Here is a 129,257-nt window from a genome sequence, read left to right as displayed (position 1 = left end):
GGGCCAGCACAGCTGAACTGTGACCGCGGCAGGAGATGGCCCGTGCCCAAGTGCTTCCGTCAACTTGAGCTCAGGGGCTGCGTTCTTTGGGAAGGGTGGACTCTGGGGGTCCTCCCTGTGTTGGTGAAGTCGCAGTACCCCTCACCGCCCTTACAACGGAGTCCTGACGCGGCAGCTTCTGTAAAGGTTTGCAGTACACAGGCAGGGCCTGACGCCTGCAAGCAGTCTGTTTGGAAGCTGAATTTATTCTGAGTCAGCGAGAAAGAGGACACACGCTTCACTCTGCCCCCTCATCCAGTGCTCACCACAAGCCGCACTCAGCATTAGAAAAAGCGTTACACAGAGTCATTAAAACATTCAGACTTCTACCTATGCCCTCTCGTCCTGTAAATTGGGTTGTACTGATGTCAACTCTGGTGCCTTAGAAGTTAGCAAGTTGGGAAACTATCTAAAATCAGCTATGTTTTCTTTATAGAGAAGGATTTCTGGTGCTTTTGTTTACTAAGAGACCGGTTTCTTCAACGTTTTTTGTTTGTAACAGCCTTGAGAAATGTCTGGTTTGGGCCAGCAGTACTTTTTTTTTTCTTTGCCCCAAAGTATTTTAATTTCTCTACCAAAGAAAAAAAGAGCAGGTTTATGTTTTTATGTTATTCACATACATTAGAGAAGAGGAGCTGTATAATTTAGGAGGAAGGGACCATGGGAGAGTATCTTACTGTGAATGGAAAATATTAGCACCTTTGACTTACCTGTCCTGAAATCCATGACATCTTTACGCCGCAGCACGGAACCTGTGTTCTAGACCCATCCCTGGTACTGTAGCCCGTCACAGCCTCAACAAGTCCGTGCCATCATCCGCCTTTGTACTAAAAGTACACACAGGAACGCACGTGTCCCTTTGTACTTCTGTTTTCTGTACCATATCGCCGCGTTCCCGACTGGAGACTTTTCCTTTCCTTCTGGGGTTCCCGTGTGACATTTTCTTCTTCATCTCTGACTGCATCACCAGTCATTTTTGCCTCCTTTTGCAGAGCAGGAAATGTTTGAGCACATTTTGTTACATGCTGAAACACTCAGCCTTGGAGTTCTTTTAAACTTTGTCTTTTAAAAGATTGGATTCTCTGAATGAGGCATTTGAATTTGTACCAGCACGGACCTTTTGAAAACAGGGATGTAAAACCATTTGGGGTAGCTTTTCTCGTAGGGGGCCCATGACATACAGAGGAATTCCTTACCTCTACTAATAAGCCATTCAGCCTAAATTCTATTTTGTGAATCAGTCTGTTCTATCTCATGGTAAACGTGGCTTGTGCCACTCAAACACTAGTGAAAAGAGCGCGTATAACTCTGCAGCACTGGGCCAGGACACCGTTCACAAAGTTAGAGAAGATGGAGCATTTCCAAGGCCTTATTTCTTTCTCAGAATGCTTTAAGTATTGATTATATGTGCTGGGTCTCTAGAGAAGTTTTGTTTGTTATAATACTGCTACTTTGAGCAATTTTGTTTTCTCTTCATTGTCCTTTAGGGCAATCACCAGCTCTGGCATCGTAACAACAAACGGTGGATGGGAAATTTGATTCCTAATCTGCATCTTGAGAGTCAAATACACCTTTTCCCTGTTACTCGTCACGTACAACCAAAGAACTACATTATGGAAATTGTATGATAATATCTGGAAATACAACCTTTTCCTCTGACAGATGACTTTTGTACAACATGCAAAAAAAAAAAAAAAAACAAACCTAAACCTTTTTGTTGTTCTTTTGTCATTATGGCTATACATTTTGTAGCCGTCACAGTTCTTGAAGGAACCTGCTGACAGATCCAAGTATGAGCACCCCATTCAGATGTCTGCTGTTACGATGCAAACGGATATTGGCTGAGACAGAAGCTAGATCCTTAGTACCACGTTTTCTGAGTTCTGTTTTACCATTTCTGTTAAAGTAGAAATAGCTTGAACTCCTGTGAAATCCTGGAGTTTTGCTATCAGCAGCTTTGTAGTTTGAGAAACAAAGAAACCAAAGCTGAATATTTAAAAGAATGATTATATCTGGAAATCCTTGCTCTCAAAGACACTCATCAAAGGTGTAGTTTTTCTCAGTGTTCTAATTTTTAAAAAATTTTATCTTCATATTTGCATCAAATGTTTCTTTATGTGCAAAAATGTGTTTTACCTCCTTAAAATGCCTAAAAAGTTAGTTAATAGCTACTTTTGTTTAATCTATACATGATGATTAAGTGCATTTAATATTGGTAATTTAATGAAAAGCATTCCTTGCCCAATGGATGTATACATTTTTGAAAGAATAAGCCGAATTATATAATATGAAATGCTATGTAAAGTTTTCTATGTAAAAATATTATGTATAATACTGTTAAAATCCCATGCTTTAATCAGGTGATAAATCAATAAAGTTTTAAAAAATAGAGCTGTTTTTAATATAGTAATTTATATAAATATATCAATTTATATAAATATATATATTTATATATAGCTATAGTTTTGGGTTCATTTGTAATTATGGCAGCTGTAAGCATGTAGTTCTCAATTGGTGGTAAAATTTGGCCTCAGTAATTAACAAAAATAATTTTTAATGGAGAATATTAACAGTGCGTTTTAATTATTTTAAGTAAGGTTCTCTTCTTACTCCTTCCCTCCCCATGAAAGAGGGGAAAATCCAGTCATGAGAAGATTCTTATTTATCTCTTGAATTCGCTTTAACTCATTAGTTTGAACAGTGGGTTCCCAAGAGAAGACAGAAGTCTCCTCTTGCTGCCGTTGAGGGGCAAGATTACAAAGGAAGACTCACAGGGTAGCCAACTTGGGCACTGAGTGGGATACAATTCTAAGGTTCACAGAGGTTGCCAACATAGGAGGACATGGCTTGGCTTTAGTGCTTCTGAATTCAGAATATTCTTTCTGAAATATTCTAAAATTGTAAATGACTATTGTACTTAAAATATTCCCCTGAAATCGACTAATACTTTTGCATCTTTATTAATTGATTGGAGTAAAACTGCAACTCTCTGTGGTCCTACATTTCAGGTGCTTCCAGTAAAGAACAAAAGGAAAAGTTTTCCAAAGCGTCATTATCTCTCCACAGCAGATGGTGCCTGGGTTTTATCTAGAGCAGTCGTTTTCAACCTGCTGCCAATCACTAGTTTTCAGTTCTGTCCCCAAGAGGCACTCGAGACACTTGGCAATGGCTGGAGACATTTTGGGTTGTCGCAGCAGGAGAGAGGTGGGTAGGATGCTGCTAACCAACCCCCACCGCAAGGAATTACCATCCCCAAGGGCTCTCTCTCTCTCTCAAATAAACTTTAAATAAATACCAGCCTCAAGGTCTAACTGGTGCTAAGGTTGAAAAACCCTGAACTAAATCGACTCAGTCTAACAGGGTTTCCTTGGCGTGGTGGTGTAAACCCAAAAGTCCATCTGTGGCAGACCCTTTCAGCTTTCTTTGGCCTTATTTTAAAAAGTCACTTCTGCTTACCCAGTTTAGAAAGGAGGGCGTGCTGAGGCACTGGTCGAGGAAGGGCCAACTCCACTTTATTTATTTAAAGTGCTACTTATTTAAGCATTTTGAAAGGTAATTTCAGCATTATGTTGCATTTGTAACCGTGCCAACAGACTGGAACATGTTTGAGGCAAAAGTACGTTTTCTTTTTCAAAGGACCAGAGTGGTTCCCTAGAGGTTTTGTTTTTGTTTTTGTTTTCATGTTTACTTATTTAGAGAGAGAGAGGGAATCCCAATGCGGGGCTCGGTCTAATGAACCGTGAGATCATGACCCGAGTCAAAATCAAGAGCTGGATGCTCAGGGGCGCCTGGGTGGCGCAGTCGGTTAAGCATCCGACTTCAGCTCAGGTCACGATCTCGCGGTCCGTGAGTTCGAGCCCCGCGTCAGGCTCTGGGCTGATGGCTCAGAGCCTGGAGACTGCTTCCGATTCTGTGTCTCCCTCTCTCTCTGCCCCTCCCCCATTCATGCTCTGTCTCTCTCTGTCCCAAAAATAAATAAACGTTAAAAAAAAAAAATTTAAAAAAAAATTAAAAAAAAAAAAAAAGAGCCGGATGCTCGGGGCACCTGGGTGGCTCAGTCAGTTAAGTGTCCGACTGCAGCTCAGGTCATGATCTCACAGTTCGTGAGTTCGAACTCCCCACATAGTCGGGCTCTGTGCTGACAGCTCAGAGCCTGGAGCCTGCTTCAGATTCTGTGTCTTTCTCTCTCTCTCTCTCTCTCTCTCTCTCTCTGCCCCTCCCCTGCTCACGCTCTGTCTCTCTCTCTCTCTCAAAAAATAAACATTAAAAAAAAAAAAAAGACGCTGACTTGACGGAGCCACCCAGGCACCCCAGTTCCCTGGAATTTTTGCAAAGCTGTGTAACATGCCTGTTGTCCAGTTAAAGAAATCTGCGAAATCGTCCTTGAGTTAGTTATTTGTGTCACATCTTAGGAGTATCCAGCTTAGTAAAGGCAACTACATGCTCACAGCAAAAGAAGGGGTGGGGATTCCCCAAGGATTCTGGCAAAAATGATTTTAGTATTTTTTTGAAATGTCCGTTTCTAAATGCAAGCCAACCGTCTCTGGTAATCAACTAAAGATTGAGCCTCTGCAGATAATTTTATATGTCAATTTTCATCTTTTCCAGAGATTCCCAATCCCTGCGTAAAGCTTCTGTAGCTGCTTCTTCGTTGACCTAAAATTCATCTTGATTTATGTTCAAGAAATACCATGCATTCTGGTAAACTTCTTGAGTGAATTTGAGCTTAAATAATGGCATATTGATTCTCTTGTCCAGGGTGCTATGGTTTTCTGAGAAGCAGGCAAAAACCAAGCACCATTCTATGGGAGAGGCCAGTGGACAGATCATGGAAGCTGGAATGAAGAACTCTTTGTACGGTAGGATTTGTGCTAACTTTATGCCCCTTTTAGGGCATCAGCAATAAGCAGACTATCAATGTCACTTCTTAACATTTACTCATGGGGCGCCTGGGTGGCTCAGTCGGTTAAGCGGCCGACTTTGGCTCAGGTCATGATCTCGCGGTCCGTGAGTTCGAGCCCCGCGTCGGGCTCTGTGCTGACAGCTCGGAGCCTGGAGCCTGTTTCAGATTCTGTGTCTCCCTCTCTGACCCTCCCCCGTTCATGCTCTGTCTCTCTCTGTCTCAAAAATAAATAAACGTTAAAAAAATTTTTTTAAAACATTTACTCATGGTTTCCTGCACTCCAGATACAAGTGCTTTGCATACAAGAAGTCCTTTTAATACTGCAACAACTGTAGGACATAGCAGTATTAGACCTCCCTTTTGTTTTTTTAAATTTCTTTATTTACATATTTATTTTCAGTCATCTCTACACCCAACACAGGGCTTGAACCTACAACCCCGGGATCTAGCCACATGCTCCACCAGCTGAGCCAGACAGGCACCCCTCACCCATTTTTTAGATGTGGATACTAAGGCCCGGAGAGGCCCGCTGAGGCTGTGTACCTGGATCACACGGTTGGGAAGCAGCCCAACTGGGACAGAGCACACACTTATCATATGCCAACCACACTGCCTCTTGCTGTCACTGGTTAATCTGAGGGAAGGGGCGGGGCAACCCAGCAGGGTATCCAGCAGAACACAGTCCTGGTCTCTGAAGAGCTTATGTTCCAAAGCCCCTGTTTGTAAATTCATCTGCTTGGATATTGCAAACACCTGAGTTAGAAACAATCTTTACCGGGGGCACCTGGGTGGCCCAGTGGGTTGAGCCTCCGACTGGTGATTTCGGCTCAGGTCATGATCTTGCGGTTTGTGAGTTCAGTCCCTGAGTTAGGCTCTGCGCTGACAGCACAGAACCTGCTTGAAATTCTCTCTCTCCATCCCGCCCTGCCCACTCACTCACTCTCTCTCAAAAACAAATAAATAAAACTTAAAAAAAAAAAAAAACAACAATCTTTACCAGATCTCTTAGACTAGCCTTCGTAATCAATGTCTGAAAGCGCAGTACAAGTTTTGTACCTGAACTGCCGTTACGTGCACTCTGCCACTACAATCCGAGTATCTTGTCTTTCGCAAAGGGTTTGGGGAATGATACGTTCTGCCCACAGGGCCTATGCCAAGGCAAGCAGATCTTTCTGAAAGTAGTATGTTCTGTGTTTTCCTTTTAATTTACAGCTTTTCTTGACATTTTTGTAATGTTGTGGATGAACGCCAACTTTCAGACAGCCCACTTAGCCTGTCCACACGTATCTTGATGCCAAGACTCCATTCTTCGTCCCCAGGTATTTTGGGGGAGTAACATTCTCTCATCCTACTTAGCCTCCCTAGATTTCTCATGACCTGTTAATGCGTGTCCGTGGCTGGGTGCACCTGTAGTTCTGTTTAATGGTCAGTGGAAATGAAAAAAAAAAAGTCTGCATTATTGCAATTCTGGTTTCTCTTCCATTCTGGGTCACAGACACCAACCCACCACTCATTGGAAAATGGTAAAAAAAAAAAAAAGGAAAAAAAAGTACAATGGATGCATTGAAGTTATATGTAATTGTATAAATGGTGCAACAGTAATAAAGTTAAACAATTAAAGAAAAGACTAGCCTTTTGGGGGCTGTACCTTGGACTCTTTCATGCCCACCATGGATATTGTCTCAGAAGCTGCCTTCATTTCTCCATTTAATATTACACACCTCAAAGTCTGTGACACCAATTAGTGACTTCTTTAGATTTTCACAACTTGCTCTTTCCTCAGTGCCTTTGCCCTTGCTATCACCTCTGCCTAGAAGGCTTTTTCTCTAGATTGCTCCATGGCTGGTTCCTCCTCCTCCCGGGGTTCACCCCAGTTGCTAACTCCTCGGTTACCTCCACCGTGTCTTCAGAACCCACTGCCATCTGCAATGATGTGTTTGAAATCTGTCTCCTCCACTGGAATGTAAGTGTGTGAGGACAGGAACCCTGGCTGTTTTATGACAATCTCACTTGCTAGAACACAGTAACAGATGCAAAGCAGGCACTCGCTAAAGTGTTGATGAAAGTGCAGGATTTTTTTGAAGTTAATTTATTTTGAGAGAGACAGAGAGAGAAAGAGCGCGCGCACAAGCAGGGAGGGGTAGTGAGAAGGAGAGACAATCCCAAGCAGAGCTGGATGCGGGGGCTCAAACTGATGAACCAAGAAGATCATGACCTGAGCCAGATGCTCAACTGACTGAGCCGTCCAGGCACCCCAAGGAATTTTTTTCATGGAAATTCTAGAATTCTCACAGGACACTCACAAACTCAAGAGAATTGGGTCATTTCCTTGGCTTTCCTGGGTTGCTGGCATTCCACTCTCCATTTTCCTTCCTCGGCTTGAAGAGGAAGCTGGCCCACCCAAAGGCCCATTTCCTCTCCATACCTGCTATGATGGAAATCAGCTCTAGGCACTGCTTCCCTCTGAGAGAGTTCTGGAAGGTGCTCAGTCCTCAACTCCAAAGGCCACAGGTACCCAAAGGGCTCTGGTTTGAAGCTCCGTATTCCCTGGACTCTTCCCCCTCCACCAAAGGATAAGAGAAAGAGAACTTCACTCCTCCTGTCAGGCTTCCCCACTGATCATTTTATATGCTCTTTCCATGTCAGCTATTGTTGTTTTCATTATTGAGATAGCACCTAGCAGCAGATTAATAACAGTAATAATGATCATTTATTGGATTCTGAGCGTGCCAGGCATTTGCCCTGCACACGTCATCTCCTTAGACTGTCACAACCACTGCCTAAGGTAGGTGTTGTTACCATCATCACACTCTGCTTTTTATAGAAGGGTACCTGGGGCTCAGAGAGGTCAAAGAACTCATCTAAGGCAACACAGCTAGATTCAAAGCCCTGCAGTCTGGCTCTAGAGCCTGCCTCTTAAACGCTGTCCCACACCACCTCTTGGTGCTGGAGAGCCATGAGCTTCTGGCCCCATCCCTCCAGGCACTGCATCCTTGATGCTGTCTTCGGTCTGTCTCCAAGGACGGATCTCACACAGGGAGGGCTGTGTTGATGTACAGGGTATAGCAGACATTCAGAAGTAGGTGATGTAGGGCACTGGCCCCCTTCGGCAGAAAGCACAGCACACTGCTGACGTCTGTGGCTCTGGGGCAGACATACAGATGTGGCCTTGCATCCAGTAAGTGTAAATATTTAAAAGTTGGGGTGCCTGGGTGGCTCAGTGGGTTAAGCTTCCAGCTTCGGCTTGATCATGAGGTCACGATCTCATGGCTTGTGAGTTCAAGCCCCACGTCCGGCTTTCTGCTGTCAGCACAGAGCCCACTTCACATCCTCTGTCCATCACCCCCCTCAAAAGTAAATAAACATTAAAACTAAACTAAACTAATAAATATTTAAAAGTTATATGTCAAGATAGTAAGTGTTCAAAAACACACATTCCATCTTCCTTCCTTGACAAGCAACACCTTTGCAGAACCTGGAAGCCCAGGTTCAAAGATGGAATTCTACAAAAAAAAAAAAAAAAAAAAAAAAAGATGGAATTCTCAGGCTCAGACTTCCATGTCAGAACACAGCAACACGGGGAGAATCAGCCCTCGTCCTGCACCCTTTCTCTTCCCACCCCAGGCCTCAACCTGTACCACGAGGCTTTGAATGTGTGTGCGAGGATACACAGCTCTGTCCAAACCCCCTGCAAACACATCTGTCCACAAGTCCCACTGCCAGTTTAGGGATGCTCACAGCTGCTGTGTCTCAGCTCCCAGGAGCGACCCAGGCAAGAGGTTTCCACAAACCCTGGAAGAGGGCTTGGGGCCTGTCGGTGGAGAATTCCAGGGTCCTGTGTCACCGGAACGAGGTCTGAAAGGAGGTGGTACGGGTTCCAGGTGAGCACACCCACTTGGAGCAGGGCCCCCTCCTCACCTGTGGGAGCTGGGGCAGGACCAGAATGGCACCTTTTAAAGCACAGGGGCCTGGGAAAGGCAGGACTGGGGACAACAGGAGGACATCAAAAATACACTGCCGCCCCGTCACAGGATGGGCATAAGACCTAACACTGTTTGGACGGTTACTGTTTTTCAGGCGCTTCTCCACGGGCCTCATCTATCCTGTCTCTTTCATCCTCCTGCCTACCCTGTGAGGCCAATTCCTATTACTATCACTACTGTAGAGACTAGACAGCTCAATTACAAGTAACGTGCCCACTGTCATGCAGATGGCATTAAGTCAAGTCCATGGGTAGTCAAGTCCATGCTCTTAACTAGTGTGACACAAGATCAAAGAGTGACAGTAAAGGGCTGGTAAAAGATGTGTCAAGACATGTTAATTCTATCTCAATGAAGCCGGGGGGATGAAAAGATACGCCAGGAAACTGTTAACCAAAAGAAAGCAAGTCTAGTAATATTGATGTCAGACAAGATAGAATTGGAAGAGGAAAGGTCTGAACAGGCCAAAGAGGAATATTGCGCATTGTGAGATGGTCGATAGACTTCAACATCTGGAAGAAATGGCAGGAACCTTATCTGCCTAATAGCTTTACAACATACAACAAAACACCAGTGAATACACTTTAACAATGACGATGCCAGAATCACGGTGAGAGACCAATAAATGAGCCTCTCAGAGAACATCTGATAAAGCAAAATTAAAAGTAAGGACATAGAGGGGCGCCTGGGTGGCTCAGTCGGTTAAGCGTCCGACTTCAGCTCAGGTCACGATCTCGCCGTCCATGAGTTCGAGCCCCACGTTGGGCTCTGGGCTGATGGCTCAGAGCCTGGAGCCTGCTTCCGTTTCTGTGTCTCCCTCTCTCTCTGCCCCTCCCCCGTTCATGCTCTGTCTCTCTCTGTCTCAAAAATAAATAAATGTTAAAAAAAATTAAAAAAAAAAAAGTAAGGACATAGAGAACACAATACAGATTCCCAGGGGAGTCTTCAGGTATCACCCACGGAGGCTGGAGGACACACCAACCTTTTTCTGTGCCCCTCACCTGCACGGTTCTTCTCGCGGCTGCAGGGAGCAAAGGGAGTGGGCACCACTAGAGTTGTACCCACAGACACGGGAACCTTGGCACACTTCAGGGCTTTCTGCAGAAACTGGCAGAGATGCTGGACGACACAGGACTCCAGCCAGCCTCCCTCGTGATTAGCTCTCAGAGATGGAAAATTGTTAAATCATCAGGATTGTTCTCACCAGGACTGGAAGACAACATTTGTCCAGGAAAGCAGATACGTATGATTGATTGCTTGTCCTGTTGCTGTAATGGTAAAAATACATCTTTTCCACCAATGTCCCAGTAACTTACATCTTTCTCAGTGAACTTTATTTATATAGGGTATTTCATTCAGCATTCAACAAATGCTTATTGAGCAGGTGTTGTGTGCTAGGTGCTGGGGGGTACAGCTGTAAATAAGATAAATGACGTCCTTTGTTTTAAAGCTTATTTCTTTATTTTAGAGACAGGGAGAGAGAGAGCCCCAAGTGGGCTCCAAGCTGTCAGCACAAAGCCCGATCCAGGGCTTGATCTCACAAACTGTGAGATCATGATCTGAACCAAGATCAAAAATCAGACACTTGGGTGGCTCAGTCAGTTAAGCATCCAACTTGGGTTCAGGTCATGATCTCATGGTTTGTGGGTTCAAGCCCTGTGTCAGGATCTGCACTGACAGTGCAGAGCCTGCTTGCAATTCACTCTCTCTCCCTCTCTGTCTCTGCCCCTCCCTGACTTGCACTTTCTCTCTCAAAATAAAATAAATAACCTTAAAAAAAAAAAAAAAAGAGTCTGACACCTAACTGACTGAGCCATCCAGGTGCCCCAAGGTACTTTTTCTAATAAAGTCCTTAAGCTAATGATGAGGGGAACAATTAACAAAGAGACAATCACAAAGAGTGATAAATGCTATGAAGAAAACAGAAAGATATGAGGCTAGGGTTGCCAGATAAAATTCAGGGCACCTGAGTCAATGTGAATTTCAGATAAACAATGTATAATCTCTTAGTATAAGTATGTCCCATGCAATATTTACACTAAAAAAATCATGCACTGCTTTTCTGAGATTCACATTGAACTGGGTGTCCTGTATTTTGCTTGCTAAATCTGGCAAACCTAAATGTCGAGTTACTGGGTGTGGACAGTGGGCAATTTCAGACAGGATGGTGACATTTGAGTTGGAATCTGAATGTACAGAGATGGAGTCAGTTATTCAGGGGTCTAGAAGAGCATTCCAGGCAGAGGGAAGAGCAGCTACAAACACTCTGAGGTGGGAGAAAGCTTGGATCTTGGAAGAACAAAAAGGAAGGTGAGGTGGCTATACTGAGTGAGGGTGGAGAGGAGGAGGAAGGAAGGTGATGAGATCAGGCAGGTTGGCAGGGGCCAGATCTTGCAGCGTTTGTGGGCTGTGATAAGAGATGTTGAGCAATTTTACAAAAACTTACATCATTCACTCAAACAGCATTTTTTTTTTTTTTTTTTACATTTTATCTCAGGAATTGCTTTTACATGTTCATAGGCAGGGTGCTATCAAAGATAAACAAAGCTGGAGATTGTTAAAACAGTAAAAACAGATTTTATTCAGTAACTACTGACAGTAGGGGAAAGAGTGGATTCCGACTTTGCAGAGGTGATTGGGCATTTTAAAGGAGAATGAGGGAGTGCGGGAGAGAGTGAGGGCACAGGTAAAAACTTACAAAGGGTTGGTCGATGTAAATGTGATCAGGTTAGCTATGTCTGCTAGCTGGCAATTATCAAGATTGCAGCCTCCCACAGAGACCAAGAGACGAGAGACAATCACCTTCCTGATGATTATATTTCAAAGGAACGGCTTTCAGGTCATTGAGAAAGACACTCCTAATTGCAACAGATACATATATATCTCAAAGAGACTGAAGAAGAATTCACAATTGTAAGCCCTTCTTAGTAAATGCTCTAAGATGGGGAGCCTGGGTGATTCAGTCGTTTAAGCGACCAACTCTGGATTTCTGCTCTGGTCATGGTCTCATGGTTCATGAGACTGAGCCCCGTGTTGGGCTCTGCACTGACAGCCGAAAGCCTGCTTGGGATTCTGTCTCCCTCTTTCTCTGCCCCTCCACTGCTCACGCTTTCTCTCTCTCAAAATTAATAAACTTAAAAAAAAAAAAAAGTAAATGTTCTAAGAAAGTGAGGGCCTATCCTTAGGTGTTGGGCTAGAACAAACACAAACAGTAAATTCTCCTGGCAGCATTGAGTTTTCTCAAGCAGTTATGGGGAGGGGGGGAGGGGGAGACACTGGGGTCATACTAAGGTCATGGCTTTATGCTGCTAGAAGCCAAGTTCAAGTTCGGTCATTTCTTGCTGCAGAGGTTTGGACAGAGTCATTACGTGGTGAGAGTTCTGCAATTCTCAGTGTCTATGTAATTCTGTGTTCTTATATTTGTTTCCTTGAATGATAACCAAATATGTGCCTTTCAGTCCCTGGAGGAGCAAACTAGCAATTGCAAGGGATGGGCTCTGAAAGAGCTGGGCCTGCTGGCGGCCAAAACTGAGGGATGGGATTTCCATAAGTCCTCATTGCTTCCTGTCATTGTCACACTCAATGGATCATAAGATCCTGCAGGCCCTACCTCTACAGTATCTCCTGAAGCTGTCCACTTGTTTCCATATGCACCGTTACTCACCTGAGTCCGAGCATCTCATCTCTCTCCTGGAGGCCTCTAGTCTCCTCTGCTTCAAGCTCTTCCCCCCATACAGTCCATTTCCACACAGCAACTGGTGGGCCTTTTAAAATATAGATTTGGGGGGCGCCTGGGTGGCTCAGTCGGTTAAGCGTCCGACTTCAGCTCAGGTCATGATCTCGCGGTCCGTGAGTTTGAGCCCCGCGTCGGGCTCTGTGCTGACAGCTGAGAGCCTGGAGCCTGCTTCCGATTCTTTGTCTCCTTCTCTCTCTGCCCCTCCCCCGTTCATGCTCTGTCTGTCTCAAAAATAAATAAACTTAATAAAATAAATAAATAAAATAAGATAAAATAAAATGTAGATTTGGTGGCCATCCTGTAGTGGATGCACATAAGGCACAGTCTAACAAGGCTTATGAGCCCTACATCATCTGGCCCCTGCTGGCTTCTCTACCTTCCGCCTCCTGTTCCTCCGCACTTCATTAAGCCCCAGACTAGTTCACGCCTGATCTTCACACAGCTGTCTCCTTGTTGAAACTCAGGCCAAATGTCACTTGTTCAGAGGCCTTCTCTGACCATCCAATGACCTTCCGAGTCACTGCCTGTCATATCACCCTGTTTTAAATTTTCTTCTCATAGCGCTTATCAAGATCTGAAATTATTTTGTTTATTCCTTCTCTCGCTGTAAAACATGCGCTCTGCGAGGGGGCAGAAAGTTCTCCGTCTAAGGCTATGGACAGGACTTTGAGCAGTTCGTTCAACAGTTATATAAGACCTACTACGTGCCTCACTGAAGCCCTACGTCAGACGAAGTCGCACTCCAGCGGCCCCTGGGGGAACCAGCGTCCATGGGTGGGGGGGGGGGAAGGATGAGGATTGCGATGCCCGCTGCCGTGATCTAAGCCAAAGGGCATTGTCGCTTGTGACGTCAGCGCAAACACGGAGCGCGTTTCCATTGGTCTTTCGAGTTTGGGTGGGGCCCGAGCGCTCCTGGCCCCGCCCCCCCGCCTCTGCCCCTCTCACGCATGCGCCCGGGCCGCAGCCTCGCCGCCGCGCCATTTTGCCGGGGTTTGAATGTGAGGCGGAGCGGCAGGGGTGGGTAGTGCCGGCCACAGTTCGCGGCTGAGATTCCCTTCTCCGTTCCCGTATCCCCAGGAGGTGAGGCGCGGGGCGTGCACGGCCTGGCAGGGTGGCTTCTTGGGACCCAGCTAGGGGAGGGATGCGGCGCTCCTGACACTTCCGAGCGCTGGGAAGCAAGGACCGCGCCTCTGGGCGAGAGCGGAATGCGGGCCCGTGCTTCGGGAGGCGCCCTCGGGCGAGGTCTTTGCCTGCACCGACGGGTCTCTCTTCACCTCACCTCGCGGCGCCCCGAGGCTCGGGCCCACGCGGGGCGGCCCCAGGGCCTGTGAGGGGCGAGGGCCCCCGAGGCGCGGCCTAACGCGAGCTGCCCGAACGTCCGCCCCTTCCCCTCCAGCGCCGCGCCGATTGGTCGCGCCGCCGCCGGGCCGCTCGGGAAGGCCGCCTCTCATTGGTCGCGCCTGCGCGTCCGTTCTCGTCGCTCCCGGCCACCCGCAACGTGAGCTGAGTGCCGCGGCGAGGCCTGTCCGGCCGGGCTGCTGGGTGAGGGACGGCCGCCGCCCAGATCTCCTCTTACTCCGACTCACTTTCTGATTTGAGAGGGGGGAACTTTAACTTCCCTGTGCTTCAGTCTCCCCGACCGTAACTGAGCATCGTGATCTCCCTTTGCTGAGTTAAGGAGTATGTCCTAGTCCCTGCACCTGCCCAGTAATGTAGAGTCCAGCTCTTGGGGGGAAACGCGATAATACGGTAGTTCGGAGCATGAGCTTTGGAATTGGAAGGCCTGGGTTCGCTCCAGATTTGGCCTCTCCCTAGGAGTGCAATGCAGGGCTAGTCACTTCATCCCTCGGTGTCTCCCATTTCGTTATGCGCAAAGTGGGTTTGAAAACAATCTGCTTGGTAAAGTGGCTGTGAGAATCCACTCAGTTATTACCGTGGTTTACAGAGTCCCACCTGAAGTGACCGTTGTCCGCCTCTTCCACCCATCTGCTCTTAGCCGCTGTAGCTGTACTGCTGACTTCTGTTTCCTTAAATGTTCCAAGCTCGTGCCCACCGTGAAGCGTTTGGACCTGCCTTTTCGTTTGCTTGAAAATTACCGACCTCTTAGGTTTGCAAGACTGGCTCCCTGTTTCACGCCTCTTACACCTTTGACCAACTTCTCTGAGGGCTTCTTTCTTTCACCTCTTAATAGCATTTATCATTATCTAGAACTACTTAGAGTTGTTCACTGTCTCTCGGCTGCTGGGCTGTGAACTTCAAGAGCAAGGACCTTGCCTGTCTTTGTTGTTGTGTTCTGGTGATGAGTGCTTGCCACGTGGTATTATTCCTTGGAAGCACAGAAGGGGACTTTTACTCTTGGATCCCACCAGCGTTCTTTTCTCATCCCCTCGCCCCCCACCCCCGTCCGAAGTTTTTACTTGTGTGTGTGTTTCTCCAGTTTTTGCATAATTCCCGGGACTCTTAGTTCACCCTGTTCTCGCCACCCCGCCCGCCTCAAGACTCTTCCCCTTCTTTCCATCAATGCAAGGGAGTTTTCTCTTCCCATCTGGTTACTTTGATTTCTGCTATTTGGGGGCTGGGACAGAGGTTTCCTACATTTGACCTTAGCCAAAAGGCTGAGAAGCGGTGGGCGCAGAGGTTTCCTATACAGGATTGGATGGGTTTGAGAGCACTGCTCTAGCTTTGGAATTAATTTGTTCTTTTATTCATTTAATAACTATAGAGCATCCACTTAATCTCTGGAAAAACAGTGAAGAAATAAACATGGACAGGGTCCTTTCCCGTGGAGAGCTTGTATCCTAGTGGGAGAAAGAAACAATACAAATAAATGAATTAGATAGTTTCAGATACTGATAAGTGACAGGTGAAGAAGGTGGCATATGAGCTGAGACCAGCCATGGAAAGGTGAGGGGACAGAGGATTCTAGGCAGAGGATATAGAAAGTACAAAGGCTCGAGGATAGGAATAGACTTACAATATTGGAGGAAAATCCAGCATGCTACAGTAGTGTATGAAGAAAGGAGAGGTGTCCAGGGGCCAGATCATGTAGGGCTTTGTAGACAATTACAGAGTTTGGATTTGATTCTAAATGGTATGTTCCTGTGATTAGAAAGCAGAGGGTGGGTCAAAGTGCCTTGGTATGTTCTTGATGTGTATGTGCCAGATAGTTTTCATTCATTGGAACTCTTTCCCTTTCCCCAGATGTAAGGACTCAGGAATGGTTCTCTAATGTGGAAGAAATATCTAAGGAAAAGGCACAGATCTTGGATCAGCTTATGTCACAGATGTCTGTGAGATGGCCTTGGAAAGCTTTTATTCCAAGTCTTCATCCATAACTGAGGGCCTGTGGGAAGAGGCTAGACTTAGGTCCAGCCATTCATTCAACAAGAAGAACTTGGAATTTAGATAAGTTTCTCATAATTGAGTTACTGTGGCACATGTGTTTTATTTTTTAACTGAATTGGTAAGGATTTCCAAAGATAGTTCTGTGGAAAAACTAAAGCGTCGCCCCTTTTTTAAAGGCAAAAGAATGTATTTCCCATTTTTAGTTTGAATATTTTAAAATCAGTAACACTTTCTATGTTTACATATTGCTGATATTTTAAAAAGTCAAAGTACTTTCACCCGTGGCCAAATTAGGTAGCTTAATTAGACCTTGATTTTGCCCATGTATGGTGAATACCTATGGAGTATTCTCTAAAATTACCTTATTTGTCATGCTTTCCCAAATCAGGGCTAAGCTTATAATTTGGTTTTATAGACATTATCATTAAGGAGATACAAAAAGGGTTTGTTGATAAATATTTAGTTCCTTAACTAATACTAAATTGTAGAGTCTGTGTAGTATTTTGACTTTTAGGGATTGTTGCATGTATGTTTGTATATCTCCCCTGTCCCCAATGCACACTTTTTTAAAGTTTATTTTATTTTGAGAGAGAGAGAGTGCATTGGGGAGGGGCAGAGAGAGAGAATCCCAAGCAGGCTCTGTGCTGTCAGTTCTGAGCCCAAATCAAGAGTTGGTTGCTCTGCCATTTGAACCATGCTGGTGCCCCCCCGCCCCCACTTTTTTTTAACTTACAAATAGTCGTATTTTAGTACCTCAACTTTGTCATTTTAGGGTCATTCTATCATGTGGTCTTAGAATCAGTTTTCCCCACCTCTTATTTTTCACAGTCAATTGACCAGAACAAACGTGTGAAATGATAATGCTTTTGATGGAAAAATCAAGGGAATGTAGCTTTTGAAAATAGTATAAGAAATACATATTAGGTATTTATCACTATTGTAAAGCTCTAGGGAGATTGAAATGAACAAAACACAAAGCCCCTACCCTCATGGAACCTAGAATCTAGGGAAGAGAGAAGCACAGTGAACAAGAAAGCAAAGTAATATGGCCTATAATATTTGGGAATTTGGAGCTTGGAAAAATAGAATAAGGGAATGGAGAGTGACTAATGTGGGTGCTCTTTTAGATAGGATGGTCCAGGAACTTATCTCTGAAAAGAGACAACCTTGGAAAAAGACCTGAGTGAAGTGGGCAGTGAGCCATGCAGCTCTCCAGAGGCAGAGCTGTTCAGGCAGGGAGGATGGTAAGTGCAGAATCCTGAAACAAAAGTATGAACACTGACATAATATGAACAGTAATACAGGACAGATCTCAAATTCACTTTTTTAAAGAATTTATTTTTTTCTTTTTTTAAATTATTTTTAATGTTTATTTATTTTTGAGAGAGAGACACACACACACAAAGGATGACACAGGCTCTGCACTGTCAACGCAAAGCTCAATGTGGGGCTCGAACTCACTAAGCATGAGATCATGACCTGAGCTGTAAGTCAGACACTTAACCGACTGAGCCACCCAGGAACCCCATTAATTTATTTTTTTAATTTACATTCAAGTTAGTTAGGGTATAGTGCAACAGTAATTTCAGGAGTAGATTCCTTAGTGCCCCTTACCCGTTTAGCCCATCCCCCCACCCATAGCCCCTCCAGTAACCCTCTGTTCTCTGTATTTAAGAGTCTCTTATGTTTTGTCCCCCTCCGTTTTTATATTATTTTTGCTTCCCTTCCCTTATGTTCATCTGTTCTGTGTTTTAAAGTCCTCATATGAGTGAAATCATATGATATTTGTCTTTCTCTGACTAATTTAGCTTAGCATAATACCCTCTAGTTCCATCTACGTAGTTGCAGATGGCAAGATTTCCTTCTTTTTGATTGCCGACTAATGCTCCATTGTATGTATGTGTGTGTATACACACACACCACATCTTCTTTATCCATTCATCTATCAATGGATATTTGGGCTCTTTTCATACTTTGGCTATTGTTGATAGTGCTGCCATAAACATGGGGGTGCGTGTTTCCCTTCGAAACAGCATACCTGTATCCCTTGGATAAATACCTAGTAGTGCAATTGCTTGTTGTAAGGTAGTTCTATTTTTAATTTTTTGAGGAACCTCCATACTGTTTTCCAGAGCGGCTGCACCAGTTTGCATTCCCACCAACAGTGCAAAAGAGATCCTCTTTCTCCACATCCTCACCAGCATCTGTTGTTGCCTCAGTTGTTAATGAGCCATTCTGACAGGTGTGAGGTGGTATCTCATAGTGGTTTTGGTTTGTATTTCCCTGATGATGAGTGGTATTGAGCATTTTTTCATGTGTCGATTGGCCATCTGCATGTCTTCTTTGGAGAAGTGTCTATTCATGTTTTTTGCCCATTTCTTCACTGGATTAATTGTTTTTTGGGTGTTGAGTTTGATAAGTTTTTTATAGATTTTGGATAGTGATCCTTTATCTGATATGTCGTTTTCAAGTATCTCCTCCCATTCCATCGCTTGCCTTTTAGTTTTGCCGATTGTTTCCTTTGCTGTGCAGAAGCTTTTTATTTTGATGAGGTCCCAATAGTTCGTTTTTGCTTTTGTTTCCCTTGTCTCAGAGATGCGTTGAGTAAGAAGTTGTCATGGCCAAAGTCAAAGCGGTTTTTGTCTGCTTTCTCCTCAAGGATTTTGATGGCTTCTTGTCTTAACATTTAGGTCTTCATCCATTTTGAGTTTATTTTTGTGTATGGTGTCAGAAAGTGGTTCAGGTCCATTTTTCTGCATGTCGCTGTCCAGTTTTGCCAGCACCACTTGCTGAAGAGACTGTCTTTATTCCCTTGGATATTCTTTCTTGCTTTGTCAAAGATTAGTTGGCTGTACGTTTGTGGGTCCATTTCTGGGTTCTCTATTCTGTTCCATTGATGTGAGTGTCTGTTTTTATGCCAGTACCATACTGTCTTGATGATTACAGCTTTGTAATACAGCTTGAAGTCTGTCGGATTCACTTCTTCCTTGAAACACTTTTAAGTGAACAGAAACGAATTATGGTGGGTAAGTTGGTCATGTAACTGAATTCCTATGTTGTTGGGGTTCCTCATAACTGATCCTTGAAGAATAGTCTCTAATCCATACCGGGAACTCCTGTTTTAGCTAGTTGACTGACATTGACTCATCCTTTAGTTCATGCAACAAATGCTTACTGAATATCTTCTATGTGCCAGGCAGTGGTAAAAGTCCTGGGCTTACAGAGACAAGACATACAAAGTCCCTGCCCTAAGGAGCTTATAAATAAGGATAGCAGTTACATTAAAGATACTTAAAAAAAAGCAAAAAAGCTATTTCAGATGATGTTACTGCTGTTAATAGTGTAGATGATAGTGATGGAAGGCCTTTTTAAGAAGTTGATGGTGGGCTGACAGCTGAATGATGCCCAGTATCAGATTAGAAGGAAGAGCATTATTACAGGCATGGAGAACTGTCTTGGCTGGTTCAAGCAACAGAGGGAAGGCTTTGTGGCTTGAGCACAGAGCCAAAAGGAAGGTAGGTGAGGTTGACAGGTGTCAGATTGCATAAGACTTTGCCATGGTAAAGAGTTTGGATTTTTAATTCAGATAAATTATGAGGAATCTAAGAGATTTTGGTTGTGATATGTACAGTGCTATAGGAACATAATGAAGAAAGTTAGTGAAATGCAAAATTATTAGGAGTGTATTAAACTCAACAGAATAGATCCAATTAATCTCTAATCCTCCCAACACACACACACAGTTTCTAACATGCTGCCTTGCGTAAATCTCAAAAAGGTAGGACAAATTTGTGTGATAGAAAAAGATGTTTTGTTTCGTATTTTTTAAGCTCGTGTATACTGATGTAAATAATTTTGCTTGGCAACAGCCAACTTTCATGATTTCATAACAGATCGAGCATTTCAACACAAAAAAAGAATAGGAAATAAATTGATTAAATCACATGTTGCAAAGTTTTACATAATGAAGTAGTTCTGTGGCCAAGTAATGAGGGGGAACTCTGGGTTAAACAACATTAACCTGATAACTTACTGCTTCAGTTCCTGAAGACTTTAAGGTGAATCTCCAAAAGGGGATTATAATGTATAGCATTTGCCAAACTATTTTTTTGTAAGATTTTATTTTTAAGGATCTCTTGACCTCACAGCCCTTAGATCAAGAGTCACATGCTCCACCGACTATGAGCCAGCCAGGCACCCCTACCTTTTCCAAACTTTTGATATAAAACCCAGAAAGGGTGGCCTCTCAAATTGTGTGTATGGTTGAGTAGGACTTAATATTCATGCCATGGAGTGTTTTGCCCTGGGTCAAAAGAAGTGAATAGATTGGTGGGCAAATCTAGAACAGTCAGAATATTGGCTTCCCTTATGATAAAAATGTTTCCAGTTTCTAATAAGGAGAATACAGATAGTTTCAAACAAATATTCTCCTTAGAAGGTTGTGGTTTCTGGCTGTGGAGGTATAAGCTGCACAGGCACAGCATTAACTATAGCCCTTTGTCTATCTGTCTCCTTTCCTTCCTCCCTCCCTTCCTCCTCCTTTCTTCCTTTCTCCCTTCCTCAACATGTCCTTTCTATTGCCATTCCCAGTGCTTCCATTCTAGGTCAGGCTTCTGTCATTATTTCTTCCACCTGAGAGATAAGATAGCCTTGGTAGGAAGAGAGTAGACCTATAGAGTCAGACTGATTTGAATTTGATTTTTTTTTTAAGTTTATTTATTTTGAGAGAGAGCAGGAGCGAACAGGGGACGTGCAGAGAGAGAGAGAGGGAGAGAGAGAATCCCAAGGAGGTTTGCGCTGTCAGCACAGACCCTGACACAGGGCTCAGACTCATGAACTGCAGGATCATGACCTGATCCGAAACCAAGAGCCGTTCACGTAACCAACCAAGCCACCCAGGCGTTCCTGAATCTGATTTTTATTAACTGTGTGTGACTTGGGGCACGTTAATCTCTCTGAGTCTTCTTGTATGTAAAATGCTTATATGAAATGATATGAAGCATACAAAAACATTTAGCATTGTGCCTGGTTCATAGATTGTGGTCCATAGCATTGTGCCTGGTTCATAGATGTGCCTGGTTCATAGATTGTCCCGTTTAAAAAAAAAAAAAAAGTGTCCTAACAGATCTTCACTTGTTCCCTTCAGCTCCATTCCGGAAACCATTACCAGCCCAAAGTTCATATACTCCACTTTCATTAAGTTTTGACCCATTTCAAAAAAACCGTAGTGGCTTCCTATTGTACATTAAATCATGTAAGTCTTCAGCTAAGTCTTAAGGATCTAATAATAAGATCTGATCTCAGCCTTCAATTCCACTGTTCCCCAAAGGAGCTATGTAGCTTCCTGTTTGTTACTTTGCTCACACTAGTTCGTGTGTTGGATGGGTCTTCATTCTATTTTGCCTTTCCAGTTCTATGTATCCTTCAAGTTCAACTCAAGACTCAGCCTCTTGGAAATCTTGGCCCACATGGAAATGTAGGCCAAGTGACTCTCTTGTTAACAACCTCCTAACAGTTAAGTTTTTGTGTGACTGATTTGGCACCTCTACTCCAGGGGACAAATGTGTTTCAGGCTTTCTTTTTGGATGCACATACTGTGGATTATGCAACTTTCTCTGTGGGATGTGGGGTAGCACTCTGCAAACACGTTAGTATTTCTTAAGTAAGACAAATTTTTATACAAAATAAGATACTTTATTTATAGCCTCAGGCAGTTTGGGCCAGGTTTTGCTGCTAAATGAGTTTGCCACAAACTTAAAAAACAACAACAAAAAAAACCTTTCAGTTTATAGATTTTTGGATTTCAAAACTGCAGGAAAGGGATTAGTTTGTAGCTGGAATCACAGTTGTGTCTTGTCTTCCAACTAATATATAAGCTCCATTGAGAGCCTAAATTTAATTACCTGTGACAAGGTCATTTTAAAAAGACAACAAAATTTTATTTACTTACTTTTTAATGTTTATTTACTATTAGTGAGAGAGTGCGAGCAGGGGAGGAGAGAGAAAAGGGGACAGGATCTGAAGGGAGCTCTATGCTGATAGCAGAGGGCCCTGTGCAGAGCTAAAACTCACAAACTGAGATCATGACCTGAGCCAAAGTCGGATGCTTACCTGATTGAGCCACCTAGGTCCCCTTAAAAATGCCATAAAATTTTAATAACTTTCTGATTGTAAGTGTAATACATATAGGTAGTTCTGTAGGATATCAGGGAAATCTAAAAGAATATGAAGAGAACAAAAATGTCCGGTGTTCATCACATAGACATTTATCACTGTTTACATTTTGGAGTGTATTTTTCTATAGATGGGGGTATGTATACATTTTTTAAAGATTTTAAGTAATCTCTGTACCCAGTGTGAGGCTCAAACTTAAAACCCTGCACCCTGAGATCAAAAGTTGCACACTCTATCAACTGAGCCAGCCAGCCACCCCTAAATTTTTTTTTTTACATAGTTTGAATTGTGGTGTATTTGACTTTTTTTCCACTTAGCTTAATTACATTTTACAAAAATTATTACATACTTAATTTTTTTCTTCTTTGCTCTAGAAGCTCCAAATTTAGTTGGGTGCATGGTTGCCTTGAAAAGGCGACATTTCCTAAGTTCCTGGGAGCTAGTGTGACTTTTTCCCTAAAGCTGGGTCCTGGGATCTAAGCAGAAGTGCAGTTTTAAAAAATAACTATTGAAGTATAACTTACTGTGAGTTCATGTGAAGTGTACTTTTTGGTGAGTGTCATTAATAATTGTATACAGTTGTGCATCTGTCACCACCATCTCATCAGCACGGTTTTAGAACATTTTTTATCGCCCCAGAAAGTTCTGTCATTTTGCACTTAATTTTACCTACTCAGCAACAACCCGGAGACCACAGAGTCCTCTTTTATAGCATTCTCAAGCTTTTTGTTTATGGAGAATGATGTGTGCATGCACTCACTCTTATAATCTGTATATATGTGCTGTTTTTTCTGTCTGTATTTCTTTATGTCATCAGTCATGTGGGTATAAGCCATAGATTTAGTTTAGAATTTGTAATGTATTAAATGTGAATTTTTTTTGGTCAGTGGCAGTGTATTCTGTGATTTATATTTGGTGTTGTTCAAGATTTGAATATTTTCTTAATAAAATTGTTACTTTTTAAAGTTTACTTATTTTGAGAGAGAGGGAGAGAGAATCCCAAGCAGGCTCTGCACTGTCAGTGAGGAGTCTGATAGGGGGCTTCTTGAACTCACGATCCGTGAGATCATGACCTGAGCTGAAATCGACGTTTAACCTTAACCAGTTGAGCCATGGAGACCTTCCATCCTCCCCCGCCTTTTTTTTTTTTTTTTTTAATTTTTTTTTCAACGTTTATTTATTTTTGGGACAGAGAGACAGAGCATGAACGGGGGAGGGGCAGAGAGAGAGGGAGACACAGAATCGGAAACAGGCTCCAGGCTCTGAGCTGTCAGCCCAGAGCCCGATGCGGGGCTCAAACCCACGGACCGCGAGATCGTGACCTGGCTGAAGTCGGACGCTTAACCGACTGCGCCACCCAGGCGCCCCTCTCCCCCCCTTTTTAAGTTAATTGTTATCTTTTTTTATTGAGCTGTAATTGACATTACCATTAGGTTCGGGTGTATAATACAATGAGTAATATATGTATATATTGTGAAATGACCACAGCACATCTAGTTAACATCCATAACTAAACATAATTACAGATTAAAAAAAAAGTTTTTTTTAATGTTTATTTATTTTTGAAGGAGAGAGAGAGAGACAGAGCAAGAGCAGGGGAGGGGCAGAGAGAGAGGGAGACACAGAATCTGAAGCAGGCTCCAGACTCTGAGCTGTCAGCACAGAGCTGGATGTGGGGCTTGAACTCACGAGCTGTGAGATCATGATCTGAGCTGAAGTCAGATGCTTAACTGAGCCACTCAGGTGCCCTTACAGATTTTTTTTTTTTTTTTTTTTTTTTTTGTCATTAGAACTTTGTTTTTCTTACATAGGCTCTGTGCCCAACATGGGGCTTGGAACTTATGACCCCAAGATAAAGAGTCCCATGCTCTACCGACTGAGCCAGCCAGCTGCCCCACAATACAGTATTGTTTGTTTGTTTATCTATTTTAGTAATTTCTGCACCCATTGTGGTGCTTGAACACACAAGCCCAAGATCAAGAGTTCCATGTTCCCGCAACTGAGCTGGTCAGGTGTCCCCTATATTATTAATTATTGTCACCATGCTATACATTATATCCTCATGACTTACTTATAACTGGAATTTTGTACATTTTGACCCTCTTCACCCATTTCATACACCCCTAAGCCCCACCTCTGGTAACCACCATTTGGTTCTCTATATGTATGAGCTCTGGTGTGTTTTGTTTGTTTAAATTTTAAATTCCACATTAAAGTAATCATACGGTATTTATCTTTCTCTGACTTATTTCACTTAGCATAATGCCCTCAAGGTCCGTCCAGGGCGCACATGGCTGGCTCAGGGCATGCAACTCTTGATCTTGGGGTCATGAGTTCAACCTCTATGTTGGGCATAGAGCCTAATTAAAAAAAAAAAAAATCCATCTGTTTTGTCACAAGTGGCAGGGTTACCCTTTTTATGGCTGAATAATATTCCATTGTATACACATTATCACATTTTCTGTATCCATTTATCCAGTGATGAACACTTAGGTTATTTCCCTGTCTTGGCTGCTGTAAAAAAAAAAAATGCTGCCGTGAACATAGAGGTGCAGATATCTTTTTGAATTAATGTTTTCACTTCCTTTGAGAAATACCCAGAAGTGGAATTTCTGGATCACATGATCTGTGATAGTTCTTTTTTTAATTTTTTGAGGAATCTCCATACTATTTTCCGCAGTGGTTGCACCAGTTTACATTCCCACCAGCCGTGCACAAAGCTTCCCTTTTCTCCACATCCTCATCAACACTTGTTATCTCTTGTCTTTTTGATGATTGCTATTCTAACAGGTGTGAGGTAATGTCTCATTGTGGTTTTGATTTGCATTTTACTGATGATTAGTGAAGTTGAGAACCTTTTCATGTAACCGTTGGCCATCTCTGTGCCTTGGAAAAATGTCTGTTCAGATTTTCCGCCCATTTTTTACTCAGATTTTTTTTTCTTTTTTTTTTTTGCTTTTGAGTTGTGTGGGTTTTTTTTTTTATTTTTTTTAATGTTTATTATTTTTGAGAGAGACAGAGACAGCAAGCAGGGGAGGGGCAGAGAGACAGGGAGACACAGAATCAGAAGCAGGCTCCAGGCTCTGAGCTGCCAGCACAGAGCCTGATGCGGGGCTGGAAGTCACTGACTGCGAGATCACGACTTGAGCCGAAATCGACGGCTTAACCGACTGAGCCACCCAGGCACCCTGAGTTGTGTGGGTTTTTAAAAATATATTTTGGATATTAACCTCTTATCAGATATATGATTTGCAAATAATTGCTCCCATTTGGTAGGCTGCCTTTTCTATTTTGATGGTTTCCTTTGCTGTGCAGAAGCTTTTTAGTTTGATGTAGTCCCACTTGTTTATCTTTGCTTTTAGTGTAGAAGGTTCCTTTTTAATCATAATGATAGCTGTCATCCTCTGAACCCCAGCGTTCTCTCCCCAGGTACAGATTCTTAGCATCTGGTTTGTTGTCAGTGCTTGTGATTGCATGTTGTGCACAAAGAAATTTATTCTAGTTTCTTTAATTTCAGAACTCTTTATGGGATCCTTACTTCTTAAAATTGTAATTTCTTATGGTGGCCCCTTTTATTTATTTTTTTTAATGTTTATTTTTGAGAGGGAGAGAGACAGGTGCTAGCAGGGGGAGGGGCAGAGAGAGAGGGAGACACAGAATCTGAAGCAGGCTCCAGGCTCCAGTTGAAAGCACAGAGCCTGACATGGGTCTCCATCCCACAAACTGTGAGATCATGACCTGAGCCAAAGTCGGACACTTAACCGACTGAGCCACCCAGGCACCCCATGGTGGGCCTTTTTATTTTTTATTTTTTATTTTTTTTTAATTTTTTTTAAGTTTATTTATTTTTGAAACAGAGAGAGAGGATGAACAGGGTTGGGTCAGAGAGAGAGGGAGACACAGAATCGGAAGCAGGCTCCAGGCTCTGAGCTGTCAGCACAGAGCCCAGCGCGGGGCTCGAACTCATGGACCGCGAGATCATGACCCGAGCTGAAGTCGGACGCTCAACCGACTGAGCCACCCAGGCGCCCCATGGTGGGCCTTTTTAAAAAAAAGTTCCTACTGAGTCTTTTTTTAAACTCTTGTCTGCCCTTTTTTGTAGCATTAAATCTAATAAATGTTATGTGACTTTGATCAATTATTCAGCTTTGTTTTTCTGCACCTTCTTTTTTTACTTTGTAGTATGTATATTCTTCATCTCAAAATTAGCTAACCATTTTCAAAAAAGCCCATTATCTTCTGGAACCTTGTCTGAGCTGAGTCAGGCTTATATAGCCCATACCTTAAAATGTAACAAATGGATGACCTTCAGAGAGGGAAGACCCATAGTACAAAAGTACTCTTTTATGTAAATCACTATGTCCCAATGTGACCAATTTACCAAACCTCATTTTTTGTTTTAGGTTCTATGGCAATGGAGCTCAGCGATGCAAATTTGCAAACGCTAACAGAATATTTAAAGAAAACTCTTGATCCGGATCCTGCCATCAGACGTCCAGGTAAAGAGAATAGATGTTTTGTGGTTTGATCTATTCTTTAAGAACAGGTGAGGAAAACTTTGCATAATCTACCTGTATTTGTAAGTTAAAAAAAAAAAAAAAGATTTACACTTTGATTTTCAGGCATAGTTTCTTTTTCATTCTCCAGCTATAAAGTAGATGGTTGGCTGCTTATAGCTGCTGTAATGTATGGTGATGGGTGTTTTTGGTTTGGTTTTTTTTTTTTTTGAGTAAAATCTCTTTTATTCGGTGTCTTGGATTAAAAAGCACTGTGTCTAGAATACCTTGTCCCTTCACCTTTCTGAAAATCCCCACATTTGCCAGTTTTAGAGAGATAATAATTAGGGCACAGAGATGAAAGTTAATTGCCTAAGAAGTGATTAATTAAATCAGGTAATGAGACAGTCTCATAATCCCCATGTTGAGTTCGATTTAATTAATACATTTTAAGACCAAGGTTCCTCTCTTCTGTATTTGACCAGTTTCTGTTAGAAATTTAGTATAAGCTTAGATTTTCTTTTAAGTTTATTTATTTTGAGAGAGAGGAGGAGAGAGAGTGAGTGCCTGTCAAGTGCAGGGGAGGCAGAGAGAGAGAGGGAGAGAGAGAATCCCAAGCAGGCTCTGCACGGAGTGCTTGGACCAATGTGGGGCTTGAACTCCTGAACCGCGGGAGATCATGACCTGACCCAAAGTCAGACAAGAGAGATCAAGAGTTGGATGCTTAACCCTGTAAGCCACCCAAGTGCCCCTAAGCTTGGAATTGTAAACTCAGATGCCCACAGGAGTCAGATGTGAAGGTAAATGATGGAGGCAGGCCAAGTGGGGACTGGTAATATGTGACTTACGTACCTTGGTTAAGGGCTTTTGGGATGAGCTAACTTTGGGGGATTCAAACCAGTTTTGCTGGATCAGATTTCCAGCTTTGCTTCAAAAATAAAAGACGTTTCTGTGAAGTGTGCAATGTCCTCATTTTTAAATGATAGCATCTGAGTTCAAAAAATTAAAATACTGTGCAGAAAAAGCAAACTACTTCTGAGAGCCAGATGTCTCTTGTGGGAGGGGTAGTAAGTTGATGGTTCTCAATGTAAGCCTTATTAAAACCAGGTATGCTCATCCCACTTCTGCAGAACATACTAATGTGCATGCTCAGAAAGAGGCTTTTAGCGTGGCCTCACAAAGAAATGAGTGAGTGAGTGCATGTGTGTATGTGTGTGTGTTGAAGATTTATGTTCTGTAAAATAAGTAGAATTGTAAACATGTTAATACATCCATTCTCTTCTAGGATAGCCTTGTGATTTCTGAGAGGGAAAATTGTGGTTTTCCCCATTAGTGCTTAAAGAAGTAATGTGTTCTTGGAGGAAGGAAAATTAATGGCTGTAATCTTCTTAGACTTTCCCAGAAAGCCTCTGCAAACCCTGTCTGTTGAAAATGATTTTTAATAATTGTGTGTTTGTAAGGTGAGGTGGTTACTGTTTTACGATTTCAGGGACAGAGTGTAGGAATAAATTGATGTTTTCTGGAAAAGAGTTATGAACATAGCATTTCTCAGGTTGTACTAGACCAACTCAACATCTTTAGAAAATGATCTGGAGGTTGAAATGTGTAGCGGATCTCAGCTTATAGATAGCACTGTGCTCCTTTGGTTCTTGAGATGAGACTGGTATGGATGAACTGGAAGACAGTTTGAGGCTCTTTGAGTGTGTAGAAACATGTCGTTGTAAATATTTTGTGAGCAAGTTGAAGGAAATGAGCACAGAAATACCTTGACTTAAACTCATGAGATTTCTTTCAGGGTATTGATTTCAATTTAAGAAAGAGATCTGGCAATTTATATGGGCTTTCCCCAGAGCATGGATACAGTGTGTTGCCCTGTGGGCAGTGCTAACCACTGAGAGGAAACAGCCAAAGCCTTCCAGACTCCTACAAAACCATAGTGTGTCCCTCTTGAAAATCATTTTCCAGTTCATTTTATTTATTAATGTTTTTATTTTTGAGAGAGAGAGAGAGAGAGAGAGAGAGTGAGCTTGGGAGGGGCAAAGAGAGGGAGACACAGAATCCAAAGCAGGCTCCAGGCTATGAGCTGTCAGCACAGAACCCAACATGGGGCTCAAACTCACGAACTGTGAGGCCATGACCTGAGCCAAAGTCGGACATTTAACTGACTGAGTCACCCAGGCGCCCCAACATTTTCCAGTTTACCATTCCTCATCTTTTTTTTTTTTTTGAGAGAGAGGGAATGAGAGAGAAGAGAGAGCGTGCACGTGTGAGTAGGAGCGGGGTAGAAGGGGAGAGAGAGAACCTTAAGCAGGCTCTATGTCCAGTGCTGAGCCTGATGCAGTGTTCAGTCTTACCACTGACTGTGAGATCATGACCTGAGTTGACTCTCAGCTTACTGAGCCACCCAGGCTCCCCCTAGCATTCCTCATCTTTTATTTTTTATTAAAAAAAAAAATGTTTTTAACGGTTTTATTCAGTTTTGAGAGACAGAATGTGAGCAGGGGAGGGGCGGAGAGAGAGGGAGAAACAATCTGAAGCAGGCTCCAGGCTCTGAGCTGTCAGCACAGAGCCCGATGTGGGGCTCAAACCCATGAACCATAAGATCATGACCTGAGCTGAAGTTGGATGCTTAACTGACTGAGCCACCCAGGTGCCCCATATTCCTCATCTTTTAAAAAAGACATGATGAGCACAAAGTAGGGAAGATTTGAGGATGGACGTCAAACTCTTGGGACCCAGTTCAGAAAGAAGAGAGGTGTAGATTGTAGAAAATACTAAATTGTAGAAACTAATAGATGCTAAAAGGAGACCTTCTCAATACATATCGGGACCTTAGGGTAGGTGTTGCCTTATGAAGCTTGTAAAGAGGAAATGTTGTAAACCCTCACTGTGATCAGTAAACTCAGAAGACTGATTATCCCTTAAGTGTAGGAGTTGAAAATATGTGGGTAAAATCTTTGAATATTTTTTGCTGGTATTAACAGTGTTTAGTTTGAGAAGAACATTGAGGGCCAGTATGATAGAATAAGGACTGCACTAAAACTTTATCAGTGATGAAATCTAGCTGTGTGATCTTAAGACTACCTAACTCCAGGGGTCTTGTTTTATTTATTTATTTATTTATTTATTTATTTATTTATTTATTTATTTATTTTCAGGGGTCTTGTTTTTAAAATAAGGATAATATACCTATGGGTAGTAGTGACAATTAAGGAAATAATAGATGCGAGATGTGAGTAAAGCACCAGACCCATATGATTAATAAAAATATACATTAGCATGCATTAATTCATTTGATTTTCATCACAGTAGTATAAATTTTTTTTTACTGCCATTACTAATAGTACTAATAATAATCCTTCTGGAATAAACCAGAACAGTCTTCAACTTGATGGTTCCACTCAGTGAAAATTTTTTTAGTGTTTTTATTTATTTTTGAAAGAGAGAGAATGAGTAGGGGAGGGACAGAGAGAGAGGGAGACAGGATCTGAAGCAGGCTCTACACTGACAGCTGAGAGCCCAGTGTGGGTCTCGAAGCCACAAACCGTGAGATCATGACCTGAGCTGAAGTTGGACGCTCAACTGACTGAACCACCCAGGTGCCCCTTGGTGATTTTTTTTTTTTTTACTGTAATTCTTTATAATTTTTTTTTACATTTATTCATTTTTGAGAGACAGAGCGTGAGTGGGGTAGGGGCAGAGAGAGAGGGAGACACAGAATCCGCAGCAGGGTCCAGGTTCTGAGCTGCCAGCACAGAGCCCGACGCGGGGCTCAAACCCATAAACCTTGAGATCATGACCTGCTCTGAAGCTGGACGCTCAACTGACTGAGCCACCCAGGTGCCCCATCCATCCCTCAGTGAATTTTTGATGATAGGTTGGTGCAAAAGCAACACATATTTAGTAGAAACCATACTTCAGATTGTGAATTTTGAACTTCTCCCTGGGCCAGTGATAGGCGGCAGTACAATACTGTTTCACGGTGCTGGGCAGTGACAGCAAGCCACGCTCCCATTCAGTCATGTTGTCACAAAGGTAAACAACCAGCACACTGACAACCATTCTGTACCCATATAACTTTTCTGATTTCACTCTCAGTATAGTACTCAGCAAATTACATGCGATAGAAACACTTTGTTATAAAATAGGCTTTGCAATAGATGGTTTTGCCCAACTGTAGGCTAATCTAAGTGTTCTGAGCACTTTCAAGTAGGCTGGGCTAATGAGTACATTAGGTATAATGAATGCAGTTTTGACTTCTGACATTTTGAACTTAGCATGCTTTTATCGGGACATAGTTCCATCCTAAGTTGAAGAAGGTCTCATTATGAATTTGCCAGAGAGTCACTTAATCTGAGAAGCAGATTTTCCTTCTGCAGGGGTGATCAGTCAGTCAGGCCATGTTACAGGTTTGCCAGAATCAAGTGAGGTGTTTTTTTGTGTTTTTTTTTTTAACTAAAAAAAAAAATTTTTTTTTAATGTTTATTTTTGAGAGAGAGAGAGAGCACAAGCAGGGGAGGGGCAGAGAGAGAGGGAGGCACAGAATCTGAAGCCTGCTCCAGGCTCTGAACTTTCAGCACAGGGCCCAACATGGGACTCAAATTTACAAACCTTGAGATCATGACCTGAGCCTGAGTCTGACACTTAACTGACTGAGCCACCCAGGTGCCCTCAAGTGAGTTTTAATGGATGGTAAAGTGATTTGAAACTGTTTATTTAGAGAGAGGGAGACAGTGCAAGAAGGGAAGGGGCAGAGAGGAGAGAGGGAAAAAATCCTGAGCAGGCTCCACACTCAGTGTGGAATCTGATGCGGGCTCAGTCCCACAACCCTGGGATCATGACCTGAGCTGAAATCAAGAGTTGGACACTTAACCAACGTAGCCACCCAGGTGCCCCGAATTTTTTGATGCTTTTAATCAGATCTACATAGCTCACCTGTATATAAAATGGAAAGATTTGGTTAAAGTAACAAATCTTCTAACATGAAAATTCTTTTACAGCTGAGAAGTTTCTTGAATCTGTAGAAGGAAATCAGAATTATCCACTGTTGCTTTTAACTTTGCTGGAAAAGTCCCAGGATAATGTTATCAAAGTGTGTGCCTCAGTAACATTCAAGAACTATATTAAAAGAAATTGGAGAATTGTAAGTATTTTGTGAACACACAGTCTCACAACCTGTATGTTTAAGATTTATATATGCAGCGCTCCTGAAAGATTCAGACACAGATTAAAGATAAAATTAAATAGAACCCTCTTCAACAAAATATTAGCAGATCAAATCCAAAAAGGTGTAAAAAGAATTACAAACTATGACCAAGTGGGATTTATCCTAGGTATGCAAGGCTGGTTCAACATTGAAAAATCAGTTAATGCATCGTATCAGTAGATGAATAAAAAGCATTTAACAAGATCCTAACCCCATCCATGGTAAAACTGTCAGTAAACTAGGAATGGAAGAGAACTTTCTTGACTTTATAAAGACTAACTACAAAAAGCCTAGAGCTAATATCCTACTTAATGGTGAGAAACTTGAAACTTTTTCACTAAGATGAGATACAAAGCAAGGATGTCCCCTCTCATCACTCCTTTTCAACATTGTATTGGAAGTTGTTGCTAATGGAATAAGAGGAAGGAAAAGGTATACTGATAGGGAAGGAAAACATAAAACTTTGTTCACAGATGACATGATTTGTCTGTATAGAAATTCTGAAAGACTTAACAAAAGCTAGACAGGATGCTTCTCCAAAGTTCCTATTGTTTCATTTGAGTTCATATAGATAACTTGAACTTGCTAACCCAGGTTGGTAGAGTGTGAGACTTGGTTTTTGCCTCCATTATGGTTGAAAAAAAAATTTTTTTTAAGCTTATTTATTTGGTGGGGGGGAGACATGGACGGGGGTGAGAGAGGAGAGAGAGAATCCCAAGCAGCCTCCATGCCGCCAGTACAGGGCCTGGTATGGGTCTCCATCCCACAGACTGCGAGATCATGTCCTGTGCCAAGATCAGGAATTGACTGAGCCACCCAGGCGCCCATCCATTATGGTTGAATTTGAACATCAGCTCATTGTCAACTGAAGAGAGATTCTGTGGGAAGACACAGATCTTACTGAATAATTGAAGCAGTGTCTCTCATGGGCTGGAAAAAATTAAACACGGTTGTAAAACCATGTTACATATATTAAAAATTTGTAGAATGTGAAATAATTTAGATTTGGAGTTTTTGATAAGGGGTATGTGGAAATAGATTCTAATTTTAAGGTGAATCCTATTATATTGCAAGTTTAATTGCAAAATTAGAAATTAAGGTATTTTCCCTACCTTATGACAGTGGTTCTCAATGGGGGATAATTTTGCCTGCAAATATCTTTGGAGACATTTTGGTTGTCATAGCTGGGGGCCCAGGGTGTTACTACGGTCTAGTGGGTAGAAACCAGGGATGCTGGTAACTGCCCTACAGCGTACAAAAAAGATTCCCATACCAAAGATTTATCTGACTCAGAATGCCAGTAATGTTGCGATTGAGGAAACCCTGACTTAGGGTAAAGAAAAAAAAAAAAAGAATTGTTTTGAAGTGATAGCAGTGATGATATTTAGAAAGTATTAAGGTTGACAAAAATGGTCAGTTTTTCTAAAAAGTCAACTATAAATATGCCTAAATATTTATTTAGAATTCTTCTTTTGTCTTCATTTCGTGAAAGAGTTTATGAGGTAGTAAATGTAGTACATAGTTTTTTAACCTTGTGCAGTTAGGTGTTACCACACATAGTGAAGAAACAACTAGTGAAACGTAGGATGTTTAAAAATCCATCCCTCTGCAGACATGCTAGCCCTCTTCTTCTGTCTTGATTTGTAAAAGTGGTGAGACTTCCAGAACCTCTTTGAGTGATGTAGTCCTGGATGTTTTCCAACTGGTAATGATCAAGAAGTTTTCATTGAAAAGACCTCTGACTTAAGGCAAGGGTCAGATTGAAGGTTCTGGAGATGGATGTGGCCTGTGCCGTGCATGTCCATAAAGACTTTAACCATGTGTTCTGAGAATGGTGACATATAGAACTCAGATTTTTCATTGGCATCAGGGAGCCAGTGAAGCTCATTGATTTGTATGTAAAATATTTGCATTTGGGATAGAATATACATTTTTATCTATAAATATGGTCATGGATATGGACTTCATGTTACTTGGTATTGATGTTTTGCTTTTAAGGTTGAAGATGAACCGAACAAAATTTGCGAAGCTGACCGTGTAGCTATTAAAGCCAACATAGTGCACTTGATGCTTAGCAGCCCAGAGCAAATTCAGAAGCAGGTAATGTAAGGCCCTACTATTTAAGGAGGCTTGTTTGCAAAGCTTTGATCTAATTAATCTTTTCCCTTCCCGCTCCAGTTAAGTGATGCTATTAGCATTATTGGCAGAGAAGATTTCCCTCAGAAATGGCCTGACTTGTTGACAGAAATGGTGAATCGTTTTCAGAGTGGAGATTTCCATGTTATTAATGGAGTCCTTCGTACAGCACATTCTTTATTTAAAAGGTATTGATAAATTCTTTTTTTTTTTTTTTTTTTTTTTTTTTTAAGATTTGTAAGTAATCTGTACCCCCAACTTGGGGCTCAAACTCACAATCCCCAGATCAAGAGTCTCATGCTATTCCAACTGAGCCAGCTAGGTGCCCCAATAAATTCATATATTTATAAAATATTAATTTTATTTATTAAGAGAGAGAGGGGCAGAGGGAAGAGATACAGAATCCCAAGCAGGCTTCCTGCTGTCAACACAGAGGGCTCAAACTCACCAACTGTGAGATCATGACCTGAGCTGCGATCAGGAGTTGGAAGCTAAACTGAGTCACCCAGGAGGCTCAATTCATATTTTTAAAATACTTTTTTTCAAATGCTTTTGTTTGTGTAAATAGTTGTATTTTTGTGACTGTTGTCATTCCTTTGAACTTGGTAATCTTAGAATAAGAGATAATCTTCTCAGTTCATTATTATGTTTGTTTCTTAAGTAGTCTAATCTATCCTTGAAGGCCTAAAGTCAATAAACATAAAGCTTGTAAATTTACCTACTTTACCTTAATTTTTTAGATATCGCCATGAATTTAAGTCTAATGAGTTATGGACTGAAATTAAACTTGTTCTGGATGCCTTTGCTTTACCTTTGACTAATCTATTTAAGGTAATGGAATACTATCTTTGTGATACTGTAAAATTACTTAATATTTTAAACTGCTTAATTATTTGTGTGGATTTTATTTAAGAGAATGCTTTAAGTCTATTTGATAGGTAATACTTAGAGCAGCATTTCTTTTGAAAAATTCCAAACCTGTACAGAAATAGAGAAGATGATCTCATTAACTCCCATGTATCTGTTACTGTTACACAAGGTTAACAGTATTACTTTTTCCCCCTCCCTTCCTCTCCTTTGTAGGAATACTTAAAAGCAAATCCCAGACATCATATTTCACTCAAGTATTTGAATGTTTATTTTTTAAAATATAATTTATTGTCAAATTGGCTTCCATACAACACCCAGTGCTCATCCCAACAGGTGCCCTCCTTCATGCCCATCACCCACTTTCCCCTCTCCCCCACCCCCCATCAACCCTCAGTTTGTTTTCAGTCCTTAAGAGTCTCCTACGGTTTGCCTGAATGTGTGTTTCTAAAGGAATCGCTCCCCATTTTGATTTGATTTTACATATAGTTCAACTAATGAATTTATATATTTATACATCTTATGGTGAACAGGCTGCTTTCCTAAACATGTTCTTTATCTCTGAGAATCCTATAAGATTGAAAGATTAAAAAAAATTTTTTTTTAATTATTTTTAAGCAATATCCACGTGCAATGTGGGGATTGAACTTAAAACCCCAATGGGATCAAGAGTCACGTGCTCCACCAACAGCCATCCAGGTGCCCCCGTTTTTTTTTTTCCCTCTTAAGTTTTTTTAAGTAATCCCTACACCCAACAAGGGGCTTGGACTCAAGATGCCAAGATTAAGAGTCACATGCTCTTCTGACCGAGCTAGCCAGGCACCCCGAAAGAGATATATTTTTAACCTTTTTTCAGATAAGGAGAGAGGATTCAGTATCCCCCAGCTAATAAAAAAGGGAGCCAAGCCTTAACCTAGTTTTGCTAATAACTCTGGAAAAGCTACTCCTTTCCTATTTTCAAAAAAGGAAAGTTGTATGATACTCACAACTTCTAAGATGTAAAGTGTGCACAGAAATTTTTCATGGTTAGGATGTCTTACTGATTGTACATTTTTTCTTAATGTTTATTTATTTTTGAGAGAGCGGGGTAGGGAGGGGATCTGAAGTGAACTGTGTGCTGACAGCAAGAGCAAGGGGCTCCAACCCCAGAACTGTGAGATCGTGACCTGAGCCAAAGTCAGACACTCAACCGACTGAGCCACCAGGCTCCCTGCCGACTGTACATTTTTATCTAAGAAAATAAAATTGGGTAAAATGTAATCAAGATTTTCCACCTATTGGGTTGGCACAGATTTTTATTTCGTTTTACTAATGTTAAAAGTGTTAGAGTGCAGTGAAATGAAGTAGAGTGCAGTGAAATGAAGTCTGATGTCCTGTCCATTGGATTATAAAAGGTAGTGTCTGGAGTTTGACATTTCATTAAGAAAACCTTTATATTCATATTTCTTAACTCCAGGATATAGGAAGTAAGATTTGTTGAGTGTCTTTTACATATTCCACGAAGTACTAGGATATTTTATGTGTATTTCTTCATTCTCATTCTCTGAGGTAGGCATTATTTTCAGATTACAGATGAGGAAATTGGGGCTCAGTAAAATAATTGCTCAAAGTAATGCTCATGATGAACAAGAGTCTGGATTATATCCAGCTTTATCTGGCTTGCAAAACCTGTGCTCATAGCATAGTGCTCTGCTTTGGTAATACACTTCTAGAATTTCATACTGCAAAAATTAGAGGTATGCATAGTTTTAGATAAGCCTGTTATAGTTAGAATAATAAATAATTGGAAACAAATTAAATGCCAGGTGGCAGGGGAATTATTTAATAGGAGCAGATAAAGACAATTTTGTAATATATTTATATGCACAAAGGAGAGTAGAAGGATCTAGTTGAAATATTAACATTGGACTTTTTAGTAGTGCTATTATGGACAATGTAAAAATATATACTGTTGTAATATATTTTTTCAGAATCTCTTATATGACCGTATACTATTTAAAAGGTAAATTTTGGAGAAGATATAAGTAGTCTCACCTTATTTGACTAAAGTTTATAGTAACATTAAAACTGTGTTCCTAATTTCCTTTCCAAGGCCACTATTGAACTCTGCAGTACCCATGCAAATGATGCCTCTGCCCTAAGGATCCTTTTTTCTTCCCTGATCCTTATCTCAAAATTGTTCTACAGTTTAAACTTTCAGGTGAGTTTTGTTACATTTCTTTTTTTTTTAATTTTTTAAGTTTATTTACTTATTTTGAGAGAGAGAGAGAGAATGAATCCCAAGCAGACTCCATGCTGTTAGCACAGATAGCTAATATATAGCACATATAATAGCACATATAGCTGTTAGCTCCATCCCACGAGCTATGATGACCTGAGCCGAAACCAAGAGTTGGATGCTCAACCGATTGAGCCACCCAGGCGCCCCAGTTTTGTTGTGTTTCTTGCTTTTGATTCTTTGATGTCAAATATATAGGTTCTGAATTGATAAAGACTTCTTGGCCAGCATTGATTTTTCTGCAAAGAAAGTAATTAGTATTTCTCTGACTTCCTCCATTTTTTGTCTGCAAATAGTGTTCTACTTTATAGTTGTTCTGGAGATATTTCTAGGATATTTCTAGTGGGTATTTTGTGGGGAAAGGTAGTGTTCTCTTGTAGTCCAATAACTTAGAGAAACCCCATTTCCTAAATCACTGCTTTGGAGAGTCACCCTGTATACAGTATTGAAGACACTGAGAGATCACATTTTCAGGCCTTTATCTTTTATTCATTTAAGTGGATATTAACACTGGGGGAACCATGATTTGGTTACAGGTCTCTGGCTAGCTTATACAAAAAAGGCTTTTATTGGAAGCATAGGGTACAGAAGGCTGAAGAGCCAGGTGTTGAAAGGTGTAAGAATTTGTGGCATTTCAGAGGAAACACAGCCATGGACTTCTAGTAGAAAATGTCTGGTCCCCCTCTTGCTACTGAGATAGTGGCCTCCATTCTTTTTCTTGAAATGTTACTTTAAGATTCAGGTCTCCAAGAATGAGAAGAAGGGTCTTAACACAGAGCCTGATGGGGGGCTCCATCCCTCGAACTATGATGACCTGAGCCGAAACCAAGAGTTGGTTGCTCAACCGACTGAGCCACCCAGGTGCCCCAGTTTTGTTGTATTTCTTGCTTTTGATTCTTTGATGTCAAATAGACAGGAGGAAGGTATTTGGCTTTTTCTTTGCTCAGAGCCAGGGCCAAGTACCTGAACGTCATCCTCATAACATGACTACACTCACAGTGGTAGGAAAAGCATTCTCTAAAAGGAATGGGTGGAATAGGAGATGAACATCCCAAAATGGCATATCCGCATCTGTGTTCTGCTGGACACCAGTTTGAGAAATTTTTACTTAAAGGATATCACTGTTTTTGCTTATACCTTCTTTTGAATTCTATTTTTAGAAATCAGGTAGAATTGAGGCTCTTAATAACTTGTTAGGCATAGTTAAGGAAACCAAAAGAGGAAATATAATCTTTACCTTGGGGGGCTTATCCCTCATTAAAAAGGCAGTACTATGGCACAGGAAATCAGTAACTGTAAGATGATGAGTTTGAATGGGTGGTCATCTTACAATAAATGCGATAGTTCAGAAAGGAAAAGGAAGATATTGGTAAGCACTGAGTTTTTGTAAGGAAAGGTTTCATACAGTCTTAGACCTTCCGAGAGAAAGTAAATTTAGATTGGGACAGGAAATAGAGGTGGCCTCATTTTGTGGTTGAAAGTGTATAAACATAAGACACAATGGTTTATTCAGCTGCCAGACCCAGCTGGAATAGAGAAGTCTTGTCTAAATAGTTAATGGTTGGCTCAGGCTGAAAAGTGTGGACTTCAGGCAGTAGGTATGTGGGAAATGTTTGGCATGGGGCAAAACTTACTAAAATAACATTTATTTTAATCAAAAGTCTCAAGTCAGTGTTTATTCTAGGATCTCCCTGAGTTTTTTGAAGATAATATGGAAACTTGGATGAACAATTTTCATACCCTCTTGACATTAGATAACAAGCTTCTACAAACTGATGTAAGTATTGTTTTAAAATGTTTCCCAAGTAGCCTTTTTTTAAATGAAGAATTGTTTGAAATATTAGATTTTGATTATATCTCAGTTTTTAACTATGTAAAAAAAAAATGCCCTCTGAAACCTTTGGAATATAATTAGACTTCAAAAAATGAAATAGTTATTTGAGAACATTTACTTTATTATTATTTTTTAATTAATTAAAATTTTTTTTAACGTTTATTTGTTTTTGAGACAGAGAGAGACAGAGCATGAATGGGGGAGGAGGGTTAGAGAGAGGTAGACACAGAATCTGAAACAGGCTCCAGGTTCTGAGCTGTCAGCACAGAGCCCGACGCGGGGCTCGAACTCACGGACCGTGAGATCATGACCTGAGCCGAAGTCGGCCGCTTAACCAACTGAGCCACCCAGGCGCTCCACATTTACTTTATTTTTTAAGTAAACTTTGCCCAACATAGGGCTCGAACTCAAGACCCAGAGATCAAAAGTCTCCTGTTTTACTGAACATTAAATTCTGGATCCTAAAATTTTTTTTACTCTTGCACTGTTGATAGGTAGAACCCAAGAAGGCAAGTAATATTTAATTATGTGGGATGTTCTATGTTTGGTTATTTGTAACATACAGAATTACTCTTCTTGTGGGCCTGGTGTAGGTAGGTCCATGATTTATAGAGAAGGCTATATCATTACATTATTAAAAGGAAAACCTCAGAGTATTCACACTATGACCATTTTATGAAATAGAAAACCGTCACTGAAGATACTAAGAAAACATAAACCTTTGCAACAATAGCCTCTTTTTAAAAAGCATCCGCAGCATGGGAAAATGGGGACATTATGAAGGTTTGTAATGTGTTATAGTTTCTGGTCTGGGGTTTGTAATAATGCATACTTTCCAACATAGGGCACTTACTTTGTGTTGCTCATTTGTTTGTTTATTAATAGATTCGTGATCTACTACCTCTTTCCCAAGAAATAAAAAACATAAAAATAAAATACTGAGAATGCTTCAATTTCAGATAAAATTAGAATAGGTGATTCAAATCAATTTTGGGGAGTGGGGTGCAGAGAGAATTGTTTCAGTGGGTGTATAGCAAATTTTCTCTGAGATTTACCGACTAAAGCAACAAAAAAATCTATGGTTCCTATGACATAATTCTTTCAGTCCAGTGAAATAAAAACAATGCCCTCAGAAAAACAAAGCTCGTCTTCACACTTTAAAGGAAGATTTTCACCTAGGATTCTTACAGGGAGCTCTTAGCCCGTTTAACCAGTTATACCTTATGTCCTCTTACTATGTAACATTCCTTATGTTTATGCCTTGAGGAGCCACCTGTTAGGGAGTTCTTTTTATCTCTTTTAAATCTGAATTCTTTGTCACATGGTATAGCTTAAAAGGTGTTTATGGATTGCTGTTACAGTAGAGAGCATCATATAAATGACTGTCATGGTTTAGATTGGGGTTGGCAAACTTTATCTGTAAAGGTTCAGGTAGTAAATATTTTTGGCTTTGTGGGCTGTACAGTCTCTGTCCCAACTACTCAGCCCTCCATTTGGAGTTGAAAGCAGCCATAGGCAATACTATAAATTATATAAATGTAAAGAAGGAATGAGCAAGGCTGTATTTCAGTAGAACTTTACTTACAAAAATAGGCAGCAGGCCTGCAGACCGTAGTTTGACCCCTGAATTAGTTTGCTGTTTAATACTTTATAACCAGAGTATTGTTGGTGAGAATCTTACAGCATTATCTTATATATTTGAAGTGACAGCCTTTTGGGAGGAGATAGCAAGACACCTGACCATGTTGCAAAGGAAAGTGTGATATGGCCTTTATCATTTAGATTTCTGTAGGAATACATTATTTTCACTTTAACATGTAAATATTTTATAATTCAACAACCTGAAGAAAAGTCTTTTTTTTTAATTTTTTTAATTTTTTTTGACGTTTATTTATTTTTGAGACAGGGAGAGACAGCATGAACGGGGGAGGGTCAGAGAGAGAGAGGGAGACACAGAATCTGAAACAGGCTCCAGGCTCTGAGCTGTCAGCACAGAGCCCGACGCGGGGCTCGAACTCACGGACCGCGAGATCGTGACCTGAGCCAAAGTTGGATGCTTAACCGACTGAGCCACCCAGGCGCCCCAAGAAAAGTCTTTTTAACTTGAAAACTTGAAATTACTCTCACTGATTAATAAATGAGAAGTATTTCATTTGTTCTGTATTTGAAAGACTAAATGAGGGGCGCCTGGGTGGCGCAGTCGGTTAAGCGTCCGACTTCAGCCAGGTCACAATCTCGCGGTCGGTGAGTTCGAGCCCCGCGTCGGGCTCTGGGCTGATGGCTCAGAGCCTGGAGCCTGTTTCCGATTCTGTGTCTCCCTCTCTCTCTGCCCCTCGCCCGTTCATGCTCTGTCTCTCTCTGTCCCAAAAATAAATAAACGTTGAAAAAAAAAATTTAAAAAAAAAAAAAAAAAGAAAGACTAAATGAATAAATTGATAGTGGCATCAATGCCATTTGTAACACTAGGCTTTGGATTACATTTTTAAGGAGTTTGTTTCAGGAATTAAAGCTATTCTCTATGTATGATAACATTATACGTGTATGTTTGAGTTTTCTGTTTTCTCTTATATGAGGATGAAGAGGAAGCCGGCTTGTTGGAGCTCTTAAAATCCCAGATCTGTGATAATGCTGCGCTCTATGCACAGAAGTATGATGAGGAATTTCAGCGGTACCTGCCTCGCTTTGTCACAGCCATCTGGAATTTACTGGTTACAACAGGTCAAGAGGTTAAATATGACTTGGTAAGATGATGGTGGAGAGACAGATAATTAAGACATTCCCTCCCTACCTCCCCCAAGAAAGAAATGATTTAGTTTTGCTCTTAAAAATATGCCTGTTTTTGTGTTTTTGTTTTTGTTTTTTCCCAGTTAGTAAGTAATGCAATTCAGTTTCTGGCTTCAGTTTGTGAGAGACCTCACTATAAGAATCTGTTTGAGGACCAGAACACACTGACAAGTATCTGTGAAAAGGTTATCGTGCCTAACATGGAATTTAGAGGTAATTATGGCAAAGTCTGAAGCCTTTTCAGAAGATTAAAAGCTTGTTTTTTTGAAGAGTATGTTAGTATAAATTTAGTAAGTCTGTTCCCTGCTGCTTTTTATATAATATATTGAGTCTGATTTTTTTTTAAATGTTTATTTTTGCGAGAGTGAGAGTATACACACATGCAGGTGGGGGAGGGGTAGAGGAAGACAAAGGATCTAAAGCTGGCTCTGCTCTGACACCAGAGAGCCTGATGTGGGGGCTCGAACCCATGAACCACAAGATTATGACCTAAGCCAAAGTCAGACACTTAGCCAACTGAGCCACTCAGGCGCCCTAGTTTTTTTAAGTTTAACTTACTTATTTTTAGAGAGAGTTCACATGCCACACTAGCAGGGGAGGGGCAGGAGAAGGAGAGAGAGAATCCTGAGCTGAACGAGAATTGGACGCTGAATCAACTGAGCCACCCAGGAAGCCAGTCTGATTTTTTTCTTATTGCTAATTAAAACTTCTGCAGGTCACTTAATTGCCTATTTCTGAAAAAAATGTTTATTTATTTTGGGAGAATCCCAAGCTGGCTTCACACTGTCAGCGAGGAGACTGATGCCAGGTTTTGATCTCGTGAGATCATCACATGAGCTGTAACCAAGAGTCAGATGCTTAACCGACTGAGCCACTGGGGTTCCCCCACTTACTGCCTATTTTCTACACTAAGACAAAGTGTAGTTTAAAAGACATTTGTGAGGGGGGGCCTGGGTGGCTCAGTCGGTTAAGTATCCAACTTTGGTTCAAGTTGTGATCTCACAGTTCGTGGGTTTGAGCCCTGTGTGGGGCGCCGTACTGACAGCTCAGAGCCTAGAGGCTGCTTCGGATTCTGTGTCTCCCTCTCTCTCTGCCTCTCCCCCGCTCACACTGTGTGTGTGTGTGTGTGTGTGTGTGTGTGTGTGTGTGTGTGTGTCTCAAAAAAAAAAATGAATAAAACATTAAAAAATAAATTTTAAAAATAAAAGACATTTGTATCACTGTGGTGAGGTTTGTTTTACACTGTGGAGGGTTTTTCACAGAAATATTGAATAAGACTAAAAAAATTCCTATTCCATGGATAAGAAAGTAAACCATCCAAGATGGTGTTGTTTGAGTTAGTGTTTCACCAAGGCAGATAGCAGTTTTCAAACAGTGTAGTTGAGAGCGGAAGTGATTGATAACCTGTAAATACAGAGCTGAAGCCCACCTAGTTTGTAATTAAGGTTAAGAGAGTCTTAAGAGTATTAGTGTACAAATTGTCTCTCCTTCTTAGAGCTGAGAAGGACAGGTAGTAAATAAGGAAGGAATTGTGTTTTATGTTAAAGTATTCATTAGATCAGTGTTTCTCAAATTATCAGGAACTAAAAGGAATAAAGGACAATATCATGTAAGGCTTTATTTCCTTTTGTGTTTTTTTCATGAAACTATAAAGGACAGATCTTTATTCTGATATTGTCCATCCTACTTTTATTGGTGTGGAAATGACTTTTATGAAATAATGGTGGTTATATTTGTTAGGCTGTTTGGTTTTTTAATGTCCTTATTTAGCAGAATAAAAAGTTGGCATCCCTAGCTTGGGCTCCAGCAGTCACCTTTTTGATGTTGGTGGTTAAAGTCCCGTTCTGGGGACACTATCACATTAGAACAGGTGAGCTGTGTGAATTACCTATACTTACCCTCTCAGGGTAGCATTTGTGCTCTAAGTAATGATTAAGAATAAATGAAATATATATAAGCTTGGGTGGCTCAGTTTAGCTTCCAGCTCTTGATTTCAGTTCAGGTTATGATCTCACGGTTGTGAGATCAAGTCCCGTGTTGGGCTTTGCGCTGACAGCGTGGATCCTGCTTGGGATTCTCTCTGTCCCTCCCCAGCTCACACGCCCATGCTCTGTCTTGCTCTTGCTGTTACTCTCTCAAAATGAATAAGCATTTTTTAAAAAAGAATACACCAAGTCGTCATTTGTTAGGAACACTTTGCTATAAAATATGGCACATCTACATACTCTTCTGTGTACTCAGTTATGAAAGTACAGTGGCTTGTCATGTCTTTTGAGGGGTTATTTGGAATGCCATCTCTCTTTGTAGCTGCCGATGAAGAAGCCTTTGAAGATAATTCTGAGGAATACATAAGGAGAGATTTGGAAGGATCTGGTATGTATTTTGGTTTTTAACTGTTAGTCTGATAGCAAGGCACTTTTAAAGTAGTTCTTGTCACTGTGGGAGGAGGAGTAGTCAGAGTAAGTGTGTTGTCTCAACTGCCTTTCCTCCTTTAATTTGTACACCTTTAAGAGCAGCTCTCGTCTGAGTTCTATCCAAGTGTCCAGCATTGAATGTCCTCTGTCTCTTACATACTTATTAGTGTGTAACTACTACGATAATCTTTTTAGTTTCATTCCCATTCTTGTGTGTCTTGTGAATAAAATAATGATCTTTTTCATTGTTTATATTGTTGATAGCTATCACATGGCAATTTTTTGCCTTATAATCTTGATCAGTTGGTGGTTTCTTTATCCTGTGATGTATTTCCCTTTGATTTTATAGATATTGATACTAGACGCAGGGCTGCTTGTGATCTAGTACGAGGATTGTGCAAGTTTTTTGAGGGACCCGTGACAGGAATCTTCTCTGGTTATGTTAATTCCATGCTGCAGGAATATGCAAAAAATCCGTCTGTCAACTGGAAACACAAAGATGCAGCCATTTACCTCGTGACATCGTTGGCATCAAAAGCCCAAACACAGAAGGTGAATCTTCAATGTAGTTTTGTTTCTAAAATAGACTTGCTGGTGGGGCACCTGGGTGGGTCAGTTGGTTAAGCATCCGACTTCAGCTTAGGTCATGATCAGGTCAGTGAGTTCGAGCCCCGCGTCAGGCTCTGTGCTGACAGCTCTGAGCCTGGAGCCTACTTTGGATTCTCTCTCTGTCTCTGTCTCTGTCTCTTCCTCTCCCTCTCCCCCTCCCCCCCCCCTTTTTCTTTGTCTCTGCTCCTCTCCTGCTCGCACTCTGTCTCTCAAAAATGAATAAACGTTAGAATTTTTTAGTCTTGGTGGTAACCACAGAAATCAGAAAGAAGTAATAGATTTCTAATGATGCAGCCTACTCTGCTAGGTAACCTGTTTGTTCTGATGAGAATCATATAGTCTCCAAAGATGAGTTGACATTGATGTATGAAGCACTTCATTTTCTCCTGGACAAAAAACTGATGGATTCCCTTCACTGAGACTTGGTGTATAGAATGTGCTAAATTTAAATTTAGCTGTTCTTTAATTTAGGGACGCTTCTTTCTTGTTTATTAAAAAAGTCTTGTTTTTTTTTTTAATATATTTAAGCAGTTGTGACTTGAAGTGTTCATCTCCATTTTTAACCTGTTTTTTAAAAGTTGCCTTAATTTCTTATGTGTTAGATAGATAGAAGTATTTCATTTTATTTTATCATATTAAAAATTTGTTTTTCAGCATGGAATTACACAAGCAAATGAACTTGTAAACCTGACTGAGTTCTTTGTGAATCACATTCTCCCCGATTTAAAATCAGCTAACGGTGAGTTGGGGGGGGGGGATTTTTTTTTTTTAATATATTTTGAGAGAGAGGGAGAGAGAGAATCCCAAGCAGGCTCCACGCTATTAGTGCAGAGCCCAATGTAGGACTCAATCCCATGAACCCCATGGAGTCCAGACCAGAGCTGAAATCAAGATTTGGGACCCTTAACTGACTGAGCCACCTAGGCTCCCCTGTTAAAAATGTTTTTTATACAGCTTACAACATTTTTTACTTGCAATGGTATGTATGTATGTATGTATGTATGTATGTATGTATGTATGTATGTAAAGTAATCTCTACACCCAATGTGGGAGTTGAACTCATGATCCTCTGAGATCAAGATTCACATGCTCTTACCAACTGAGCCAGGCCAGGCACCCCTGCTTGTTATTTTATACTGCAAAATAACTAACATTATGGCAAAAGTCATAACGGATTCTGCATCACCATGACACTCAAAAAAATGGCTCCTATCCTTGTTGAAGTTACTTCTTTTACTGAATAAAATCTCACATGGTTTCCCCAGATCTTGCCCAGTTGAAATGAACAGTCTAAAGAAGATGTTGCTTGTGTAGAAGGAAAATGGGAACAACTAAAACGAAATTTGTAGCTCAGCTACAAATTCCTATAGGAATTATACTTTAGTTTTCTTTTCCTTCTTATTTAAAAACTGAAATCCCACTCATACGTTGACCTTGAGAAACTTAATAGAAGACCATGCCCCCATCGTCTTCCCCAAGGGAAGGGGAAAAAAAAATAGTTACAGAGAGGGAGGGAGGCAAACCAGAAGAGACTCTTAAATACAGAGAACAAACGGAGGGTGGATGGGGGAGGGGAGGGCGGGCAGGAGAGGGGAAAATGGGTGATGAGCATTGAGGAGGGCACTTGTTGGGATGAGCACTGGGTGTTGTGTGTAAGTGATGAAGCATGGGAATCTACTTCAAAAACCAAGAACACACTTTACACTGTATGTTAGCCAATTGACAATGAATTTTAAAATTTTTAAAAATATTTTTATATCTAATGGCAGAAAAAAATAAAAACTGAAATCTTAAAAATTGAAGCAAATTTAAAGTACTTGAAACTGAGTAAGTCTTAAGGATAATTTTCTATGTTTATGAAAGTATGTTGATTAAGATACCTTATGTATTCCCCCCCCTTTTTTTTAATCCCTTTTTAAAAAACTTTTGGGGGGCGCCTGGGTGGCGCGGTCGGTTAAGCGTCCGACTTCAGCCAGGTCACGATCTCGCGGTCCGTGAGTTCGAGCCCCGCGTCGGGCTCTGGGCTGATGGCTCAGAGCCTGGAGCCTGCTTCGGATTCTGTGTCTCCCTCTCTCTCTGCCCCTCCCCCATTCATGCTCTGTCTCTCTCTGTCCCAAAAATAAATAAACGTTGGAAAAAAAAAAATATATTAAAAAAAAAAAACTTTGGGGGGTACCTGGGTGGCTCAGTTGATTAAGTGTCTGACTGTTGATTTCAGCTCAAGTCTTGTGGAATCAAGGCCAGCATTGGACTCTGTGTTGACAGCATGGAGCCTCCTTGGAATTCTCTCTCTCTTTCTCTCTCTCTCTTAAAATAAATATTAAAAATAAAGAAAAAAATACTTTTGTATGGATTTTTAAATACACTAAAAGGGAGAATATTTTAACGTACCTTGAATCTGGATAGATTCAAGAATTTTTAATAATTGACCAATATTCTATCTTTTTTACTAATTTATTTTCCCATAATTAGAGTAGTTTAAAGCAAATCCCAGCCATTGCTCACTTCGGTAGCACAAATATTAAAGCAAATTCTATCCAGAGACACATACTCTTGATTCAGAATAGCTTCCTTTCTAGGAAGAAGTTGATACATGGTCATTAGTTTGTGGTCCTTCAGTTATGTAAGTAGTACATGTTCATTTGTAATGAAACTTAACAAGGGGAAAAAATAAAATTACTCATAATCTTACTAATAACTACATAGTAGATCTTTAAGTAATTAAGTTTCAGTTACTTGACATTTTGGTTACCAAACTGTTTCAAAGATCCAATAATGTCACCAATTTGGGAGTAGTGGTCTTTAGCACTTAAATAACTATGGCTTTATTTTTTTAATAGTGAATGAATTTCCTGTCCTTAAAGCTGATGGTATCAAATACATAATGATTTTTAGGAATCAAGTAAGTAGCTTTTGAATTACATGTTTTATACCAGTTAATCTCTTAAGAGTTTTATTGTATACCAGCTTCTCTCCCTGCCGCGCAGTCATACTTGACATTCACATCTAACAGAATTAACAATAACTTCTTAAGAACTTAGGATCCAGACCATGCTTATTTTTCTCCTTTGTCTCAAAAATATCATTATATAGTGATTTTAATAAAAATTGGGATCCAAACAAGGTACACACATTGTTTATGGTTGATTGTCTCTTATCTCTTATTTTACAACAGAGAGGTCCTCCTTCCCCTTTCTTGTGACTATTAGTTCTTGGAGAAACCAGTCATTTGTCTCGTGGAGTTTCTCACATTGTATTTTTGGCCAATTTTATTCTCGTGTGTTTATGGTTTTACTACATAACTTGTTTCCACAAAAATTCTGTAGTATTTTATAGGCTTAAAATTTTATTTGTATAAATGATATGCTGTAGGTTTGCTCTACATATCTTGGTTTTTTTGTGTGTGCTTAACATTGTTTTTGAGAGTTACTCATTTTAGTAGACGTAGTTCATTTTTTAATAGTTGTGTAGTATCCCATCATAAGAATATGCCACAGTTTATTTCCTATGGATGATTCTTTAATTTCTTGATTTATAATTTTTATGTCTTTGGCAGGTAGTTACCAGGGTTACATGCAACCTTGTGAAGCTATTCTATTTTAAAGAGTAATGAATGGGTGTTCTAAATTTTTAGAGGCTTCTAATGAAGATTAGTATTCTTATCTTTGCCCCCACCTCTTTTTTTAGAAGAAAAAATGAGGCACAAAGAGCTTGAATAACTTTTCCAAGAACTACCTGCTAATGAAAAGTATAATTCTTAGTAGTAATGAAATTAGTGTGCTTATCCATATTGTTTTATGGTGTGCTTTATCCATATTATTTTATGGTGTGCTTCTTTTTTTATCTGTAAGATTTTACTCTAACCGTAGTTTAATGCTCAGAGAAGGAGAATAAGAAAAGTTAACATGAATTGAATTATTACGTGGAGATAGAAGTTTTAATTTCTCAACCGTATCATCTCCCATTGTAACAGCTGAAAAAACACTTTCTAGAATCGTCAAGCCCTTCTATTCCAGTTGTCTTTTACTCTAAGGTAGCACCATTGAGTTAAAGCTTGCACGTTACTGTGTTTTTCAGGTACCGAAAGAGCATCTTTTAGTTTCCATTCCTCTCTTGATTAATCACCTTCAGGCTGAAAGCATTGTTGTCCATACTTATGCGGCACATGCACTTGAGAGGCTGTTTACTATGAGAGGACCTAACAACGCCACTCTGTAAGTATTTGATTCTAAGCAATTTTTATTTTTTCAGCTTGGGGTGGGAACTGTTCTGTGCTGTCAGAGATCTCTTTGACTATATTCATAATTTCATTAGTAGTTTGAAAAATGTGTACTTTTTCCTCATTTATTTATACTGTGTGTCAGTCTAGAAGGATGAAGCAGTATGCTACGAAGATACATAATGGCAAAAAGTTAAACAGGAAATCGGAGCAAAGGGAAATAACGGGGTAAGGTTACTAAAAGGAAATAGGTGTCAGAGGATCCTATACAGGAATTAAGGAAGCTCCTGAAATTTATGTGCTGTCTTCTGGCAAACCAAGGCAAAGAGAGGAACTTGGTCAGTTAAAATTTTCGGCGTCCTTGAGATTAAACTTAAAACAGTTCCTCAGAAGGCATCTCAGAAATGGGCCTTCATTAAGGGAGTGGTCTTAGCACCGTCACGCGACAGTGTTGTTTTTACCTGGTGTTTTTGTATTATTACTCATTGCGGAGATACGACATAGCTGAGTGAAAGAAAGCTACCTAGGCGGTAGTAGCTCTTCTGGCCTGATCCGAGGATAAATGTAGAGGGATGGACGGTCTGCAGATCTTTCAGGCCATTATCCACCAGTGTTATTTCTTGAAACTGAGCTTTGGGTGAGAGATGGAAAGCAATTCTAGGTTCTTTTCTTCATCAAGAACTTGAAGTACACATCTTCTCAGTGACCAATTAAGGGTTGAAAGGACATCCTCTGAGGTGAGTCAGACCAGTACCTGTCTTCAGGCCCGGAATTCATGCAGAAGTTATGAATCTGTTCCACCTCCGGGAAAAACAAATGACTGAGACCCTGAGAGTCTGAGTACTGTTCTCGACAGTGATGGATAGGAACCAAGGACGACCTGAATGGCTTTAGATGATGTCGGGTTTGCCTGGTTTTTGGTTTGTGTTTGATCACAGATGTGCCCTTTTTAGGGACTTAACATGAACACATGTAAACAGTTACTTTCCTAAGCTGTCAGCTGATTATCAGTGGTGGGAGATGGCTCACTCTTATGCCAAGAAGTGTGACTTAGTGGTTGCCAAGGGTATTCCAGAGTGACAAGCTCAAGAGTTGGCAGTGACTGAAAGCTGTTTTTTCATCTATAGCTTTACAGCCGCAGAAATCGCACCGTTTGTTGAGATTCTGCTAACAAACCTTTTCAAAGCTCTCACACTTCCTGGCTCTTCAGAAAATGAATATATTATGAAAGGTAGGCCGTTCCCCTGGTGTACAGACTATAAGAATCCCGTCTCCAATTACAGGGGTAAATACTGAGTTGTACTTCAGGTTTCATAGTCCATGGACCAGATACTGTTGGCTATGAAGTCGGTAGGTTTAGATATCTTTACGTGGAAAATGTTTGGTTTACTATATATTAAAACAAGTGTTTTCAGAAAAAAAGTCTACCCTAGTTTGATGTAGATACTCCTCTTGTTAAAAAGTAGCAAACTCCCTTCTTCTTTACCTAGATTGAATTTGGGGGCAGAGCTCAGATCAGACATTTCTTGGTGGCATGCTAGGTTACATCTTTGCTGTGCAACCTGGATGCCCTTGAGAGACTCCACACAGATCTGCCTTCATAGAGCTACTGCTGAGGACACAGGCAGCTATAAACCATCTGCCCGGTGCTACATTAGGAGAGTGTCGTGCGGACAGCTCTGACTTGAGGGGCAATTTCAGTCTTATTCACTGTCACGTTCCAAGAGCCTAGCTGTGTCTGACTCATAGATGTTTTTCAAACAAACTGTCCCTCGTGGCCAATCAGGGCCCCTGGCATGTGTTGTGTGTTTGTGTGTACACGTGTGTTTATGTATGTGGATAGGTGTGTATCCGTGTGTGTTTTCAGTATCGTTCTTTTCCCAACAGTGATGTGTGATTACTGTTGTTTAACGTCCATTTCTGTGAGGTTACCTGGCATGTGGTCCCATTACTGTGTTCCTGGACTATACAAGGAGCACCTGTATGTAATACCTTCTCAATGAATATTGTTGGATGAATGAGTGAACGGACTCTGCCAGCCCAGAGGAGGGGAACCGATCCATCCTCTAAGCCCCTTAAACTGAGCTCAGGAAAAGCTTTCTCTAGGAAGTGAGGGATAAGCAGTGGTTAGCTAGTTGGAGGTGAGTCTGCTTCAGGTAGGAGAAGCATCCACAAAGTTGAGGAGATGAGATGATGACTTTTTGTGTTCTCTTGCTTGGCATGTAGTAGTGGCTGTACTTAGTAAACATCTATTTTACTCATGCAGAAACAGTTATTTATATTTTAAGCTTAGTAATCTGTGCAAAATGTTTTTAGGCATTTATTAATGGGCTGTATTCTTGCAGTATGGAACCTCCATAGCTTTACATGTATTTTTAGATTTTTTTTAGGCTCCTAATCTCTCTTTTTGTGGGGAGATGGGCAGTGGCCTTTTCTCAGTTTTTGGTGGGCTGTGATGTGTCCATTAGGTTAGGGCTAAACATTTCCTGCCACTGATTTCTAAGTGAAAGACACTGGAAACTGCACTCCCTTCCAGCTACTGTCGTTCCTCCCTGCCCCCTCCCCCAGTCGTTCTACCCTTTTTCCTGCTCTGTGTCTGCCTCTTTAGTCACTTACTACTTTTTCTTGTCCCTTTTTTAATTCTTTTAAGCCTTAGGCCTTCTGAAAGTAGTATTTCCTAGCACGCTAGATTTTGTTGTCAATCCCTGGCCTAATTTTAAGATGAAAGGAGAAAGTTAGATTATTTTGAAATATAGAGAGCTATCTGGGGGTTACTTAAGGGTCTTAAAGTTTTGGTTGATGAATCAGTGGACTTTTTTTCCTTAATCACGATTTTATTCTGAAGTTTAACTATTTACTTTTGCTGTTTTTATATTTTACAGCTATCATGAGAAGTTTTTCCCTCCTACAAGAAGCCATAATCCCCTACATCCCCACCCTCATCACTCAGCTTACACAGAAGCTATTAGCTGTTAGTAAGGTAACAAGATCAGTTTTAAAAGTGCAGTTGCTTTTTAACTTACGCTTCAAACTATTTGAGCCTCAGAATTCCCTGGCAATAGACTGGGCATAGGAAAAGTTCCCTGAATTCTTCCTGACCAACAATTAATACACATATGAGAAGTGTGGAGAGTCACTAGATTGGAGACCTAGCAGCATTCGCCTTTAAGTGCAGGCCCAATAACTTGAAAATGTTTCATTTAATTTATTCTCACTTTAAAAGTAACGTTTCATTGAGGCGCCTGGGTGGCTCAGTCGGTTGAGCGTCCAACTTCGGTTCAGGTCATGATCTCATAGCTCGTGAGTTTGAGCCCCGTATTGGGCTCTGTGCTGACAGCTCAGAGCCTGGAGCCTGCTCCGGATTCTGTGTCTCCCTTTCTCTCTCTCTGCCCCTAACCACTCGCATTCTGTCTCTGTCTCTCTCAAAAATAAACATTTAAAAAAAAATTAAAAACAAAAAAGTAACGTTTTAGTAAATAAAATTGAAAAAGTAAGATGACTGATCTTAGATGGAGGAAAGCAGACTTTGTACCAAGTGGACACAGAGGCTCCTTACTTAGACTTCTGTAAAACGGTGCAGACCTTTGTGTCTGGTCTTCTTTATTCTTCTTTTTTTTCTTTTTTTAATTTTTAAAAAATGTTTATTTTTGAGAGAGACAGAGCATGAACAGGGGAGGGGCAGAGAGAGATGGAGACACAGAATCCGAAGCAGGCTCCAGGCTCTGAGCTGTCAGCACAGAGCCCCACGTGGGGCTCGAACTCACAGACTGCGAGATCATGACCTGAGCTGAAGTCTGGCACTTAATCAACTAAGCCACCCAGGCACCCCTGGTCCTCTTTATTCTTATTTCCCCCAAGTAAATTTCATTCCTTTGATTAAAAATTTTATAGATAATTTGATTCCTATTTGTTGACACTAAGTTTTAGAAAATAAAAGTCCTTTTAAGGCTGCCAAAACTCCTTTTTAGATGCCTGTTCCTAATTACTCTATGGAAAGGAGATAAATTCTTGGAACTGTTACAGGGACTTTGGAGAAGGATCATTTTCTCACTGGGTTCTGGGTAAGGGTGTTGGACTGCTTTGGGCCTTGGAGGATTAAGATAGAAGACACATTGGGGCCTCCCCCAACCATCTCCTGCGTTCATCTACTTTCTGTGGTAGCCTTTCGAGAAGGATTTCATTTGAAGGAAAACAGGGTTATGTTCCTTTAAAAAACATTGAAAACCACTGATAGAAAGAATTGTCACTCAGGGATGCCTAGTCGCTCAATCGGTTAAGTGTCCGACTTCGGCTCAGGTCATGATCTTGCAGTCATGAGTTCGAGCCCCACGTCAGGCTCTGTACTGACAGCTCAGAGCCTGGAGTCTGCTTTGGATTCTGTGTCTCCCTCTCTCTCTGCCCCACCCTCGCTCGCTCACTCGCTCTCAAAAATAAGCGTCAAAAAAAAATTAAAAATAAAAAGGATTGTCACTCTGTAGATATAGACATTGAGGCCCATAGAAGTTAAGGTTTGCCTGAGGCGTCCCACACAAGGCTAGTGGCATAGCCAGGACTTAACATGTCCCTGCTTGCTTCTTCCACCACTGTTTATAGTGACGGCTCTAGAGCACATGGGTTTTAGACAAGTTCCTTACAGCCCTGGGAGCTGATGCTTGTGTAGTAATCTCTCTGTGACTCAGAGGTATTTTTCATGGTGGATTTTGCCCATTAAAAAAAAAGGTGAGGTGGGGTGCTTAGGTGGCTCAGCCGGCTGAGCGTCCAACTTCAGCTCGAGTTATGACCTCGCGGTTTGCAAGTTCGAGCTCCTCGTCAGGCTGTGTGCTGACAGCTCAGAGCCTGGAGCTTTCTTCGGATTCTGTGTCTCCCTCTCTCTCTGCCCCTCCTGTGCTCGGTCTCTCTCCCTCTGTGTCTCAAATAAAAAATGTTTTTTTTTAATTCCGAGGAAAAAGGCAGTATTTTCTGAATTTTAAAGTTAATTACAGAACTTCAGCATATATGCAGGCAAGTGTAATCAATGCTTTAATACTGATTTTTTTTAAAAAGATGGCCTTTTACTGTGTTCTAGAAAGGGTAGGTGTGTTTTATTTTAGATATTTAATATAGTCAGTAATAAGCTTTCGTTTTTAATTTCAGAACCCAAGCAAACCTCACTTCAATCACTACATGTTTGAAGCAATATGTTTATCCATAAGAATAACTTGCAAAGCTAACCCTGCTGCTGTTGTAAATTTTGAGGAAGCTTTGTTTCTCGTGTTTACTGAAATTTTACAAAATGATGTTCAAGGTAAGTTAAAGGAAGTTACTTTCTTCATTACCGAATACAACTATTTTTTAAAAAAGATTTTTAATGTTTATTTTTGAAAGCGCAATCGGCAGGGGTAGAGTGGGCAGAGAGATAGGGAGACACAAAATTCAAAGCAGGCTCCAGGCTCTGAGCTGTAGGCAGAGCCCAATGGAGGGCTTGAACCCACAAACCATGAGATCATGACTTGAGCTGAAGTCGGATGCTCACCTGACTGAACCACCCAGGCGCCCCTGAATACAGCTATTAAAGGGGTTAATAGAATGCAGCCTGCCTAAGAGGTGTGCGCCTTTTGTATGGGAGCTATTGCTTTCGAATCTGACAGCTCTGTGTTTACTTTCATCAACAGAATTTATTCCATACGTCTTTCAAGTGATGTCTTTGCTTCTGGAAACACACAAAAATGACATCCCATCTTCCTATATGGCCTTATTTCCTCATCTCCTTCAGCCGGTGCTTTGGGAAAGAACAGGAAACATTCCTGCTCTAGTGAGGCTTCTCCAAGCATTCTTAGAACGCGGTTCCAACACCATAGCAAGTGCTGCGGCTGACAAAATTGTGAGTGAATTTATTTTGATGTAAGTTTCTGAGGTAGCTGAGAGAAACTGAGGATGGTAGATTTTTTTTTTACTTCCTGATTTAAAATAAATACAACAGTGAGGAAAGGAGTAGTAGAAAATATTAATGTAGATTTATTATTGTAATAAGGTATCCTTAATTATCTCCATGCTGGAAAATAAAGAGTCCAGTAGGTTAATTTCAAGATCTTAACTTTAAGGGCTTATTGCGATGGGATATTCAGAAGTAAGAATGGAAGCAAAAACAGATTTTTCTAGCATGCACCCTTTTCCAAGACATCACCTATTTAATGTAACTTTTGGAACAATTAATCCTTGTCTCTTTAACTGATTATTTGATTTAATTTGTTGTAGCCTGGGTTATTAGGTGTGTTCCAGAAGCTAATTGCATCCAAAGCCAATGACCACCAAGGTTTTTATCTTCTAAACAGTATAATAGAGCACATGCCTCCGTGAGTATGAGCATAAAACATCACTGTAGGATTATTCAAGGACTGTTAGGTGCTGAGAAGATGCTGAATTGATACATTGTTTCTTTTATTCAATTCTTCAGTGAGTCGGTTGATCAGTATAGGAAGCAGATCTTCATTCTCCTGTTCCAAAGACTTCAGAATTCCAAAACAACAAAGTTTATCAAGAGTAAGTAAAATCATTTGGCTATTCCTACACAAATAATGAAGGAAAGTAGCTAAAACTCCTAGACTTTCTGGTTACATATAAATGTTTTACCAAGTTATAAGCTGTCTATATACAATATTTTAAGATGTTTGTATTCTCCAAACACTAAATCACTTTCAAATATATTGTGTTCCAAAGGTTAGTTTCTAAAGTTAGGTATCAAAACATTTTTTGTCTGTACTGTATATTAAATTGTATAATAAAGGCAAGTACTGATGCCACAGTTAGCCATTGGTTTTGATGATTAGGAATATTTCACTTGGAGGACTTCAGTGGTGAATTGCTTGTTCAGCACAGTGAGGCCTCTGTACTGATACTCTGTATCTCTTTTCAACAGGCTTCTTAGTCTTTATTAATTTGTACTGCATAAAGTATGGGGCGTTGGCACTGCAAGAAATATTTGATGGTATACAACCAAAGTAAGTTTGTTTTTATTATTTATTACAATTTATACAATTAAAATTTCTTTAAAGTTTATTTTGGAGAGAGCATGTGCATGAGTGGGGAAAGGGCAGAGAGAGAATCCCAAGCAGGCTCTGTGCTATCAATAAGGAGCCCATTGCGGGGCTCTGTCCCACAAACCACGAGATCATGACCTCTGCCAAAACCAAGAGTCAGACGCTTAACAGACTGAGCCACCCAGGTGCCCCTATAATTTATTTATTAAAGCAAAAAAATTGACCTTTTTTAGCACAAATCAGTATTTCTATTTTATGCATGGTTTTATAGTTCTTGGTGGAGTTATAGTATCTTTGTGGTTTTCAAAATATTCTTAGGACTGTTGAGTGGCAAGGAAAACCCCTGCAAAACATTTTTCTCCCCCATCTCTGCAAGCCAGTGTTCTGTGTTATTGATGGCCAGGGTTGTCTCCAGGAGCTTGCTTTTCACTTAGTGTAGAGACAGAGTATAGTTTGGTAGTATTTCCCATTTAATAAGGAAAGGAAGGATAGAAAGAAATGAAAGAGAACAATTTGGAGAAAATGTTCAAGGTAGCTCCTTGTATTGGTATTATATCCCCAGAATTCCAGATTGCCTAAAATGTCATGCCAGAAAATATGCTTTCCAGCAGTAGAGGTTTGTGAGGAAATCCGTTTCATGAACTGCTAGTGGGTGCCTACACTGCTTTGATCTTGCTATAGAGGAAAACCTATGCACACTTTTATTTTATCTAGAGCTAAAATTTCCAGTATCCTTGATAACCCACTATTTCCACTTCAGATACTTGTGGTAGAGTATACACTGAGGATTTTGCATCATTTAGTACCATGAAAAACTTTACTTTCAGATGTCTGCAAGAACATATTAGAATTGTTGGCCAAATCATTGTTTTAATGTGTCTGTCAACTTTCACATGATTACAGGTGTGTAAACATAAAAGGTTGGGAAGTTTATAATCCAGAAATGTTAAAAGTAGTTACTGCTGGATAGCGGGGTGATGGGTAATTCATTTTCTTCCTTCCTTTGCTTTTCTGTTTTCTAATTTTTCAGAATTTCTTTTTTTTTTTTAAAGCATATGAGACAAAGAAAAGTGGCCATGAAGATTCTCCTTGAGCACAGTTGTCGTTAGTATTTCACAGAAGTTGTTGGTGGCACTTGGCCACAGAGTCGAGGCCTGAGGTTTTATTGTTGTTTTGTCATCTCAAGGACTCTGCCATTCAGTTGACCAACTTGTTATTTTGGATTCTCTTATATTCCTAAGGAGTCAGTGTAAATAACATTAAGAATTTCACAGTATTATAATGATAGTCTAATGTAAAATTTGTTTTAATAGAATGTTTGGAATGGTTTTGGAAAAAATCATTATTCCTGAAATTCAGAAAGTCTCTGGAAATGTTGAGAAAAAGATTTGTGCAGTTGGAATAACCAAATTACTAACGGAATGTCCCCCAATGATGGACACAGAGTATACCAAGCTATGGTAAGTAAAGTTGTTAGAAATTACAGCTTCCTTTCCTTATGACTACAAATTCAAATAAGCTTATTTTCTTGAGGGCTGAGAATTGGATTCTGATCTCGGGTTCTCCACTAGCAACCATCAGATCCAAGACAGGACATGTGGGTACTTCTGGGCCTAGAAGGAACTTTGAATTTTTTTTTTAGATGTTTGGGAGCGAGAGAGAGGGCAAGCAAGCTGGGGAAGGGGTAGAGACAGTGGGGAAGAGAACCCCCCCCCCGGCCCTCCCCCCGCCAATAGTCTCCACACTGCCAGTACAGAGCCTGACATGGGGCTCAATCCCACAAACCATGAGATCATGACCTGAGGCGAGATCAAGAACCAGACGCTCAACTGACAGCCACCTCGGCACCCCTGGGCCTAGAAACCTCTTGTTGCTGCTTCCTTAACTTTACTAGAGGAGGGTTCATGTGTCCCTTTGAGAATCTGGTGAAAGTCCCTGGTCTGCATGATATCTAGAACTGTTCATGACACCCAACCAAACTGGCTTAAATCTTTAAAAGGAGATATTGGAGCACGTGGGTGGCTCAGTCAGTCAAGCAACCGACTTCGGCTCAGGTCATGATCTTGCAGTTGGTGGGTTCGAGCCCTGCATCAGGCTGTGTGCTATTAGCTGGAGCCTGCTTTAGATCCTGTTTCCCTCTCTTTCTGCCTTTCCCTTGCTTACACTCTGTCTCTCTCCCTCTCAAAAATAAACAAACATTGAAAACAATTTTCTTTTTAAGGAGAAATTGAATAGGCTACGAGAAGACATAGCATGCTTGTGCTTGTTGGTGTCTGGTATTCCTGGCTTTTCTTGACCTCTTGCATCTCCTTTCCGCATTTGGGGCTCACTTAGGCTGCCTCTTCCAGAAAGGGATTTGATGATTTGGGGCTTTTTTTTTTCTTCTTCCATTTCAAAGCTACCTTACTGTTCTTTTCTTTAGACTGTGGGTCTAATTTTGCATCTCTGAAGAATTGCTGTTTAAGCAAATACTTCTGAAGATGTAAACAATAATTTTTCATCTGTTTGCTTTCTTCAAATTCAGGACTCCTTTATTACAATCCCTGATTGGCCTTTTTGAGCTACCTGAAGATGATACCATTCCTGATGAAGAGCATTTTATTGACATAGAAGATACACCAGGGTATCAGACCGCCTTCTCACAACTGGCATTTGCCGGGAAAAAAGAGCACGATCCTGTAGGTCAGATGGTCAATAACCCCAAAATTCACCTGGCACAGTCACTTCACAAGTTGTCTACCGCCTGTCCAGGAAGGGTAAGTGACTGCTGTCACAGAACTCTAAGTCGTGGAGTTTTTTGGGAAGCCAAGAAGGTAGCAGTTACTCTGGCGCATGTCTTCACTGGTCAGCGTGATCAAACATCCCACTGAATTATAGTTAGGCCTTAATTTTCTGTAGTAAAATAATGTGCTAGAAATAGATTTTATGCAAATAATTTTCTTAAAGTTTTAGTTAAGTAATCTCTATATCTGACCTGAGCTTCAACTCAAGACCCCGAGGTCAAGGGCCACATGTTCTTCTGACTGAGCCAGCCAGGTGCCCTAAAACTCTTTGGATAGAAAAATGTGTATTTCCCAGATTAAAATAATCTTTTATTGCAGGCATATATACACGCACACACACGTATATGTATATATAAATGGTTTTTTGGGTTTTTTTAGCCACAACATACTCAAAAATTAAAGAATGGATCATGGAGTAAACCTAATAATGGCTGTAGAGTTGCATTAGCTAGCACCTTTTACCCAATCTTCTAGATTATCTGATAAAATTTTTGTTTTCCATTGTGTTATGGAAAACTTCACACACACAGAAAAACAAATAACAAACAGCATAACAAACCATCATGTGCTGACCTTTAGAAATGATCAGCATCCTGCCAATCATGTTGCATTTGTTTCTCTTTGGGCAACATGTCATTTAACCCACATGTACTTTAGAAAAAGTCCTTGTTGGGGGTGCCTGCGTGGCTCAGTCGGTTAAGCGTCCGACTTCGGCTCAGGTCACGATCTCGCGGTCCGGGAGTTCGAGCCCCGCGTTGGGCTCTGTGCTGACCGCTCAGAGCCTGGAGCCTGTTTCAGATTCTGTGTCTCCCTCTCTCCCCCGTTCATGCTCGGTCTCTGTCTCAAAAATAAATAAACGTTAAAAAAAAAAGTCCTTGTTGGTCCGTGATGCATATATAGTTTTTAATATCACAGTACCTCTACCACACTGAACAGCAGCAATTCCTTGTGGATCTGCTTTTGAGACCTGTCCAGTTTTTTTGTTTGTTTGTTTGTTTGTTTTTTTTTGAGAGAGCGAGGGAAAGAATGAGCTGGGGGGAGGTGGGGGCAGAGAGAGACACACAATTCGAAGCAGGCTCCAAGCTGTCAGCACAGAGCCTGACACCAGGCTCAAACACACAAAACATGAAATCATGACCTGAGCCAAAGTCAGACGCTTAACCAACTGAGCCACCCAGGCGTCCCGAGACCTGTCCAACTTTGAAGGCATAAAGCAGTTGATCTCCTTATAAATCCCAGTAAGAGCCCTTGGTGACGGACTGTGGTGGTTCTCCCATAGAAGACAGGGCTTGTGTTGGTTTGTTAGGCTCTCCAACAACTAGCATGTGTGTTTTCCATCTCTGGTAGGTTCCATCAATGGTGAGCACCAGCCTCAATGCAGAAGCGCTCCAGTATCTCCAAGGATACCTTCAGGCGGCCAGCGTGACACTGCTTTGAACTGCATTTTCCAAATTGGCTAAGCCTGGGAACGTTTCATAGACGTCAGAGTACAGCTGCATTTAAGCAAGTTTTCCTTTTGAACTTGTCACAAATTCCATCTTGTAATGAATATTAAATGTTGCTTTAAGCTGAACCCTGAGCAAATTAGGTGGTTTGTATGATCCTAAATGTAAGTGGCTGACTTTTCCAGTTTGCAGCTTCAAGGGACAGGTATTATTAATAAGTTCAGTACATGATCATGATGAGCATCTGCATTGTTGGGAGAACTTTAAAATTGTGACGGACACTGAGCGTGGAGACTTCTTTCTGTTACTAAATCCTTTTGTTTTGAGGCATCGCTGTTTGTGTTTCTCTCATCCTTTGTATTTTTGTCTGTTTCCTTAAGCTTTTATTGGAAATGTAAGTGAAGAATCACTGGTGTAACTTGCCAAGAAATGCACATTTCAAGTTTGAAATCTGTAATCAGCAATAAAAAAAAGCCCCCTCAAATATGTATCCAAGAACATCTTAAGGACAGGTTTTTGGTGCTGATAATAATGAAGAATTTAACTCAGATTCAAACTCAGATTAGTTCTTCCTTACCTGGGAAAAGGGAACATTAATACAGATTTGGAGCTTATCTATTAGAACTTTTCTGGACCTGTTCCCAGGCGGCAGCATGAACTCTAGACAGATGGTTTCCTCTGGATGGGAGAGAAATGCTTTGCCTGGCTTCACGAGGCTGTCCCACACTCTAGACAGTGTAGGAGTCTGTTCTTACTCAAAGCATGTCGTCTTTGCAGATTGGAGGTTACTTAGAACTTTTCAAACCACAGCATCTTAGAACCTGAGGTCGAGGTGAGTCACAGGAATGGGTATATGCTAGCAAACAAGGCTGCCTGGGCAAGTTCCGTGACCATTCGTTTTTAGGAAGCAGACTATCTCATCTGAGAGGCACAGTTTATTTATGCTGGAATTGTTGTCCATGTAGTGCAGATTAAACTAGAATCTCATTCTTCACAGATCACTGATTTCTTTTAAAATTCAGGTACCTGGGGGCGCCTGGGTGGCGCAGTCAGTTAAGCGTCCGACTTCAGCCAGGTCACGATCTCGCGGTCCGGGAGTTCGAGCCCCGCGTCGGGCTCTGGGCTGATGGCTCAGAGCCTGGAGCCTGTTTCCGATTCTGTGTCTCCCTCTCTCTCTGCCCCTCCCCCGTTCATGCTCTGTCTCTCTCTGTCCCAAAAATAAACGTTGAAAAAAAAAAAAAGGAAATCTAAAATTCAGGTACCTGACTTGAATCCTTTTTCTTCACATTGTTTTTGTCATGTTGCTTGAGAAATTGTCCAGCTTAATTGAAGTGTTCCTGTCCCAATCTAATCACTTTTGTTTTGACATAGTGACAGAGCATTAAATTATATTACTATGTAAGTGGTCATCGGCGGAAGGATATTGAGATAGTATTGGGATCTACTCTTAAACTACACAGTCTGGAGTGGAAAACAGTCGGTGGCGATGGTTATGTTTGCTGCTTACGTAAGCTCCAAGAGCGCCTTTTTGGCTCTTTGTGGTGAGGCTGTCGTGGAATAGTACATACTGCTGCAGCCAGGGCTCACTACAGCATCTTAAACTTGGAGGACTGATCAGGTTGTGAACTGTTTCCTTTTAAGATCATTTCTGAACAGGAAGACTGGTACTTACTTTCTTTTAGTCTGGCATGAGTTGTTAATCCTGTTGAGGTTTCTTATTCCATCATCTGAGGGTTTATTTAGCTTTTAAAGATTTTTGAAATGATTTGTCATGAGTTTCTGACAGGCCTTAGTGACTTCCTCAGTGGTGAAGCATATTCTTTGTGGTTTTAAAGAGTTGGGTTCGTACTTTGAAATAGGGCCAATCTGGTTTGAATTACTCTGCCACGGACTTGTGTGACTTTGAGCAAATTACTCAGTCTTCTGAAAAACAGTAATAAACACTTTCAGGATGGTGCGGAGACATAACGACGTACTCAAAGAGGAGAACATATATAGAGTAAGTACTAATAAATAGAAGCTGCTACTTAATTGTTCATGGTGGGGTTGAGGACCAGCAGGGGGCCTAGCTGGGAGGAAGTGTTTGTTACTGAGCAGTGCAGAGCACTGCCCTATCTTACCAGTACTCTAGGAGCTCTGGGGTGTGGGAAGACTTTCCAGAAAGGTCCTGGCCTAGGTAAGGCGTGCACTCTGACCAGGGTAGTTTGAGACGTGGGGGAAATGTAGCTAAATTGCAGAGTTCCTCATGAGAGTCTCCTGCTGGGCCCATGGATTCCTTTATGCACATCTTCCCTTTTAACAACCTGATTTTTAAAAATGTATATAAAGATCCTTCATATTCCTGCCTTTAAATATTCTGCCCCTCCCCACCCCCCAAAGTTGAGATAATTTATAATTTTATATGCTTTTTGAAAAACTGAAAAACTACTGTTGGAAATGATAGACTCTTGAACTGAGTGTTTCTTATACATCAGTCTTTGTATCTCTGTTTCCTAACAGTGCGAACAGGGCCAATTTTTGAGCACACCCCCAACTCACACTGGGCATTTTTCCTTTGTTGCTATTTTGATGGGTGAAAATGCGATCTCATTTTTCCACTTGTGCAGCATAACCAGTTTGGCTTTAATGAAACTGACGTGCATGTGAGGTTAACTGAGGACAAGTCTCCACGTTCCACTCCTGGAGACAACCGCTTTCGGCCTGCGCTGCCTGTAGCTCCTAGTTCCTCCTCCTCCTCCTGACACATCAGCCTTCAGCATCTGTTACCTCTCTGCTGTGGAAAGTAAGACTCCAGCTGACCCCTCTTCTACCCTCCTGGGGTCTTTTTGGGTGTTTTTAGTGATGCCATTCTTTGATTCTTTTTATCTTCAAAACTTGGGCTAGTGTCTCTTGACACCTCAGCATCGACGAAAGGTGTCTCTCGTGCGTCTGCTGTCCCTTCGCTTTCATGCTGTCACAGGAGGGGCGCTTCACTCTGTGCAGTATCTGTAGGTCTCTTTTGAAAGGGAGAAAGTGATGAACAGTACTTGTTGGCGGCAGAGAGAGAGCTGAGTCCCAGGCCTGGCAGCGTGTCAAGGCTGCATTTCCTCTTCCCTGGGCCCAGGGTCTTGACTTTTGCATTCTTTAAAAGAGAACATTCTTAGAATCAAGGTCAAATGGACTGCTTTTTTTCTGTCATACTCCCGTCACTTGCTGAAAGCCAAGTCCCATGTTAGCTTGTATTATATTTGGATCCTGGCTTTTTTCTCATTCTGTGTGTCACATGGCATCTCTTTAACTCTTCCCCAAGGTGCTCTTTTTGCAGCTCACTGGCTCTCACGGGCCGTTGCGGCTCTCCAGATCGCTACGGCTCCCTGTCAAGCCTCCCACTACCAGTGTTCCATGGAAACTTTTGAGAACTGGATGTGAGTCTTTGGTTGAAAATCTGAGAGGTCTGTGATCCTTATTCCTGAGAGGTGGAGGAAGCTACCAGGTCACACAGCTGGATGGGAATGGGACCAGGAGTTACACCCAGGCAGCATAGGGCTTGGCACAAGTCAGAAATAGGAAATCGGTTAATAAGGGCATGATCATGAGGTACTCTGCTGATAACTTCTTAAGTATACATGTTTTTTCATTTATTTTTGAGAGAACATGAGCAGGGGAGGGGCAGGCAGAGAGAGAGGGAGACACAGAATGCGAAGCAGGCTCCAAGCTGTCAGTGTAGATAGAGCCCGACCTCACAAGCCCTGAAATCGTGACCTGAGCTGAAGTTGGACGCTTAACCGACTGAGCCACCCAGATACTCCTTAAAAGTATAAATACTAGGATTGTTTTTGGTTGTTGGATGTGCCCTTTTGTTCCTGTTGGGAGAGACGTGGTAGCCCTGATGTGTGACCACAAGGCAGGACTTACCCTTGGGTCCACCCTGGGGTATTCTTAGGACTGCTCTTTTGTAGGGCAAAGGAGCTTCATGGATCAGTTGGAAATAACTCCAGGTAGTTTCTAGTGGATTCTCTAAAAGAGCTAAGAAGGTCTGGCTACAGATACACAGGAACACCTGCCCATGGGTGGGCAACTCCCCTTACCACCTACCCTTCTGGACTGGGGTTGCTGCGCAATATGTGGAGAAGGCAGTCAGGAGCTATATGAAGTCATTTACCTATTTCTGGGTTTCCTCCCTTCTCTGTTAAGAGGATATAAACAGAAAACGTGGCATCGTGAAAGCACCGTCCAGGTGAAGAGTAAGCCACAAAAGGCAGGTCAGGGAAAAGTTTCTCAGATGTGTCACAAAGCTAGGTGGGAAACGTTAGGAGAAAAGCAGCTTACTGCATCGGAACAGGGTCCCATCTCCTTGCAGGGAATTAGAGTAGTCCCCTTGAGTCTAGAGGAGAAAATGATTACTGCTCCCAGGTGCCTGGGTTCCTGTAGCAAACCTCAGCTAAGCAGATGTCCCGATCTGTCTCCCAAGAAAGTCTATAGGACAACAGGAAGTAGAGCCTGGCACCTGTCGGGGCCTCCCACTCACAGAGCAGGCTTAAGTGTCCTACGAAAGCTGGACAGGCTCTTCTGTTGGGCAGAAAGAGGGAAGAAGCCGTAGTCATGGGCCTGCTGAGCATCTTGGTCCGTCAGGGAAGCTACAAAACCCTCACAGGGAGAAGCAGGGCGAGGACAACAAACGAGCCAACTGCCACGGGTGACGCATTCCAAACCCCACACCATGTGACCACCTGACGATTGGCTCTGACCCTCCTGCCACAAGCCACCGATCCAGTCCTTGCCAGTGTCCTGAAGGAAACTCCCTTTAGTCCCAAGGACAGACTGGCTCTGAACTTCAACAGCAGTCTCCAGAGCCAGGAGAGATCCGTCTGAAATCGTGTGGCCAGAGGTGTCCTCCATTTAACTCAAAGGCAGCACTTCTCCACGTGAGTAGAAGGGGTCGTGGTGCAGTCAGAAGGAACATCTGTGACTTACGGTTATACGTGCTGTATTAGGAGCAAATCACTAGCAGTATTAATTGCTTAGGATGGTGCTTCTCAAAGTACCACAGCATCACCTAGGACCTCATTAGAAATAAATGTTGAGTCCTAGACCTCCTGCACCAGAAACTAAGTTGGTGAACACTGATTCAGGATAAAGCCAAGTACAAGTGAATCCATCAGGAAGACACACAGACATGGTAAAAGCTGTGCATGCTGTCTGGAGCTCCAGGGCCTGAAAAGTAAGAAGGGATCGTATTTAAAGATGTGCAATTAATGAACATCTTTAGTTTGGAGCAAAGGCAGGCAGAGGGTAAGTAGGCCCCGTTAGCGGACCTCTTCCAAAAAGTCACCCACTCCCCACGGTTACAGAGGAGACAGACATAAATTCTCGCTCCTGTGGAGTGTGTCACTGTACTTTTTCTTGAGAGACTTACAGTGGACGAGGGCCTGCATCCCAGCGGGACGACCGTGAGAGCTGGACAGGACAGAATGAACAAGAGTAAGACTCAGCATTTCCAGCAAGGAAGTGGGCAAATTCCTCTCCACCCACTGCCCTGAGTGGTGGGACCATGAAGACAAACCAGGAGCAACGGCTTCCTCTGGGCCGTAAGAACAACAGAAGGGTGTTTACAAAGTACTTCCGGCACCAGGCGCTCTGAGAAGCTACTTACGTGTATTGTCTTAAGTGCACAAGAGAAGCGGTTTTCTAATTTAGAGAGAGAAACTGAGGCACAGAGAGGTGAAATAAATTGAGGTCTCAGCAAAGAGGGGACGAGTCGGGATTGACCCGCTGGCCAGTACCCGTGCTTGTTAGCAGCTCACACTGCCGTCTAGGTCAGCACACTGCCTCCCCTTCCAAGAAGGCCTCCAACCAGCTCCTCTGCCAAACGTTAGGTATTCGTCCACCTACGTTATAGCACCTTGGTCCTTCAGGAGGTGATCTCTTCACAGCACAGAAGCCTCGTCCACATGGGAGTCTACCCTCTACCGTGCTGCTCCCTCACGCAGGCCCTCTGGAAAATGTTACATGGCCAAGGAGAGCAGTGACAAAGGTTGGGCCACGTCTGGGGCCACTCAGACCTTGGGGCTTTCAGAGAACAGACTTGCCAACAAATCCTCCAGGCCCAGACTCCCCAAGATCAGCCGTTCAACATGGCCTAAAATGCCGGCACTGGTGGTATAGTGATGAGCACAGCCGCCGTCCCACACGGCCAGAAACCAACTTGTCCCCCTCCCCCAGGCTAGGGAAGGCCCGCACATTTCTGGTTCCTTAGGTGGAGGAGTCTGACTCCCCCTTCCACGTTTGCATCGCTTTTGTCCATGAAAGAGCCAACCAGACGGGAGCGTAACATCGGCCCAGAGGAGAGCTTCCAGGCCTGCCCTTCCACACTGTCTGCACAGGTCTCCCCCATCTAACCATCTGCCCGATGAACACGGGCGTGCAATACACAGGACACACACCGGCCACGGACCCCCAGCGGGTATTTGGACTGAACAACAAAAGCCCAAGGGGCTTCCAATCCTAGAGAAACTCCAGCCAGTTCTTGGGGAGGCCTTTTTGGCAACCAGAGAAAATACACGATTTAAAAAGCAAGATATAGAGGTGCCTGGGTGGCTCAGTCAGTAAAGCATCTGCCTCTTGGTTCAGGCCCATGTCATGATCTCACAGTTCATGGGTTCAAACCCCATGCCAAGCTCTGTGCTGACAGTGCAGAGCCTGCTGGGGATTCTTTCTCTGCCCCTCCCCTGTTCATTCTGTCTCTCAAAATACATAAACTTTAAAAAATCTTTTACAAAAATCAACGAGTAAAAGGCAGAGTCTGAATAATGACAGTAAGGATTTGGGTCACTCCAGAGTGGGACCGAGTGCTCCTCCATCTACCACTCCGTAATGTCAAAGGTCAGGGAGACTCTGCTGCTTCTGCGGCCAAAGGAAGCTGGGGTGACTGTGACGAGCTGAGGCTGACCCAGAGCCCGCAGGTTCCCGTGGGGCGGGTGGATGGCATATCGGAGCCTGTCTGCTCTGGCCCTGCTCAGCTTTGTAACAGCACCATTTTGTGTGCTCTGCATGTCTGATCGTGAAAAGAACCACATGCAAAAAGGGATGGAAAAAATGGTAACATGGAGGATTTGGGGATAACTTCCAAATTTTTCAGTTGTCCTTGCAAGCCTAGTGGGTAGGTCTGTCGAAACAGGTTTTGATGAATATTTGTGAACAATCTACAAAGGAATAGAGAGAAAGGAGAAACACAGAATGTGGAGCAGGCTCCAGGCTCTGAGCTGTCAGCACAGAGCCCGACGTGGGACTCAAACTCAGGTCGCAAAATCCTGACCTGATCCAAAGTTGGAAACTTAACTGACTCAGCCACCCAGGCACCTCAAAAGATTGTATTTTTAGGTAGTAATCTTTATACCCAACATGGGGCTCGAACTCATGGCCTGGAGATCAAGAGTCACACACTGAGCCTGCCAGGTGTCCCCAAAGGAAATATTTTTATACATTTTTTAAGTATTTATTTTGAGAGTGCAAGTTGGGGAGGGACCGAGAGAGAAAGAATCCCAAGCAGGCTCTGTGCTGTCAGGGCAGGGAGCCCGACAGGATTGTTGGGGCTCCATCCATCTCACAAACCATGAGATCATGATCTGAAATCAAGAGTCAGATGCTTAACTGATTGAGCCACCCAGGCGCCCCAGAAATATTTTTCAAAAATCAGACTTGAGAGGCGCCTGGGTGGCTCAGTTGGAAGATCATGGGACTCTTGATCTTGGGGTCGTGAGTTCAAGCCCCACACTGGGTGTAGTGATTACTTAAATAAACACTTTGAGGTTCCAAGAAAATGGCCATTGCCTCTTCTGAGAATCCATTTTTAAAAGATTGAAGAAAACTGGCTAACCCCTCCCTGCCAATCCAGCAGTGCTTAAGTGCTTGACAAATCCATTATTTATGGATTTGGAGATTTCAAATATTGGTCTGTTTTTAAGGGCACACATTTAAAGCACGAAAAACAGAGATAGCAGTGGTGGAAGTTTCCAATGTTAAATCCCATGCAAACAAAGCTATACATCTCTGTCCTCAGGTTTATTTCCTGGTCCTGTTCTGAGCTCATAGCTCCTGTAAGGCAAGCAGCATGCTGCTTCTAGGGAATGCGGATTCCCTTCCCATGGGCCACATCAGTCACAGATCCCATCTCTAATAACCTTGGGATCTGGGCCAAGGAAGCTGTCACTGGGTGTTCGCCCTGCAAAGCTTCACACGTGAGCTTGGGGAGCAGGGGAAGGAAATCTAGACTCAAGTGACCTGTTTTTCTAAGAGCCATAGGTCCCATTCCTGTGGCTCAAGAAGGCCTTTGAAAACCAGTAACAAAACCACCAGCTCTGCGGAAATCATCTTTACTCATTAAAATCTCCCTGCGATGAGAGGAACTTTCCAAAGTCCTGACAGGACATCTGTGTACCCACTGTGGGTGACCAAGACCCAAGTGTGTCTGTCCCAAGGACCACAAAAGCCACTCCCCTCTGAGGACCAATGCCCCACAAATCCTAAGACCCTCAGTCTTCTCGTGACTGACCCACAGCACCTTTGATGATTTCAGACCTCTCAGGAGCATTCCAATCCCCTTTCCTGCCTGCATCTGGAAACAGAGTGCATGTATTGTCCCAAGGGCAGAAGCACCTTGTTTGGCTCTAACCTTGTAACTCTTAGAGATCATCGGCCTAAAACACAGCACATACTCCATTCCCAGGTGGCTCTCTCAGAGCCTGCTGACACGGGTAGAGGTGCTGCAGGGGGGTCCTCTGTAGCAGAGGACAGCTACAGGGCCTTCCCAGAGAGCTCACTATTGAAGAACATTCAAGGACCTCCTAAAACAGCCAGAGATGTATCACCTTTGAAAAACCTCCTGTCAAAGAAACCTGGAAATCCTTACAACATCCCTGATATAAAGGGGGAAACTTCCCCTTCCTGGAGTTTTGGCAGCGAGGGCCACTCACACAGCCAACTGGAAGTTGTGAATTTCTTCGAAGGTTGTACCATCTTGCTCCTCCCATCTTCGTTTTGCAGCTGGAGGTCGCCAGTGGGCATACTGTCAGGTAGAGGGGAGAGGGGTGCTGGGCAGAGGCCACACACCCCCAACAGACACACAGGAACACTGGGCAGAAGAGGCTGGCAAGGCCGGGAGACTGGCTACGATCTCAATATTGGAGAAGGTACTAAAGACAGAAGAGAGCTATGAAGAACCCCCGGGTGCTATCAGTATAAATGCAAGACTTCTAAATACATCACAGACAAAAATAGAAGTGGGGGGGGGGCACCTGCATGGCTCAGTCAGGTTAAGTGTCCGACTTCGGCTCAGGTCATCATGATCTCGCAGTTCGTGAGTTCGAGCCCCATGTTGGACTCTGTGCTGACAGCTCGGCGCCCAGAGCCTGCTTCAGATTCTGTCTCCCTCACTCTCTGCCCCTCCCCCGCTCACACTCATGCGTGTGCGCTCTCTCTCAAAAGCCAACATTTAAAAAGTAAGAAAAGATGAGCGTGTTTACACTAGACACACACATGCACGCACATACATGGGTCTGTTCCCTAGAGGTCTGCTCGGAAGGCCTAGGAAACATCCTAGTAGCAGTGAGTGCTCCAAGCACACCCAGACCTCGGTGGCTTCTTTCCATGTTTTTTAATCTCTACACCCAGTGGGGTGGGGGGCTCAAATTCACAACCCCTAGATGAAGAGTTTCGTGCTCTGACTGAGCCAGCCAAGCGCCCCTCCCGCCCCCGACCTTATTTTTTCAGATGTGGTCATCACTAAAGGGGACCAGAGCTCCTTGGAGAAATGGCTGACTCCAGGACTAAGGAAAGGAAAATTGCAGGACCAGGGGACCAGGGAAAGGACCGTTGCAGCTGAACCAGAGGGCACAGCGTCCACATCGCTGCAACGGTCCTGGCTCAGTCTGACAAAGTAAGAATGTGGAACCACATACACACGGATATGATCTCTGCTTAGATTTCCAACAGGGTCAGTCTCGGACAAGTTTCTAAACTGTGCTATGTAACTAGACACAACTGAGAAACTCTCCCTGCTTTCTCCCTGCGACGTCAAATCCCCTTCTGTGTCTGAGCACTCTTCTATAACCTTCTGACCACTCTCATCCTGGCGGTCCCACCCACGGGCTGGTTTTTACAGCGAACCACCTCTATGAGCATCTTCTAAAATTAAACAGAAAGCCGCCGGCCCGCTCCTCAGCCAGGCTTGAACGCAGCGAGTGCCTCACCGTCCTCCTCCGAGTGTGAGCGCACTGGCAGGAAGTGAGACTCACAGTGTCGAGAAGTCTCCTCTTCTGGCTCGTTTCTTCGGGTGACAGTGTCAGGTTGGAGAGGAGAGGCCTGTCCCCTCACCTGGCTGCCCACACGCCTCGCTTCCACACCCTCACATCTTCCCTCACTTCTTTAGATACTGCTCAAAAGGACCAAAAATTCATTAGTAGCTGTTTATTGATCAATGGTTTGATATAAAGTCATTTCAGATCTTCAGAATTTTGCCCAAACAGAATCACAAGCATTACAAAGTTTTGTTTTGTTTTTTCCTTAAAAAAAAAAAAGGGTAGGAGGTAGGTTGGGAGGGGACCTACCTAGCAGTAGTGGCATCTGAGAATAAATTAACAAAAAAAATTTAGTATTACCATTTATTGGTGACAAACACTATGTTTTACTTACATTCCATGGGGAGATAAAATTCCAGCGTAAACAATGAATCGAACAAAAGCAGTACTTAACTCGCAAGACTACGGTGCTTTTCATCTGGACCATATGCAGGACCTTACCGCACACGCTTCTGTGCGCAGTAACACAACATCAAAAGCAACAGTTTCGGAGCTCAACACAGGCCACTCTCTGCCGCCCTACATGAGATGTAACAGCGGTACAAAGCACTCCAGGAAAATCCATCTGCGGGTTTAGACGTACAACACGGAGACCATATCCTGTAGTGTGAAAGCCACGTGTCCTCAAGAGCCGTATGTATAGACACACAATTTTTTTTTAATAATCTTTAAAACAAAGACCAAAATTCATTTAAGTCCTGTTGCATTAACAAAAATAAAACAGAAAAGGAAACAAATGATCATTAAAGTTTAAAACTCCTAAACTGTCCAATTTATACAACCATGGGAGACTTCATCCAGGATGCTGACAAGTCCAGGACCGTTGCAGCTGAACCAGAGGGCACACCGTCCGCATCGCTGCAACGGTCCTGGCTCAGTCTGACAAAGTAAGAATGTGGAACCACATACACACGGATATGATCTCTGCTGATTAGATTTCCAGTAGGGTCAATCTCGGGCAAGTTTCTAAACTGTGCTATGTAACTAGATACAATTGAGAAACTCTCAAATGAAAATTTATATAGTGTCATTTCAATCAAAAGAAAATAAGAAAACTAAGAGTACGTATCTGTTGGAAGAGAAAGCAGTGGGGACGGTGTGGGCACCACGGAGGTGGGGCCATAGCACACTAGAATGGTTGGTGCCGAGTAGGAAGCATTTGATTTTCTCTGGTGCTTTCGGCTCTGGGGCTGGTCTAAGGCCCCTGTCCCCGGCATGGGTGTCCAGGGTTTGTCCCAAGCGTCTGCGTGAGCCAGTCTGAGAAAGGTTGCGCGCGCTCTCTCCTGTGTCCTTAACACGGCCCAAAGGGTGACGACAGCCGAGCACCGAGGTGCCAGGGGCCAGGGCCTGCTGGTTTCCCGGTCAAGCCAGGGCCGCTTGGCAGGCCTCGCAGCACCCCTCAGCAAGCAGCTGCCTGCGTGTGGCACAAAACACCGCGCACGCGCAGCCACACTGCCTCCTTGCGTCCCCGCCTTCGTCACCACTGCCGCCTCTCTGCTTCTTTACCCAGCACGTGTCTCAGCCCACTGGAGGTATCAGAAATTCCAAATTCTCAAAGCAGTTTCAGTATTTTCAGTATATATGTTGGGGTTTTAACAACGGTTCGTGGCCAGAAAAGGTTCAGCACCTTCCACACCTTCAAGGAAAAAGAAAAATGAAAAAATGATGCCAGTTTTGAAATTTAAGGGAATTAAGCCCATGTTACAAATGAAAAGAAATTAGCCGACATTGAAGTCCAATAGCACAGGTCCCAGTTTTGATAATGGGGTTCAAGTTTTGTCAGGATGTCACCGCCAAGTGAAAAAACACTAAGGAGAATGCATGTGTAGCATGGTAGCTCTGGGACAGAAGAAATAATGAAGCAGCACAGGATGATATTTGCATAAAGAAACACATATGAAAGATACATAAACTAATAAAAATGCGACCTCTGACTCTTAACGAGAGAACAAATGGGAGGCTGCTGGAGGGGAGGTGGATGAGGGATGGGCTAGATGGGTGACGGGCATTAAGGAGGGTGCTTGTTCTGATGAGCACTGGGTGTTGTATGTAAGTGATGAATCACTGAATTCTACTCCTGAAAGGAATATCACACTGTATGTTATAAATAAAATCTTGGAAGAAAAAAAAAGATCTCTGGGTGGGAGGGGAGGGAGGATGAGGTGGGTGGGGACTGCGAGGAGGGCAAGACTGATCACTGTGCACCTTTGAAAATAATTTTGATTTTTGAACCACGTGAATGTATTACCTATTCAAAATTTAAAAAAACTGCACGCTCTGCCCACTACTTAGAAACCCCTCGGGAGAAAGAAAGGGACAGAAAAGGGACTGAGGTGAGTTTCACTACTGAGTTGAGCTGACGGTCTGAATTGAATGCAAATGACGAAAAGAGCTGCCTTTCTGTAAACGGGCTCACTCACACAGACACTGGGCCATTTCCTGTTCTTGGCATCTCTGTACTTTGTTGGTCCAACTCAGACAGCAACTTTAAAATGTTCAGTGCGGCCTGGCAGGGACGAAAGGGAGAGTCAAGGTGCGGCCACTGCCCGTGAGGGTCCAAACAGGGAGCCCCCCAAATCACACTTTCCCTTAACATTTGAATTTTTAACTTAAAATACAAATTAAAAAATAAATGATCCATGTTTACCTCATTGAATCACAACCTCTGTTAATTTTATTAGATTTTCTTTCAGTGTTTTTAACCTTGTGGTAACCAGACTACAAATTCTGTATCCTGCTTTTAAAGCAAAAACCTATCACGTTTCCTTCTTTGACATTAATCTGACCAATGCCTTACACTCCATCAGGTGGATATACCCCAGTTTACTCCGATTAATCAATGCCATTTCTCAGTTTTAGTATTTCTCGGAACAGGAGTTTCACCTGAACAGCAGACCACAATAAGGGGCTTTCTACAGCTGCCCGAACTTGGGCCTGGCTGGGGTTCTGTGTTCTGGAAGGAGACGAACGGATACAGCATGTGGAGGCAGGCGTTCCAAGATCCAAGTCCACCCCCCCAGGTCAGCACAGGCAAGGGAAGGGGAAGGGGTATCTAAACCCGATGAATTCTGATAAACAGGATGAGAAATCAATCCAATAAACTAAGGAAGAGGGCTTCAAAAGACGAAATCTATAAAACAACCAAAGGCTATGGGAGAGCCCTTTTCCTATCTTGCCCAGGCCGGCAACAGGCAGGAGCCAGGACCACCGGGTAACATACCATGTCATGGCAGGATTCCACATCCTTTCCAATCCCGTGGCTGATCAGAGGTGGCTGAGAGGAGCAATTGATAAGAGATACAAATTCGTTCTTGTTGTTTTTGGGGAAGTCTTTGTATTCCACCTGAGGGGAGAAGAAAACTGAGGCCAGGTAGGGAAGCGGCAAATACAAACGGGGCCCAGCAAACAGGCAGAGGACACCTCTTTCTCCCTGCCCTCAACCTGAGGAGGCTCCACCAACTCCCACTCAGTCGGCAAGAGGCCGTCGGGGGGCCTGCTGCCGGGGGCACCAAGGGCCACAAGCACCAGGGCCCTAGCTTCCGGAATCTTCCAGGAACCCAGACGTCTGCCCAGAGACCCCAGTCTGAAAGAAGCCGTGCCCTTTTCTACTAGGCAGAAAGGGCCAGCACAATGAATCCGTGCTTGCTAGAACCACCACGAATATTAGCAGCTTTGTTGTTATGGTTGGCTTGGATTTTTTACAATTTTATTACCAAAGGACAAGGTTACTCTACACCGTACAGGCCCGTGGGACTTTCCTTCCCTCCCCGACCATCTCAGGACCACCCAGGTACCATGTGCCCTCCACCACCCCTTCCCCTATATAAAGACCTTGATTTAATAAACAAGGTACGAGGCTCATTTCCTGAGAGAAACTCCCCAAAAAAGAGGACGACACTGATGTCTAGACCACACAGCTCAGGTCTAACAGTTACCTGGAATCCCTGGACTCTGGAAAGATAGTCCAACTGCTCAGAGGGTCTTGTGAGGGGTCCATGGGGTACGTGGCCTGAAGAGATGTTATTCTTTAAAATGGTCTCGGCTGTGGGCGAGGTGCCCCCATATAACAATTCACGGGCTATCATGGCAGTTACCGTGGCCTTGGCAGGATTCGGAGCTGCCCTGGTGAAATCTTTGGTGTGGTGTCCTTGACTGACTCCTACGGCCTGGGCAACCTCGGGCACCATGGGAAGAATCCCAGCGGGCAGCTGCTGATGGCTAAGATAAGGCATCCTAAACTCATCCTCTTTATTGCCTAGGGAGGGACATGCAGACGGGTCAACACGAGGCCACACACGCCGCCGGGAAAACACTTTCCAACCCGCTGGCCCTCCCTCGGTGCACACAGCGGCACGGGGATGACACAAAGCTCAACACTGCTCGTCATTCCGGGAGCTACACAAATCCCAGAATCAAGTTCAGATCAGGACAATATTAACAACACACTTACTAGTCCCATTTTCATCCCCAGAGCCAGGTTCAAAAAAGGTTACTTTTCTTCCATCCCCTGGTTTTTTTACTGGTGTCTTAAAAAAAAAAAAAAAACAAAAAAACAAAAAAACAAAAAAGGCCATGAGCATAAATCAAACTCTTGCAAAATTAGTTCCTACTGTCTAAAATTAAACAAGCTCCAACCAGCATTGACCTGCAGTTTGTAACATTTTGCAATATGAAGAGGTGATCGGCAGAAAGCCTTACCCCCGCGCCGCCGCCCTGGCAGCCTCCTGCCCTCACCCAGCGACACTCCGGCCCACACAGCCTGTCCTTGAAGAGATGCCAACAGGCACACGGAACCAGGTACTGAACTCTGCACTCACAGGAAGACAGGGGAGCGTTTAACCGGAGGGAGCCGGGGACGCTACACTGGTAGAGCCCACGGTGGGGAAGCAGCTCTTAGACTCTCTGTGTAACTAACATCCAGTTAAAAGAGAAGGGGCATTTCCAACGATAACAAGGGGGGGGGGGGGGGGGCAAATGTTACGAGATGAAAATTTTCTCAAACACGGGTCTCCTTTTTGAGAAGGTTAAGGGTGCCGTGAATGCTCTACCAGATTTTGGAACGAAACACCCAAACACCAAGTCCAGGATCTATGCAGATTCTCTGACGAGTGTCTGCAGCCACAGCAGATGCCGTGTCCCACTGGGGACACGGCAGGCACAGGGAGTGAATCCGTCCTGGGACCTCTCCGTGGAAACAAGCTCAGTCAAGAACTTGCTTGAAGGTACCGCTTACCAATCTTGAAGATTTTTATCTAGTGTTAAATTCATAAAGAAAAAGAAATCCCGAATCTAAACTGTGGATTTAGTTCCATAAATCACAGTGCCAGTGTCCCAGAAAACCCAAACTGCTGCTCCCCAACTAGCAGAAGCCTAAGGTTGATAACTCGTTCCTGCAGGCCTCACTATGAGAGCACGACGACAGAACTAGACGTGTTAACTTCAAGCCCAGTCGCCTAGCATCCTACAAATGGAAAGAGCAAGCTGCCCTCCAGCAAAGCGTCCCGACCACAAAGATACGGAAACAAGAACGACTTAACCCAGAGCCACGCTTGGAGCCATGGACATGCAACTCCCCTTCTGACCACATTATAATGGTCCAAATGGATAAGACGCTGCTCAGCAGGGCTGTTTTACTGCCAGGAGGATGAAGCCTTGCCCTGAAGCTTGGCCCTGGAGGTGCCAGAGTCCCCTAGGATGAGGCGAGGAGGTCATCTTGCAATTAGAGAGCAAGGACACAGCCCCGAGCAGTCACCTTCTCCTCTGATTTGAGGGCTGGTTTGGTGGGCTGAGCCTGTGGGACTTTGAAACCAAGGATCTCCAGCATGTTCTCGGCTGCGTTGCGTTTGGCCACCTTCTTATTGGTGCCTGTTCCTTCCGCGGTATGGTTTCCCACCTTCACCTGCATGAGGACGAAGTCAGGGCTCAGACCAGTGCTTACGCCTTCAGAGTAAAGACCGGTCAGGCATCGGTGTGCTGGCAAAAGAACCCGGCAACGGTCAGAAGCTAGATGCTTAACAGTGGTGCCCCGGAGCGGGCCTGCGGCGGCCTGTGACGCGCGGTGAAGGCAGCCCCTCCGAAACACTAGACCACGGCAGCTTATAACGACTGTGACCAACAGAGCTAAAGAAAGTCGTCACTTCCTAACGGGACTACATCTCACAAATATCTGTGCTTCTGAGGTCCTCTGCATCCGTGGCATCTGCTCAGTGGAAATATTACCGGGGTGCGCTCCCGCACGCTCCCCTTCCCAGCCCTGGGATCCAGGTGCCACGGTGGGAGTATTTACACCAAAGATCTGCGAATACAGCGCAGCAAGCGCTCGGTTGTTTTGCTGTCTACTCCAGACTTACAAGACGGAGAAAAGGTTAATAATGCAAATTAAGCTTAAAAGCGTGTCAAGGCCGCAGCCGTGGCACTGTAACTAGCACAAAAAACTGGGGACGTCTGTCCAATCTTTGAAAATTATTCAATTCAATAAAGTCACTCATTGTTTAAAAACGAGTGAAGTTCCAACATTTCTTTGTTGCTTCACTTTCATCTTGTTTATGTAAACAAAACAGTCAATACCCATGCTAAGACTACAGTCCTTTGTCAGCAGCATGAGCAACTTCTTTGCTTGAACTGGACAGTAGTAATGAAGCATTTGTGTGCAGTCTGACTTTATACTACTCAAGATGACAGTTACACTGAAGTTACAGATGTATAAAATTGAAAGTCAAGAGAACATGTATTTTATATATTATTTGTAAACTGTATGCTACGCATCCTTTGTCAGTGAAATTTATAACACACACACACACATCCATAAACGCACACGCGCCCGGCCCCCTTCCCACTGTGCCACCCACCCCTAAGACAGCTGATTGTTAAACATATTCCAGCATATACCACTGCTTACAATCCCCTTCCATGCTGGTATTGAGCACAGACCAGAACCAAAAGCCCCACGTCACAGAACTGAAAATCAAGGAAACCTTCTCTGGCCAGCGACAAGGGCTCGGGGGTTGAATCCTGGCCTTGCTGTCTACCAGCTCTGATCTTGGTCAAATGACTGACTGTCCTGGCACGCTGCAATCTTCCTCGGTAGCACAGAAGGACCATTACTTTTCTGGCCTTCTGACTGGGTAGGCTAAGTGACGGTGCTTCCAAAGTTGTAAACTGCTACACAAGAGTTAAGTACTGGGTTTTTCACCAGAAAACACTATTAAATTCAAATCACGATCAAAGTGAGCTGCCCATATGAATAACTGTTTAATGAGCATAAGGAGAAACACTCTGCACCCATCTGAATGAAGTGTAATCCCAATGTAAGGAAGATCCAACAACCCTAGACTCCAGATTTGACAGAAGGATTAGGAGAACAGGAACAGATCCTCTGATATAACTTGTAAAATTTATCTTCTGAAAAGAATAATATAAACCTTCAAGGAGATGTAATGAAGAGAAGCGTTCACCCACAATCCCACAGTCCTCGCACTCACACACTCCAGCGGTATGTCCAAGCTCCCACCTGCTGATACAGCAGCACGTGTGGTGCGCACACAAGTATGTTTTAAGGCGTCAGATTATTGCGAGTGCCACGGTCTTACTATTGATAACGCCTGATGGCAGGGAGCAGGGCCCACTGGACCAGAGCTCCTCATCCAGCCTCCTCAGGGAAGCATCCAGCCGCTGGACCTGGCCCAGCCGAGATGGGATGTGGTCAGAGGAAGTCTGCCCATAACCCACGCCGACCTACCTGCATCACAAACTCTCTGCGGCGTGGGAGGCCTCGCTCCGTCAGAAGCATGTACTCCGGCTCCTTCTCCTTTTTTGCCTGCTGGATCTGGGCCAGCCTGCTGATCGGGTTCATCCCCTGGCCATAGTCTGTGCTGCTCTGTAGCTGAGGAACAATTAATGTAAAATCCACGTGCCATGTTAGTCGCAGAAAGGACTTTGCCAACTTAGAGATCGGGACGTGACAAGAGATTACTTTTATGTTGATCTAAGGGCCCGAATTAATCAGACCTTTTTAAAACTTTTTTTAAAGTTAAAAGATGCTCAGTGACTTTCTAGGATTGCACTGAGGTTGACTTTTTTAAAAGTCTTCCTGGCAAACCAACATCAGTATTTCACTACGAGCAGACAACTATCGTAATGTCTGCTTTTTGACAATAAATTACAACTTCACAATGGAGAAAAGAAATACAGAACACTATTCCTAAAACTCCCCTGAAAGTCTGTTATAAAGATGGGTCCCCAGCTTTCTTAGCAATGATTCAACATCCAAAAACTATTAAAAAAAACCCCAAGCTGACACCCAAGAACCCCACCGTTCCTTCCCAGTGGCCACCTTCAGCGCCACAGAATCCTCACCCACAGACTCACGCGGATATGAAGAGCAGAAAGGAAAGTGCAGCAGTGAGCAGAGTGCTCGCTTTTGTGTCCTGGCCTTGACACAGCATCAAACTACAGCTGACCCTTGAGCAGCAAGGGTCTGAACCGCCAGGTCCACGCACAAGCGGGTTTTTCTTTTTCTTTTTGATAAATACACTATAGTATAGTATACTCAATGTATTTTCTCTTCCTCACGACTTCCTTAATAATGTTCTTCTCTCCCGCTTACTTTATTGTGCAAATACAGCATAGAATACACATATGTATATAACAATACACAACACATAAAATGTGTTAATCGACCATTTATGTTATTGGTAAGACTTCTGGTCAACAGGCTATTAGTGGTTATGCTCCTAGGGAGTCAAAAAGTTAAACCCTGGTCTTCCGCTGTGTGTGTGCGTGTGCGTTGGGGGGAGGGGGGGGGCGGGGGGCGGTCGGCAACCCTAACCCCTGTGCTGTTCAAGGGTCAACTCGTATTGACAGTCGTGACAGAGCAGACCCTAGTATCCCTAAATATGCCTGAATGGACTCCTGCCCCTTCTCTGGGTGGGGAGGAGGGGGCAGGTCCACTGACACGGCTTAAAAAAATCCCAAAGAATCAGGTGGTGTTTGGTGAAACGTCTCACTCGTCCGCCTGTCCCCAGACGTCTTTCCTCCACACTCACACCAGTGCCAGGGGCGGTGAGGTGGAGCGAGGACGACTTCGGCGTCCTGTCTGCAGACAGGCACTCCTGTAGTCACACCCTCATCCGCAGATGTGTGCGCACACCTGCGGGGGCCCCGCCGACCCCACCCCAGCTCGGGGTCGCGTCTGCCTGACAGGGAGCGCTCCCGGGAGAGCTGCACGAGGAGGCCCCGGCGCCCGGCCTGGCAGGTGGCACGTCAGCAGCCATCTGCTGTCACTAGGATCCGCCACCTAGTGAGCCTTCTGAAGCCCCCAGCCGTCTGTGGGCAACGGAAATACCCTCTTCGTTCGGGAAGGTTCTTACCCTGACTATGGATTTTGTTTTCTTTTTGATTCTGGGCTTCACTCGCTCGACTGTGGGCAGGGGTGGCAACTTCTTCAGCTCCTCAAGAACAGCTATGGCAGCATTTTTCTTCGAAATCTTCTTGCTCTTCCCTTCACCTTCTCCCACAAACTCCCCAACTGACACCTTGGTCACGAAGCTCTTCATGTGGGGGGGGCCACTCTCCCGGGCAACCTGGTTTAGAGGGAAAGACTGAGTGAAAGCGCGACAGACACCTCCTGCCAGCGGCAGGGCACGCTGCTTAGCGCACTACCTCCCGGGAAACACCGGCCAAGGGGAGTTTCGGTAAGACCCGTGAAATGAAGGGAGCACACGCGTCAGCAAAAGGAAACAGTGATAACCCCGAATGCTCTTCTCCCCTTGTTCGTTATTTTCCAGACTTCTTAATATTCTTGGGTCTGATCAGTCCCAGTTAGCATCAAAGAAATGGGAAGCAAGTTCTGCTCCCGTCCTCCTAGCACAACGGCTCCCATCTGTGTCCCCAGGTCACAGACTGCTCTGAGTTTGGGGAGACCCACTGCAAATGGCAGGAAGGCAGCCGTCCCAGCAAAGCCCAGAAATAACTGCGACATAAAGAGTTCAAGTTTAATATTTGCTCTGAGCCTCAAGCCAAGACTGAGCTTATTAAATACTGGCTGCTATGCATCCAGCCACAAAAAAGAACGAGAAACTTCTAAGCACTGGCAGGGATTTCCAGTACACAGTAAGAAAAGCAGAAACTGCAAAAGGGTTTATATAGTACCCTAACTTTTGTGTTAAAGAAAAGATTTGTATATACACACTTATATGTAAACAGACACACATGTGTGTTTATATACTTATTTATGCAAAAAGAAACACAGGATGGATAAAGCAGAAACCAACAGAATTAGTTCCCTACAGCAAGTGGGAGGGATTTGGGTAGAAAGGGGACAGCATGATACTGCTGAATGTATCTTTGTGCATAGTTTTGACTTTTGGTTTTACATATTAAAATATAAAAAATAAGTCCACAACGATGAGAGAGAAACATTAAAATTGAGTATGAACAGAAACCTAAGTATAAAGTTATTCCAGGAACACACAGAGGGAAAAGAAAAACTGACTCCAGCTTACGTTAGCTCAGATGGTCTTGAAAAGAACAGCTAAGTTAGAGGACTCACACTACCAGATTTCAAGACTTCCCATTAAGTTGCAGCAACCGTGCCCTCACGGTATTGTTTACGGGCAAAGAAAGAGATCAATAAAATAGAACAGAATGCAGAAACAGACCTGCACACATATGGTCTCGTGATTTCTGGCAAACACACCACAGCGCACCAAAAGTCTTTTAAATAAAAAAAGCAACTAGATATCCTCATGGGAGAAGCACAGTCTCAAACTCCACCACAAACAGGTATCTGGAGCCGGAACACAGACCTAAATGTGAAAGCTCAAACTATAGAGCTCTCCAAACTAAACAGGAGAACAAGTCATGACCAGAGAGTAGCAAAGAGCTCTTGAAAGCACAAGGTACCAGCCATAAGGAAAACAAAACTGAAGGTCTTCGAAATTAAAAACTGCTCGTCACAGGGTGCCTGAGTGGCTCAGTCGGTTGAGTGTCCGACTTCGGCTCAGGTCATGATCTCACGCTCGTGAGTCTGAGCCCCGCGTCAGGTTCCGTGCTGACAGCTTGGGGCCCGGAGCCTGCTTCGCTCTGTGTCTCCCTCGCTCTCTGCCCTCCCCCGCTTGTCTTCTATCTCTCTCAAAAAGCAAAAACAAAACCAAAACTGCTCATCAACAGATGACGTGTAAAAAATACAGGGAACCCATAGAAGGGGACAGAGTATTTGCAACATGTGTACCTGACAGAGGATTTATACCCAGAATACTGAAAGAACGCCTCAAGTGAACAATAAAAAGACCAACTACCCAATTAAAGAACACCTGACCACACACGTTACAAAACAAGATCTCCAAGTGGCCAATAAGCATGTGAAAAAGTGATCACCGTTTGTCATCAAGGAAATGCAAACTGAAACCACAATGCAATACTATAATATCCACGCCCCCCAAATGGCTGAAATCAAAGCAACTGAGAGTATCGAGTGTTCACAAGGATACAGAACAGCTGGTGGGAGCATATACTGTACGACCACTTTGGATAACAGCTTGACAATTTTTATTGAACACCTGCCCTGGGCCTTGGCAATTCTGGGTGCACATGTACACAAGAAGACTTGGTTTTATATTTTATACACAATGGTTCCTAAAGTGGAAACAAGTCACATGTCCATCAACAGGACAATGGATAAACACAATTTTACATTCACACGGTGAAATGCCACATAGAAAAAAACTACTGACACACGCAGATGAGACTCAACATCAAACTATCCATATCATATCATTCTATTTACGTGAGGTCCAAGAACAAAGAAAATGAAGCTATAGTTATATCAGAAAGAGCTTCTTCTGGGTGGGTAATGTGAAAAGGGCACAGGGACGGCTGGAGGTTACGGGAGCCCTCCAGATCTGGACCCAGGCGGTGAGTCTCGGGCTTGTACAGAGGTAAAATCGAACGGGCTGTGCACAGAAGACATGCGTGCCTGCCTGCAGAGGAAGCTTGTTTCACCAGACCGATGGCAGGAGATCTAAGTATGAAATTCGGAATGGAGAGGAAGAGCCTATGATGCTGGACTGAAGTGAAGGTACATACAGGGATCTTCTAGAGTTACCTGCCCACAAGGCCTCGAAGCGAGGACTCTCCTTCCGGCAGCAACCAGCACGCCTGGCACCCCTTGCTGGTCCCCACGTGCCACTCTCTGTGGAAGGGACCCAGGGCTCCTCGCAGGAACAGCTGGGGCCATTTCTGTTTGAATTTCCATTTCCACTGGCACCAAAGCTTGAGCGGGGCAAGTTCAAAGCTAAAACGTTTTGTTGCACCAGAAGGTAGTACGTTCACTCAGACTCTGAAGAGGGGTGGTGAGGAGCACGCGTGCAGGGATGACGAGGCCCACAAACAGGAGAGGAAGAAAACACCTCACAGCACACAGAAAAACTGTAACTCAAAATGAATCATGAACCTCAATTTCAGAGCTGAAACGACGAAACTTCTAGAAGAAAACACAGGAGTATGACCTTCGGTGAGGCAAAGGTAGCTAAGGTTGCACAAAACCATGACAAAACAAAAGAAAAATTAGGCAAAGGCGACCTTGCTAAAATCTCTTTGCTGTTTGGAAGATACTGTTTAAAAAATACGAAGGCAAGTCACGTGAAGGGAAAAAGTATTTGGAAAATACCTATCCGATAAAAGGGTTGTATTCAGAATATGTAGATAACCCCCAAAACTCAAAAATAAAAAACTCAGTAATAAAACTGACAGAAGGTGTGGACAGACGCTCCCCCAAGGGAGACGCGCGGATGGCAAAGCGGCGCAAGAAAGACGCTCGGCATCACCGGGCCGCACGGAGCCCCAACTGCACCGCCACCGGTTGCTACCGCACACCTGCCAGAAGGACCGAGTCTTTGTAAGCGGACAACACCAAGTGTCGGAGGGGATGCAGAACGACGACGACACCCCCACACAGCCGTGGGGAAGGACGACGATACCCCCTCTCCGGAGACAGTTTGACAACATCTTATAAAGTTAAAGATACAGATTTATCATGCAACCCAGCAAATTCAATCCCAAGTTTTTACTCAAGAGACACGAAAACACGTCTCTACAGACGTGCATGTGTGTTTACGGTAGCTCTACTCACTGTCACCAACAACAGAAGCAACCCAAATGTTCTTCAACAGGGCGGTGCGTCCGCACAACTGGGAACTCCTCGAGCAATAAACGCAGAAACTACTGATCTGTGCAACAAGGACACTCGAGACCTGTGTTAAGGTAAAGCAGCCAGACAAAAGGCAGTAATTCCATTTTGTAATTCCATTTGTGTCACGTTGTGTGTGATAAGAGCAGAACCGTGGGGACAGAAAGAGGCCAGCGGTTGTCTGAGGCCGAGGACGGAGGAGAGGGATGGGCTGCAAAGGGAGTCAGGGCAGCTCTGTGGTGAGAGAAGTCTCAGGTGGTGACTGCAGCGCTGTTTACACAACTATCTACATTCATCAAAACACATCAAAGCATATGCCGGGGTAGGGAGAATTCTACTGTATGAAAATTACACCTCAAAAAAGCTAACCCCTCACTTCCAATAACATCCCATAGGAGAACGTCAAAGGACACAGGAACCAGCTGAATGGCAATGGGAGTATCAACACGAACGGTGATAATAACGATCTATAGTTTTCTTTCTTCTCTTTTTTCTTTTTAAAAATGTTTATTTTTTGTGAGAGCGCGCACGTGCACACAAGTGAGGGAAGGGCAGAGAGAGAGGAAGAGACAGAGAATCCCAAGCAGGCTCTGTACTGTCAGAGCAGAGCCCCATGTGGGCCTGACCTCACGAACCTTGCGATCATGACCTGAGCCGAGATCGAACCGGATGCTCAACCAACTGAGCCACCCAGGCACCCCTTCTTTTTTTTAAAATGTAAGCTCCAAGGATCAAGAGTCACACGCTCCACCGACTAAGCCAGCCGGACACCCCCTAATGACTGACGACAATAATGAACATCTTGAATAAAAAAGCAGCAGCGGACCTCTGCTAATATAAATTAATGTCGTGGAAGGTTCTTCATGTGGAATGTCAGCCTGCAAATGCAGAAAATGCACCATAGTAGTCCCTGATGCCAGGAAGGATGATCAATGACTAGATTCATTGGGGAGGTCTCTTAGGGAACAACCTTCAAGAGGCTCCTCGAAGGTTATGAATTACAAAAAGAAAGTCTCCTAAGGTGAAGCATCTGATGTAAACCAAGGAAACAAGTGTCACTAACACAGTAAAATGCCTTCATGTGATGCTCACTTCTGTGGGTTTCCTGCCCAAAAAAATGCACAACCTGAAACTAATCATGAGGAAACAATCAGACCAAATTGAGGGGCATTCTACAAAGTAACTTTTAAAACTGTCAAAAAAAAAAAAAAAAGGCGGGGGGGGGGGGGAGCTGAGGAACTGTTCCAGATGAAAGGGAAACCAAGAGACGCCTCTACTCGACTCAGGGTGTGATCCTGCACTGGATACCACAAGAAGAAAATACTTTCCGTAAAGGACACGACAGGGACAGGTGGCAAAATGTGAATATAGGACGTACGTTACGTAAGAACTACAGCAATGCTCAAGTTCCTGTATTTGATGATTAGATTGTGGTTATTTAAGATAATGTCCTTGTCCCTAAAAGATACTTGCTGAAATATTATGAATCATGCTATCTGCCACTTGGTCTCCAATGATGCAGCAAGAGCAAGAACAGGTAGAAAATAAAATATGTATATCGACAGAAAGAAAAAACAAATGTAAAATGTTAATCACTAAAAAATCTAAGTGAAGGCTAAATTCACTGTCCTTCCAACTTTTCCACAGGTTTGAAGTCTTTCAAAATAAAATATTCAAAAAGTGGCTAGGAAAACCAAGTAAGCCCAAGAAACAGCAGTGCTGTGCTCCCAAGGTGAGGACAAGCAGCCCCTCAGAGAATGGCCTTCACTGCCCCCCAAAGGAAGGGGTCTGCTGAGAGGGACCAGCTGACACCTGTACCAGCAGATGGACTTGACAGAGCTCCCAATCGCCCCCCACTCACCACCTCCCACCGCCTGGATCTCGCTTCAAACGCACCAGCTTCAAATGAATACTTCAGACGCACAGCCCCACCCTGGCCCTTCGGGCAACCATTTTCATCGGCTACTCATATCACATCATGATGCCACCAATCTAAATATGGAGCTTCACCTCCAATGGATTTAGTGTGATGAGGTCACAACTGCCTCCCAGTGACTTTACCAATCAACACCATCACATTTTGTAACTAAACCTATGTATTTTATCAAAAGTCAAGCTATATACATTTTTCCTAAAGAACTGTAGGAACAGCTCCTCTTTTCTCCTATTAAATTCTGCTAACCCAGTTTTCTACATGACAGGTTTGACTATTAAAACCTTAGTAAAAAAAATAATAGTAATAATAACAACTGTTCTGGGGCACCTGGGTGGCTCAGTCAGTTGAGTGCCCAACTCTTGATTTCGGCTGATCCCAGGTCATGGGATTGAGTCCCACATTGGGTTCTATGCTGAGTGTGGAGCCAGCTTAAGATTCTCATTCATTCATTCATTCATTCATTCATTCATTCTCTCTCTCCCCCTCCCCCTTTCCTCTTCCCCTCGGGTATGCACACGCTCACTCCAAAATTTTTTTGAAAATTATAAAAAAAAAAATAAGTAACTGTTCATTCATTCATTCATTCAATAAATATTTCCCGAGCATCCGTTATGTGCCAGGCAATCTTCCAAGTGCAAGAGACAGAACTGTGGGAAAGAAAAAATGAAAGCCCTTACTCAATCTAACAATGGAAGCAATATGAACCTTTGATATAGGAGTTATTTAACATAAGTACTCACATTAACAAACTCCATGCCACCAACACACACTGTTAAGGTCTTAAATTACCTTGTAAGATATTTACCCACCAGAGGGCACTCCCATTTCTTTTCTGTGACTCCTTGACTGTTCCTGGGTATAGGTTACATATTCCTGAACAGAAGTCTGAAATCTAAACAGAGTGGAAGTGGGGCAGAAGCAATCTGGTCTCCAATTCCCACAGATGTGGCATTCCTTCACTAAGGTTCCAGAAAGCTCTGTGACTCTCAAGGCAACGACTAGCATGAAAAGGTGGCAAGCTTCACAGGGAACCAGGGTCCTGGCACCAGAAGTCACCTCTGTAATCTTGAGGTGACCTGCGAAGCTAGGCATCCCCCGCCCCAACAATCATGACACCCCTTCTATAATCTCTAAAAATCCATTCTCATGCTTCACTAATCCTTCACCAGGAAGAAAAAAGGAGTATTTCTTCCCTTTCCTGCAACAGGCACCCAGGGAGACCTTGTGGCCTTTTGGAACGAAGCTCCCACCTAGTTCCCACTCAACAACCAGCCCTGTTATTCTGTGTATCTCATTTCTCCCCAGCCCCACTCCCAACAGATGAGGAAGGGCTAGAAAGGATACAGAGCCAGGTGAGAAGATACAGCCCTAGATCCATCTGGGGCTCTGCTCAGGGAGGCGGACAGTATAAACCAGGTCCTGCCTGCCAGGGTGAGGCAGGGATGGGTGTAAGGGGATGCAGGATGGCCCCATGATCCGAGTGGAACTTCCCATCCCACCTGTGTCCCATGGCAGGCCGGGAAGCAATGCTAGGTAGAAGTCAGAAATCATCATCATGCAGCTGACAGATCAAGGCCTGAACTCAGGAGCCAGTGTAGGGCACTAGCACATTAATAAGAGAAGGTATATATGTTATAAAGGCCAGGCATGAATTTGGGGATCACTTATAACTGCAAAAATGCTACATAATTATTTTACAGGATAATAAACTTCAAGGAGTCTTTAAGAACAGGACAAAAGAAATTTATGAACCACTTAAAATTGTTTTAAGCAAATGCCCCACCTCACATTACATTTGCTTAGAGAAACAATGTACAAGTATAAAGCATTTTGAAAAACTAAATATAGTCTTTGTAACTCTAAAAGACCAAAGCATTGACAAAGAACTTTGCATTGTACATAGTAAAACACAACCTTGCATAACCAAGCATGGAAATCAAAAGGAATTGCAAAGAATTCACCATGTCAGACCATTAATGGAAACTTAACCTCCCTTACCTGCCTAGTCTATCTGGACTCACTGGGTCTTTGAAGGAAACATATACTAAATGTATCTCATTTTCCATTTTGAACTAACAACCTATTAATTATTTTTAGACCATAAAGTCTCTAACAACACATGAAGTTATTAGAGTGGTGAATTAGAGGGCAAAAGCTACACAAGGATGAAACTGATGTCTTTTTCTTTTTTAAATATTTATTTTGAGAGAGAGAGTGTGTGCAAGCTGGGGAGGAGCAGAGAGAGAGAATCTCAAGCATCAGCACAGAACCTAATGTGGGGCTCGATTTCACAAGCCATGCTATCATGACCTGAGCCGAAACAAAAAGTTGGCCAAGTAACGGACTGAGCCACCCAGGTGCCCCAAAACTGATGTCCTTTTTAACAACTACACTGTACAATTTCTAGGGACTCTTAGGGAGGTTAACATTTTGGGAGTAATAGAGTCTTCTGAAAACAATGGATCCTGTCTCCGGAATACACATGAGAACATAAACACAATATTCTTCAGAACCATTCCAGGAGCTTGACCGACCTACCGAGACCTTCCAAGGACTGTGTGGAGGGACATGGCTGTCCCTAAATTAATGACCCCTAAAAGAAGAGAATCGATACTGCTTTTTGGCTAAATATAAAGTCTGAATCTTAAATCTGAAGGTTCACATGTATGTGATGATTATTCCAATGTTTTTTAGGGGGAAAAAAAAATTCCAATGATGAATGCCAACAGTGTTTTCCAAACGAGTCCTACATGTAAAACAAGCTTACCTCAAAATTCACAGGCAAGTTCCGTTTAAGTGCAATCTCAAACACTTGACTTATTTCAGATTTATTGAGATTTTCTTCTTCTGATTCTCTTCCATTCACCTAAAGGAAGAAAAATTGTTTAGTAGTGAACTCTTATGAAAAAACATCAACACCCCAGCTCTGATAAACCTTAAAAGCACTGAACCTTAGCTGTATGGAGTGAGCACTAACCCGGTGAGCAAGGCCGCTTGTGTGCCATGTGTCAGTGAATTTAAAAGGTTTAAAAAAAAAAAAACAAAACACAAACAATCTGGGTCAGCTTGTACCTCGTAAATCCACCATAAACAATCCACACCTAACAGACTCTGGCACAGCCACACCACAGCTGCTCAGGAAGAGGGACGGACTTCCAAAGCTTTCCTTGAGGACTGGCAAGCTACCTTTTGGAAAAAGTCAGAATACGGACAGATCTGTGAGGGACACGGCAAGTCCAAATTAGAAGTCTCTCCACTTAAGTATGCAGGCTTCTTATTTGGACACAAAGTCCCTGGAAATCCACTTTTTTAAAAACAAGGATGCAGTGCAACAAATTACAAAACTGCATACAAAATCTCGCACTTCCTGCTGCCAGCAAAAACGCAGGTGCAAACTAATGAAGTCTGCCGAACAAAGGCTGAGACTATCTTTCTAACAAGGTTCACTTACAGTCCCCCAGCCAGAGCTGGGATTAGACAGGGCAGAGATCTTCTCTGTGCAAGCTGACAACACGAATTCTAGATGTGCGGTAGTGATAATGAGAATCCAGATAAGCTCAGTAATAGCAACACCCCCTCCCCCGCCAAGTCATGGCTAGAGAGCTGAATTTTCCTTCGTATTATTGAGACTCTTTAATCAAGGAATTTGTACAATCCTATTTCCAAGATTAGAACTTTCGGACAAGAACTTGTGGCTAAAACTGCTGAAGAGGCAAAACGTAGGACTATCCAGGATTGTATCTGTTGTGCATTTCCCTATGTTTATCAGATAGATCTTATACCTACATTGGATCAGTATTTCAAACTACAACTAAAAGAAATGAAACGCTAAGTTAAAAAACATTAATACAATCAAGAATATAATCCTGTACAAGTAAATTTATCCCAGACATTCTAATTCTTTCTCTCCTTCCATGATGATGATGTTCTTCCCACTTCACTCTCTGCCTAGTCAAAACTATTTGCACAGCATTTCTGGTGGCTTTTTAACCTAAAAATACTTTTCTTCTTGCTTAAATCCTAAGCAGAAAGAGGGCCTGACTTTTTATGAGTGAATCCTTACAGCCAGAAATCTTCAAGCAAGATGCCTTGGAAGGCTAGAGCTCCACAGAAGTTTGGTTTGAAATAAATTCATCCATTCATTCATTCGTTCATTCTTGAGAGCGCGCACAAGCTTGGGAGGGAAAGGGGGAGGGAGAAAGAGAATCTTAAGTAGGCTCCACACCTAGCACAGAGCCTGAAGCCAACGTGGGACTGGATCTCATGACAGTGAGATCATGACCTGAGCCGAGATCAAGAATCGGACGCTTAACCCACTGAGCCACCCAGGCGCCGCTGAATTTTGTCTTTTAAATAGGTTTCAAACTTAAAGCCCCACCCTGTATTTTTAGAAGTATGTTCAACAAATGGTGCTTAGGAAAAGAGATCTCCTGGGGGCACCTGGGTGGCTCAGTTGGTTGGGCTTCTGACTTCGGCTCAGGTCATGATCTCGTGGTCTGTATGAGCCCCGTGTCAGACTCTGTGCTCACAGCTCAGAGCCTGGAGCCCACTTCAGATTCTGTCTCCCTCTCTCTCTCTGCCTCTCCCTGCCTTGTGCTCTTTTTCTGTCTCTCAAAAATAAGTAAAAACATTAAAAAAAATTTTTTTAATAATAAAAATTTCCACATTAAAAAAAAACAACACAAAAAATTAACTCAAAATGGATCTAAGACCTAAATGTAAGAGCTAAAATCGTAAAATTCTTGGAAGAAAGTATCTGGACACTGGATGTGGCAGTGACTTTCTGGATATGAGACGGAAAGCACAGGCAACAAAAGAAAAAGCAGGTAAACTGGACTGCACTGAAACCGAACACTTCCGTGCATCGAAAGTAAAGACAACCCACAGATGGGAGAAAACATGTGCAGACCACATATCTGATAAAAAATTAATACCCAGAACGTATAAACAATTCAATTTAAAAATGGGAAAAGGACCTGAATAGACATTTCTCTGAAAAAGACAGAAAAATGGCCAAGGACTACATGCAACAGTGCTCAGCATCACTCATCACTGGGGAAATGCAAGTCAAAACCACAGTGAGACACCCTTCACACCCTAAGAATGCCCACAGAAAATAACAAGTATTAGCGAGGTCGTGGAGGAAACCTCAGGCCTTCCTGGATGGAGTGTAAAATAGCCCAGCCTTTGTGCGAAACAGTCGGGTGGTTCCTCAAAAAGTTAAACAGATTTACAGTATGATCCAGAATTACACTTTTAGATATATATACTTGAAAGAACTAAAGTAGGGACTCAAACAGATACTCTGCCACCTATGCTCACAGGAGCTTTATTCAGTGGCCAAAAGGTGAAAACAACCCAAACATCCACCAACATGTTGATGAATGGACAAAATGTGGAATAGTCATACAATGGAATATTCTTCGGCCTTAAAAAGGAATGAAATTCTGACACTGGCTACAACATGGATGAACCTTGAAACATTATGATAAATGAAATAAGCTAGACACAAAAGATGAATATCCACTGATATTCGGCAGCCAGAATGGGCAAATGCATACAGACAGAAGTAGAACAGAGGTTACCAGGAGATGGGGCAGGGGGAGGTGGCAAAGGGGAAGTTACTTTCAATGTGTACAGAGTTTCAATGTGGGATAACGAAGTTCTGAAAATGGACAGTAGTGATAGTTGATGCCACGGAACTGTACGCCTAGAAATGGTTGAGATGGTAACTTTTATGTTTAAGATTTCATTTTTTAAAAATTTTTAACAAGATTTTATTTTTAAGTAACCTCTACACCCAACATGGGGCTCAAACTTACAACTCCGAGACCAAGGGTCACACACACACTACTGACTGAGCCAGCCAGGTGCCCCTGGTTATCTTTAAAAAGGAACCAAGAAAAGTATGTTTTATACCAAATAGTAACACACTAGAGATCGTCAACATATTAACTTGCTATTAACTTGCACTAATAGGTACTCATTTTTGTGCATACAAAAAAATTCTTGACAGCTATTTATTTGACGGTATCTAGGTTTTTTTTTTTTAAAGTTTATTTTGAGAGACAGAGAGAGAGAGAGAGGGAGAGAGGGAGGGAGGGAGGGAGGGAGGGAGAGGGAGGGCAAGCACAAGCAGGTAGGGGCAGAGAGAGAATCCCAAGCAGGCTCCATGCTGTCAGCACAGAGCCTGATAAAGGACTTGAACTCGTGAACCGTGAGATCATGACCTGAGCTGAAATCAAGAGCTGGATACTTAACCGACTGAGCCACCCAGGCAGCCTCAGAGGTTTTTTTTAAGTATATGAGCTGTTAAAAACAAAGAGTTCACTCTCATACTAAGTAACTGTGTTAATGCAAGCAGAACAAAATTTAGAAATAAACTGGGTGCTGAGGCTAAAATGAGACTTCAACCACCATGCATGCACTCCGATTTTCAAATCTGTTGTTCATTTTACCAGCCCAATTAGTTTTAACTTTTAATTTCAAACATTCAGAAAAGTACAGATAAACAATGTAACAGGCAATTGTGCTGGATTTAACAAAGGTCAACCTTAAGAACTACTGACATCAAATTTTTATTTTTTAAGGAAAACAATAAAGCCCTTTTCACTCCCCTTCCCAGGGCAGCCTTAATCATGTATCTTTCCCAACCATGTTTTTTGTAATGGACGAAAACAATACATGGTATAATTTTGTGTTATGAAAATTCACATAAATCATTTTCACTGATTATATTCATAAATATTATACAATTCAAACTCACAAGTTTATACTAATCAAATGCTACTCTATATTGAGGTTCCACATAAGTCTGACAGAAAATAACAATCTATTGCAAAAATCTAAACCGTAAGCCAGTGTTTCTTAAACACAGCAGCAGCAGGATCACTTGGGAGCTTTGCAAGGACAGATGCTGGCTTCCCACTCCAGACAAATTAACTTCAAGTTTTTTCAGGTAGGGCTTAGATATCCATTTTATTTATAGGTACTTATTTTTTTTTAAGACCCCAGTTGATTTTACTAGCATCGTGGAGATTCACTGCTTTATGCCATTGTTTCTAAAGGGATTTCAATAGGGACAACGCGGCCAATAACATAAAAATGCAAAACAGAAAACAAAGATATACATGTACTTAGAAGTCACGTTATGTTGCTCTCTTACATAAATAATTTTGATATTATCTGGATTGGACAAAATGTTGGACTGGATTGGAAAGCAGCAAAATGAGTCAAAACCAATCCACAAATACCATTCTCAGTAAGATGGGAAAAGTATAGTGGGACCTTAATCTTATCTTCACGAAGTGGGAATTACTGTTAATATCAATTCCAGAATGTATGGTTTATCAATAAAATCTAGTCAACATTATAAAAAAAACACTCTGAACCAAGCTTAACCCTCAGTATGTCAGAAAAAAAAATTCACCTAACCATTTACTTACTATCTGGCTTCAACACACTCTTTATTTTTCTATATTTAAAGTCATTTTACAAATAACATACAGACTAAAAGGACAACTAAGAATCTTTTCATTAGAGATTTTAATCAGAATTTAAAATAGCAAATCCAAGTTTTTATTTCAGATTTGTAGTCTGGAAGGCATTTATGTACCTAAAATGGGCATGGTCCTTTAAATGCCGCCCATCAGCTGGCTACGTCTGAACCCAGAGCATAGCCCACTTGTAACGATGTCATGTTTCAAATCCATCTCCAGTGGGTTCCAGCTTATCATGACTTCTGATTCTTCTTGGACTGGTTTCATCAAAACACACTACTTGTGAAACTGACACAATTTTATTGGAGAACAGCCATCTTCTTTGCTCCATAACTACCAACATGCTTTCATTTTTAGATTTATAAACCCTCCCAAAAAAGGAGCTAATGAGTTTTTTTCATTGTTTTATCATCTGTATCCTCCCAATCACCTTTGCACACATACCTCCTTCTGCATTTGCCCACTTATTTTGTGAACAGTAGGTGGTAAAAAATAAATTCTGGTGGCCAAACATCACACACAACAAAAATGAAAGAAATGTTGTCACATATACCTTTTTAAAACATCAAAACAGGATGTTCCAGGTTCTTGTCATAAAACACTGTGTGATGAAGCCTTTCCTGTAGAATGGCCAGAAGAGTGTACACATTTCCTTTTCAGACCCCAGAGAAACATACTGTTCACTCGCCGATTCCTGAGTCTGGGGAAGCTAACCTACCATCGATCCCACGTGAAGACCGGCAGGCTGAGATTCGCCGAAACTCTCAATCCCACAGCCATCGCCGAGTCCTGGGCCCTGCTTGCCCCTCCATGTTCACCTTCTCACTCATCTAAGAGTGGGCAGGTCTTCCTCCGCCAATGGTCTTCTTTTGGCCATTAGAGGCACACAAAGAAAAGTTCTAAATTGTCACCTGAGTTCAAAGAAAGCTAACAGCAGAGGGAAAAGACGGTGTCCCCTGTCTTCTGCATCTTCCTGAAAGAAGGAGGCGGCGTGCCAGGCAATGCATTAAGCACAGCAAAGGCTGGGGCAGCAGTGAGTTATTTCACGACTGTATCATCCACCTGGGGAGTCACCATAATTCCATCTCCTTTTATTTCAGTCTTGCTTAGTGTATTTAGGAATGGATGACGAACAGCAAAATGTTTCAAGACAAAGGAAAATTTAGATTCCATAATGTGAAGATTTACAAAAGGGTCCAAAGGACCCACACGATCACTGCCAGGCAGAAGGAGTTTTATTCTGTCTTAAAAAATAAATCTCGGGGTGCCTGGGTGGCTCAGTCAGTTAAGCAGCCGACTTCGGGTCAGGTCATGATCTCACGGTCCCTGAGTTCGAGCCCCGCGTCGGGCTCTGTGCCGACAGCTCAGAGCCTGGAGCCTGTTTCAGATTCTGTGTCTCCCACTCCCTGACCCTCCCCCGTTCATGCTTTGTCTCTCTCTGTCTCAAAAATAAATAAACGTTGGGGCGCCTGGGTGGCGCAGTCGGTTAAGCGTCCGACTTCAGCCAGGTCACGATCTCGCGGTCCGTGAGTTCGAGCCCCGCGTCAGGCTCTGGGCTGATGGCTCGGAGCCTGGAGCCTGTTTCCGATTCTGTGTCTCCCTCTCTCTCTGCCCCTCCCCCGTTCATGCTCTGTCTCTCGCTGTCCCAAAAATAAAATAAAAAAACGTTGAAAAAAAAAAATTTTTAAAAATAAAAATAAAAAAAATAAACGTTAAAAAAAAAAAATTAAAAGAAAATATTAAAAAAAAAAAAAATCGTTTTCCCTTTGTTCTTTGTAAGATCCCCAGAAAAGAATACGAGTCCTGCAATGTCAATCCTTACAAGGCTTGAAAAAGGAGCTCAGACATGAAAACTGGGTCCCATGGATCCTGACAGAATAATGAAAATCAATTTCAGTTTAAGCCCCAGCTAAATACATCCCTGGCCCAAGTGAAAACAACAAGACCAGAAGAGCTAATTTATTTTCACAAAAGTAGTACCAGAAAGGCCCTCAAAGAGTATAATGTTTTTTCTCAAGTTGGCCTTCTACCACTACCACCAAGAGAAAACTTTTAAAGCTTGATACAATCTTCAAGACAGAAACCGCACAACCACACACAGATATACACATACCTACATACACACGCAGCTGGCACTTTAATTAAACACAAACAGGATCACAGCTCTGGTTCTTGACTCCTCCTTCTCCGTACCTTAGGGGCCTCCTTTCAAGCCTATGTGTACAGACCTACCACACTCGGGACTCCCTCTGACGAATGCATCTGTTTATTTAACCACTTCCCTACTAGTGGACATTAGGTCAGCTCTATTTGTCTATTACATATACTGTAGCTATTGGCCACCTTGCTCCTAACAGCTCAGACACTGAGTAAGTCATTCTTTATTACCACAGCCTTGGATTTAAAAAAAAAAAAAAAAAAAGAAAGGAAAGGAAAGGAAAAAAAAAAATAAAGGCATTTTTTTTAAAATTTTTTTAATGTTTTATTTATTTTTGAGAGAGAGAGAACAGGTGATGGAGGGGCAGAGAGAAAGAAGGAGACAACGGAATTTGAAGCAGGCTGCAGGCTCTGAACTGTCAGCACAGAGCCCGATGCGGTCGGTGCCCAAACTGGTGAACCATGAGATCATGACCCAAGCCAAAGTCGGAAGCCCAACCTACTGAGCCACCCAGGCACCCCAAAGAAAGGCATTTTTCCAAGGCAGGACCTTTGCACAAGCTGCTCCTGCTGTTCTTTTGCTTATCTTTAGTCTCTGCTTCAATGATGCTTCCTCAGAAAGAACTTCCTTGAATGCATCGCCGTTACTCCAATCTAAAAGAGACATCTGATGCCCTTCTAATACTTGCTACTTTCTACCTTAGTACTCGCTGCACCCTTTGATGATTCTAATGTTAACATCTGTCAGCTCTGTTCGATGAAGCCCCAACATGGAAGGGGCAGATTTTTCCTCAAAGCCTAGCATGATGCCTGTTGTCAAGGAACCAGACAACCCCTGCTTTATAGATATAAATTGCTGGCTTTTTATTGGCCATGTTCTAGAGAAGACAAATTGATCTATCACACAATCACATGCTCTACATACTTTCAAAAGCAAAATCAACAATTTGTTTAAAATTGTAATTTCTGGGGTGCCTGTGTGTTTCAGTTGGTTAAGCGTCCAACTATTGGTTTTGGCTCAGGTCATGATCTTACAGTTCATGAGTCTGAGCCCCATATCAGGCTCTATGCTGGCAGTGCAGAGCCTGCTTAGGATCCTCTCTCTCCCTCTCTCTCAAGATAAAGAAACTCTAAAAAAAACTGCAATTTCCAATACTGGCAGACCACAGGCAAAAAGGCTGCTCTCACCCTGGTGGCAGATTTCTTAGTGGCACCATGCTTCTGAGAACTTGGTCACATTTACTGCCATGCAAGTGGCATATTTATTTCCATGTCTGGGCTCATAAAAATAGTCATAGACATGCACAAAGATTTACTACGACAACGTTCCTCACTACCTATTTTCTAAAAGGGAACACTGCAAACAATCTAAATAACCAAGCCTCTGTTGAAAACATAAACTGGTATGTTTACACAATGAAACACACTGTAGCTATTAAAAAGTGTTTAGATGCAAGTTGAACTTGAGTCCTCCAAGGAATTCGAAGTAAATGGCATGACAACAGATTCATGATAAGCAGTTCCATGAAAAAAAGTGGTTACCATACAATATCCTCCCACTTTTGTCATTAGACAGGTACACGTATTTACTTACGTATGCACTGACACCCACCAAAATGTTAATAGTGATCATCCATCAAGCAGCAAATCTATAAACGATTTTTGTTTTTTAATTTAAAAATTTTTATAGTTTACACACATTCATTGTAAGAAAAAAATTAAAGATCCCTTCTAAAAATGTCTCTTTACGCCCTACCACCCAGCTATCAGGAAGCCTGGTTGAGGTGGGAGGCCAAGTGTTTCATTTATTATCTCAAAGCAAGTCTCATCTGACTCAATGACTCTTGTTTCTGAAGCACTGGGTGAGCCCAGTCCTTGAGCCGTTTCTGAAGGGCAATGTCTCTACTTCAAACCATACAGAACGAGAACAGGAGCACAAGGAGATTTAACATTACTCTCAGCAAAGCTCCATACAGACGGCAGAGGAGCCAGTGGAACCCAGCCCAGGAGAGTGCATCTGCGCCAGCCTCTGCCCTCAGGCCAGAGCCAACCTCGCTGCTCCAGGGTAATGGGGTCAGACCGGGGACACCAATCAGGTACCTTCCCTTTTCAGCAAAAGGGTGGGTACTTCCAGGCAGCATTCAAAGTGGGGTGGCTGCCTGAGGGGGAAGCACCGATAATACTTAGGACTTAGGACCTGTGGTTCCCAAACCCTGACCGAGCTTTAGAGCTACTGCAAGAGCACACTTAAAAAAAAAAAAAAAAAAAAAAAAAAAAAAAAAAAAGGCAAAAGACAGACTCCTATTAGAAATCGTGTGGGTTGGACCAAGGAATTTTTTTTAAACTTCTCAAGTGGTTGTGAAGCAGACAACCCACATGCCAGGGCTCAGCGATCGTTTAACAACTGCTGGCGAGAAGCAGCTGAGAAACAACCAGCCCATCTGACTCCAATTAGATCAGCACCGCGGCGAAGTCAAAAAATGAAAAGCCTCCAAGATGACTCAAATTACACTACCTACTGCTTCTAACAAATCTCACCAGTGAGAAGCTTATCCCTTTAACTTCATGAAATCCCCTCTTCTAAGTGACAGTCTCTTCTATTTGGTCCTCAGTGGACCCTGGAAACAGATTATCTCTATTGTAAAATGTGTGATTACACTGGAAAAGGCAAACACACCATAACGAAAAACAGTCATTGATTTCCTAAGACCTCAATTCCCATTTAGCCACAAGGAGTTAAAAACCTATTCTTACTGTGGGATTTTTAAAACCTGGTCCCCAAATTCTCTGACACTCTTCTCATCCAGAAGTGAGGTTCTTAACATTGTCAATGTACCAAATAAAAGCAACTGAGCCGTACGCTTAAACTGGTTAAAACTGTGAATTTATGTTATGTGAATTTTGCTTAATTATAAAAAGTGAGTTTCTGTATCTCCTCCTTTTGAATCTGGGCTCTGTGCCTACTTGACCTATAGATACAGCAGAAGCAATGCTGTGGGGGATTTCTGGGCCCAGGCCTTAAAAACTGGAAGCTGCTTCCATTTCCTGTCTTCTAGGATACTTGGAACCCGGCACCATCCCATCCCGTGGGTCAGCAGTCTCTGCACAGGGTAGTTAAGAGAGGAACTGAGGTCCTCTCAGGACCACAGCCGCTGCTTCAGTCTCAGCAGACAGCCAGCATCAACTTACCAGTCTTGTGAGGGAGCCATCTTGGAAGTGATCCTCTGGCCCCTGTGGAGCCACCTTAGCCAGAGCTGTGTAGGGGAGAGACCAGCTGGGTGCCAAGCCCTGCCTAAATGGCAGATTTGTGAGCAAAATAAATGCCTACAGGTGGTTAAGCCACTAAAGTTTATAATGGCTTATTACGCAGCAACAGATAACCAGCACTCTGGTATGTCAGAGTAGCTGGTCAAAAATGGCTTCAGAAAATTCTCTAAGCTGGTGCCATAAACCGCAGCAGGTTCTGACAAGAGTAACCTTTACCACCAAAGAATTCCTCCAGGCATGTGCTTCACAACTCAATTGAGTCACAATCTTTCTACCACGTTCACTCAAAACTATGCCATAGAGTGAAAAAGAAGGCATCTGACTTTCTTGCTAAGACATTTTTTTAAGGGGGGGTGGGGAAGAAAGGCCAAAAGGCCATAGAGTACAAAATCATGCAAGCTGTCAAATCACAAAAATTCCAGACAGCTCTCAGTGCTTCTCAGAAAAAGCCACTGGAGAGGACACCTTTACCACTCACCTGCTCGCCCGCCCGCCTCACCTCCAGCCTCTCCGGTGGGGGCTCGCTTTGCAGGGTCCGCAAGGCTTTCGCAGCAGCATCGTGTTTTGCAGCCTGTCTTGTCTTTCCTTTCCCACTGAACTGCTGTCCTCCCACAGAAAGCTCAACTTGATAAAGTAAAGGCGGTACTGGAAATGGGTAAAAGTACCTGAAAGTAAAAAGGGGGTTTTAGCAGAATTACAATCTCAGATCAGTAAGTCATCCATACGCTCCCTGGAAAATCCCAGGTCTTTCCTTCATCACGGGTCCTAATCACATCAGGACCTGCTTGCCAATAATGACTCCTCATCGGTATATCCAGAGACTTCACAAGCTTACACTGGATTAGAACTGGCACACAGAATAGGCAAATACTGTCTAGTAAGCAAACTTATGTTCCACAAAAACACCTTATAGACTACATGAGTTCAATTTTTTTTTTTTTTTTTAACGTTTATTTATTTTTGAGACACAGAGAGACAGAGCATGAACAGGGGAGGGGCAGAGAGAGAGGGAGACACAGAATCTGAAACAGGCTCCAGGCTCTGAGCTGTCAGCACAGAGCCCGACGCGGGGCTCGAACTCACGGACCGTGAGATCGTGACCTGGCTGAAGTCGGACGCTTAACCGACTGCGCCACCCAGGCGCCCCGAGTTCAATTTATAATGTAACCCAAATTTACAAAATTAGACTTTGGCTTAAGGTAGAAAACTTGCTCTATTTTCTCATATCTGAGAGACACCCTTGCCTGTCTCCAGAAAAGCCTGGGAATTTTTTTTTTTAATGCTTTATGTATTTATTTTGAGAGAGAGGGGAAGAGAGAGAGACACTCCCAAGGAGGCTCCACACAGCGCAGACCCCGGTGTGGGGCTCAAACCCACAAACCACGAGATTATGAGCTGAGCCGGAATCAAGAGTCTAATGCCTAACCGAATGAGCCACCCAGGTGCCCCTGGGAATTTTTTAACAGAAATTTTTTTGGAAGGACCCTCATTTCTAGAAATCCCAACAGCCTACAGCCTGGCAGAACCTGGCCTCTACATGTCAGAGCTTACATTTTTTAAAGTTTATTTAGAGAGACAGAGAGAAAACGAACAGGGGAGGGGTGGAGGGAGGGGGAGAGAAGAATCCCAAGAATCTGACAGGGCAGAGCCCAATGCAGGGCTCAAAACTCACAGACTGTGAGATCATGACCTGAGCTGGAATCAAGAGTCGGCTGCTTAACCGAATGAGCCACCCAGGCGCCCCCAGAGCTCACATTTTTTAAGTGGCTTTGCCTCCATTCAAGTCAGGCAGGGAAAGGAAGACTTCCATTCCCATCATCAACCTATCCGCTAACGTCTTACGATTGCCCAACAGGAGGCTTTTTACACATAGTTTCGGGTTTCGATTAGTATTTTGCTGGACCTGTACTCCAAAGCTGTTACCAAGCACATAAATTCAAAGCCAAAAAGTACCCAATAAACAATAATCAACAAATCTATGAATGCTGAGAATCTTGGTGTTTGTGGGAATCACGCTCAAATATGACTCAGTTACAAAAAGCAGTTAGAAAGGTGATCTTTAACCAGATGGTTTCAGGGCACAGCCATACTGCTAGTGAGGAGCACACTCAGGCTCTTGCCAGTGACAGAAGGTAAAGGAGCAGGCATCAAGACACAGTTCCAAAGGCACCACGATTAAGATGACTTCAGCATTTGGCAAGCCTGAAGATGACCAAATCGTTGTGCACGCCACAGTCTACAGATTTTCTTCTTCCATGTCAGAAATGAGATATATCTTCACCTGTACTTAAAACAAACAGCGGCACCTGGGTGGCTCAGTCGGTTGAGCGTCCAACTCTTGGTTTCAGCTCATGTCACGGTCTCACAGTTGTGACACGGAGCCCCGCGTTGGGCTCTGTGCCAGGCGTGGAGCCTGCTTGGGATTCTCTCCTCCTCTCTCTGCCCCTCCTCCGTTCTCTCTTGCCCTATAAATAAGTAAAACAGGCACATACCTTGGGGGATAAGCACCTCCTCTCATGTTGTAGTTATAGGTGGACTGCATCCGAGAGTAAGGGTCGACAGGCTTATACATTGGTTTTTTTCCAAGTTTCATGCACAGTGCATTTAGCTCTACAGTAGGGGTTATGCTTTCTGCAATACAGAAGCAACACAGAGAACTGGTTATTTTCTGACATGAGAATGACAGTTACTAAAATCAGAAAGAATAGCATGCTTTCTACTAACTGGATTCATAATGCATTTCAGGAAAGTATCTAAGTACTTCACTGCTAGGCATCAGGTCAGGAAATCCAAGAATCTGCTGTGATTTCTAGATATTAATACACAGTCAACAGCACAAAATACAGTGTAAGAGCTATTAGAGGGGCAGCAACTAGCATAAGACATTACCAGAGAAAGTCACTCATTCCAGTTATTAGATATCAGTTCCAATACACATCAAATTCCACGATTAAAAAAAAATCCCATGTGACTGTCCAAATCATTTTACTGTTTGGGAATCCTTAGCCGATATAACTCTGGTTGTACTGACTCGCTGGGTTATTGGCTTACACTTAGAAGTATGTTTATTGCACACTACTTCATCGAACAATGCACTTACTAAGCAGTAACTGGATGGAAAGCACTGTGCTAAGGGACACAATTCTTACCCCCAGAGGACCAACAGGAGGTGTGCTATAAGGAAAGGTGTGGAATTAAGAAGGAGGAGGCAAGTAAATTCTATCTGGAAAAGTCAGATGAGGGTCACAAAACATTCAGATATTTCCAATCTCAGTATTTACGATGGGATTTGACCTGTGAGAATACTTGTTAGGAAAAGGAGTTCTGTTTCCATATAAATAAGAGCCAAGTATAATTTGGGTTATCTCACAATCATCAACTGTAGAAAACACACACTGTTCGTTTCCCAATTTTTTTCTCTCAGTTCATCCAATTCATAAGCCTTTAAAAACATTTAAAAGAAAAACCAGGCTGGAAAGAGTAGTGTGAGCGCACAATCACATCTAAGAACAACACTTTCACATCAAACACAGAACAACACTAGCAATGGCAAAGTTCAACTTAAATGCACACAAAAATCCACTTTAAAATGTCTCTTCAGGAGGTATGCAGAAGAAAACAACAGCAACAAAAAAGACTTGATTCTGTACTAGGAACTGGTTCAACTAAATTTAGTGCATGAATCAAATTTATAAGAATATTTTTGGATTTGCAAAATCAAAAGGTCACAGAAGTAACCAGCCTCTCTCTTCTTACTTTCAGAATTATATTTTTTATATGATTCATACAGGTTCTTACTAAGCATAACCTGAATCATCTCAAGAACAGTTCTGACCCATAAAATTTACCTGCAGTGGAGAATGAATCTGAAATACCACAAAGAAATCAAAAGCAACAAGGAAGGTGTGGCTGAAATCTCCCGGATTCCTTCCTACGTACAAAGGGACTGGGATGGCTTCGTGTGCCTGGTGGTAACGTGGCTCAGCCACTTCCATCCACAGCAACAGGCCAATCAATGGTCCCCAAGCTTTTAACCAGAAGCTCTTCTTTATTAGTCTTCTCCCTCCTTCGGTCCCTTGTTTGAAGAGGTGTTATCTACTAACAGTATTTAAGTAATACATATTTAAGTCATTTTCTCATTCTTTTTGATGATCAGGAGACGTGTAAATGACAATCTGCGTTTCTGATCAACATGTTATAATTGGTATTTCCACACTGGGTTGAAGTGATTCCAGCTAAGGCCTACATTCTTGGCAATTTTTTCACTAGGCTTCTCTGCAATCTTAGCCATTGTTTGGTGACACCACTACCTCTCAGGGCCTTCTTTCCAGATCCTCAGGAGTCAAGAGACCAGAGACTGGGAACCAATGCTTTGGAGTATGGTTAAGGATTCTAAAAAGGTAAGCGTTTGCCACTGGTAGTGTAGAAACCGTGCTTGCGAAGTCAGTAAGTTAGTTAGTTATGAAAGAATGCATATACATACTAAATGGGTACCTCTAGACACACTTCTGAAAGGAACCTGTCTTGGCCCACGCATAATACCTGGATTCCTTCCTTCGCTACGAAAAGGGCGGACTATGGGTTTAGGAAATTTTGTTCCTTCCAAAGCTTTGGCAGCAGCTGTGTGCTGGGCTTTTTTAACACTAGTTCCTTCAGCTTCCCAGTGCTGATCTCCAAGTGTTAGCTGTACTGTAAACACCTACAAATGAAAATTGTGAGCTCTCAATTCACGATACCTGAGGTTGACTGTAATATGTCGCTTGGACCTAGAACATTGTTTATGGTCATGGTTTAAAAGGCCTGGTCATTACCTTGGCAAATTACTCCCTCACTCCCATTTTTTGTTATTTTTATAAACACAAAAAAGATACATGTCTCATTGACTGGCATTGAACAACACTCTATGACAAAACTATGCTTTGAAAAATGGAGGTGAGTACAGAGATTTAAAAAAAATGTTTTCCCCTATATTAAAATATTAGATGCTAATTTGGAAGTCAGCCAAACAGAAGTTGTCTTCCAATTACTTCTCAGGGAAGAAATTCAGCAAACTTGATTTAGACACAAAGTAGTATCTCATGCAAATTAAGACGTTTGTTTTGATGTTCTCGTGTTTGTGGTCTCGTCTGAAAACAACCCTAGCAGGACAAAAACTAGAATGAATTTGGGAATGTGAGCCAGGTTCTAAAAAGTTGCCTTCTATTTTCCTAAGACTATACTATTCAGACACTGCCTCCATTTGGGGAAGAAAATCCAATCTGTAGCAAGCAAAGATCTAGAAACGTTTCTGAACTCAAGGAGGCATCCAAAACAGCTGATTTTGCCCTCAGCAAACGCTGACAATGGCAAGCCTCTTTATTCCTTTTTAAGTATAAAGGTTACCCAAATACACACTCTGTTCTTGAAATTAGGTTATGTTAATCCTATCAGAACTGAATATTCTGTCAAAAACTATGACCCATCATAGCACAGTGATTCTTTAACTTTGGTGCTTATCTTAGGAAGCTTAGTAAAATATACATGTCCAGGGACTTCGACTGAGAAGCAAGAGCGGAGACCCTAGGCAAGTGTTCTTTAATAAGCTCCCCTAGTGATTCTGACGCACTGCAAAGTTTGAGACTCACTACTTAGGAATTTAGCAAAACCAACTGGAGCTTTTGTTTTTCTGCTTTTCTTTATCACTGGATATCACTGTTTCATTTGCAAATAATTTACTGTGAATAATTTAATGTGAATGTGCTCCTCTGAACATGTCCAGATCACTTAAATTTGGTGCCTAACGGGATGGGCGCGATGTGCCTTCACAGCTGATTTTTCTTGTAGGTCTTAACTTCAGGATTCCCTCAGTACACAGCTTCCACTAAAGGGGGAAAATTAAAGAATCCTTCACCCCAGTGGAAACACTAGGGGTCCCCTGTATTTCTGCTGCAGTTCACAAGGTTACTCATTTAGGCACCACTAGCATGGACTGAAAATCCTGGCTGGCCTAACAGCCAAACAGCAGAAGTCTACGCTGTGCCATCCCTGGGGCATTTTCATGATCCATTCGTGGAAAGACATTTAAAGGGAAAAAGCTAAAAAACAAAAAAGGGTTAATTCCATTAACAGTTCTGCCTTTCTCCAGGACTTTCCCCGCCAGTGCTGCTGCCTTTCTGTGTAGAGGGTTGGTAACAAGGTTAGAATCTCGGTTTTAATAGAATTAAAAGTACATCAGACCACTGATTTTTAAATAAATAGTGTAATAGTCACCGAGGAGGGAATAACTTCTCGTCTTTGAACAACTTGTAAATAAAAGTGCAGTTACAGATTGAACACACAGCCAAATTACCTAACGCACCACTAAAGGTTAGGTGAGAAAGTGCATATTTCAAAAAATACCAAGAACAGTTAATAAAAGGGAATCCCAAAGTTAAGGTCTGCAAAAAAAATCCTGTAGAAGAAACAGAAGTTATAGGAAATCACTAATTGCCTTCCAAAAGTAAAGAAACCTTTCAAATATCACTATACTTTAGAAAAATGTGAAAACTAGCTTCATGTGAGTAGAAATTTGTGTTTCTGAAATGCATAACAGTAACAGCTACCATCTCTCAAGCATCTACTGTCAGGCATTGTGCTCCACACTTTAACATATATTCTCTGGTTTAATTGTCACAGTAGACCCATTTGGGTAGGTATTATCCCCATTTTACAGATGAGGAAACTGAGGTTCAAAAAACAGCAGTAGCTTGCCCAAGGTCACATAGTTAGTAAGGAGCTGAGATTTAAACCCAGATTTGCCTGACACCAAAGGTGACTCACCTCACCACACTAAGGTACCTATTTAGGATTGTGGCTGATGTTACTTTTAGTCAAATTAAAAGAGAAACTTGATATCATTCAAGGCCTGAGGTTTGCACGTCAAGAAAAATGAGGCATAAAGAGACCAATAATTCATCCTTAATTATGTTTACTGCAAGGCTAGGATCAGAAATAGGAGGCCGGATTCCTTCTCTCATACCACACCCTCTCTCATACTGCAGCTGCAAAGATAAAGCCAGATATGCACACATTTAAGTTCCAAGATTTACATTATCAAACAAGCTTCAAAGACTGAATTCCCAAATAGCAAATAGTAAAAAATTTAAGTTACAGTCTTCCATTCTCTAAGATAAGGGGAAGGACAAGGATAAGTGAAGTCAGAGACAGTCCAAAGGACTGACTCACTTTGAGACTAATTTCTACCTCTCATTTTCAAACCTTTTACCTGAATGGCTAACAAGTGGGAAAACGGATTTCCTGTTCCCCTCCTATCCCGGCCCAGCCTAAGGTACACGTGAAAACAAGCAGGAAAGGAGCCAGAGGCAGGCTGCAGCCAGGAGACCCACAGCCTGGAAAATTCACGGGAAATCATTCACAGGGGCTTGGGAATGGTCTCTACTCAGAATCCTAAACACAACCACATGCTAACTGGAATTCCCAAAAAGAAGCATATCTTTTCTTTGACCCATTCTGCAAGGGTCAAGAGAAGCGACTTGCCAAAAATCTATACTTTGGCATCTCCTGAAGACAGCCTCAGTGGTTTGAAAATATGTATTCTGAACCACAGCACCACGTGGAGCAGTATAAAAAACAGAAAACATTCCTGGTGGGTTATAAATGCACAAGCACAATATTTACCTTACAGTGAGCTGGACCTTGCTCACGCAAAAGCTTATACTCAGGCTGAATCTTGTTGAAACGGGCTAACTCATTCACAAGACACATTGGGGTTTTCTCTTTGGGGTGTGCCATGCTAGAAGGAACTGAAAAATAACGTAAGAGCAATGAAGTCAACTAGCAGTATATAGGACTGCTGCTCTCCCAGGGACACGAAAAAAGAGGGGAAAACGGAAGGTCTTAAGGATTCAGAGCAGCAGTGACGCACAACTGCAAACCACAAGGGGGCACCTGCCTGAAGACACAGCTGGGGTCTTCTCCGGACCAGCTGAAGCCAGGTAACCTAGGAGAGGGCAGGTCTTCCAAAGAGAGAACAGAAGGCAGGGGAATAACTAACCCATGGCAGGCAAGCAAGATTTAAATCAGAGGCAGCCCTGGTATTATAACCAACCAAGGGAATAACAAGGAGGTCTTGTGAGCACAGACACACTGGTTCCCACAACAGCTGTCAGCTGTACCCTGTTCGTTATTTCGCAAAACTCAACATGCCAATACCATCTCTCAAACAATGACTCGTTTTCTACACAGCTAGTGTCTCATTCCTAGTCTTCTCTCAGAGGCTGCCATCCTCAGACCTTATCTACTTCAGAGAATTCTACAAGTAAAATAAAATGTCCGTGGTGGGCAGGAGTAATAGGATGTGGATATAAGAACACATTAGAAGAAAAGGCAGTAAATCCCAGAGGACTGAAACAATCTATAACATTTCCTTTTAAGATGGTCTGTGACGGCAAATTTGGGGAAAACTGAATTCTTAGGGTATCATGACCAGTCAAGACTGCTACCCGGTGAGCCAATCCACGCAAGTCTAGAGGTAGTGTGACAGATGCCACGCAGCTGAGAGTGGGGTGAGCCAACAATCTAAGAACAGATTTATAAAGTAAAGGAAATGAGAAATGAAAGAGGAAATGCAAGGGAAATTGTCAAACACAAGGGGTTGAGAGATGTGTTAGAAGGTGACTCTGGTATGGAGACACCCATGCTGACACCCCATTTAATTGGTTTTACCACTTTGGGGGAGGGTTGCGAAGCAGAACATTTGTTTTCAGGTCTGTTTGTTTTTCAGGTGTTTCAAGTCTTTTCTTACCGATGAGCACATTTATTTGCTATTATTTCCTTTTTTAGTTTTGTTTTTAAGTAATCTCTACACCCAATGCAGGGCTCGAACTCATGACCAAGATCAAGGGTCACGTGCTCTACTGACTGAGCGGGCCAGGCACCCCATCAACAAGCACATTTAGTTCTTTTTTATTTTCTTGATAATCAGATTTAAATGCTTCCAAACTTACTCCCTCTCTAAAACTCTCTGTTTCAGTGTTCAATTTCTAATGGGTCCTCACTGTGATTTCTGAACTACCTCTGGAACCTCAACTTAAACTCACTTGTTCAAAATAAAAACTAACAAATGCCAATACTCTCTGGCTTTCCAGTAAATGTGGCTGCCCCCCTGCCTGGGATGTAATCTCAAAGGCATATAAAATGGAGGCTCACACATACAAGAATTCGTGGTCAGTTCTGGGAAATAATTTTTAAAGCAGAATTTTCCCATAAAACAACAAATATCCAGAGTGGTATTTACTGTTCAATTCTTTCTGCTAGACACCACTTTATAACCAACTAGGTTTTATAGTTTACTTTTCAATTCTCTTTCTTACACTTTGAAGTGGTCTGTCAACTCAGGCCTCCATCAACCCAATATACAACCAGTGTTTTATATCTGGAAAAAAGAAGCATGGATGTTAATACTTTCTTCTGCTTCTTGAAGGTAATGTGAGAGTTCCCTACATCTGCAGTCTACTTATCAGATCAGAAAACAGGCTAAGAAAACATTTGAAAAAGAAGACACTTGGATTCATACGCTTACCTGCAGCTGCACTGGTGGGTGTGATAGATGCAGAGGGTAAAGCAGAGTTTTGAATAGGTCTACCTGCATTTTCAGAGGGCAGAGAGCTAGCAGTAGAAGGAATACTCATCAAAGGCTGTGAGAGAAGAGACTGGTTCTTGTTCAGTATTTGGCTCCCTGAGAGAGCAGCAGATGGGTTCTGAACTTGCACTTGAACTTGAGACATGGTCACTTTCAACAAAAGTGAACAACTGCAGGTAAACAGCTTTCAGTGCAGGTTAATTCAGTGCTATGAAGTCTAAAGTTCTACCTAAAAGTTGTAAGGGAAAGAAAATAAAAAGGTAAATTATAGAGGAGATATGTAATCGCCAATATTCAGTCAAAATTGGTGTCACCTACTCAAGAATGAAATTAGTCCCGTTAGGCCTGTAGCTATGTTGATGTATTAGAAGTGTTTCTCTCCTTGGTATACAGTGAGGTTCCTGGCCTTGTGACTTTCTCACAGTGCTTTTAAAGGACTTACAATACCCATATGCTCTGCGTGTTCATTTTATAAAGAGAATCCAGTAGGGTGAAATGACATTCATTATTGAATATTAAGAACTATGAACTATAGTTTATATTCAAAGTGGCAAATTAAAAAATACGGAGAGGCTTTCCATACCATATAGGATATGGTAAAGATTTCTGGCCTCAAAATTGTAAGAAGCTGAAAGCAAAATGGGTTTGTAAGACCCTTTAATGCGGAATTCGTAAACACTGCTTCCATGGAAGGGCTATGTGCTGACTGGTACCCTTACAGTTTTCCTTTAAGCTCACTGAAGAAAGAGAAGAGTTTCTCACTTTTGCTGCTGCTTTTTCCTCGTAATGACAAAAGATCTATTTTTTTTCCTATGAGGTTTGTCTAGATGGTCTCATTTAGTTACAGACCACAAACAAAACTGTTGCATCTACATTAATACGCAAGATCCTGAGAAATCATCTGAATAGTAAAGAACATTCTATAGCCTTTGTACTATTAAAAGCAAAAGTGGCAAAGAGGAAGAAGAGAGGAACAGATTTCAGACTGGCCATTTCATCGGTGTGGCTGGGCAGTGGGACCCAGGAAGCAGAGGAGATGGTTTACTTCATCTTATAAGTTCCAAACGCATTACTTCTATTACATTTAAATTTCCTCCTAAGTCAAAAATAAGGGCAGTTCTGCTTACGTTCATGGCCATCCTTCAAAAAGCTGAAAATGTTTAAGCAAGTCAAAAGTACTCAAAAATAACCAGTAGCAACAAAGAGTAGAAAAAGGCAATCAAAACAGAAACCAGCAAACAAATCAAAAGTTCTATTACAGAGTGTTACTTTAATTTTTTTAAGTCTCAAGATGATTTTTAATTAAAGCTGGATCTTTAGAAAGAGATGAAGGACCACAATTAAGTTACTTGAGAAGTTCTGGCACATTCTCTCTTGCTGAGAGCAAAAAGAACTGCAAAACTAAAACAACAACCCAAATACCTCAGCTGAAACACGACTTTGGATATACAGACCTAAGCACCACCTTGTTCACCAAAATCCCCCATACTGCAGTTATTCCTTTGTTTACTTTTGGAGTCAGAACAAAGTGACAGACGAGGTCCACTGAAGACTAGATAACTGTTCTGGCAGACAAGTTGCCAATGTCAAGAAACAAGTCCAACACCACCCAGAAATTAGCTAGGACCTTGTGTCCTTATTCTGATTTCCTTCAGCTGTCAAAATAGAAATATTTCTCTCTCGATGCCCCCCCACCCACCTGCACTCCCTCTTTCTACACTTTGCCTCAATGGCATTTCCCCCCACCCCTTCCCCAAATCATCTATAGTGCACTCACAACTGCACAACACCAACCGCTGGTTACAGGTCAAAAAATAAGTCAAAAGCAAAGCGTCTGCTCCAGAGCCTACCTGCATCCCATAAGCAGCAACCCAACCCTGCCCTGGGTGGCTCTCAGAGGAGGAGACTGAATGAATGAACTAAATTTAGAAAGGGTAGGGCCCCAGGGGATCTGTTTTGGCTAATGCTGTCTACAGCAGGCCCACAACCAGCATCTCCAGTCACAGACATAAATACACAGATTTTCTAGAAGTTGAAAAAGGGAACAAATGGCCTTTAATTAAGACTGCCCCCAAAATGTTAACCTCATCTTCACCTGGCATTGTATCTTTATAACAACTGGTTGAAACAAGTAGTTCAAAACAGCAAATAGAAATTTCCTAAAACCCTAGTAATTTACAAATTTTTAATTTCCACCATGACCAATAGTAAAATTCAACAAACAGTACTCATTAGCACATGAACACTTCTATGTGTCTTTAAGCCTGAAAAGAGAAGCTAATGCAGTGGTTCTAAAGAGGTGACAATTTTCGTCCCCAAAGACATCTTACAATGTCTGGAGATATTGTTTGTCACAACTGGAGGATGGGATGACCTACTGGGATCTAGTGGATAGAGGGACCAGGGATGCTATTTTGAGTATACATATACCAACCAACAAAATAAAATACTACTAATTTAATAAATAGCTTATATTTTTAGGAAAAGAAAATCTCCTTTTCATTTCAAAAGGCTCTAAAAAAAATTTTGAGGCTAATATTTTACCCAAACAGATGTTCCTCTCCCAAGGAGAAGCCAGGCAGCTAACGTAGTTTACAAATAGGGTAAAATATACTATTTACCCACATAATTTGAACAAATAAAGCTTTTCACTACTGCTAATTATACAGTTCACAGGAGCATTTAGTGGAATCATGGAATTCTGGAGATACTACTTCTGTATAAATGTAGAATCTGTTGCTGTTCAGTACTCTGTCCCGAAGATTAAAACCTTAAATGAAAACTTGTCTTTTCTTTTGAGCCTATCTTTAAGGATTACTTTCCACCAGACACATTAGGGACTCAAAAGAGATTAAAATGATTTGTTAGTCTTCTTATAAAAGAACAATATTTTACACACAGTAAAATTAGGTTGAAAATTGAAAACACAAAGACTTCAGTTTTCCCCAGCTCTGGAAACACCTTTAACTGTTAAGCCTGTGTTGCGTTGCTCTTTCCCTGCCTCCAGCACAGATGAGGGCCTTTAATCTCCTGGTTTCTCTTATTTGAAGAGCTTTAGACACCAACTCAGGATAATATGTTCATCTTATTCTCAAATCCTTATATTTATCTAGCACAAATAATCAGCACTATAACACAGAGGAGTGATAGGGCAGAGTTAGGGGTACCATCTTTTTTAAAAGACTCCTAATTCCAACTCCCCCAAGTCCCAAATTTGGCTTGGTGATACAAAAGTCTTCTTATAAAAACAAAGAGTCTCACTTTGGCTGGCAGCTTCCTTTTTACAAGTGTCAAGTACTTTTTAATGGGTAGTAGGGAAGGGGAATATGGGCACATGAATACTACAAAAGCATTTTTAAAAAATTATATCTACGTGGGGTGCCTGGGTGGCTCAGTCGGTTGAGCATCTGACTCTTGCTTTTGGCTCAGGTCGTGATCTCACCAACCGTGAGATCGAGCCCCACATGGGGCTCTATGCTGACAGTGCAGATCCTGCTTGAGATTCTTTCTCATTTTCTCTCTGTGCCTCCCCTGCTCACACGCACACTCTCACTCTCTCTTTCAACATAAATAAAGAAAGAGATTACAAGTAATGTGTTAAAAAGTGATGAGGCACAAGTGCAAATTCCTCACTCAGCAGTGATTTACCAAGTCTAGGCCATAGTGAATGCAATGAGTGATCTGTTTAATACACAAGAAGGCTGATCCTTCCAGAAATGGTTTACAGAAATATCTATAAGGGTGCATAGTCTTACTTTCAACTACCAGGTTGTTAAATGTTGTCATATGAAACAAGTACTTCAGCAATTATGGAAGAACATCATTTTTAATATCCAATTTGTAGCTACCGTAATATATGACTTTACTTTTGTATTCAACACATCATTCCCCTTTGCCATAAGCGATGTTTCCAAACAAGGTGTGTGAAAGAAAAAAGGAAAAGAAAAAGTCATCCCAATTCTGGACAAGCTTTTACGATAGCCAAAAACATTTTAGTAAATACCTCTTCCTTCAAAGTCCTCCCTCAAATCTTACATAGCATGGGTACACAAGTACAAGAGTACTACAATAGCCTTAAAATACATCTAGAATGCCCACATCATTCCTTTAAATTCAACAGTTATTTCCAAGATCCTCTGTGGACACACCTTAAAAATTGCAATGCAGTCATATGTTTTCTACAAATAAACTCACCCTATCTCCCTATCTTCACCCCTACCAGCACCCACCATCCCCACTCTGATTCCCAGAATAGCAATTCATTGACTCCAATCATCCAAACACCTGTAGGCAGGGCAGCTGCAAAAACAGAAACACAGCAATCGCTGTACTCCTACATAATCAATTCTAAAAAGATAACAGCATTATCAAGCAAATAATATCCCATAGCAGGCCCATATATCAAATTACCCGATAATTAAAAGGTTCTTTAAAAGAAATATGACCCAACTACTTAAGACAGAGGGAAAAACAAAACAGACCACAATGTACTTGGTGCTCAAAAGAAAGACGGGACAAGTAGCCCCAAGGAGGCATAATCACTTGCAAAACAATAAAATCAGCCAAAAATAATGCCTGGAAGCTCAGGCTGTTAAGATCTTTGCATCCAAGTGACTGAATGTGGCCCCTGTCTCACACGTGGCTCAGTGCCAAGTGGGAAGCGGAGGATTTTCTTTCCACACAAATGTAACCACTGGGTGGTCCGTTTAAAGAAACACTTCCTAAAAGAGAATTCATTCTCAATTGTTCATCCTATAAAAACCATCACACCAAACTGTGTACTAAGATGAAAAACACTTTACCTCTACAGCCCAATACGCTGCAAACCTTACTTTTTTCCTAGCTTTGAAACCTTATCAACCTCCTCTCTCCCATTCCCTAGGAGGAATTCTTAAAAATTACTAAAGTCAAACACATTATTTCTTGTAAACACGGAAGTGTTTTTTAAAATCTAAACTTATAAAAACATACAAAAATGTTTTAAACCAACCAAAATGAATAACTATTCATGATTTGCTGGAGATTTTTAAGAGTAGTACTGTGTGACCTATTCTTAAATAAGAAGGGGCTTAGTTTAATATAAAGTTAACTGGCTTTTCCTTTCAGAAAAGGGAAATTGTACTCTGTAACTATGTGCCGTCTACCTAGAAACACGACTGCATTTACCATCATCTTCATGCAAAACAGACCAGAGTCAAGACCCAGTTTCTAAGAAACCAGCCTTGCTGCTAAGTAGCAACCAACAATGTTAAATCAGATCAAACTTCTGAGTTGTGGCTTTCGGTTCTACTCCCAAACAAAATAGCAATTATCCACCTAATTCTTGGCAATCCACTGCCTGGTGCCTCAGTTTCCCCAGACACCTTGTAGTAGGATATTTGACAAAGCTTTAGCTGTAGCAATCTGAGAGCTGAAACAATGAAAAAATCCTGAGGCATTGTAACAGTTATTCAGTTTTTTGAAAAGAAAAGCATTAAATAAACGCAGTGTAAATCCATTCACTGAGCCTGATACAACTTCTCTAATTTCCTTATGCTTCAATTTCCTCATTCCCAAAGAAAGCTGGGTTTAACTTGTCCACTAATCACTACCTCGGGGATATGGTATAATGATATGCTTTTAGCTCTGAGGTAAAGTGCTAAAAACAAAAGGCAGTATGACAGGTGCAGTGTATTTCACAGTGCCCTGACATAAAACTGTAAAATCTTTTTGGTCCAGATCATCACAAGCAGACAGTGGTAAATGGAACTTGATTCATAACCCTGTCTCATGACAGAAAACAATGTTGGATTAGTTCCGCAAGTTTGAAAACCAAGTTTTACATTAACAATCTGAAAGGCAAACGACAAAGGCCACTATAATCAGGATGCTCACCAACCAAGTTATGTTTAATGACAACTTTAGGGGCACCTGGAGGGCTCAGTCAATTGAGCATCTGACTCTTGAACTTTTGACTCAGGTCATGATCTCGTGGTTCGTGAGTTCTAGCCCTGCACTGGGCTCTGTGCTGACAGCATAGACCCTGCTTGGGGTTCTCTCTCTCTCCATCTCTCTCTGTCCCTTCCCTGCTGGCATGCGTGTGCTTACTCTATCTCTCTCTCAAAATAAATAATCTCAAAAAAAATTAAAAAAAAAAAAAAGACAGTTTTGGTGGTCAACTTTCATGTCTCAACATTTAAAGTATTTGCAGTACAGGCTAAAGGGCTTTCCACTCTAGTCATCAACCTTCCCTGTATTTACTTTCTAATTAAATCTCAAGAATGAGAAGAAATTCAAACTGCATACGATTTATTCTGTTTCTCTAATATTACAGCCAGAAGTAAAAGTCATTTTCCACACAAGTCATTCAAGAGTTCAAAAAATATTAGATTATGAACAGGCCTGAAATTATAGCACCAAATTACGTGTACCTTAAAAAGAGGTGCTCCAGGAATAATGTTGTTTTGGTTCAGTTCTGAGAGGTTATGTGGTTAGGAAACTCCTAGAAAATAAGAAACAATAATAATTTATTAGAGTAGATCATTTCTGAAAATGAAGATATATACTATTCAAGTTTTGGGGAAACCTAAAATTTACAAGTAGGGAAGTGTCTGAAAGCATGATGTCATGGCTTAAAGCAGCACACTGCAGAATTCAGGAAAGATACAACTGCCAACTGGGTAAAGAGTACTTTGTGGAGACATGACCACAAGAGAGCTGTGAATACCTCGAAACTAATTTTAAAGAAAGAAACTGGACATCATATACTGTCTGATCACACAAGCCTGATTTTTAAACTTATGGATTTTTTTAAACTACTGGCTAAATATTCTGCTCATAAATATTACCATATGCTTGATGATGCAAATACAATTGCATGGGAAACTTTACAAAAAGGCACTTTGTACATAAATATTCTTATATTAAACTGCACAGTACAAAAAAGCACATTAGCTCTAGTAAATCCAAACCATAATCGTTCTTTAGAACTGGATTTCAGGAGACATAAGAGTTTAATTCTCAAACTCTCAGGTCTGATTTAGCTACAGGTATCTTCCTTTTTAAAGGGTAGTACAGGTGTCCCTTGAACAACAAGAGGGTTAGGAGTGCCAATCCCCCACCCCACAGAGTGGAAAATTCAGGCTTTAACTTTTCACTCCCCGAAGACTTACTCACTAATAGCCTAACTGTTGACCAGAAGCCTTACCGACAACATAAACAGTTGAGTAACACATATTTTGTATGTTATATGTATTCTATACAGTATTCTTCCAATCAAGCTAAAGAAAATATTAATAAAATCATAAAGAGAAAATACATATACAATACTGTATTGTATTTTCAAAAAAATCCTCATATAAATGGCCATATGCAGCTCAAACCCGGGTTGCAGTCAGTAACAAAGAAAACTCCTTACCTTGAGATGCCTTTTGCATTTTTACAACATTAAGTAATTTCATTCATTTCAATTCCTCACTGCTATTGGGGCTTAACAGAGGATGGAAATAGCTGTTCACAGGGGCGCCTGGGTGGCGCAGTCGGTTAAGCGCCCGACTTCAGCCAGGTCACGATCTCACGGTCCGTGAGTTCGAGCCCCGCGTCGGGCTCTGGGCTGATGGCTCAGAGCTTGGAGCCTGTTTCCGATTCTGTGTCTCCCTCTCTCTCTGCCCCTCCCCCGTTCATGCTCTGCCTCTCTCTGTCCCAAAAATAAATAAACGTTGAAAAAAAAAAATTAAAAAAAAAAAAAAAAGAAATAGCTGTTCACTGTCCAAAATTTCAGAAATAAAATAAATTCTCCTTTGTTTTACAGTATTTTAACAATTAAAGTTCCTTCTGTAAATCGCATACTATGCTAACAATTTAACAATCTAGAATCCTGTTGCTCCATAATCTCACCCATTCACAAGACTAGCATTAGTGGAAACTGAAAACGGCCTCTGAGCAGCCCAAAGAGATAGCTAAGACCGCCCTGGAGAGCTCATGCCTTTTACTCCTGGGGCCTTTGCCTTAGTTCAAGCCTATCTGTGCTGAACCATTATGGTTAGGTTTGAGTATCTAAGTTTTCTAGTCCAACCCAGAAATTTAAAAAATTAGAATGAAATAAATAAATAAGACTGGAAAAAGGGAGCTGCTAGAATCAGACATCATGACAACAGTAAGAAACAATCACCAACAACTTTACAACAAAAAAAAAAGGGAGGGGAGAGAAATATAGCAGCGTGCAACCATTTGGATTTCAGACATATTTACACAATACAAGGATAGCTGACACTCATACACATTCACACTCCTGTGAGCAAACTCAGTTTTTGAAATCCCTCAACCATTTTCAAATGATAATCCCAAGCCGTCATGATTGTTTCCAGTGTATCTACACAGCACTTACTCTCTCTAAGCAGTGGTAGAGAAGACAGACTGGGGGGTTAAGCCCAAATCTCTTTCTTTCCCACTCAAGCACACACACTAGAATGCAAAACAGTGAATTACTACATTCATTGCTTTATTCATTCAACAATTACTGAACACCTATTTGCAGGCAGTATCCTAGGCACTGGGGACAAAGGGGTGCACAAATAAGATACAGTCCCTGTCCTTGTGGAATTCACATTTGTACAGGAACAACCTTGAACCTAACACAAACTTAAATTAAGAATTCACAGTGGCATTTTAACTTGTAGTAACAAATCATTTATGATCACACATCACATCATAACTAAAGAAGATACATAAGAACACAAAGACCCCTTAGCTGCAAAATGCTGATTTAGGATAAGGGCAAACCAGCTAAGCACAGTGTTGTTTGGTATGGTGGAAGGAAACTCCTGACTGGAAATCTGAGTTTGGGTCCCAACTCTGGTGCTCAGTTGGATGATAAATGCTTCATTTAATAGGGCAAGAGGCTTCAACCTTTTAATATATTAAATGGGGTTACCACCACCAATTTCATATGATAGTAAAATAATAACTGTGTACTTCTCGGGTGGATTAACTGGTAATGTAGGTGAAATGCTTGTAAACTATGATATTCCATGCCAGGGTTAGCTGTTAAACATCACTTTCTTAGGGTACACTGCAACTGATATTATAAAATGATGTTAAGTCACAGTCAAAACACATTATTGGGGCACCTCGGTGGCTCAGTGGGGTTAGGCATCCAACTTTGGCTCAGGTCATGATCTCTCAACTGTGAGATCAAGCCCCACACTGGGCTCTGTGCTGATAGCAGCTCTGTGCCACTTCGAGTCCCCTATCCCCCTCTTTCTCTGCCCTTCCCCCACTCTCTCTCAAGCACATGCACTCTCTCTCCAAATAAAACATTTAAAAAAATATTTTAAAAAAGAAAAAAATTTAAGAAAAAAAAAAAAGCAAAATTAGAAAGAACTTTATCCCTCCCTCCAAAAAAAATTTATTCTTTTTTTATGTTTGGTGCTTAAACAGGTAAAGTCTGTTAACAGGAAAATCACTACCCAGTAGTCATACTCTGAATGTTCCAGACTGTAAAGGTTCACTATACTACAAACCAAAAGGAAACTATTTACCTAACTCTATTTGTCATCTAGGTGAAGGGTCACAGAGCTTCAATGAGCAAGTTAGTTAAATTGTGCAACAAAGAACATAAGCCTCCAGGCATAATCAGACTTATCACTACATATAAATTATCTTCTTTCTGACCGAGGAAAGGACTGCCTAGCATTCTGTACGAAATCACAATGCCATCAGCAGACAATGGCCCTGTTTGTATCAGGGTGGAATCTGCAAGAGTAGAAAATTCATGCCTCAGTTAATTTTAATCTATAGAAAGCACGGACTTCAAAAAGTAAAACTGTGAGAAAATCAGACAAGATCTAGTTAAATCAAAAAGCTTGTGCCTGAGGGGAGCCGATATAGACAATTTAAGAAGGAGCATGTGTTCACTTCATCCCCAGAGAAGACCCATTTCCAACACCTTTTCATGATTAATGAGACACACGTATGTCATTACAGACTACACGGTCACCTCAGTTGAGGTTAAAACACACAATGGAAACTCACACACTAACTCATGAAAACCCCAAATCCAAACAACAGGTTTCATTTCACTGATGTAGCCTTTTAAAACTAACCCTAAGAGAGGACTACCGCCAGGGTGGAGAACCAAAGAGGCTTCCTATTCAAGAAGATCAGCAATTCAAAGAAAATAAAAAAGAAACTGTTCGGGAGGCAGTTCAATACCAAACAGAAAGTTACATGAAATATTCCCAATACCATCAGTGAGGAAATGGATGTTAGAAATGGCTAGGAGGCAAAGAGGGCAACAGCCACCTGGCCCTATAAAGTTAATTGGAAGTTTAGTTAACTCATATCCAATAAAGTAGAATATTGTAATTTTAAAGATAATCATGTTCAGGGTGCCTGAGTGGCTCAGTCTGTTAAGTATCCGAACTCTTCATTTTGGCTCAGGTCATGATCTCACAGTTCAGTTTATGAGATGGAACCCCATACAGCTTGCATGGGATTCTCTCTCCCTCTCTGCCCCTCCCCTGCTCTCTCTCTCTCTCAAAATAAACAAACATGAAAAAAAAAATAAACTGATTTTCTTAACAACAACCTTATTTACAGCTCATAAATCATTTTTAGCAAACTTCATGAATGATTACAGCAATAATTTAGGGGAGAGCCTCCTACAGGTTCATGAAACCTCCTTCTCCCCGTTTACTTCTAAGTAGTTCCCCCAACTCCACAAACTCTGAATCACCTTAAAAGTTTTAGTTTGACTGTATCAATCCATCACAGCAAACCAGGAAACCGTAAGTCTTCAAACTATTTCAAGGGAATGATAGGGTTCATTTTAAAAATTGAGTATTACTGATACAGACTTTTTTTTCAAATTGGTCTGATATTCTGGTAAACAAAAATCATCCTACCTATGGTAAAGCATTGGTGACACACAGAAAAAATTACCCTAAACAAAATGCACCTGAGCATAATTAGAGACGAAGGATGATTCAATGGATAGAACTCAGGACCCCACTACAGTTACTTGGCCTCCTAGACAGGCCTCAGTATCCTCAGCCACTATGAACTTACATCTGCAAAGACGTTTTCGAGTATCAGAAATATAACATAAAGCGTCTACTTCAACTCTTAGCACAAAGGAAGAGCCTGATGAACAGCAGCTTTTTATATTATTAGATAAATTCAATCTGACCCTTCAGATTCCTTTCCTGCATCAAGTAACCCTCATCCTGTAATCCTAACCTACCTAGCACATGGTTTAAGAGCTCAATAAATAGTAGCAAGTATTATTATCCAGCAAATTTACTAATCCTGTCCTCAGCCACATAAACATCTATAAATATAAGCTTATAGCTACACACCACTTGTAAAAAACATTTTAAATGGGAACAGAGAACATGCTGACTAAAATCAACCCACTCACTGGGCACCAGTTCTAAAGCTACATCAAATATAGAGACAATCTAATGAACAATCATTTTCATTTAAGGCAAAGACCCCAGGGCACTTAAGTACATTTTTTTTAGACTTTGTAGTCTGGTAGACATAACAAAAATCTTCTAGAACAATTATGACCTCTGTATTACATTATAAAAAAATAGCCTAGTTTGGTTCCATTACTGTTATAAACTCACAAAATCATCACACTTCTCCCCCAAATTAGATTCCAGATTAAACAGAAGCAGATGGGCTACAAATTTAATATTTAGAAGACTAATTTTTAATCGAAAGCAAGTACTTTCTTCGATAGATTTTCCCACTTTTGCTTTCAGTAAATATACTTACTTTGGAGGAACCCCCTGAATATACTCCTTTGACAAATAAATGCACATGTGTAATTCCAGAAACTATAATAAAGTCTGTGGAGAATTTGTGTCTACCTTCTCTTATCCAGTGACATAAATTACTTTTACATCAACCTTATTCACTACTATGGGAATGTAAATATTTTAAAAATTAAGCTCTTTGCAGTTATTTCCCCCACTTTACCGTTTAATAATAAATAATTTCCTTTGGTAAGATTTTCTAGTTTAGAGCAACAGATATCCAAGTCATCCATCTATTGGCATTTGTTACAATTAACACAGCTATATATTTGTAATCCTATTCTCTCTTTAGTAGGTGAGAACAAAGGATCTGGCCAACATTATTCAAACTTTGTAACACTTGATTTATAGATAAGCACACATTGGTGCAAAAATTCATTAAACATTTCAAGAAAGCAAAAAGTTCTAGAGTCAAAGCAAAATTGGAAACAAATATCAACAAAGCTTTTAAAGTCCTAGGAACACCTTATAGAGCTGCCTCGATGTAAAATTAACTGTGGTGGGGGCACCTGGGTGGCTCAGTCAGCAAAGCATCCACCCTCTGGATTCCAGCTCAGGTCAAGATCTCACGGTCTTAAGATTGAGCCCCATGTCATGTCAGGCTCTGCTGATGGCACGAAGCCTGCTTAGGATTCTCTCTCTCCCTCTCTCTCTCTGCCCCTCCCCTGCTCACTCTCTCTCAAAAATCAATTAAAAAAAAAAAAAGAAATGTACTGAAAAATAAAATGGGGGGCACTTGGCTGGCTGAGTCAGAAGAGCATGTAACTCTTGTTCTTGGGGTCATGAGTCTGAGCCCCATGCAGGGTGCAGAGATTACTTAAACAAATAAAACTTAAAAAAATTCAAAAACAAAACCTTTTAAAAAAGAAAAATAAAATGAATTAATGAATTCAAAGAGACGTGATAAAACAAGTATAGTAAAATGTCAACAGCAGAAAGCAGATGGTAGATACGGAGGTGCACGCTACAATTCTTTAAATGTTGTTATAGGTTTGAAAATGTTCATAATAGAATGTTGGGGAAAAATAAGGATTGTGAATAACATGTCTTCTAGTTCAATCTCTAACTTGTAAATTATACTTTTTGAAACAGCATAAATGTTAAGCCTTGATTTTTTTTAATGAGGTTTTATTTAAGGAAAAGCTCATTTAGAAAATTACACCAGAAGCATTTTAGCCACAAAGGTCTCTGTCACCAAAAGTTGAAAATTTAAAACAAGCTTTTATAGGTTTAGTGTGACGCAAAAGGTCTAGTGTGAAACAAAATCTGTCATAAACTTCTTTAAACACTTCTGAAGGCCCCAGAATCCCATTCCAAGAGAAAGAAAGCAACGCCAAAAGCTCTTGTTTGAGGGGGAAGAATTCACATTTCCACAAACCAAACAAGTCTTGTCACTAAGTGTAACAGCAAATAAGATGATCCAGTTTGCAGGATCATAAAAACAAGGTCCCTGGAACTGACTTATGACATCCAACAAAAAGATGTCTTTTTCATGAAAGTTTCATTTTTATGCTGGTGAATTTCACTTTCACTCCATCCCCTAAGAGCAAGAGAAAGTTGCTCAGTAAGCGGAGACCCACTTGGACTCCTATAGTAAGTATCTTCGTTGTCTTACTGAGGGGAGGCTGGATACAGCAGCACAGTATAGGCCACCGTTTGAAGATTACACTCAGAATAATGTTAATGGGTTAGACTTCAGAGATGGGGGGGGGGAAGTTCTATGAGTCATGCTCATTTCCAAACTTAAAATAATCTGTATATAAATGGGTTTTCTGGCTGAATCTTAAAAGAGAGCAATTTAAGTCTGAACAAACTGCATTTATGGTAACAATTCCAAATACTTAAAAGTTTTACTTTAAGCCTCCTGGGAAGCACTAAGCATTTTTTTAAAAATAAAGTACGTTTTGTGCCCTTTCTTAGATACCAAATTATTTTTTCCTAAGTTAATTTTAAGAGCTATTCATATCCCTCTCCATCTCTCAGATTGTAACAAGTAAAACCTAACATCCATTTTCACTACACCTGATCAAGCTCAAAAGTAAACATACACAATTGAAATTACATTACAGGTCTAAAAACTGTGAAGTGTCCATGACCAGAAACTTGAAAATTAAGTAATGATTCCTTACTTATGCAATATTCCTGTCAACCTCCATTCTAGGAAAAAAAAAATCTCTTTTCAGACAGGAAAGAAAAATCATGAGCATCTATGCTGTGAAATTCATTCATACTTACTAAAAATAATTCTACAACAGAGTTTGGAAAGCAAATACCCTTTGCTTAATTCTTAACCTGAGGTGACAGCAGCATATTTATACCACGGTAAAGAAACTTTGAAAGTTTCATTATGAATTATTAACTATAGTTTAACTATGACACAAAGTTATTCTCCATTAGAAGTGGTTTAACAGGTCTCCACGAAAATGAAAATGGCTTTTCAATTATAGCCATTAACAGCTCAAGAACTGTTGCTTTTGTACACAAAGAAGCAAGGCAACATTTTGGACATGACTTTGAGTGGGAAAAGCACTGAACCAAGAGCTAATGTGGCAGCTCATTCTTTTTCTGCTGTATGATAATCATGTATAAACAAAGATGCGAAGTCCAATAAACAAAATGAGAACTAGGATTTCACTAAAAGTAAATTTTGTGACAGATTAACAGTCTGGGGCAATCTGGTAAAATTATATGATGTTTAGGATTTGTTTCAAAATAACCTAGTTTGGGGGAGGAGGTACTACATGAAACAATATGACCTTGGCTACAAGTTAATTATTGTCAAAGCTAAGTGACCAATACATGGGGATTCTCTATAGTTATCCAACTTTTGCATGTTTTCCGTAATAAAAAGTTGTTTAAAAAAAGTTATGGGGCGCCTGGGTGGCTCAGTCGGTTCAGCGTCCGACTTCAGCTCAGGTCATGATCTCACAGTTCACGAGTTGGAGCCCCGCATCGGGCTCTGTGCTGACAGCTCGGACCCTGGAGCCTGCTTTGGATTCTGTGTCTCCCTCTCTCTCTACCTCTCTGCCCCTCCCTCTCCTCCGCCCCCCCCACCCCCCACCCCAGAACTCTGGCTCTCTCTCTCAAAAATAAAATAAACATAAAAAAAGTTATCAACTGCAATATTAAAATACCATTTTCCCAAAACTACAATTCAGATGTGGCAGAGGCATGCTTGTTGCACAGATTTCTCTCTGTCTCTTTTTTTTTCTTGCTTCCTTCCTTCCTTTCCTTCTCTTTCTCTCTCTCTCTCTCTCTCTCTTTTAGGTAGGCTTCATGTCCAGCACAGAGCCAGTCGTGGGCCTTGGATTTACAACGCTGAGATCAAGACCTGAGCTGAAATCAAGGGTCCGATGTTTAGCTGACTGAGCCACCCAGGCACTCTGGTACAGCTGTTTCTTAGGTGTTTTTAAAGAGTCATCCAAACAAATATTTTACACCAGAAATGACTCTGTCAGAAAATTACAGGAAAATGTCAACGTCAGAGAGGCCACTTTGCATCACATGTTATTAAGAGACAGGTGTAAATCAAAACAATTTTGAATTCAGTAAGGAAATTTACTACCTAAAACAATCCTATGATACAGGAGATCATTCAGTAGAGCAAACACACACTCTCTACTTTTTTGTAAATTTGAACCACTATGAGTTACATTTCCTTTAATGAAAGGTACACATTGCAACTACATAAAGAATTAAAACAAACTCGGTATCTTTAAAGTTGCTGGTTTAAAAATCCCACCTGTCACCAGAAGGACATAAACTGCTCCCTCTACAATCCAACTGTATTTTTAGTTTTTACTTCAACAAGCGGCAATGTAATTTATATTTGGTAAGCACACAGACTCCTGAAAGGCCAAAATCAATCAAAAAGCCCGATTAACTCTCTTTCCACCACCCTCTAAACAATTAAAGCTACAAGCAGAAGGGAAGAGTGACCTTAAAAACGTCCCCACAGCCAGAGAACAGAGGCAGAACAGACTGAAGCACATATCTTCGCAGGAACAGAAGAAAACTTCCACACAAGCAATACTGCGACACGGAGATGGGGCAAGGGCTTAAAAGGAAAGTCGGCCAACAGGGACGGAGGGAATAAAAGCAAAGCTGCAGTGAAAAAAAAGTTAGAAGTTAGAGATGCAGTGCAAGAAAAGACAGACATATTTTTTTCCAGCTTCATACACCGCCCCCTCCAGGGCCTGGCACCGAGCAAATGCTCCGGAAAGGGTTCCTGAACTCAAGGAAAGCTTCGGCCAGCAACTTTCCCAGAAATGAAATGACAACAAGAAGCCGGAGGATGGCAGGAAAAATGGACAGGTTGCTCACACTGAAGCAACTGATGAAATCTTGTAGTTGGCTCAGCGGAGGAGATGGAAATAACAGCATCTTTTACAGACTGCCTGCTTACAGAGTGTCCCAATTAAACGTACGCCCCTTTCAGATGTTAACAACCCAAAACAAAGCCCCGGCGCAGGCGGTGGGCACGCTCAAGCTTTCTGCCTCAAGGAAAACCTAGGTAGGTCAACTTATTTCCACTTTACCCATTAAGTTATACCTTAATATCACGCTAATAAATTATGCAGACGGTTTATTGGGACACGCTGTGGGTCTGGCACTCTGATAAGCGCTTCACACGCCCCATTTCACGGAACCTTAACAGCGAGCGTTACGAGGCAGGAACCGCATTAGCCCCTTTTCCAACCAAGACACAAAGAGTTTAAGTGACTTGCTGAAAGGAGTAGCGCTGGGATTTGTACCCGTGTCAGGACACCTGGGCTGTGCTCGTAACCACTATGCTCCGGATCTGGCTGGGGAGATTTAGACGCTCAGGGACTTGAAGCGGGGAGCTCCCCCCCCCGACCCTACCACCCCCCGCCCCAGGAATAACTTCGGCATCCCCGCGCGCGAGGAAGAATGGGGAAAGGCGGCGTGGCACCTGTTTCTGGCCCCAGCAAGGGGTGGAGGAGCTGGGGCGCCTTGGGTCCAGGCCGCGGGGCGCCCCGAGGCGGGGGGCGCGGGAGGACCCGCCTCCTCCAGGAAGGCCCCGCGGGCGGGACAGAGGCCCGGGGAAGAAGCCAAGCGCGCGGGCCCGCCGAGGCCTAGGCCCCACCCGCCGCCTCCCTCCGTAGCCGCGGCGCCCGCGCGGGCCCCGCCAGGCCCGGCCGCCTCACCTGGCTGCTGCCCCGAGCTCGTCCCCCGGCCGGCGGTCCTGGGCGGCGGCGGCGACGGGGGCGGCGAGGAGGGGAAGGAGGAAGGAAGAAGGGAGAGGAGGAAGGGAACGGCAGGAGGGAAGAGGCGGAGTGGCCGCGGAGAAGGCGGGCGCCGCCGGGCCGGGGGTCAGAGGAAGGGGGGAGCCGAGCCAGACGCGGCGGCCGCCGGCGCAAACGCTGAAGAGCCGCTCCGGCGCCCGCAGCCCGGCAGGAAGTGACGGGGGAGGGGCCTGCGCCCGCCCCCCGGCCCCCGCCCGCCTCCATGCCCGGCCCCCCCCCCCCGCGAAGTTCGAACCACAAGTCCCGGCTGGCGCTGCGCGGGCGCCTGCCATCGCAAGGCACTTCGGGAGCCTGGTGGGTTGAGGCCTGGCCGGGCCGGCGTCGCGGCGGCCGGCCCTGGCTCCCGGGGCCTGCTGGGAGTTGTAGTCTGGGAATTGAGGGCTTCTCACTGGACCCGCAGCGAGGCTGGGCCGTCCTAACTTAACTCCGCCCCACTTCGTTCTTCCCGTTTTCCTCTGCGTCCTTTTTCGCCAGCCTCCGTTCCTTGTTTCTCTCCTTCTCTTAGTTCCTCCTTCCGTAAATGTTTATTAAACGCCTACTGCTGTGCAAGGTACTACTCCAAGAGTTGAGAATATAGAGGTGAACACACAAAAATCCCTACCCTCATGAAGCTTACGTTCTATGAGGGTGAAGCACATAATAAATAACAATGAGTAACTTGTAATGAGTGCCAGATTGTAACTTCTTTTACCCAGCTCTGGATAAACTAAGTGGCTTTTCTCATCACGCTCATATGGGGGCTGGGGGTGAGGGTTAATGGTGGGAAATTTTGGATATCTACAATCACACTCAGCAAAGAATAATGCACTCATTGTGAGAGGGCCAGGAAACGGAAAGAACTGCAGATGCCCAGGCCTCCTCTCTCCTCACTCTGGGACTGCTTCCCCACTATTTAAAAATAGTTTATTTTCTCTCTCTGCCTGTCTTTCTCAGTATCTTTCAATCTAACTATTGCTCAATCCTTCTAGCCAAGGCAATAGAGTTTAGTTTGCATAAATTCATGATAATGAGGTTCTCTGGCTAAAGGGGCTTCTCCAAACATGGCTTTGGGACCTTGCCCCCGCCACAGAGGACTCCTTTCTCTGGACCAGGCCTCCTTATTTTGCTTCTTGTAAAGTGCAATAAGATTGAATTTCAGGACACCAAACAGTCAAAATACTTTCACTGTCCATTTAGTGCCGGTCCAAAACATTGATAAGCAACATTCAGATCTTGTCCAGTCCTCTGCTAGAGGAGAATTGTTTTCTCTAACCCTTAAGCAGTCTCCTAAGTATAGCTCACTTGGATAAAGGAGCAGACACAGAAGTGTTTCTCTAAACTCAAAGCTGAGGTCCCTGCACAATCAGACAATCTCTTCAAAGATGTAAAGGTAGAAGAGGATGTTCTTACCCATTTTACTATCACCCATGGGGACCTAAGTGATGGGCGAATGACTTCCAGTCTCAGTTTATTTCCCTTCTTCCATATATTCAGAGGGAGATCCCGCTATTTTTTTTTTCCTAATCCAGACTTTGGATTTTATTCCACAACTTGGACCGTAATACAGCTGGACCTCAGTTTCCCTCTTAGTTAAATAGGAACAATTTTCTGACTTAACCAGTGGACATAAGAATTGGTAGAGAGCTTGATACGCTGTCTCATCTTCCCATCTTAAGAATGATAGGACTCTCTTTAGCGTTGTGAAATTCTAGGTGTGCCGCACTGAGCAGCCTAGGCTACCATCTGCTCTTGCCAGTGACTGATCACGGGTCATTCTGCGGGTCACGTGTTCTTAGGGTACTGCCTCCCTTTTCCTCCTCTTAACCCCTTGCAATCACTTATCTTTGTCCTATCCCTATAGTTTTGCCTTTTCCAGAAATGTCATATAGTTGGAGTCATGCATTCTGTAGCCTTTTCAGATTGGCTTCTTTCACTTAGTAATATGCCAAGTTTCCTCTATGTTTTTTTCATGGATTGATACCTCTTTTCTTCTTCTTTTTTTCTTTCTTTCTTTCTTTCTTTCTTTCTTTCTTTCGAGAGAGAAGGGGAGAGGAGAATAGGGAGAGGACTGTCAAGCAGTCTCCATGATCAGCATGGAGCCCAATCCCATGACTGTGAGATCATAACCTGAGCCAAAAATCAGGAGTTGGGTGCTTAACCAATTGAGCTACCCAGGTACCCCTTCTTTTTCTATTTTTTGATAGATCATAAATAATACAAAGTATAATTTTTAAATAAAAATTAACTTCTCACAGAGTTTTTATGAGATTTACCTGTTCCCATTCCTTATTACAAATACCTATAATTTATCTTCTAGGCAGGAACACACAGAATTTAATGTAATTTACTTAATGGTCACAATTTCTTATTTCCAATGTTATCTTAAAGAAAAGTAAATAATTCTTTTATTGTTTGGCAAGAGTCAAGAAGTCTGCAGGCCCTTAGAAGAGAATTTGACTCACAGTCTCCAGGTACAAAGAGAGAAAACAAATCTAAATGACCCACCCCTGAACCCAGCCAGCCCCACAGCTAACCTATGCCTCAGTTAAATAAAATTCCTTGATTACACAAAATGAGTTCAGAGTCATTCTCAAAAAACAAGGAGTATTAAGAACACTCCTATGGTCAGGTGGCTGGGGACCAACCAAACCTGAAAGGGTCATGTCATGTGTATTATCTGACCAATCTCTAGCCCCATGCTTGCTCTTTGCTGACCTGATGGAAAAACAAAAACAGCCTCCCCTCCCCCCAAAAAAACCAATGAGTATTAAATCTTCAGCCTGTTGTTTTTCTTTCTTCTGTGTTTTTAGTTTTAATTAGTTGCTATCATTCTAATACATAATAATATGGGTTTGTATCATCTCTTTATTCTTTCTTTTTCTTTTTTTTATATCATCTCTTTAAAAATGAAGCAGATTTGGCTGCACACAGCCTGCAGAGTGGCAACTGCACTCTATACATGGGCACATTCTTTTCATCTCACTGCAGTCCCCACCCTGCCCATGTCTCTCATTTATGTTTTTTTCCTGTTCCTGTGGACATTTAAGTTTGCAATGCCTGGCCTACTGTGTAACGGTATGGACTGAATGCTGGCCTGTGGAGCTGAACATTTGTCAGAAAGACAGACCCTGGTCAAAGAACTCCAAATGCAACTGTGATGACTACAGGAAGGCAAGATGGGACGCCAGGGTGGCTCAGTTACTTAAACATCCAACTATAGATTTCAGCTCAGGTCATGATCTCATGGTTTATGAGTTTGAGCCCCTCATCGGGCTCCATGCTGGCAGTGTGGAGCCTGCTTGGGATTCTCTCTCTCTCTCTCTCTCTCTCTCTCTCTCTCCCTCTCCCTCTCCCTCTCTCCCTCTCTTCCTCTCTCCCTCTCTCCCTCTCTCTCTAGCCCTCCCCAGCTCTCTCTCTCTCTCACAAAGTAAATAAATAAACTTTAAAGAAAGGTACATGGTGTTATGAGGGTGTTATGAACCCAAGTTTCAAGGTTTAGGGACAGAGCATACTAAAGTATTGTAGCTTCAGCAAATATCTGCAGCATATGTAGATGGTAACTAGGCAAAAGGGGTGCAGGAAGGATTCTAATTAGGAAGAAAAGATATACAAAGCCACGTGGCCCATATTCTGGTTTCTATTGCTACAAAACAAATCACTTACAAATTTAGTGGCTTAAAATAACAGTGATGATTTTATCATCTCTCACAGATATGTGGGTCAGGAATTCAGAAAGAGTTTGCCTAGGCTTTTCTAACTTAGGGGTTTCTGATGTAGAGCTGGACCACATGCAGCCCCTGGAGGCTGGCTGGGCCTCTCCCTCTTCATGGAGCCTTAGAGACTGTCCACGTGGTCTCTGCATGGGCTGCTTTGGGCTTCCTCACAGCATGGCAGCCTCAGGGCTGTCAGACTGTTTACACAGTAGCTGGAGGCTTTCCGAGTTAGTGC

General features: G+C 42.3%; 2 protein-coding genes across 7 annotated transcripts; one reads left to right on the top strand and one right to left on the bottom strand.

Moving 5' to 3' along the window:
* Nucleotides 1–13,639: 13,639 nt before the first annotated feature.
* On the top strand, nucleotides 13,640–60,764 carry CSE1L (chromosome segregation 1 like). The gene is made up of 25 exons (XM_047069702.1): nucleotides 13,640–13,738; nucleotides 26,581–26,676; nucleotides 31,674–31,816; nucleotides 33,878–33,979; nucleotides 34,058–34,203; nucleotides 34,756–34,846; nucleotides 36,975–37,082; nucleotides 38,845–38,937; nucleotides 41,568–41,735; nucleotides 41,862–41,991; nucleotides 44,086–44,151; nucleotides 44,542–44,744; nucleotides 45,456–45,540; nucleotides 47,642–47,703; nucleotides 48,879–49,015; nucleotides 50,148–50,251; nucleotides 51,903–52,000; nucleotides 54,154–54,304; nucleotides 54,672–54,880; nucleotides 55,255–55,352; nucleotides 55,454–55,539; nucleotides 55,916–55,997; nucleotides 57,350–57,496; nucleotides 58,561–58,792; nucleotides 60,167–60,764. Exons 2-25 carry the CDS (start codon nucleotides 26,586–26,588, stop codon nucleotides 60,254–60,256), a joined length of 2,922 nt encoding a protein of 973 aa, XP_046925658.1. The 5' UTR covers nucleotides 13,640–13,738; nucleotides 26,581–26,585; the 3' UTR covers nucleotides 60,257–60,764.
* Nucleotides 60,765–70,692: 9,928 nt separating this feature from the next.
* STAU1 (staufen double-stranded RNA binding protein 1) lies at nucleotides 70,693–125,454 on the bottom strand. Of its 6 annotated transcripts, none has more exons than XM_047069706.1 (14): nucleotides 125,232–125,450; nucleotides 114,673–114,743; nucleotides 108,203–108,491; nucleotides 101,136–101,274; nucleotides 99,143–99,308; nucleotides 88,488–88,586; nucleotides 79,967–80,179; nucleotides 78,337–78,480; nucleotides 76,351–76,497; nucleotides 75,049–75,124; nucleotides 74,534–74,853; nucleotides 73,819–73,941; nucleotides 73,019–73,104; nucleotides 70,693–72,234 (listed from the first exon to the last, which is right to left on the bottom strand). In XM_047069706.1, exons 3-14 carry the CDS (start codon nucleotides 108,405–108,407, stop codon nucleotides 72,219–72,221), a joined length of 1,734 nt encoding a protein of 577 aa, XP_046925662.1. In that variant the 5' UTR covers nucleotides 108,408–108,491; nucleotides 114,673–114,743; nucleotides 125,232–125,450; the 3' UTR covers nucleotides 70,693–72,218. The 6 variants fall into 6 exon arrangements, with proteins under 6 accessions (XP_046925662.1, XP_046925659.1, XP_046925661.1 ...); XM_047069703.1 differs by having other exon boundaries at nucleotides 99,122–99,308; nucleotides 125,232–125,449; XM_047069708.1 differs by lacking the exon at nucleotides 73,019–73,104 and having other exon boundaries at nucleotides 72,149–72,234; nucleotides 74,534–74,607; nucleotides 74,693–74,853; nucleotides 99,122–99,308; nucleotides 125,232–125,454.
* Between the last annotated feature and the right edge of the window lie 3,803 nt (nucleotides 125,455–129,257).

This window comes from Lynx rufus, unplaced genomic scaffold, assembly GCF_022079265.1.
Source record: "Lynx rufus isolate CCGP_SWC_20201006 ecotype Redwood Valley unplaced genomic scaffold, mLynRuf1.p SCAF_8, whole genome shotgun sequence".
Classification (NCBI taxonomy): Eukaryota; Metazoa; Chordata; class Mammalia; order Carnivora; family Felidae; genus Lynx; species Lynx rufus.
The sequence above is the reverse complement of the archived record's forward strand: the minus strand, read 5'-3'. Positions and strand labels throughout refer to the sequence as shown.

Bases quoted from the DNA above. Each gene is read 5' to 3' on its own strand.
- CSE1L (XM_047069702.1), top strand. From the start codon at position 26,586: ATGGCAATGGAGCTCAGCGATGCAAATTTGCAAACGCTAACAGAATAT. The intron at 37,083-38,844 runs GTGAGTTTTGTT...TGTTTATTCTAG, and splicing joins TCTACAGTTTAAACTTTCAG to GATCTCCCTGAGTTTTTTGA. The intron at 52,001-54,153 runs GTAACAAGATCA...TTTTAATTTCAG, and splicing joins AGCTATTAGCTGTTAGTAAG to AACCCAAGCAAACCTCACTT.
- STAU1 (XM_047069703.1), bottom strand. From the start codon at position 108,407: ATGTCTCAAGTTCAAGTGCAAGTTCAGAACCCATCTGCTGCTCTCTCA. The intron at 73,942-74,533 runs GTAACTGTTAGA...TTCTCCCCTCAG, and splicing joins CCAGAGTCCAGGGATTCCAG to GTGGAATACAAAGACTTCCC. The intron at 73,105-73,818 runs GTATGTTACCCG...CGTCCCTGCCAG, and splicing joins TGGAATCCTGCCATGACATG to GCCGCACTGAACATTTTAAA.